This window comes from Camelus ferus, unplaced genomic scaffold, assembly GCF_009834535.1.
Source record: "Camelus ferus isolate YT-003-E unplaced genomic scaffold, BCGSAC_Cfer_1.0 contig322, whole genome shotgun sequence".
Taxonomy (NCBI): Eukaryota; Metazoa; Chordata; class Mammalia; order Artiodactyla; family Camelidae; genus Camelus; species Camelus ferus.
This window is the reverse complement of record NW_022588593.1, coordinates 25194-169372: the sequence shown is the minus strand read 5'-3', so window position 1 is coordinate 169372 and position 144179 is coordinate 25194. Positions and strand designations below refer to the sequence as shown.

At 34.1% G+C, this 144179-nt stretch overlaps 2 long non-coding RNA genes across 2 annotated transcripts; both read left to right on the top strand.

The window, feature by feature from the left end:
- Positions 1-45925: 45925 nt before the first annotated feature.
- Positions 45926-57809, top strand: LOC116662551. Its single transcript, XR_004318527.1, has 4 exons — positions 45926-45990; positions 46340-46343; positions 46768-46781; positions 57798-57809. It is a non-coding gene; the product is annotated as an uncharacterized LOC116662551 (long non-coding RNA).
- A 5339-nt stretch (positions 57810-63148) lies between these two features.
- On the top strand, positions 63149-125998 carry LOC116662550. Its single transcript, XR_004318526.1, has 3 exons — positions 63149-63623; positions 116002-116084; positions 125576-125998. It is a non-coding gene; the product is annotated as an uncharacterized LOC116662550 (long non-coding RNA).
- The last annotated feature ends 18181 nt before the right edge of the window (positions 125999-144179 follow it).

The following is a 144179-nucleotide window of genomic DNA, read 5'->3' as shown; positions in this document are numbered from 1 at the left end:
TATCAACTTTTACTTTTTAAAATGATCTTTTAAAAAATGTCTTGCTTTAATGCACTGGCTAGGACTCACAATAGGGTATTAAATAGGTATAGTAAGAATAGACATCCTTGTCTTATTCCTAATCTATGTGGGATCCATTAAGTCTTTTACCGTTAATTATGATGTGAGCCACAGTTTTTTGTTTGTTTTATAAGAATGGGTGTATAATTTTGTTATATTCTTTCTTTTGCCTTAATTGCTATAATCACATACTTTTCCTTTTTAAGGCTAATATGGTGAGTTATGTTGATTTATTTTTCATGTTAAAATAGCCTGACATTACTGGGATAACCCATATTTGTTTATCATGCATTATTCTTTTTGCATTTTGCTGGTTTTAACTTGCTAACATTTTATTGAAAATTTTTGTGTCTGCATTCATAAAGGTTATTACTCTGTAATTTAATTACACTGTCTTTTTTTCTGGTTTTAGTATTAAGGTAATACTGGCATCAGATAATAAATATAAATATTTCCTTCATGACTATTTTTTAGAAGAGATTATGTAGAATTGGTATTATTTTTTCCTTAATTGTTTTGTACCATTCTCAAGAGTAACCATGCAGGCAGATTTTAAAAATTTGAAATATAAATTCAATTCCTTTAATAGATACAAGAATATTCAGGCTATATATTTCATGTTGATGAAGGTTGGTTGTTTGTGTTTTATGTAAGTTTTGAATTGTATCTATATTGGTGAATTGACTTGCCTAGAATTGTTCTTATTATTATTTTCATGCCTGTGAAGTCAGTAATGACTTTTGTTTCTAATATTGGTCGTTTGTATCTTCTCTCTTTTTGTCTTGTCAGTTTTGTTAGAGTTTTATGATTTTATTGATTTTTTTCAAAGATATGTCTTTTGATATTCTTGATTTCACAGTTTTTTTTTCCTGTTTTCATTTAATTCATTTCTACAATGCTTATTATTTTAATAATTCTAATTGATTTTGGTTTATTTTGCTCTACCTCTGCTGTTTTTTTTAAAGAGGGAAACTTAGTTGATTGACTTGGGAGTTTGCTGCTTTTCTGATGTAAATGCTGAATGCTATCAATTTCTCTATTAGTATTGCTGTGTCTGATCCCATAATCTTAAATATATTGTATTTTTATTTTCACTTGTTTCAAAAAGTTTTCTCTTTTCCTTGTGACTTCATCTTTGACCCATAAATTTCTTGCTATTTTATCCAATCTGACAATCTCTAACTTGTATTTGGGATATTTAGACTATTTACATGGTTTGATTTTAATTTGCTATATTGATAATTACTTTGTTTTTAACCAAATTATTATTCCTTACTTTTTTCCTATTTTCCTGCCATTGTTGACAATTTTTATTTTCTATTTTAGCATGAAATATATGGCTTTGTTTATCTATCTCTCACCTCCTGTGCATTGTGCTGTTGTTTTTATACATTATTCTATATACATTATAATCCCCAAAACACATTGTTGTTATTTGGGGGGAAGTCAGTTATTCTTTAAAGAATTTCTTAAAATGTATTTTATACTGTTCCACATTTTTCACATATCTTTTGCCTTTATTTATTGTATAGTATTTATTTATTGGATGGATCCAAATTTACATTTCATATCATATTCCTTCCTTTACTATTTCTTAAAGGGCAGTTCTGCTGAAGATGCATTCTCTAACTTTTATTCATCAGAAATGTCTTTATTTGACTTCACTTTTGAAATATATTTTCATTAGATATAGAATTTGAGGCTATCAGTTCTTTTTAAAGAATTTTTAATGTGTCATTCCATTGTCTTCTGGTTTTCATTTTCTTTTTTTTAACCAAAATATTTTTATAACTATTGTTCTGCTGTAGATAAGTTGCCCTTTTCTTCTCTCAGAGAGACTTCAGTATTTTCTCTTTATTTTTGGTGTCAGCAGTTTGACTAAGATTGTCTCTGTGTGTGTGTGTGTGTGTGTGTGTGTGTGTGTGTGTGTGTGTGTGTGTGAGTGTGTGTTTTTGTCTTTCCCTCCCTTGGAATCTTATTCTTTTTTTTAAATATATTTTTATTGAAGTATAGTCAGTTTACAATGTGTCAATTTCTGGTGTATAGCATAATACTTCAATCATATAGGAGTATATATATATATATGTTTCCATATTCTTTTTCACTGTAAGTTATTATAGGATATCGAATATAGTTCCCTGTGCTATATAGTATGAACTTGTTGTTCATCTATTTTATATACAGTAGTTAGTATCTTCAAATCTAGAACTCCCAATTTATCCCTTCCTACCCCTTTACCCCTCTGGTAACCATAAGTTTATTTTCTATGTCTGTGAATCTGTTTCTGTTTTGTAAATTAGTTTGTTTGTCTTTTTTTATTCCACATATCTGTGGTATCATGTGGTATTTTTCTTTCTCTTTCTGGCTTACTTCACTTAGAATGACTTTCCCCAGGTCCATCCAAGTTGCTGCAAATGGCATTATTTCTTTTTTATGGCTGAGTAGTATTCCATTGTATAAATATACCACAGCTTCTTTATCCAGTCATCTGACAATGGACATTTGTGTGCATTTTTACACCATTATCTCTTCAACTATTTCTCCTGCCTTTTCCCATTACTCTTCTACTGAGACTTCAGTTACACATATGTAAGGACCATTTAATATTTTCCCACTGCTCTTAGATACTGTGTTCTGTATTGCTTTGAATCACTTTTTTTCTGTATTTCAGTTTGGATAATTTCTCTTAACTGCAGTTCCTATCTCTTTTGTGTCCAGTCAGTTGAAAATACCATCAAAAGAATATTTTGTATTTGCTGTATATATTTCTGGTGCCATTTCTATATGCCTTTTTCTTTTTTCTATCTTTCTAACAAAATTCCCTTTCTGTACTTTCTTGTTGTCCTTTTCAAAGTAGCTCCTTTAAAACAGTTGTCAGTTTTTTAAAAAGTCCATATATGATAGTTCTAACAACTTGATGATCTCTAGGCCAGGTTCTGTGAACTATGTATCTTCCTGACAATTTGTGGTCTCTTCTTTTTTTTATATATATTTTTTATTGAGTTATAGTCATTTTACAATGTTGTGCCAAATTCCAGTGTAGAGCACAATTTTTCAGTCATACATGAACATACTTATATTCATTGTTGCTTTTTTTTTTCGCTGTGAGCTACCACAAGATCTTGTATATATTTCCCTGTGCTGTACAGTATAATCTTGTTTATCTATTCCACATTTTAAAATGTGGTCTCTTCTTAATTTGAGTTTTTGGAGAATTTTTTAACTGAATGATGGGTATTCTGTGATAAAGAATATTAAGAATATTAATATTAAGAATATTGAGAATACAGTAAATAGAGTTATGCCTCTTCCTTTCTCAGGCTCTTGGTGTGGGCATTTAATTCAGTTAAGAGTTGAGCGGGTTTTGACCTTTATTATTACATAATTACCTCGGTATACCACAAACTTCAAACTCCATCATGGACAGGATGCTACTAACCTGTTTTTAGTGTCTCACCCTCTGCTTCTGTCAGGCCTGTAGGCCTGCCTCACAGTGTTTTTTTCCCACATTCTTGTCCCTCCTCCCACTGTAGATTGCTGTGAATTTTAACTGTAAATGTGTGTTGTGTTGGGGGCAGGGTCGTTTTCAGTTTTCCTGGCAGAGCTGCAGGCCCTGGGCCTCAGGGATAGAGCTTTCTCACCATCCCTATCCCTCCTGGTCATGGTGGCCGCACTCTTCCTTGTATCTCTGGAGGATCTTGGGCTGGAATGGGTTTTACATGTCCTCGGAGTAGTTGTCAAACCCTCTCTCTTATTAGTATAGCATCTTCAGCTGAAGTTGATGTTCTGCCTCTTCCCCACTACTAGGCCACTTGTTTTTTCTCCTCCTCCAAGGTACCCAATCCCTTGAGCTCTTTGTTTGGGAGAGTCTCCTGCCACTCCTCCATCAGCTTAAGAATTTATTTAGTAAGAGAGTAAGACATGGACTATGGTGAGATTTTGTGTACTACTGTGGGGGCTTAATCAAGTTTCCTGTTTTGCCTTCAGTATTTCTTGAGAACACCTGCTGTTGACCCATGTTGACCAGCTAACAAGAGTTACCAGATATTCCTTAGGTGTAGGAAACATGTTAGGGAGTCATTAATTACCTTTTGTCTTTCATGACTTCTTGTAAAGCCTTCCTCCAAAGGGAAAATGTCAGGGTGCTGTTCTTCCAAACCCTTGCAATTGCCTTAGGCTAACTGGCTACTGAATCTTCCATCTTCCATAGTGGTTTGATCTCGTAGAGACAGCATCCATCTGGCCTCCTCCACCTCATCCCCATGGGACCTCAGGGGTGAGGAGGACTAATGTGAACATGAAGCTTAGACTGCATCTGGAGCCATGAATAAAAAAATCCACCTTGGAACCCAGGCATCTTGTGTCTTCTGCCAACACGCATGAATATTGGCAGGCTAGAATTTTAATTTGCAAGTATAGGTTAAAATCTCAGACCCTTCATTGTTCTGGACCACAAAAACTTGTAGCACCTTGTGTCTGGTGCTCTCAGGAATTGTAAACTCTCATAATGGTCATTTAATAAGTCATTTGATTTTTTGCTCTTTCTTATCCATCTATAGAAATAGATCTGCTCATAGTGAAACAGTTTGTGCTACTATTTATCTTTGGAGTTACCTGTTATGCTTTGGAATTCAGTTCACCTGATAAAGCCATGTGGTATTATGAATTTACAGACATTCTAGTTTTTTCTCATTGTTAGAATAACATTGTAGTCCTTTTTTGGCTTAGTACATTCTAAAATTGTCCTCAGAATTGTGCTGTTTTTGGTGGTGGTGTTGTTCAACAATTTGCCAACATGCCTGAGAAATTTTATTTGGTGCCCATATGTGTACATCCACCTCCATCTTTTTAACTTCTTTAGTACATCAAAATATGAAACACACAGTAGTTGCCCAGGGATGAGCACTTAAACTATATCTGATGTTTTCTAATTCCAATTAGGGTAGCCCTTTTAGACTCCTTCTTATGCATGTGTGCAAATGTTTTCTGAATAAATATCAAAAGAGGAATCTCCATCACTGTGCTTGTATATGTTAAATGTTAGTAAATAAAAGTGTCCCTCTCTCTGGGGTTTTACCAATTACTTTCCACACAGCAAAACCAGAGAATATCAATTTTTCTAGAACTTCATTAATACTTAACATTATCAAGTTCCTTAATTTTGGCGACGTGATGAATGAAAAAAGTATTTTGTGTCTTTAATTTGGATTTTTCTTATAATGATATTGATTATCTTTTTATATATTAATTTGTCATTTCTATCTTTCATTCTCAGTTTGTGCTGTTGAAATCAGTAACAATTATTCATTTATTTTAGATATTAATCCTTTTATGTGTATGCTGCAAATATTTTCTTCCTCTAGCCTACTGATACATTAATTTTAATAATGGTGCTTTGGTTATACTAAAAAATATATTAATATTTTTCTTTGTGACTTTTGTTTTTGTCTTGTTTAAAAATGGCTTCCTTTCTCAAGGTTTTAAAGATGTTCATCTCTATTCTATTCTGAGACTGGAAAATGCACAGATGTGTTTACTACTTTTACAGTTGTTATTTTTTTCAAGTTTAGATTATTTGATTTTAAGATACAGTATTGTAGATGGTACTGATTTCTTCCAAATTGGGTGTCATTTTTATATATAATATTTATCCAAATACACATGAATCCTTTGTAGATATTCCCTTAATCTACTAATTTATTATAGATTTTCTTCCTATTTTATTACTACGTCCAATGTAATTTGATACTTCATAGGGTAAGGCTTATTTCTTGTTTTGCTTTTTTCAAATTTATCTTCCCTATTTTTTCATGTTACCTTTGCTGGATGAAGTTGAAAGCTTGTTTGACAAGTTTTATAACTGTATTAGAATTTTAGGGGAATTAAATTACACTTATGGATTAGTTTGAAGTGTCTGGCATCTTCATACTGTTAACTCTCCAGCTTATATATATTTCCATTTATTCATGTCTTTATTACTGTTCCTACATAAGTTTCAGTATTTTCTTCTGAAATGTCTTATGGAGTCTTCTGAGATTTATTCTTAACTACTTAATTGTTCACAATTGCAACTGATATTTAACTTCATATTAATATATCCCTTAATTGGCCATGACTGACTAGAAAGAGGCAGTAAAACTTGCTGATTCAATTCATAGGCTTCAGAGCCACACTGAAGTCTTGTTTTGTTACTTAGTAGCTCTATGACAATGGAGAAATTAATTACAATTTTCTGTGTCTCAATTTTTCTCATTTTTAAACTAGAGATAATGATAGCATTTATTTTGAAAAGTTGTCAAACTTAAAAATTAAAGTTAAATGAGGTAATACATGTAAAGAACCTGTAATAATAGGTGTATTTAATGTAATAAATGAATGTTAGCAGATATTTTAAAGACACTATTAATTTTTTATGGTTCTCATTTGATTCACCTGGGTGTGTTAGGCGTACAATCATATCATCTAGCAGTAATGAATTTTATTTTTTCCTCTCAATACTAATTCCATTTATGTCTTTCATTATCATTACATTGGCTACAACCTCTTGTACAGTTAGTATCAATGTGAGAGCTACAATATAGTGTTGCTTATAAAAGTATTTCTAATATTTAGACATGTTATCTTTTCTATTTATTTTTGTGACTCTTTCTCCATGTAAGAAAATTTGTCTTCTTTTTAGTTACTATGAGATTGTTTAATTATAATTTATATTTCTTTTTAAAATCTATTGAAGTTAATTTATTGAATACATGTTTTGTTGTCTCTTGAGATAATTGTGTTATACCTTTCTCCTTTCCTCTATTAACAGAATAGATGTCATTGCATATAACATATTTTTAAATGTTAAACTATACCTGAACTTTTGAGTAAACCCAATATGGTCAGGTTTCCATGTTTTATTTAATATATTTATGATTTTGATATTTTCTTTTTCATTCTATTTATATAGAAAATGGATCTAAAGCTCCATTTTCTGGACTGGTTTTGTTATAATGGCTTATTTAAGTTCATAAAATACACTCATAAAATAAATGGGATCATTCAATTTAAACTAGCACTCCTTGATTTTTCCACTTAATATCATTTTAAATTATTCCATATTGATAAAAGTTAGAGCTATATCATTCTTTTTATTGGCTTCCTAGCATTTATTGTATGAATATAAAATTACTCACTCAATCATTTATTTACTGATGTAAGAAATATCTATTGAATACTTACATTATATTTAACATCATTTTCAGTGCCCAGTCTATAGCAATAAACAAAATAAAATCCCTGACCTCATAGAGCTGATATACTTAATGACTGAGACAAATCATAGACTACTTGAGTAAATATTGGATTCCTGGCAGTGATATTTATTTCAGAAATAGTTTTAAAAAGCAGAGCAAAAGAATATAGGATAACAAAATGTGCTGTCTTAGGACAATCAGGGACAAACTTGCAGAGAGGTAACTTCTGAACAGAAAAGAGAGTGAACGTTAAAAGTGGCAACTATTTGAGATGTGCAAACACTCTGCCAGTCTATATCTTTTGATTGGAGCATTTAGTCCATTGACATTTATGATAATTATTGATAGATGTGTGTTTATTGCCATTTTGAACTTAGATTTTGTTATTTCCTCTTTGTTCTTTTTCTTTTTGTGGTTTGATAATTTTCCTATGTATTATCTTGGTTTCTTTTTAGTTTTTGTGGCTCTGTTGTAAGCTTTTGGCTTGTGGTTACCCTATTTTGCATGTATATTAATCCACTACTATATCTGTTTTAAACTGATAGTAATATAAGCTCAAACCCATCCTACTGAGAACAAAAAAAAAAAAAAAAAAGAAAGAAAGAAAGAAAAAGAAAAAAGAAAAAAGTCTGTATTTTCTTGCTCCCTTCTCCCACCCTTAATGATTTAGATGTCCTCTTTTACAACTTCATGTTTATTCTGTTGTGATTCATTGTAGTTATCACCTTTCAAATTATGGTTTTCTCCTTTCTGTAGCATCCTACTTCTTTGCAATTTAGAGTAGACCTTTCAATATTTCTTTTAGCATAGGTTTAGTGTTGCTAAATTCTTTTTGTTTTTGTTTGTCTTTGAAGTTCTTTATCTCTCCTTCTATTCTAAAGGATAGCCTTGCTGGATAAAATATCTTAGGTTGCATCTTTTTCTCATTCAGGAGTTTGAATATATCTTGCCACTCCCTTCTGGCCTGTAGTGTTTCTGTAGAGAAATTAGCTGAAAGCCTATGGGGGTTCCCTTGTAACTAACTCTTTCTTTTCCTTTGCTGCCTTTAGAATCATTTCTTTAGCCTTAACCCTGGCCGTCCTGACTATGGTATGTCTTGGTGTGGGTCTGTTTGGATTCTTCTTGTTTGGGACCCTCTGTGCTGCCTATACTTGGATATCTGATTCCTTCTTTAGGTTTGGGAAGTTTTCAGTCATGATTTCTTCAAATACCTTTTCAATCCCCTTTGCTCTTTCTTCTCCTTCCTGGAACCCTATTATGAGTAGGTTGGCACACTTTATATTATCCCATAGGTCCCTTATATTGTTTTCATTGATTGTTATTTTTCTCTCAGCTGTTCTGATTGGGTGACTTCTGTTGTCCTCTCTTCTAAGTCATTTATTTGTTTCTCTGCATTATCTAGTCTACTTTTTACAGCCTTTAGCTCAGCTCTTATCTCAGCAAATGAGTTTTCCAATTTTAATTGGCTCTTCTTTATAGTTTCAGTTTCCTTTTTGACGTATTCTGTGTCTCTATGCACAATCTCTTTTAGTTCCTTCAGTACTTTGATCACTCCTTTTTTGAAATCATGATCTAGTAGACTATCAAGGTCTATATTTCACTGATTGTTCTTTCAGGGGATTTCTCTTGTTCTTTTAATTGGGAGTGGTTCCTCTGCTTCTTCATTTTACTTCTATCTCTCTGGCACTATGGATTATGGAGTATCAGTTGTCTACTGTGGTCCTGAAAGGGTTTTATTTATTTATTTATTATTTATTTATCTGTCTTAAAGTGGAGGCAGAAATAAAACTAAAAAAAAATTTAGAAGAAGAAAAAAGATTTGAAAACAGTATAATCAATAACAGAACAAAATGAAGAGAAATAAAAATCAAATTGAGACAAATTTAACAAACATTTAAAAGAAAAAAAGATTTGAAAACAGTGTAATCAATAATAGAAGAACAAAACAAAGAAAAACCAAATTGAGACATTTTAAAAAATTAATAAAGAAAATTTTAAAAGGGAATAAAAAAATTAAAAATTAAAAAGAAAGAAAAAAAAGGTGGATATGTTCCTGTGGAGGCTGTGTGCTCTTACTAATTTTGTCCAGAGGTCCTTCCTAAGTATGGCTAGTTGCCAAGCCTTACGTCTGTACCTTTTGTCTGTTATCCCTTTGGTTAGGGGTGTGACCAGTGTTATGGTGGCCAGAGCCTGCCCTGGCTATTGCGTGGGGCCTCCTTTTTGTTCTGTGGTTGTCGCAGCTCCAGCCCTCACCCTGCTGCGCGAACTCCACTCGCTGGTTGAGGAGGCCCTCCAGCCACGCCCCTGTCTGCGCTACTCCCGGCGCCCTTAGGCGGGCAGGTCACGCCCCTCACAACACAGCGTCCCGGAGCCGCGCTAGTGCACAGCAGGCAGCGGGTTGCGCCCCCTCCAAACACTGCGTTCTGGTGCTGCCTCCTACAAGGTAGGTGGGCGGGTTGCACCCCTGTTTAGCGCCACTCCCTGCACAGAGTAGGGTCCACACTAAGTAGGCGGGCTCAGAGAAAATGGCCGCAGCAGCTATGCCAAAACTCCACTCCTTGTTCCTTTGTCTCAGAGGCGGGAGTTCACAGAGGCGCCAGAGCAGAACGGTCCCCTCTGCCTGGGGCTGTAAACAAATCTAAGTCCCGCCTGTGAGGTTGTGGAGCCCTCAGTTGCAGATTCAGGTTTCCACCCCATCTCGACCTGGGAGCCGCACACCTGAGAATATGGTGGCTGTGGCTGAGCCCCGCTTTCTTCTCCCAAGAAGTCGCCAGTAATGGTGCCTCAGGTCTGTGGAGACGGAGGCTACGGCGCCCCTCCCCCAAGGGCACCCCGGCAGTGTTGCTTTGCGTCTTTTTTTTTTTGTATTTTTATGGGGGACCCAGGTTGTGCTGCTCTGTATCCCCTCCCAGCCACAGCGCACAGCACACTGCAGTCCCCTGAGGTTGCCTCTGTACAGCCAGCCTGAGTCCTCGCCCGGCTCGTGCAGCCTGTCCCATGCCACCCCCGCCGGTTCACATCTAGGGCTGGGGGTCGTAGAGAGCCTTTGTGCCCGTTTAACTTAGTTCTGTCGATCAAGGGCTACTCCATGCAGATCCGAGCCTCAGCGGTTCCCCCTCCGTCCCTCTGAGCTCTCCTTTGGAGAGGGGGAATTCCAGTGAACGAGCGCTATTCCTCCTTTGCCACTCCCACCCCATAGGACCGTCCTGCACTATTTTCTTTTTCTTCTTTCTTTTTTCTCTTTCTCCTGCCAGATTTCTGGCATATTTTGTCTTTTGAAGAAGGTGATGTTCTGTCAAAGTGTAGCAGCTGTTCTTATTGGATGGGTGGGTCCGTGGATGTCAGTCTCAGTGTATTTGTGGGAGAGGGTGAGCCCCAGCGTCCTTCTACTCCACCATCTTGGTCCTTCTCTCTCTAATTTTTATTTAGACATAACAATACCTGTGCTAACTCTTGCTTTTGCTATACAAACAATTTGCTTACCATTTTCTTCTGGATTACATGCTAACTTTAGTGGGATAAGTTCTCTAATACTTTATTTATAGAAGATATGAGGAGGTGAAGTGTCTAATTCCGTTTTTTGTTGTTTCAAAGTATACTTATATTGCCTTTTTATATTAAGGTAGCACTGGCTACAAAATTCTAGCTGTAATATTGATTTCCTTAGAAATTGAAAAATATTATTCCATTCTTTTATTATTGTTAACAGTAGTAGTTGTATTAGTAGAAGTAGTTTGTTTTGCTAATGAGAGATCTGAGATAAATCTGATTCTTAGTGATTAGTAGATAATCTTAATTTTTCCCTATTATGCTGTAGCAATGCTTTTAGATAGTAACGGTTGTTGTTGTTATTTTATTCTTATTACTATTAATTTACTCATTAGGCCAGTCCTAACTGGGCACTATAAATCTGTGTTCTCTTTTTGTACCCCTATTTTTGGAAACTTTATGTGAATTGTTTGAAGATTGCTTTTGTCTATTTGTTCTAGTCATTCCTTTTGGATTTTTTCTTAAAAGATGGAAGAAATATTAGATCTATATTAGAATATTAAATTCTATTTCAATTAATCTTTATTTCTTGTTCTCCTAATTTTTAGATAATGTCATTTCACAAATATCATCCTCAGCCTTGTCTATGATTACTATTTATGTTTTGTTTTGTTTCTTTTGAGTGATAAAAATTTAATTTCCATGATATATTTTGCAATTACTGTTGTCAAACTCAAGTTCATGTGTCCCACACACAGTCAGGTTAAAAAAACCAACATGTTGGAGTTTGGAGCAGAGAAAGTTTTATTGCAGGGCTAAGCAAGGACAATGGATGGCTCATGGTAAAAAGCCTGAACTCCCCAATAGGTTTTAGAGGAGATTCTTAAAAGACAAATTTGGGATGAAGGCTGTAGGATGTGTGTCTTCCTTCTGATTGATTGGTGGTGAGGTAACAGGGTGGTGTTGCAGGAATCTCAATCATCAGTCTTCTGGTTCCAGCCAGGGTGAGGTCCATATGCTTGTGCTCAGCCTGCAGTGGACCATCCTCCACCTGGGTAGGGGCTTCAGTTCATGTAGAAGAATTCAGAGATGTGTTTCCAATTGTTATATATATCCCTTCAGGAGGAACTGGGAGTCCTGTGACTCAATTGTTCTACTCACTCTAATGTTAGAGTGTTACCCTAACCATCATTATGAACATGAAAACCACAGTTCCTCCTGGTCCACCTGGAACTATCCTGTTGTCAATAACAGTGAGGAGAAAAACACTACTGCTGTTACTGCTTGTCCCACGTGTGGGGAGCATGTTTGTAAATGGAGGGTCTTCCTCAAGACCTCCATGCCTAGTGACCTAGATAGTGACCTCTTGGCACACTCCTACCTTTAAGACCACCACCACCATGGACCACTCTTAGAATTGCCTCCCCCTCGCAAGTAGCCTTTTCTGCACGTATTTTAGTTTATAGTTTTCTCCATCCATCCCATCCTGTCTGCCTGCCTGTTTCCAAAGGTTCTTTATAGTTTCTGGTAGATAGTAAGTACTTGGTTTTTTTTGTTTTTTTGTTTTTTCAAAATGTTGTTCATATATTTCTTTATGTGCGTTAGTGATTTCAATAGTTTCTAAAATATTTTCTAGAAAAGAGGAAGCTACAATGCAGGTGTGGGTCTCAGTCTTTGCCTGAAACAGTCTCACTTGTAACATGGTCTTTGTGATACCTCAGGGATCATTGGTGATACGTTTTTATAGAGATATTTAAATCTATTAGTATGGAATCATAGAATTAGAGACTTTTTACAAAGTAGAATGCTAAATGTGTATTAATCTCTAAAAATATGGGCCTAATAAGAAGGGGCTTTATTAGATGAAGGAAGATTTTATAGCTACATTAATTAATTAATTTAATGTGTCAGTCATATTAAAAATATATTTATAGAGCAGCTCTTCAATGTGCAATTAATTGCATTCAGTGGAATAAAAATTCATGGAGTGCCTATTATGTGCTGGCCTAATATAGTTTTATAAGAAGGATTTTATTTTCCCAAAAGGTTGTTGTGTACTAAATTCCATCTGTCAGTGAAAGAGCTGCAACCAAGTAACTACTTTCTTAGAATTACATGTCATTATTGCTGTATCAGAAATACGCTAGGCAAAAAAATATTACTTTCTTAATATTAGTAGAGGACATTACTACATACTATGGAGTGAACAAACCTTCTCTGTATCAGTAAAAATCTTAGTCTTTGTGGGCCATACGATCTCTGTTCAAACAACTTAATTCTGCTGTTTTTCTCTAAGCCATGAATAATATATAAATGGGTTAACGTGTTGTGTTCCAATGAAACTTGAATTATAAAAACAGACAGTGGACAGGACTTGGCCTCAGGCCATAGTTTGACAACCCCAATGTAGAAGTTTACAGGATTTCAAACTACTATTACTTAAACTGAATTTCTGGAAAAAAAATTACTGCTTCTTCTCAACTTAGAATACCGTTTCAAATTCTTCAAGAGAAGGTGAAATTGGCATGATGGATTTTACCTTCATCAATTTAACAAAAAGATCTTCACATCTAAAAAGGAATGTGTATTAATAAATACAACTCCAAGGCGAAGAGTAACTCAGAATATTTCAAGTTCAAATATATTATTTTTTCTCTAGAGTTGCAAAGTTCCAAAAGATGAAAAAGGAAGCTCCAATCTGAAATTCCTGTACAAGATGAAAGATGACTCAAAACTTAGTACTCTGCTATAAGTATGAAAATAAAATCTGTAGTATATAAAGTAACTCATTATATAAAATTCCATAATATTATATGTTTAAACTAAAGCAGAGAAATGTATACCTGGTATTTATATACCAAATGAATTCTTCATAAGTGCTTTGGAAATTGCATATGATAAAAATACTTAACCTATAGTGATGTGAGAGATATCAGGTAAGATTGAAAGGCATTAATAAATTATTTGTTTTTTGAAAAACATTTTGTGATCCTTTAAAAATATTAGTATTATGGATTAACTGCCATATCAGTAAACAAGGGATGTTGCAGCCATCAAGCTATCAGCTACTACAGCCACCACTGTGGGCCCTGAGGGGGTTCAGGATGGAGAAAGCAGGATACTGGCCCTAGATAGCTAAGGTGCCTATCAAAGGAGTGATTTCAGTGAGCCCAGGCTCTTGCATCTTCCTATACATAGACTAGTGCTAAATTCATTAATGAGAGATGTCTGGCTTTCTTTAATTAACAGTACTCTTTTGATGTTCCCACTATCTGATTTTTGTTGCAAAAATTCCTATATATACCTGGCTCCTCCTTACCTCTTCAAAGCAGTCTCTTAGAGTGATCTGAGAGGCTGTCTTCCAGGATAAAGTCCTCTGAAAATCCGCTGAATAAAACATAATTCTCAACTTTTAGGTTGTGCTTTTTTTTTTCTTTCTGTCGACAGTATTTTCAAGAACAGCATCTCTCATAACTTAAGGTAGGCTTAATTTATATTTTTTTAAGATTATGATGTTATGTACCCAGGTTTCCCCCCTGATGGCAGATTTATTCTTTGTAAATGAGTTCTCCTGGTTGAATTCCCACAACTAGCTTTCTTCTCCTCTGATAGTGTCCCAGAACGTCACATATGTTTTCTTGATAGAGAATCAATACCTGCTTTGTCATTGCTTTATGCCTTGCTCTTACATGCTGGTCATTGTCAATTCAGTGTGAAGGCTTTATATGCTCTCTGTATTGTCACCACTGACCCTAGTCATCATTATCTCTCTAGCCCAATAATCACCCTTGCACAGGAAGGCAGATGCTGGATTTTCCCCTCTCCAGATCCATTCCTCACCCTTCTCCACCCTGATTTGTTCTCTGGGAGTTGAATCTCTGTTCACTGCAACACCAGGGCTTTATTGCTAACTGGCTTCCAGTTACTCTTAACCAGTGGGAAAAACCAGCAGAAGTTTGAAGATTGGGATATAAGACAGGTCAGAAGGCTTCTTCTCTGCCTTCCTTTTCTTTTAGCAGTGTGTTTCTTGCAGGACCCAGTCTCACGTGGCTCATCACTCCCACAAGTTTCCAGTTCTCACAGGGCACCAGCAGCAGGTTCTTCCCTTGGCTCCTTCAGTCCTAACAGCTGCAAAGCCTTGCTGCTCTCACTAACTAGCCTCTAGTTGCCTCACCTTACACTTCTGCTCCATTAATGCTGCCCACTGCACACCTGTAAGTCTTGTCTTCCTTAAAATCTTTTCTCATTTGAAGTATCTGTAAATTCTCTTTCTTGTTGGACCCTGTTATAAGGAGTAAGTTAGTTTCCAGATTACTTTATTTGGATTGCTTCTGCAATTTTTTAACCATTCCAGATCCACAACTCGTTTCCAGGAAGCTAAGATAAAATTTTCTCAGATTAGCTCGTATCTCTTAATTCAATGATAAGGAAGTAAAGATAAAATTCAAGCATAAATAGATATAGGATGTGTGATGTAATTTACAGTAAGAAATACATATTTGGTCTTTATCCCCATTTTGGGCACAGAGCTCCTAAAACCCTTGTAACTTCCTAAGTGATGAGCATGTCTAAGATGTTATTTGTTATGTTAATGGTGTGACTTTTAGATCCCACCTAAGGATGGTGGCTGGTTACCAGGATAACAAAATTTGTGATTAGAAGGTTGAAAACTTTCAGTCCCATCCTCTGACCTCTGGAGAGGGGAGAGGGGCTGGAGATTGAGCTCAAACACAAAGAACCAATGATTTAATTCATCATGCCTGTGTAATGAAGACTCTATAAAAAAAATACCCCTAAAAGACAGCATTCAGAAAGCTTCCAGGTTGGTAAACACGTGGGTATTTGGGGAGAAGGCTGCACCTAGAAAGAGCATGGAAGTTCTTCCCACATAACTTGCCATCTGCATCTCTTTATCTGCCGGTTCCTGAGTTGTGTCCTTTTATAATGAATTGGTAATCTAGTTTCCTGAGTTCTGTGAACTGCTCTAGCAAATTAGTTGAACCCAAGGAGGAGATTGGGAACACTTCTGATTTATAGTTTAGTACAGGACAGTCAGAAGTACAGGTAACAACCTGAACTTCCCACTGGTGTCTGAAGGTAGAAGGGGAACAGTCTTCTGGGACTAAATCCTTAACCTGTGGAATCTCATATTACCTCCTGATAGATTTGCATTAGAATTGAGTTGAATTCTCTGATGCCCTACTGGCATCTGAAAATTGCTTATTGATGTGGGGAGCTCTCCCCTCCAGCCCCCCAAAAAAAACTACACACATGCACACGAACACTAAAATTGAGCCCAAGAAGCCAAAACAGGATGTTTATGGAATTAGAATTCTAGAGGATTACATGGTTTAGATGATGATGATGATGATGATGATGATAATGATAATAATAATAATAATTTTCATACAGCATCTTCCCAAGTATTTCTTTTTCACCATTCATTAATGGGTTTTATATTTTGAACTGTGCAATTTGATGCTCTTTTTAGTTTGAATTCCTTGAACATCTTGCACTCCTCAAATGTCTGGGTTTAACTTTTATTTCTCCACTTTGAAATGTTTGGCCCCATATTTAAAAATATATATTAGCTGTAGTGAGTCTATTAACATTTTGTTCTAGAATATTTAAACTTTTCAGAATAGATTATTTTTGGCAAACCTAGAATTCCACAGCTGGTGATCTACTTTCTTCAATGTGATGAGAAATTATGACATTATCACTAAAAAATATCAGACCATCGCCACAACTCTGAATATATAACATTTTGCTTTTAGCAAAATGTCAATTATTGAAACTTGAGAAGTCTTTCTTCTTTAGCCTATAATGTTTGTTGAGTATATTTTAATACAAACATAGATAATGTAATACTAGATATTATTGGCTGAGAGCTTAAGAAATAGTTTAAACCTCTTGATGTAAAATTTACAGTTCTTCATCAAAGGAGAACACTGTTTTATTAAAAATCACTGTTGTCATACTTTGTATTAATTATTTCCTATAAAGTGGAAATGTTTGTATACCAAGAGATGATGTTGTATGCAAAACCCAGGAAAAAACATTTGATCTGCTGCCTTATACAGAGCTGTTCATGCTAACTTACAGACTTGTATGAAAAAAGTCAGTGCTACTTCTTAAAATCCACTGGAATTTTGGGATTGATTGTTACACAGCAGAGTCATAGCAATATATGAATAGCACAAACCCATTAGCAGAGAAACAATCAAGGAAGTTTTGATCACCACATTGTTTTTCAAAATGCAGACATTCATAAGTTAATTTATATCAGAAACCATTAATTTCTAACATCTTCTCTGACTATGGAGAAAGAAAAAAGAGATAAAATTGGTTTGCTTCTGGCTTTGGACAAAATGTGTTTGATGTGATGAGAAAACAAATCTCTGCTGCTTATGTTGCAGTTTTGAAGGGAATTGAAGCAGTGCTGTTTGTCTCCAGGATTAGTTTAGTGAAATAGCGAAATTAGTTTAGTGAATTGGTGTTTTATTTTGCTTGAGGGTTTTCTGTAAAGCCCTCTGTCTCCTTAGAATAACGATTTGCGACTGTGCTGGGATTCAGGGGACAGCGACTGTGCTACACACATATTGTCCTTAAAGTGACTGAAATTCTCTTAATGGTTATATCTTTGCTTTGGAATAATTCACAGCAAAAGCTGTTAGGGACATGAGCAAAATAGATACCTGCAAAGGGAGGTCATGACAGCATCTGTCATGGGGCACTGGGACCACGTGTGGTGAGAGGTGGGGAGCAGCAGCAACTTGGTGAGGGTGTGGAAGCCTGAGCAGGTGGAACTTTTCTCCCGTGTTTCAAGTCATTATTCAAGGTTTTCTCTACATTATAGCAGACTCTCTTAACACTTTGTAAAGGCGCAGGCAAAATATTTTTTCTAATGGACTCACACAGCTTTACCATAATATTCCTTTTGTGAGTGTTGTCAAACTGCTAATTGCTGCTACTGTTGTTTTTTCCTTAGTAGAACTTGCCAGAATTGAAGGGTTTGGGGGGTTGGCAAGGGCAACCTTTAAGTCAATCAATCCATCAATCAATCAAAACTCCAACTAAGGTTCAATTTAAATTTAACTCACATAATCATTCTATGACTAGTTTTCTTAGCAGAAATCAGCATATACAAAGACTCCATAATGATGAAAACAATTTATTATATTTCATCATGAAAATGAATACATAAAAATAGACTTTACGTTTAGACAATTATACAGGGAAGTTTATGTGTAGAACAGAAAAAAATGAGATTTAAAAGAAAAAGAAGTCATTTATTGTACATTCAAATTACCTATGGAAAATCCTTTGCAAACCTTAATTGCAAATCTCAAATACTGAAACCATAATTCCTTGAAGATGACTGTAATCTGGGAAAGCCATTAACGCACCTAACTCTAGATATTACTTCATTGTATTTCAGCTTTGATCACTATGGCAACAATAGCCTCAGGTGACATTTGCTGGGAAGTGGTAGGGAGGTCAGAAGCAACCCTTTATCTCCTCTGCCCCCAGGGTTTCACTGTCAGGGACCTGTGCCAATCATGGGATATTTACTCTCAGGCAATACATTTTTGTTCTGTAAAAGACCAGATCATCACACTCTTGACGGCCTATACTATACTTATGCCCACCATAACTTCCCAATGACTGCTGAAAAAGAGCAAACTGTGTCAGAATAATGAATGACTGCTGTTAGAGAGAAAACCACACCTTTATGTTATCTTATGGGCAAGATTGTTAACACTCCTCAACAAAACATAAACTTGTAATAGAAGGTAAGCTGAAAGCAAAGCTTCCTCTGATACGTTATTTAATGTGTTGTCTTTTATTATTGCCTTTGGAGTTCTTTATAGAGTATTTCTTAAATTCATTTTTGCTTCTTCAGTTTCTATTTTGCACTTGACTTGCCAGATAATTTGGATTTTTATGTTTTTCTCATTTGAGCAATATTTTTGTTTCAAAAGAGTTTTCTCTTCTCCTATTAATATGTCTTTATTAATTAGAAATAAAGTTTTATGCAAATTTCTGGTATTTATTTTCTTCCTTAGGGTATCAGTAAGATATCTTTAACCAGATTTTTATCTTTTTATTTCCTTTGTGCCTACAATTGGCATAATTCCTCATTCTAAATCTGAGAAATAATAATTACCACTAAATTTATGATGTGTTCTCTATAGTTAAGACATTGTGCTAACATTTTATATCCAGGACCTCATTAAATCTTTGTAACACTCCATGAGCTAGGAATCATTAATAATGTCATTATGCAGATGGGAAACTGGAATTCTGAGAAGTCAGTAGCTTGTCCAAGAGCCCCTATAATTGGAAGGACCAGACTTTGGGCAGAGGCTGTCTGATTCTAGAGCTTGAGCTTGGCACCATCTCACCAAGAATTTGCTAATGATTTTCTTTGGCTTTCTCACTTTTATTGGAATTTAACTACCCTGTGATTATTATCTTATTGTAGGCTCCTGGCAAATATCCCTAACTTTTTTTTTTCATAATCACCACTGATAAAAATCAATGTTTTTTTTTTTTAATAGAAACAGAATAGGAGGGTAGGTCTAGATATAGACTGGTAGGTATATATGATCTATCCACATAGTTATATCTACATAGATATAGATTTATTTTATTTTAAGGAATTGACTCTCATGATTATGGGGGCTGGCAAATCCAGAATCTGTAGAACAGGATGACAGGCTGAAAACTCAGGTGAGAATTATGCTGTTGTTTTGAGTCAGAATTTCTTCTTCTCCAGGAAACCTCGGGTTTTGCTCTTAAGCCTTCGACTGATTAGATGAGGCCCACCCACATTATTGAGGGTAATTTCCTTTATTTAAAGTCAATTTATCATAGATCACATCTACAAAATGTTTATATCAATACTAGATTAATGTCTGATTAGATAACTGGGTGCTATTAGCCTAGCCAAGATGACACAAATAACCTTCCCTATAATAAGAAGCTAACATTTTTTCATCAAAAATTATAATAACTCAAATTAATGTTATAATTTACCAATCTTCATGTGGAAAAAAACAAAACTTAACCACATAGTGTTGCTTCACAGTTTGTAATTTCCTAATTTAAAATTAAAATGTTGGATTAGTTGCACAATCCTGGTCAGAATACCAAACCCTATTTATGAATTTTAATTAGTTATGTAAGGTATGTTGAATCACAGTGACTCTGAAGAACTTTCATTCTCAAGCAATTTATTTTTATCATTGTTACTGACTTTAGCTTTCATACACATGCTGTGTGTATCCGTATCATCTGTCCTATCAACATACTACCTCATCAGTTAAACTGTTTCCAAAAATTTTCTACCAATATATTGTATTAAAGTCCTTGCTACTTTACTACCAAATTCTATAATTATATGATCAATTTTTTTTCTTTGGCACCTAGTTATAGAATATGTAGGTTGGCTTTTATTTGATGTACTTCCACATCTGCTTAATTTTATTAAATTGATCAAATTATCCATTGGTTCACTCATTTATTCAGATTTTGAGCACTTTAGAGATACTGGAAATAAAGTGGTATATGGAAAAGAGAAATTGTTGTTGCACAGAGTAGAGTTTTTGGGGAGAAAGACATTGCATTTCTGCTTTCATAATATTTTCTTCTTCTATACTCACTTCTTATCCACTACAAAATTGTGTTGACATACTTTTCCATTGTCTTCTAGAACTCAACAAAAATCTCACCACCTCTACTGCTATCCTCTGGTAAAAGCTAAGATGATCTCTGGTCTGCTTGATAATTATTTCAGTAGCCTTCTAAATGGTCTCCCTGATCCTGTGGGTGTTGTCTTGGGCATTCTTTTGAACTCTTTCTTGTTCTAAAGGAAACTTTCTGTCATGCCTTGCGTTATTCTGTGAAGAAACCCATATGGCCACCAACTGAAGGTGACTATTGTCTTTATCTTCAATATTTTTCAAAATAAAAAATTATTATACCTAGACATTTATTTACGCTTTGAAGAAACTTGTAATTTTGCTCCAAAATGTGCTAGTACCACACATTGAAGATTAAGCACTGTGGGAGTTGAATGGTGGTCCCCACAAAAGTATGTCCATGTCCTGATTCGTGGAACCTATGAATATTACCTTATTTAGAAAAAAAAGTCTTTGCAGATGGAATTAAGTTATGGATCTTAAGATGAGATCACCTTGGATTATTTGGTGTGTCTTAAATCTAATGACTAGTATTCTTATATAAGTTAGGTAGAGGGAGATTAGAGAGGCAGAAGAAATGGAGACAACATGACCACAGAAGCAGAGCTTGGAGAAATACATTCCTAAGCCCAAGAATGCTGGGGGAGCCACTAGAAGATCGAGGAGGCAAAGAACTGGTTCTCCCCAAGAGGCCCGAGAGGGAGATGGTGCTGCTGGGTTTCGGACTTATAGCCTCCAAAACTGAGAAATACATTTCTTTCATTTCAGGCAACCCAGTCTGTGGTAATTTGTGACAGCAGCCACAAGAAACAAACACTAAGCTAAGATTTAAAAAGACTGTGGCTAAAAAACATAGTTCTTGAATCTATAGTACCATGGTCTATGGAGATGAGAAACAATACACAAATCATTATAGATCATTGAATACAGAATGACATGTATGCCGAATGCTACAAAGAGTTGTCATGGAGTTATTGGAAGATACAGTAAGAGGACCTAATTGATCTGGGGGCCCAGGAAAGATTTACCTAAGAAAGTGATGTTTAAATTGGGAAGGATCACTGAGTACATGTTAATGAGGGGATGATATGTGGATAAAGAGATCTAAGTAGAGAGAAATGTGTGTGTGTGTGAAAGCTGAAGGAAAACTTTAAAAAACTGTTTAAGGAACTGGGAGAAATTCACCAGGGTGGGAGCAGAGAGAAGTAGTGTAAGGTAATATGACTGCTACTGTATTATTGTTCCAAGACAGTGATAGAAATGCAAGACTGAGAGAAATATATACTGTAAACTCCTTAAAGGTTATGGAAGAGTTGGTACCTAGTACCTCTGACAATAAGATTTAAGAAAAATCTAAAAATAGTACTGGATAAATAAGTGTTTGAGAAGCAGAACCTTAGGTCTCCTCTTTCACTCTGAGAAATAGGTGACTGGTCTTCTCTCACCCCAGAAGAAAACTGAAGAGGAAAAAAGTAAATCTCTAACCTTGGGACACAAGACACAGTTGAAGCTAGACTTCAATGAAGTAAGTTCTGAAATATTGAATCTGAAACACATAGCCTCTTCCCAAAGGGCGAATAGGGATAGGACATGGCAAGACATCCCCTTGCCTAAAATGGTGTTTCACTGAGACCCAGGCTGCGGAAGGCTTCTTTGCTTCTTTGTTGGGTCTGTTCCCTGGAGCCAGGCTTGGAAGAGGAAGGGGGTATAGACCAGGGCCTGTGTGCCTCCGTCTATACTTTTGCCCTGCACCTGTCACATGTTAGTGGTGAGCCTGCTCAGTAAAATGGTGCAAGGAGATTCCAGAATGATAGTTGTACACCAGATAAAAAGGGTGCAAATTGGACCAAGTCTAGCAGAGATTTCATCAGGAAAATGAAACTGATAGAATACTTGACATTTGTGGACATATCGAGAGAAGATTTACAAAGTCAGTGAAGAGTTTGGTGTTGTAGTAATAAGTACATAGAAAACTAAGGGAAAAATGACAAGATGATTATTTACAACAAAACAAAAATCTTGTGCAAGAAAGTAAAAATAATCAACAAAATTTATGGCATTGTTGAAGACTCTAAAATACTGATTTGAGTATTGATTTACTTAAAAGAAAACTAAATAATGGTATACATGTGTAGGATTATGTGAATGTAAATGCTCTGGGTGGTGCCTGTGAGCTTTCACTGTGTAAGGTGAATAGATAATGCCTCCTGCTGAACAGTCAACACACAGAAGAACACACTTGTTATTTAGAGAAATGAAGGAACACTAAGAAAAACAACTAAACCAATTGGAAGTAATTATTTTTGGAAATCAGAAATTGGTGAGGGATGTGTAAAGAACTTCTTACAGAACTCTTTAATTGTGAATTTTTTTAAAATTAAGCATGTGTAAGTGTGCTTATAATGAAAAACATAATTACTTCAATCTTATACTTTATTAATTTTAAACTAAAAGTTTTGGAAAACTATTGAGTGTGTTTACAGAGTACTGTGGATATTATGTGGACATTATATTACTAAAACAAGTTGTATTCATTTATTTAGTCATGTATGTTGTGACTTCTTATTTTAAGTAATCTGAAAAGAATTGTAATAATTTATAAGAAACTTAGAAGTTAACTATAGGCCATTGCCTAATGGAGTGTCAAGGTAGATTTGAGTAGGAATAAAACATAATTTAATTCCATTACTAGATTAGTAAAGTTATTTTTAATATTTGTTACAAGAGCACTGAATAAACTATTTAAATAGAAAATTGATAAATTGAGAAAAAAACGTAAGAAATACATATTAACAGTAGAAGCACATTGATTGGCTCTGCACAAATCTTTATCTGTAATAACTAACATGTAGGATTATAAAAGTTATGTAAATGATAGAAGGAATATATTCCACCAAAACAAATACAAATTACAAAGGCAGAATTGTATATTGAGAATTTATATTCCATCAATTGAATATTAAATTCTTTTATAAGCAAATAACATCACTAAGGGCCTAGTTATCATCTTTAAGTGGAAATGGATTATAAACACTATTTATCCAACTCAAAATAACATTATACAAGAGAACTACCCAAGTAGAAAAAAATACATGTAACTATAGACTCATCAAATAATGTTGAGAAAATGTATTTGCATTTTGTAAGTGTGCATGTCACAGCATCTTTTACATATTAAGAAGATTCTGAGACTATGATCAGCTATGTGAAATATTTATACTTATATTTATAAGTAAAATTTATAATTTTATCCATGAACTATGTCAACTATATATAATATGCCAATTCTTTGGAGGAAAGGGAATATTTTTTTAAAAAACTGAGTTGTATTTCTTTTTTTGCTGCCAATGTTTTTATTAAAATGTGAGGATAAATACTAACATGTTAAACATATAGAGATAAATACAGTAAATAAGATTTTAAAATATTTTAAATTGATATATTATGAATAATACAACTTTCCATCAGAATTAAACCTGTGTATGTTGTATAGATTTTAAACCTACAATCCCCTCCTCTCCTCTGTAGCAATAGGATTTTCTCGGCATACATTGAACTAGTTAGGAGTAAATTTAATTGTGAGCAAAAGTGTTCTCAAAACTAGCAGCAGTGGAAACAAAATAGAAGCTCATGTATTTCTTTTGCATAAGTCAAATATAAGGAGTTGTTGACTGTTCAGATGCCATGTGGAATCTAGGCTACTTCTGGCTTTTTGCTAAATTATTTGTAGGGTGTGCCTTCCATTGTTAAGGTTCACGATGGAGTTTCAGTAACTTCATCCACTTTCTAATCAACAGGTTGGAGGGCAGGGTAAAGAAAGGACAAATGGTTCTCACATGTTCTTAAAGAAGATTGTCAGAAGTTTCCTTAGTCTCATGGCTATTGCTGCCTGAGAGAAAGGCTGGAAAATACCGTACTGCGTCTAGGGTAGTATAAACTAGCTTAGAATTCTATTGCCATGCAAGAAGGGGCAAGTAGATATTAAAGTATATAAGTCTTTGAATTATGCTACCTGCATAATCACGTTTTGAAAACCTACAACACACAATCAAATTTTCTGTTGGTAGTCACATAAATTTATGTTTTACTTCATCAAAACTTTTGTTTTCAATACACGTAAAAGATGAAGGGTTATATAAACTTAAATATAAAATACTGTTGAATTTAGCTAAGCTTAGTGCCAAAATATTTATTATGCAATAAAAATTAATGCTCTAAAGGACACGCACTATTGAGAAAGAAGATGCCAAATTGGCATTTAGTCATTTATAAAGATTCTTGTGTTGAGTTATGATTTAGAATTTTGTTATTTTATTTCTTTTTATTCTTTGTGCTAATATGATAAGTATAATGGTCCATTTGCTAGGTAATTTTAAGGCATAGTTCCTGGATACTTAACATTTCTAGCAATATACCAAATAAAGACATTTTTCTTACTTTTATTATTTTGCTCTAATTTTTTCCAGCACAGATATATCAGAATTTGGATGCCTGGGAATATGATTCCATGTATACTCATTCAAACTTGTTGTACAAATGACTGTGTAGTTATTCAACTATGAAATTTATTTTCTGGCCAGAAATATCAACAAGTAAATGTCCTTGATACTACAGGTGAAGACTTCAGGAGTCCACAGAATTCACTCTCTAATCCATCTAAACTTGAGAAATATCTTATTTAAGTGAGTTGGCCAGCTAAGCAAAGTATAGGTCATAACCATCTTAAACGTGTCAGGATAGAAGTTTTCAAGATTTAAGAAAACAACTAGAACACATCCACTCTGAAATGTTTAAATCTTAGATATTTAAAGGTTTGTATATTTTTCAGGTTGCCCACCACCAAAGTGTTTTGTGACTACCAATAATTTTCTCTTCATTTTTCTTAAGTAGGAATCATTCAAGCTTACATATATACATATATATATATATATACACATATATATACACACATATATACATACATATTTGTAAAATACATGTATATATATATTTTTTTTGTAAAACCCTTCAACTTAATTTCTATTCCTTTTCACTTTGCTGCTCCCAGAGTCTAGCCTTGAGTAGCTGACTGGAGAGAGCTGTCCCATGTGAAAAATGTACACAGAAATGTTCAAACAGTGACAATGAGAGGCAAATTTAGTATATCTTGCAGTAGAATGTAACCAAAGTGGATGAAAATCCAAACTTGTTTATTTAGTGAAAAATTATATAAAATGCCTGTAAATACTTGTAAGTATCTCTTGGCAGCTCACCACTACTATGATTTTAATAAGAGAAAAAGAAGTCAAGTAAGAAGGATAATAATGCAAAATCCTGCCTGAAGGTAGGCAGAAGTGGTATTTATCTATTTCAGATTTTAAAATAACATAAATACAAAATTGGAAGAACTTTCTCAAATAAATTCCAGCGTAGTTGCCATTAAATGTTTCCACCTAGAAAAATGTCCATAATATTATATGCTAATTTTATTTTAAAAACCACTTTTGAGTACTTTCAGCTCTTCAAAACACCTAGAACTTGATATGCAGTAATTTTGCTATTTTCATATTTACATGTAGTTTATTTTGCTTTAACCAGCATGTTTCCTGTTGACCAAATTAAAATTGTTCTATTTATAATTTGCTTATCACATCCTTTCTTTGCTTTAAAAAGGGAAATTACTGCAACTTTATTTTGCCAAGACATCACTATTCTTTTTAATCCATTGAATTAGACTCAATATTATTGCAAAATGTAAACACTATATGACTTTAACACAGCTGTTACTATGAGTTAGTTTAGAGCATTTATACTATATATTTTCTGTGGCATTTCCACTCAGTTTGTATACCAGTCATCTAATTTTTTAAAATATGTAGATTAATACTTTCCATCAGACATTTATTTGGTCATGTTTTAAGTTACAAACCAGATGATATAAGGAAAAACTATGTACTATAAAAATATACTTATTGAGAAACCATTATAAATTATAAATCAATTGCTGTTACTAGACTACTTATCCTTGTAATATTACCCGCTTCATAAAAACAGTATGGTCATGGTTGCAACCTCAAATTTCTATTCTTTACATTATTTAAAATTTTTAAAAGTATCATAGCCGTCTCCCCAGTAGGAATTATTCAGTTATTTTTTGTGTTTCATGACATGATGATAGAATATTTTTATCTTAATTCGAATAGTATATATCGTCTAGAAGACTAAGACATGTGAAGACTATAGTGAACTTAAAACCCTTTCCACCTGTTTATGGGATTCCATTACAACAAAACTCTTAGGAAGTCCATGAAAGCTATTAAATCTCACCATAGTAATTTGCTCTATTTACTTTATAGTTAGTGCAGAAGGGAGGGGCACACAGTACCACACAGGGCCACTCTAGAGTCACACTGTACAACAGACTGACCAATCAGGGGCTGTGGGTGGCAGGTATTGTAGTAGGGTATTGTATTGTAGACGAGGATCCCATTAGTTCTCATGGGAGATGATTATTAGCTTGTTTGAATTTTTCTGCAGGCTGGCAGGAACCAACATTGGTTACTCAGGATAAGAAAAAACTGCACCTGTTTCTCTTCAGTTTGAGAAGCAGGATTGTTGGCTAGAGACCCTTATCCATGGGAACCTAATAAAGAGAGGAACTTGTGTCTAGGCCATTTGAGGCCCTTCTGGTTTCCTCTCTTTGTATAGACAGCACATATATTGGCCCTTAATTTTAAGCCTTGCTCAAAAAGAAATCAGTGTTGGCATGAACTGTTAGAAAAGATTGCTAGACTACATCTGATAGAGCTGATGTGTTGGTCCTGATTTGGATGTAGATTAGCTGCATGACTTCAGAAAAGTAATCTAACTCTCTGAATTTGTTTTCCTCAAAGATATAACAAGAAAAATAGTTCTTAATTTATGACTCTAACAGACTTTTTTTAATATTTATTTTTATAGATTATTGTAGGTTCACATGCCCTTGGAAGGAGTAATACAGTGATAGGTCTTGTATAGCTTACCCAGTTTCCTCCAGTGGTAACTCTTGTGATACAATATAAATTTTGTACAATGTCACAACTGGGATATTGACACTGGTACAGTCAAGAGTCAGAATATTTCTACCAACACAGGAATCCTTTCTGTTGCTGTTTTATAGCCACATAACCATTCCTCTATGTTTCCTGTTCCTGACCCCTGACAACCATTCATCTGTGCTCCATTTCTATAATTTTTTCATTGCAAGAATATTTTATAAATTAAACTATACAATATTTGAAACTTCAGATGAATTTTCCCACTCATTACAATTCCCTGGAGCTGTTCTATGTATCAGTAATCCATTCGTTTATATTGCAAAGTAGTTTTACAAAATATGGATGTGCCACATTTTTTTTTTAACCACTTACACATTTGATGGGCATCTGGGTTGTTTTCAGTTTCTGATTATTATGAATAAAGCTGTTATGAACATTTATGTACAGGTTTTGTGTAAACAAAGTTCTAATTTCTCTGAGGTAAAAGCCTGGTAATAGTTTTATAAGAAACTGCTAATCTGCTTTCCATAGTGGCTGCAGCATTTTACATGCTCATCAGCAATGCATGAGTAATCCAGTGTCTTCACATCATCACCAGCATTCCCAGTTGTCACTGTTCCTCGTTTTAGCTCTTATGATGCAGTAATGTTCACTGAGGTTTTAATTGACATATATCTGATGGCTAATGATGTTTTATTGTTTTAATATTTTTAATGTGCCTATTTGGCATCTTGTATATCCTCTTTGGTGAAATGTATCTGTCTTTTCCCATTTTCAAATTGGATTGATTTTGGAGCTAGGGATTTGGTTTTTTGGTTTTTGCTGTTGGATTTTGAGAGTTCATTATATATCTTAGACATGAGTCCATTGTCAGAGATGCAGATTGCAAATATTTTCTTCCAGTCCATCAGTTGCCTTTTTATCTTCTTAACAGGGTCTTTTGACCAGCAAAAGTTTTAAATTTTAATGAGGTTCAAGTTATCCACTTTTCCTTCTAAGAATCATAATTTTGGTATGAAATTTAAGAACTCTTTTCCTAGCCCTTGATTCTAAATATTTTATCCTATTCTTTCTCTAAAAGTTTTACAATTTTACATGTTATATTTAAGTTCGTAAATATATTTTCATATGAGGTATGTGGATACTTTGAGGCAAATTTTTTGCCTGTAGATGTTCAGTTACTATAGCACTATTTGTTGAAAAGACCATCTTTCCTCCAATGGTTGCTTTTGAAGCATTGTCAAAAAATTAGTTGAGCGTATTTGTGTGGGTCTATTTCTGGGTGTTCTGTTCTGTTCCGTTTGATCAAGTATATATATCCCTGGCAAATTCCACACTCTGGATTATTATAGCTGTATAGTAAGCCTTAACAATGAGTAAAAGTTATTTCTCTCAAAGTATTTGTTTAGTCAAGATTATTTTAGCATTTCTGTGGCTTCTGTGTTTCCTTATAATATTATAATAAGCTTATCTGTATCTACAAACTTCTTCCAGAAATCTTGGTAAGAATTACATTATTTCTGTTAATTCTATAGGTCAGTTTGGGGAGAAATGACATCTTTACTATGTTGAATTTTTCAATCCGTGAACATAGTTTGTCTCCCCATTTACTTAGGTCTTTGGTTTTCTTTCATCAGCATTTTGCAATTTTCAGTAGACTACACACTGTACAAACTTTAAGTTTTTACATATTTTATTTTATTTTTGATGATAAAATGATATTTTATTTAGTTTGGTTTCTGTATGTTCATTTTTAGTACATAGAAATGAGAATGCTTGTTACATATTGATGTTGTATCCTGCAACCTTGGTGAGCTCAATATTTAGTTCTAGTTTTGTTTTTGAATAAATTCCTTGGGACTTTCCATATCAACAGCTATGTCATCTGAAAATAGAGACAGTTTTATTTCTTCCTTTTTGGCTTGTATACTTTTTTATCTCTGTTATCTTGACTTAGTACAGTGTCTAGATGTTTCAGTATTATTTTGAATACGTATGGTGAGAGTGGGCATTCACACTTTCTTCCTGATCTTGGAAGAAAATATTGTCTTTGTTAAATATAATGCTAGCTGTAGGTGTTTTATGGATGCTTTTCATCAAGTTGAGGAATTTTCTTTATATTCATAGTTTGCTGAAAGTTTTTGTCATGATTGAATGTTGAATTTATCAAATGTTCTTCTGTATTAATTAATATAAATACATACTTTTTCTACTTTAGCCTGTTGATAGGATGGATTACAATTCTCAAATGGTGAACTATATTAGCATATCTAAAAAAAGCCCACTGTCGAATAGTTAGAATTCTTCTTCATGATATAGAATTGTTTTATTCTTTTCTGAACTTGATTTCCTAATATTTTGTTAACAATTTTTGGGTCTAAGCTCATGAGAAAATGAGAGATTTTGTTCTGTACTTTTTTTCTTTCTATTTTTCTTTTCTTTTCTTATGTGATGAGTTGGGAAGTGTTCTTTTGTCTTACAGTTTCTGGTGAAGATTGTGTGCCGTTGGTATTAATTCTTCTTTAAGTGTATAGTAAAATTTAACAGTGAAGCCATGTGGGGCTGAAGATTCTTTCTGGGGAACATTTAATTAGAAATACAATGTATTCAAATGATTTTAAGACTTACCAGTTTCATCTTGGTTCAGTTTTGGTATTTTGCACTTTTTAGGAATCAATTCATTCTTCTACACTGTTGAATTTGTGACTTTAAAGTTATTTGTAGGATTCCTTTATAATCCTCGTGAGTAACCGAAAAAAAACAATGATATCCTCTGTTTCATTTCTGATATTGGTAATCTGTGTTTTTTCTCTTTTAACCTTTGCCAGTCTTGCTGGGGGTTTATCAATTTTATTGATATTTTTGAATAATAAGCTTTTGTTTTCTTGACCTTTATTGTTTTCCTATTTTAATTTCACTAGTTTCTGCTCTTAGTTAATTATTTTTTCCTTCTGCTTGCTTTAGCTTTATTTTGCCCTCCTTTTTCTAGTTCTTAATATAGAAACTTAGATTATTGATTTGAAACCTCTACTTTTTCTGATAGAAACATTTAATGCTATAAATTTCATTTGCTGCACTGTTTTAAGAGCACCTCACTTATTTTGGTGTATTTTCATTTAATTCTATTTATTTTTTGTTTCCTTTGAGACTTCCTCTTTGGCTCATGAATTGTTAAAAATGTGTTGTTTAATTGCCAAATATTTTATATTTTCTGTTTTTCTGTTATCAGTTTCTAGTTTGATTCCATTCTGGCTGGAGCTTACACTCCATGTTATTTCAATTTATTTAAATTTTTTGAGAACTGTCTTATGACCACAGATACAATCTATATTGATGAGTGTTCCACACACATTTAAAATAAATGTGTATTCTGCTTTTGAATAGTTCTATATGTGACAATTTGATCTTGTTGGTTGATAGTTTTACTCAGTTCTTCTATATCTTTACCAACTTTCTATTAATTCTATCAATTACTGAAAATAGGGTGTTGAAGTTTTCAACCATAATTGTGAATTTCTCTATTCTACCATTTAATTCTATCAGTTTTTGTTTCATGTGTTTTGAAAGTCTATTTTGTGGTGTATACATGTCAATGATCACTTAACATCTGTATTAGTTTGCTAGTGCTGCCATAATGAAGTACCACAGACTGAATGCTTTCAACAACAAAAAGATGTTTTCTCACAGTTCTGGAGGCTAGTTGTTCAAGATCAAGGTGACGGCAGGTTTGGTTTCTCCTGAGGACTCTCTCCTTGGCTTGCAAATGGCTGCCTTCTCACTGTGTCCTCACCTGGCTTTTCCTCTGCACATCTCTTGTGTCTCTTCGTCGTCTGATAGGACACCTGTGGTATTAGATTAAGGCCTCAGCCTCTCATTTAACCTTAATTATCTCTTTAAAAGCCCCATCTCCTAACATAGTCACATTAGCGGAAAGTGCTTCAACATAAGAATGTTGGTATAGCACAATTCAGGCCATAAAACTTCGTGTATTGATCCTTTTATCATGATGTAATATCTTTCTTTATCTCTAGTAATTTTCCTTGCTCTCAAGACTACTTTTTCTGATATTAAAATAGTCACTCTTATTTGTTTTTAAATTAACATTGACATGATATATCTTTTTCCATTCTTTTAGCTTCACCCTACTTATGACATGTTTGAAGTGAATTTCTTATAGATAGCATACAGTTGGATCATAATTCTTTTTTTAAGCCACTAGGCCTATCTCTGTCTTTTAATTAGTCTGAGTAAATCATTTACATTTAATGTAATTTTGGGCATGGTAGTGTATAAGTCTGTGATTTTATTTGTTTACTGTTTATTTCCTCTATTTTCCAATTTTCAGTTTTTCTTTTCTTCCTTTCCTTTGAATTACATGACCATTTATAGAATTCCATCTTTTCTTGTTTGTAGTGTTTTTGAAAATATCACTTTGTATATATTTAGTGGTTGCTCTCTGTAGTTATCACAACTGTTATTGACATTTACCACTTTAAGTGAAATATTAAAACCTTAGTTTTATTTAGGTCTGCTTCTCCTCATTTTCAGAACTAACTGTCATAGTTATTTTCTTTTCAAACATTGAACACCAAGTAAGTTTTGCTTCAACCATCTAATATGATTTAAAAACTATGCGGAGGAAAAAAACTATTTTTACCCTTATTTTTACCTATTCTGTTTTTCTTTTTTTACTTTTGAAATACCAAAACTTCTCTTATCATTTTATTTCTATTTGAAAAGGCTCCTTTAGTCATTCTTTGAGAGTAAGTTTCTAGCAACAAATTATCTTAATATTCCTTTGTCTGAGAATGGCTTTATTTCGCTTTTATTACTGAAGAATAGCTTTGCCAGATACAGAGCTTGAAGTTGGCAATTCTTTTCTTTCAGAACTTAAAAATTATTGTGCCTTTTTCCCCCCTGATTTTTGTAGTTTCAAATGAAAAATCCACTTTCATTTGAATTGGTCTCCCCCTAGAGGTAATGCATCATTTTTTTCTGGCTGACTTTAAGACATTTCCCTTTATCTTTCATTTTCAGAAGTTTAATCATTATGAGTCATGAAGTAGATTTCTTAAGGTTTATTCTATATGGGTTTCACTCAGTTTCTTGAATCTGTAAATTTATATTTTTCACCAAATTTAAGACATTTCAGTGATTATTTGTTTGAATGCTTTTTCAGACCTACATTCTTTCTCTCATCCCTTGGGATCCCAATACTGCAAATGTTTGATATTTTGTTTTTTCCCATATGTCCCTTAGACTATGTTCGGGTTAGTTTTATCAGTCTAGACTCTATAGTTCAGAATGAGTAAATTCCATTGATTTTGTCTCATTTACTGATTCTATCTTCTGTTATCTCCACTCTATTAAGTTCATTTGACAAGCTTTTTATTTTGGTTTTTGTATGTTTTAGTTCTCTAATTTCTATATGGTTCTTTTTATATTTTTATTACTCTGACATTTCTATTTTTTAATTTGTTTCAAAAGAATTTGTCACTGATTGTTGAAGCATTTTTATGATTAGCTATTTTGAAATCTTTGTCAGATAACTTCAGTGTCTGCTTGACCTCTGTGTTGGGATCAGTTGATTGTCTTTTTTTTTTTTTTTAATTCAAGTTGTGATTTTCCTGGTGCTTTAATAATGAGGGAATTTTTTTAAAAACTGCATCCTAGACATTTTAGATCTCATGTTAGAAGATTCTTGATCTTATTTAAATCTCTTTTAGCAGGCAGCCACCCTGTTTAGGTGTAGCGTGTGTTTTCTGGCCTAGTTTTGTAGGCTGTAATTCTAATGGCAATTTTGTTTTCTGAGCCTTCACAGTGCTATTCTAGTCTATTTTCTTCTTCTGGTTCTGCTTGGGCTCCAGCTCATTGCTGGTCCCCTGCTGGTGTTGCCAACAGAGGTGAAAAATATCCCCAGGACTCTTAGATGGGGGACACTGAGCCCTTAGGATAGAGAGTTTCACACAGTGCCACTGGACTTCCCTTTATATCTCTGGTGGTGGCATGGGAGGAGGGAGATACTTATCCAGACTACCTTCTCCCACTGAATGGAAGGCTAAGAGATTCCTGGCCTAGATCTGTTTCTGCCACTAGAGTTGAGGGTCAGGAGTGTGCCTCTCCACCACTGGGCAGAAGATGGAGAGACACCAGGCCCGTTGGCACTGCCTGTGCAAGTAGAGGAACCCACCTGTTGCCAATGGATATGGGACAGGATGTGAGCTGATGCATGCAGATTCTGTTGCTGCTGCCCCACTATCAGGGATGTAGAATCAGGGAAGATAGACAGATCTGGTTGCTGTGGCCACTAGGTATGGATCTTCCAGTTAGGTCCCTACTGGCCTTCCCCTTTTCTGGTTTCTTGGCCAAAAAGACCAGGTTTTCATGTGTTTTGTTTGTTGGGCTTTTGCATGTGTTTTGTTTTATGTTTTTTTCTTGTTTGTCTGTTTTGTTTTGTTTCTATGATTGTTAGCAATTTGGGATGGGAGTTTTTTCTTGCACATCCAGGATATATGGGAGATAACAAGGAAAAGCCAGAGAACTACCTGAGTATAATTCAAGTCCTGACATCTCTAGATACTCTAACGGCTTCCCTTCACCTTACAGAATTCTTTTAGGTTTGTGCAATTATTTCCAGGGTACCCATTCATATTTAGAGGAAAAGAGAAAAGTGAATCTGAGCCATTGCCCTAGTAGCAGAAATCGCTAGGTTGTTTTTGACACTTAAAAAAAAAACTGTTGCAACTCCATTCTTTTGGTGAACAATTATGAACAAGAAAACGTCTGCTCTTGTTAGGATCAAATGATATGATAATGTAAAAGCAAATATTCAGGTGAAAAACAAGTGGAATGTTATTATTATTGTTACTATCACCAGGGAATTAAACAAAAATGTTCACATTTTATAAAATAAAACGCTAAGTTCTAGTATTCATCACCCTTCATTGTAGGTATATTCATTAACATAGACATTATATTATCTAGATTTTGTGATTTTTTTGTATTGGTTAATATAATTAATATTATCTCTTTTACATACATCTGTAAAAAATTAAAATGTATTATAACTACATTCTGATATAGCATATGATAGATAACTGGTTTCAAACATATATATTTTCAAGTATTTTTAAAATGTTTTTAATTTAGCTTTCAGAATATATTGGTTCTTTAAAATTAGGTTGACTTGGGTTGCTTGTTTGTTGATATTCTTTGTAATTTGCAGCATCTTGATGCATTTTTATTTTCATTTGATGCATCTTGCTTGTGGAAGATAATTTATCCTTGACTATATGATCTGTTAAATTCCAGGTTCTGTTTAAGACAAAATTTGATTTCTCTGCTGATTTTATTTTAATAAGTTTCCTTGATTAAATTTCCTATGTGGTATTTTATTTTATTGCAATATTCTGGTGAAAATGGTTTCTATGTCCTGATATGCATCATCTTCAGCAATTTTATTTTCTTTTTAGTTAAAGTTAAAAAGTAAAAAGAAAAATAACGTTAAGTTAGAATCCTGAGTAAAAATCTGTATGTATGTGTGTGTGTGTGTGTGTGTGTGTGTGTGTGTGTATTCCTGAGATTGTTACCTCTATAGTAGGGACTGACAGAAGCAACGTTTTTATGCTTTCAGATACTATTACGTTATGTTTTAAACTTAACTAATAATCTTCAATATCTATATCAGAGACATTTCTATCATTCCAAAATTACCACCTTGCCATTCAGTTGAATAGCTATTCATTATAATAGTTCATGCAAGTGTAGACTCTTGGAACAAAGAAACCCCAGCATATAAGAGCTTTGCTAAGAGAATCTCTCTCTCATGAAACAAACCACTCTACTGTGCCCCATCACCTATGGCAGTGTTTTAGGCTTCTAGTGATGCTAGATGACTGTCAAATATGCTCCAGGCTGTGGGTACGGGAAAAGAAAGACTGAAAGTCCAGCACAAGGAATTTTCTGAAAACCTGATCAGGTGAAAGTTTTATCTCTTCCTTTCATATCATTTTATTAATAACCTAGCTGCATGACCAGACCTTGCCACAAGGCAGCCTGGAGAACATAGCAACTAACTGGGCATTCAGATGCTAAGGAAAAATTGAGAGGAAGTTTGGGAGACAAACTGCCACTTTCCACAATGTCTCAGTATTTTACTCCAGGTTTCTGTTCCATAAACTGAAAACTTAAATATCTCATCTTAATAAATAGTAGGAGAAACAAGGAGGCTTTCGGCACAACTACTTTGTTATTTATCTGAACAAATACTCCAGTTTTGCCATAACTCAATTCTTATCTGTAGGGTAATCTTCAAAAAAAATCTTTAAAATTTTTTGAAATTTTAGAGTACCTTTAAAAATACTTTTGTGGATGATAAATAAATACATAATAAATAATGTGGCATAGTTATTGTCTGCACTATGCCTTCTGTTTCTTAAAAGTTTTAGAACCTGAGGCAAGGATAAATATCCCTTATTAAGACTAGGGAGGCCTTTCTAACTTCCAGTGAGTTTCTGTGAAGTTTGATTTTCCTTTAAATGAAAGTTTGGGTGATTCTCACTGCACAACTACATGACAAATCATTAATCAGACAAGCAGTAAAAACATAATTGGAGGTCCTGGACCTCAGCAGAGTCCCCCAAACCTCTATAAACATGTGCAGAAGCATTTGGCTATCCTACTGCCACCAACCAAATGCTTACTTCACGACAATTGGAAACCAATTTGGAAACTTGCATACAAATATGAAAGCCAAATTTTCTTCTGAAACAAATGTTTTCAACTGAAACAAATGCTTGGGTTGTTCACATGTGCCCAAACCAAATATTTTCTTGTAACAATAAATATGCTTCCAAGCCATCCATACTCTGCATCATTTGTTAACTAAACAAGACTTGATATCATCCCATACTGCTTCATTTGGAAAAAATGATGAAATGCCTACTGACCGTGAAATGGTATACATTGTTCTAGAAACAGTATTTGAGGAACAGAGCTTTCCACACACACTGTGCCCTCTGCCTGGAATGCTTAGCATAACCTCTGCTTAACTCCTATTATTTAATCAGTTTTCATCTCAATGATAACTTCTTCAAGAAAGCCTTCCCTATCAAAGATAAATCCCACAAATCTTCTCTGTTTGTTCTTGTGATTTTTGTTTAATGTGTGTCTCTCCCACTACACTGTAAGTGAAATAAGGGCAGCAACTGTGTATGACTTGTAAAAGGCAAGCAGTCCCTATTGGCTAAATAAATGGGGTTATAATGTCTTCCTCATAGTTGGATTTGAGGATTGTGTGTTACCACATGTAAAATGCTGGGTGTCCAGTGCGTGGAAAGCAGTAAATTCTTCCCTCCAATAAAATGCAAGCTTGATGACATCAGAATTTTTCCACACTAATACATTCATAAAATTTAGAAGCATGTCTAGGATATACACATTTTCAATTAATAAATAATGAATGAATGAAAAAAACAGAACCCAAAGAATGCAAGCATCTCAACTTTATTAGTGGCCCTGGAAAAATGAACAAATAAATTGTATATATATATATTTTTCAACAATATTTGATTGATACAATAACTCCAGAGGGAGTGTGAAAACATAGATAAGCAGACGAAGCTTGAGGTTGTTTGGACTAGAAAATTTCAGATTGGAAACATTGTACATACTCCTAAAACTTGTAGGGCCATTTGATGAGGGCCAGTCTTGACTCTTGTATTTCTGTATGGTCTCATTAAGATTCACTTACCTTGTGAGTTATCTGGGATGAAAATGATGTGACAGGAATCAATTATGAAAATCTTTAAACTTGAACAAGGTAACTGGAACATACCTATCATTGGTTGACATCACTCATTAGTACAGATAAAAATTCCTGAAACAACTTTTGGATTAGGGTGGAACATGATAATTATGAACACAATGAATTATAATAGTGGGAATCACCAATAAAATGACATTAAGATAAAAAAAGAAAAATCCTGAAAAAAAAAAAAAGGAAAGAAGAGAGAGAAAGAGAGAGAGAAAAACCATATTATTTAAAACACTGCCAAAAATCCCCCAAAACATTATAAAAATGCTTGGGAGACTGTGAACTTAGGTCCATTCATGGAATTTCTTATGCTTCTGAGCTATGGTAGAACATTGCTATGTTATTGGTGAAATGGTGATGAAATGGTAAGGGAAGAAAAGTATGTAACTGAATGTAAAGTTGGTCGCTCATTTCCTTTCCCACAATAATAGACACTGAAGTCCTTTTCTGATTTTTTTGTTTTTAATTGAAGTAAGTCTACAATGTGTCAATTTCTGGTGTACAGCATAGTAGTTCAGTCACACATATACATACATATATTCGTTTTCATGTTCTTTTTCATTATAGGTTACTATAAGATACTGAATATAGTTCCCTATGCTATACAGTATAAACTTGTTGTTTTATCTATTTTATGTATAGTAGTTAGTACCTGCAAATCTCAAATTCCCAATTTATCCCTTCCTGACCCCTTCCCCCGCTGGTGACAATGTTTGTTTTCTATGTTTGTGAAACTGTTTCTGTTTTGTAAATAAGCTTGTCTTTTTCTTAAGATTACACATATAAGTGATATCATACGGTGTTTTTCTTTCTCTTTCTGGCTTACTTCACTTAGAATGAAGTGAATCTCCAGGGCCATCCATGTTGCTGCGAATGGCATTATTTTATTATTTTATGGCTGAGTAGTATTCTGTTGTATAAATATACCACAACTTCTTTATCCAGTCATCTGTCGATGGACATTTATGTTGCTTCCATGTCTTGGCTACTGTAAATAATGCTGCTTTGAACGTTGGGGTTCATGTATCTTTTCAAATTAAAGTTTCCTCTGGTTATATGCCCAGGAGTGGGATTGCTTGGTCATATGATAAGTCTATTTTTAGTTTTTTAAGGAATCTCCATACTGTTTTCCATAATGGCTGCACCAAGCTACATTCCCACCAGCAGCATAGGAGGGTTCCCTTTTCTCCACACCCTCTCCAGCATTTATTGTTTGTGGACTTTTGAATGATGTCCATTCTGACTGGTGTGAGCTGATACCTGATTGTAGTTTTTGATTTGTGTTTCACTGATAATTAGTGATATTGAGCATTTTTTCATGTGCCTATTGGCCATTTGTCTGTTTTCATTGGAGAACTGCTTGTTTAGGTCTTCTGCTCATTTTTGGATTGGGTTGTTTGGGGTGTTTTATTATTAAGTTGTATGAGCTGTCTGTATATTCTGGAAATTAAGCCCTCATCAGTCATATCTTTTGCAAATATTTTCTCCCATTCCATAGGTTGTCTTTTTGCTTTGTTTGCAGTTTCCTTTGCTTTGCAAAAGCTTGTAAGTTTAATTAGGTTCCATTTGTTAATTTTTGCTTTTACTTATATTGCCTGGGTAGACAGCCCTAGGAGAACATTACTAAGATTTATGTCAGAAAAAGTTTTGCTATGTTTTCTTCTAAGAGGATTATAGAGCCTTGTCTTATGTTTAAGTATTTAAGCCATTTTGAGTTTATTTTTGTATGTGGTGTGAGGGTGTATTCTAACATTGATTTACTGTCCAGTTTTCCCAAAACAATTTGCTGAAGAGAATGTCTTTACTCCATTGTATATTCTTGCCTTCTTTGTCAAAGATTAGTTGACCAAAATTTGTGGGTTTATTTCTGGGCTCTCTGTGCTGTTCCATTTATACATATGTCTGTTTCTGTACCAGTGCCATGCTATTTTGATTATTGTAGCTCTGTAGCATTGTCTGAAGTCTGAGAGGGTTATTTAAGTCCTTTTTTGATAACCCCTTTTATAACTGAGGCAGAAGTAGTGTATTCTTTCCCCTCATGATAGCTGAAGAAAGGAAAGGCCCAGGGTGAAAGTCACCCTCTACCTGACACCAAACACCATGAAGTTGGCTGTGCTTTCCTGCACAAATGAGTTGATGCATTTGTATGGCTTAAACCATTGAGTCAGTTTCAAAAATGTTTGGGAGAAATTTGTGTGGTTTCCAAAAACTTGATTTGAGGCTCCACTCAAAAACTTAAGCCAGTTTAAGAAGACAGTTGTCAATTCAGGTTTTTTAGATATCAAGGGATATAGGTTTTTGTTTTGTTTTTATCTAAAGGGGTCTAAGTATTTTTCTTGTTTCATCTCTTATTTTCCATAATTGAGTTCCTGCTTGCTTTATGTTAATAGTCATTATATTTCAAATGTGGCTTCTAGGTATTTACCTCTTTAAGGAAAGCAAATACATAACATGTCTCTATAGAGATAATTTTTTACCATGATATTTAAAATGACTTACAAATTTTGTCCATATCCTGGATTATTCAGTATTGAAACTGGTGTGATTTTTGTCAATATCATGCATCAGGGGGACAGCCTCAAAAATTCAGACTTCAATTTTCAGTGATAAAAGGTAGAGTTGCAAGATTTTAAATACTGTTTAAAAAATTTCAGAGATAATTGTTTATACCCTGATTCATTCAAAAAAGAATGTATAACAGCTAATATATGGAATATGGAACAAAAGTAAAATATACCAGTTTCAGGAAATAAAGGGAAAATAAGTGTTGGAAAATAATGTAAAATAAAAGATAAATTTAAAAAATATTACTATAAAATTCTTATTTGATGACCAAAGGTGGGCCATACATAGGTTCTGTGAGGCCGTAAAGCCATAAGAAATATAGAAAAGATTCAGAGTGAAGTTATACATTGTCAAATGAGGCCCTTGGGTCCACATCATTAATTGAGGAGACATTTATTCAGGAGCTTTTTTAAGCTAAGTGCTGAGACAAATTTTTTATTATTCCTCATAAGAGAATATAGTGACTGTTGCATTTAAGCACATCTCAACCATGAGTACCATGAATATATACAATACCTTCCTCTTACTGTGTATCAGTAAAGTCCAATATCACAGTTTCTGTTCACTTACAAAAAGAAGCCTAGGATGTATTCAGAATGTTTCCCAAGTACGTAATGTAGTTAAAATGTTTTGCAAGTACAAACGATCTGGTCTGATTAGAGTTCTGACAGCCTAATTAAAATGTCTTTACAGAAAAATAATTTTATGACTATTTGATAGAATTTTTCTCTTTTCATGGGGCATGAAGGGCATTTGATAAATATTGAAAGATGCAAAAGGATATTTACATTTATATATTTATATGTACACATATATATGACATATTTAATCGTATAGTCTAATACCTGTTACTAGCCATGCTATATAAAAAATAAAATGCATATTTTCATTACTTTGAAATCCCTTAGTGATGTTTTCCCATCCCATCCCATCAGGTTTTCTTTAAGGAGGTAAATTCTCTCCTGAATTTCATGTTTATAATTTCCTTGCTTTTATTTATTATTATACTAATGTTATGTTTAACCATAACAAATTATTGTTCTGTTCTTCATGTTTTATAAGTTTATATAAATTGAATCAAATCTATACACTTCTCTGCAATTTGTGTTTGGTGCCTTATATTTCATTCCTGAGATTCAACCATGTTTATAGCTGTCATTTATGCATTTTTACTGATGTACAGAATTCCTTCATACATCATCATTTATTTATGGATGCTACTGTTGATGGACAATTGATTTGTTTCCTATTTGGGGCTAAGACAAATAGTGCTGCCATGGACATTCTGATACACGTCTCCAGGTGCACATCTTTCTCTAGGGTGAATACCAAGGAGAGCATTTGATGGGCTCATCGATATACTTATCCTCAACTTTACAAGATCAGTACAATAATTATTTCTAAGGTGGTTTCACGAACTTCAACTTACCAGCAGTATAACAACATTCCAGTTTCCCAATAGTTTGTCTTATCTTTACTTCCTATTGTCAAACCTTTAAAAATTTTCTGCGGAAGTCTTGAGTGACAAATTCTATTTCATGGGTTTTAAATTTTATTTCCTTATTGTATAATAGTTCTAGAATATCTGCATGTCTATGGGTTGCCTTTCATATGTTTATTCAGGACTTTTGGCTATCTTTTGAATAGTTATTTTTTTATTCATCATAATTTTAGGGAGGGCAGCTACATGTGTTGCAAATAATCTTTCTGTTTATGACAGTTTATTTTCTATTTGATTTTTTTGAAAAACTCAAATTTTAAATACTAGTATGGTCAAATTAATTCCTATTTTACTTTTTCTCTTTGATTCTAAATAAATTAGTTTCTACTAAGGTCACAAATTATTCAATTATTTTTCCTTCTAAAAGTTTCATTGTTCTTCCTTTCATATTAAAGTTTTTAATCCACTTGGAAATGATTTTAGTGTGTAGTATAGTATAAGACTCCAGCTTTCCTTCTATCCACCTAAGTGAACATAAACTGTCATACCAGAATAATTTGTTTAGAAGTTTATCAACTCACAAAAAACCAATGCCAGCTTCATGACAAATCAAAAATCCATGTATTGTGGATTTTTTCTGGGCTTTTTATTCTACTTCTTGATGTTTTCTTAGTTCATATACCAATACCACTATCTCATTTACCATAGATCTGTAATAATTTATGACATCTCATGAGACAAATTCCCCTTTCCTTGTTCTTCAGAGAAATGACTTGGCAATTTTTCACATTTTCTCTTAACATATGAGCTTTAGAATCACCTCCACAAGATCCACAGAATAAACCATAGGGATTTTGATGTAAAATGTATCAAATTGAAATCAGTTTGAGTAGTACTGGTATTTAAATGTACTAGAATCTTCCCATCTATGAATCTAGTATATGACTCAATTTACTTGTCTTCTTTAGTGTCTAAGATAAAATATTTTAACTTTATGCAGAAATAGCATGTTAGTATTCTTCTAGGCACTTTATTTCTGATGTACCACAAGTGGAATCCTTTTAAAGTTACGTCGTCTAACAGGGTTTTTTGGTGGTTGTTGCTAGTGTATAGAAATTTGACTGAATTTTATATTAAGATTTTTAATATAACAAACTCAGTAAAATCTTTTGTTAGAAATTATAGCTTATTTGTATATTTTTGTTTTATTTCTATTTAGATAATTATCCCATCTGTGAATAATTATATCCTGAACCTTTTGCATATAAATGAAAGAGCAAAACAGTAACTGACACCCTGTCACATTCAGAGTTATTAACCTTGCAACTACGCCAAAACAAAGTTTTTTTTTTAATGATAAAATAAAACACCCTAACTTCTAAGATTCTATGTCCAAGAATGGATTTTTTAAAATAAAAAATTTGAGCATGCTGGGAAACCAGTTGAATCATTAATTCTTAGTGAGGGCTCCAATGCTAAGTGTAGTCCAACTATATTTACCATAATTTGTTTTACAATTTAGTGGTTCATTTGAAATTCTTGTACAATTAATATTTAGTGTGTTATGTTCTTCATTCCTTCATTCTCTTCAAAACTGCTAATTTTAACACAAGTCCTGAGATTAGAAAATAACAATATCATATACTTTTGTGGCACTTTATATTTTTCAGAGAACATTTAAATCCATTATGTCAATTGATCATAAGGATTCTACAAATTAAGATGTCACTGGATTATTTTACATGGGAACAATTTAGTGAATTTTATTAAAAAATAGAAAAAAGGTGTTGGAAGCCTGTATCATATTTATTCTATATTAAACATACATGATATTACACTGTGATTAAATTATAACAGTAGGATTTTAAAAGAATAAACATGGTTTCTAATAAAAATCAACAGCAGGGAAAATATTTTTTCTTTCTCATTATCCTCCATCTCATTCTCTATGACTGAATAGTTGCAGAAATATTAGATGTTCCTATAAAACAATCTTCTTTCCTAAATAAATAAGAGCTATATTGACTAATACTCAATAGGAGATAAACTGAAAAGAGATATTTATTGTCAATCTACTTCCTCATACATATAAAAATAAAACAATACTGACCAATGCATAGTAGGAAGTAAACTTTAAAAAGGCATGAAGTGTTAATTCATTCATGTTTTCTTGCCTAATCCTGCGACAAATAGTGGTATTTAGGAGCCACAGACCATTACTGGAAAACATGCAACTAAATGATTCACAGAAAATTTGACCTCATTACCTTAGCTTTTAAAACGTATTTATTTTTATATTTTTACTGAGCTAACTGCTGTGGGTCACTTTTCACTTTTTACGTGGTTATCCATCCAGCGCATAGGATGTTTCCCTTGTAATAGCATTTTATGTGTGCTGTTGGAATCAATAACCTTGATGCTGCGTGTGGCAAGTCTACCAACTCCGTCAGACAGGGAGGGAGAGGAGAATTAAGATATTGCATTTTAGGCATGTGTATTAACTCACCATCTAACATGGAAAAAATAATGAGTGTAACCCTCACAATGGTGGAGTAGAGGGAGCTTTTAAATAGGGAGTTTAATCTCCTTTAGAGCAAAGCCACACTCTCGGTTGCCCTAGGTTTTTGGCAAGATTCCCAGAAGCTGCAGTCATTCATGAGCCACACACTCTGTTCTTAGGAAAACTGCATTGGGATCTTCACACAGCGCAAGCCATGCTCTCGTTTAGGACGTTTCATCTGTAAAAAATCCCTTCACACATGTATATACACGTGCGTGGTACTTAACTCAGCCACCACCGAAGAATGGAGCACTACTGGGATTTGAACCTGTAGTTGCAGGAAGTCCAAGGATTTCAAACCTTATGTGTCGACTATAAAACCATTCCCTCTGGCTGATTATTCTGGAATTAAAATGTAGTTTATGTTAAGCAAGCTTGGAAAATTCCCAAATCAAATAAGCTTATTTAGAGAGGCTTGTTCTGCTCTCTTTGCAAATGCTGAAGCCACAGCTTTATTCTACCTTGGTTCTCTCTTTGACTTTTGTGATGTATTCTGTGCTCTCATTCACACTCAGCTCTATAATTTGAATAAGATTTTTCCCAGAGATACATTTATTGTGACTTTAAAATATAATATACTACATAATATGTGTTTATTTAAATTACTGAGCTATGAAAATTACACGTACATTTCATTTTCAAGGCAAGGGACAATCTCTTTTACTACTTCTTGTTTGTTTAACAGAATAGGGCTTGAGTTTACATCCTGACAGGCTAAAATAAAATGGCCAGTGAGACCAACAGGTGTATCTTTTCCTTATGTGATGTTCTTCGTCATTGTGTATATTTGATGTTTTACATTAATTGAGGCTGTCACTTTCAATGATATGGCTGCAATATATTTTTGTTCAAATATTCCATTTAGAAAAATCTAATTCTGTATAAATGTCCCAATTTTTAAAATGCACAGTAGGAATCCTTGTAGGTCAGCTTTTAGCTATATGCAAGTTCCTAAATTTGTATAACTATCATTAGAAAAAAATGGCACCATAGAACATAACATCTGCTACCACCACCACCAGCAGCAAAAGCAGAAGACAATGTTTATTCTACCTCTTCATGACTTACAATTTACTAATAATTTAAATTTTAATAAACAGATTCATTTTAAGCTTTGGCCAAAAATATTTATGGCAATTAAGCTATTTAGTTGTTGAAGTTGTGTAATCCTCAAACGACATTAACCGGCAAATCCAGAGCTCCAGGTTTGCATGCAGAAATTCAGGTCCTCAAAGATACTGCTTTCTTTGAACACACTGGTTGCACTGTTAACCTCTCACAAATACTGGTAGTATCTTTGTTAAAAGACATTTTCTTTGCTATCATCAGGTTATATTTCCTCAGAGCTTTACCTTCTCCCTGTCCTCAGGGCAGAATGTGTTTTTGCAAAACTGATTTCATTAATTCTTGTAACATTCCTGTGATAAAAAAAAAAAGAAGTGGCACATAGGGCAGGTGGTGTCCTCTCCTCACTCGATAAATGGAGAAACTGAGGTATTCAGAAGATTAAGGAGATTGCAGATGGCTTAACAGCAGGTAAAGGGTGGAACCAAATCTCCTGCCTGTGGCTTAAGCGTTTGATCTCTTCCCAGGCAATAACACATTTAACTTTATTTCAAGAAAACAAAATGTAAGTAAATTATAAGCCAAAATTCAGCAAGCTCTCACACCTGGTTTCTTTGTTACTTATGTTTTTCACATACACATATTACTTGGCTCCATTTGCAATTTACGTATTTACACTAAAGATGACTTGCTGTCTCCAGGGTTAGTACATTTTTCTAAACTGGACACTTTTGAAAATAACAAAAACTAGAGCCAAATTCTGTGTAGCCTGACTCAACTGTTTCCAGCAGGGTCAATTCGGTGTTTTCTGCTGTATTTATGGTTGACTACAGGGTTATGAATTAGAACACATGGGTAAAGATAGAGGGTTTCTGTGAAGACATCTCAATTTTTATATAAATGCAAAGACTTTATAGGAATTAAAATATATAGTCTATAAATATTCAGCTATATTAAATATATTTATTTGTCTCATTGATATTTGCAACTAAAGAGCAGTAATTAAATGAGCACTGAAAAATATAGAATACTGGATATGTGCCAAAAGCATGCTACTGTCAACAAAGATTTTAACACCAGGTAGGAGCCTATAACACAATAATAAAATAAATAGTAATCTAGAATATAGTTCTTCCAGCCCAATTTTACAGACCTTTGGCAAAATTTCTTTCAACAAAATGATTAGAAATATGTAAACAAATCCAGTTCTTGATGATATTCAAATAAGTTATTAATTTAAATAGTTAAATTTAAATAACAGAATTGGAAAGTTATATAAATGGAACTTCATAAGAAACTACAGTTGTTTTCATTTTGGTAAAAAAAGGCCAAGAAGAAAAAATCACCATTTAAAAGCAATCTTTCACTTTCCAGTTATTTTATTGAGGTTTGTAAGTTATTTTCTGCAGCCAATATGTCATCAGGATACCTTAAACAAGCAAATTAAATCAAATCCATTTTTGAATTGACATGTTCTTTTTCACTTGTCTCATGATGTGTTACATTTGTTTTTCTGAAATAAATTTATCAACCTTTTAAAGCTTGTAAACCATATAAGATGGAATATTATGTATTTGGTAGTCTAAACTGATTTAATATGCATTTTTATGTCATATGTATGATTGAAAATGTTTACTTTAAAAGTGTATTGAAGAATCATAGTGTTAATTTCACCAATTAAAAAATGTTGCTAGGTAATTCAACTTTCTTTAGTGGAATAGTAGAGGCATTTAAATCTGATTAGAATTTTCTTCTAAAATTTCATTTTGTATCTTATACTAAAAAGACTACTTTATCTTGCTTATCATTTGGCAGACATATTTTTCTAAGTTAAAGGGATAACAGACATATTTAACAGTTACTACAAGTATTTAAATTTCCACAATTGCTATAAAAGCAGGTATTCAGATTTTACCTAAGCATTTCTCAATAGATTAAAATGCATATTATTTAATCTGAGGAAAAAAATGTTAACATTGGAGTAAAATTTAACATTTGTGCAGTGTAGTTATTTTGTAGATTTAGTGTAATTTTATTAAAATTATAACTGTGATATAAAATTGAAATAGGAAAATTACGGTTAAAGAATCAAGTGGAAGAAACCTAGAGTAGGAGATTACATTTAGGAATAATTTCTTAAACATAGAAGACATTATTAGAAATTAAATTTGTAATGAAATCTGTATGAAACAGTGGGAATAAAAAATTATAAAAATAAACACTGATTCAAAAGAAATTGCTAAAAAGCTTATTGGCATCACAGAGAAAACAAACCTGAAAGAACAGCTCCAATTCTCACATCTATTCAGACATTTTGCAAAGTTTTGACATTGAAACATTCACATTTAAAAACAGAGGTGAACCTCAGTGCATAGAAGAAAATCATAGAGATTTCAGTTTATTAGACAGTCTGACCATGCATCTGAAAGATTTTTTTATATTTGACATATGTAAGAGAACTAGGTATCTAAATTTTTTATGTCAGTTGCACTGCACAAAGAACATAATCAGTTTTGTGTTCATCTCACATGTGTTGCAGGCCTCAGTGAAGACAACTAGGGCTAGAATCAGAGAGATTTCCAGCATTTCTTGAAACAGAGCAAAGTGAGAAAGCTCAAAGCTTATGCAGAAAATGTGACATTTGCCTCAAGTTAATGACCTCACTCCCTGTGTAGCTATAAATAATAACAACAATAACAAAAAGAGCACGACTGTTACAATGACATCCTTACGTTCTTGTTCATCGAAAAAATACTGCAATTTAAAATGAACTTTTCTTTTTTGTTTTTCAGAAATCATTCAAAAGACATAGCAAAAAAAATAAATAAATAAAAAATCAAGAATCTAAGCTTTATAGATGTTCACTCAAATTCAAAGAGCCATGTATTTGGGGCATCTTTGTTATCTCCTATGACAGTTTTTACCTTTCTCTCTGTGTGATTTAGATGCAGGTTAAAAAAAAAATTAACAGCTTGAGGAGTGCTAATTAGAACCAATTATAATTTCATTGACCTGCCATGGCTCACTATGTCCTGGTGAAAAAAAAATAATAATTTTGCTTCATGCACATGTCTGACTGGGGAAGCTTAATATTCAACACATGTGCAAGAAGTAATCAATTAACCAGCAGTCTAAAGAGGACAATAATCTATGCGATTCCTTTTTGTTAATTTCTAGTTAATATGATTATTAAAAAATGCAATCATATTTCAAAGGGGACCACTTAATTCATCAAACTGGAGGCTATCTAACTGGTATGTAGGATTGGTTTTCATGTCAATAAAAAGATAGAAAAAAGTTTCTATATAATTTATTTGTCGTGAAATCATAAAGATGACTACACTGGCAATGAAAAAGAAAGTTCCTTTGAATCAATTCAGTCCTCCAGGAAAGTAATTCTGTTTTAATGTAACCTACACTAGTTAACAAAAGGTATTTCGTGAGCCTTGGTTAGAAATGCGATACTATAACCTAGAATTACCTTACATCTAAGTTTAGCAACTACCATTTTCATCCTGTGCTTTATGCAGCTTAAAAAGTTGTCTACTCCCATCTAGTGGACTTATTGTGAAATGTCCTTTCAAAAATTAGCGTGAATGGTCCGTATTAAGGCAAATGGAACTGCTGTTTTATTGTCAGAATTAAATAATTAATGCAGTTAACAACATCTGCATAGATTAAGTAATTCAGGCTCATGGGTTTTGTTGATAGCAGTAATTTTAAAAGCAGCATAAAATGGTTTTAGTCTGATTTATGGAGCACGGCTCATGCTGCCAGAGCTGCATGGAGCTCATTGACTGAAAAACTCCCAGGATCACTCAAGAGAATTGCCATAGTTCTATAGTCAACAATTTCTTATGAATATTTTATAAAAATGTCTATGTATAAAGAGAAGCGAAGTTCAAGCAATGAGATCCTCTGTGTACAGCGGAATTCCAGAATATAAAAATAGATGATTGATCTCTTGAAATCCTTGTAAAAAAATTAAGACTGTCAGTTTTCAAAATAAGATGCACTTGAAGATTTTTATAATGTAATCTTGATATTTTTTGTACCAAAATGCAGACTAGAATAGCCTTTGTTGTATTAGTGATATCTGCCGTTCCAAAAAAAAAAAAAAAAAAAAAAAAGTAAAGCAGAAAAGAAAAAGCAAATTGCATTTCTTTCTTTCTTTCTTTTTTATCTTACACTAACCTAGCAGCTTGGAGCTGGTATAATGACGTACAGTCACACATGTCGGGTGAATTGGAACCAGGTAGAGTTCAGTTACCTGCAATTCTGAAGACACCAAAGGACAGTTCAAGAATCTTTGGCATGGAATTAGGGCTGGAAAGGATTGGCACAGTGGGGAAAGATTGCTCTATTTCAAATGACAGGATCAAATCTTTGTAGTGTCTCTGCAATTTCTACATGATAGGTCCTCCCTCCGCTTCAGTAAGTAGAGATGTGACTGATTATGAGCTAATTATCCACTAGAGCAGATCGGATTATTTTACTCACTAAAACGTATGGAACATCTAAATACAAATACCAAATTAGTTTTTCTACAAGAATCCTGGGTTTGTGTCTCTAGAGAGACAAGAGGAACGTGAATCACGACTCCAAACAAAGGGATGGCTGAGTCATAACATAGTGCCGGAATTCAGAGAAAAGTAAGAGACCACAGTGCTCAAGAAAGCTTCCTGTGAGTGGAAGGATTTGATCTGGGGCTTAAAGAATGAATATGATTTGTGTAAGAAGCCAGAGCATAATGGCTTCAATAGAAACAAAGATGTAAAGTTTAAAGTAAATTAGATATGTTTGAGGAAGCGCTAGTAGATTATTCTCTTAAGAATGAAGAGAGTTCATGACCCAGCCCGGGAACAGTGGGAGAAAGGGTTAGAAAAGTCGTTTGGGACAGACCAGAAAGGGTCCTGAATGCCTTGTGACACAAGAAAGCTGAATAGGCTGAGGTTGGTATAACACTGAATTGTGAGAAAAATACAATACACACATCCTTGCAAGATGACAAGAAAGAGAAAATATTAGCAACATGCTTATTCGTATTAAAACTATGAAAGTTGTCCCAGTGGTTAGTTGATCAAGATTAATTGAAAACTTATATTAGGGAATTTACTTATTGACTTACTCATATATCCATCAGATATTTTTTAGCATCTATAATGTGTCAGGCACTGATATGAATATTTCCATAAGGTTTACATTTAAGTGCTATTTTAAAAAAATTATGTTGGAAACAATATGGAAGCCTATTAGTGGCAACATACAATTTTTTCCCTCATTTCTAAAAGACAATGTAAAAAATAAATATTTGAGAAGTTTTAGGACTGAATACAGAAACTAATGTAGGTTTCTTATATATAATTTATAAAATTGTTTTTTACCCTATTTTGAATTGACTGCCTGCTAAATAGAACCACCACCCAAAACAAATAAAGCTACAAGAATTATAAGGAACAGAGATAATAAAAGGAATGAGTATAAATCATTTTGAAAGCAATGAACTTATCTTACAATTTGGGTAACTACTGTCAACCAGTGACTCCTAGCAACACAGCTAAGATAAATATAATAGATCAAACTTTAAAAAAAGTACAAATTGTTTTGTTTGTAACTCTTCCTGTTTCAGAGTGTTCCTCCACTGCTGTATATAAACAGGAAATACAAGATTCTTTTAAAATAGCACTTAAATATCAACCTTGTCTAAATAGTCATATATATTCACATATCACAAAGCATAGATAGATGAATAAGATAAATACACAGAGATAGATAAAAATAGACATCTATAGGTATACAACTGTCACTAAAATATATATAATACATAAAATGAGGAAAATATAATTTTTAAGCTGTACACTTTGGAAATCAGAATGGATCTTTTCAGTTTCTGGTTTATAAAATATAGTAGCACAGAATTTTTAATCTTCATGAGTAGATGTATGAATGGATCCACATTATTGTGAAAAATATCTTTGTGAATATTTAGGCAAATAAATATTTAAACAAATAAACATATAAATTATATTTAAAAACACTGTTCAATATAAAGTTAGAGATTTTGAAATGGAATATACTTCCAGTCATCCGTGTGTGTGAGTTGTTATATCTCAAAAGTCTAATTTCTTGTTCTAAAATAGCCCACATGCTAGACAAATATTAGAGATAGAGGGGAAAAAACTTAAGACTTGAAAAAAAATCTCTTTGACAAACATGTTTTGTAAAATAAAATATTAGGTAGTTTTCACCAGGATAATATTTTGCATTTTTCGGCTGAGTGATCTAAGCTCCTAAAACACGTAAACTTTTTCTTTTGCTGATGAGTCAAAAGATACAGGATGATTCAAGGACTTTGATGTGTTTTTATCAAGCTACATCAAAGCTAAAATCAACTCTGTCAAACAAAAAGATTTTTTTTTTAAATTTTGTTTTCTTAGGATGAAAAGAAAGCATATGACTTTGGATTAAGAAAAAATGAAACAAAAACAAAACAGGAAAGTTTGCCTGCAATAGGCAAGTGAGTCAGAGAAGTGAGGTCTTACATGGTAAATCATTCAGAGTGGCATTTTTTTAGCTCTTTTATTTCAGCCTTCTATCTCCCTCTCCCTTTTTTTTTTTTTTAATATCGTACCAAAGAACAAAGACGATCAAGAGGAAAAGCAATATAGTCATTAAGAAGTAATTGGTAGAAGAGGCTTTGGGGTTAAAATTAATAAAACCAGCATGATGTACATTAAGACTGTATAAATATTTAAGGAACTACAGCCTACTTGGAGATGTAAACCGATTAGCAAAACTACTTAATCTAGAGATGCAAATGTTTCAGGTAGATAAAATAAACACAGACTGCTTGTTGGAAAATGTGATCAGTTTTCATTCTGGGAATGCTTTATTTCATTAAAATTTTAATTGTCAAAATAAAGCGCTTTTGATGTTTTGTGTAAAAGGTTTTATGTTGCATCTAACTTAATTTAGGAAATAGAATCACAAATAGAATCATTGCATGCATGCGTTTTTATTTTTTTGTCAGGTCCTGTATTACAGATGCAATTTTGGCCTCTCACATTGAAATGAAAGGAAAACTATGATACAAGGGACCGAAGATTCATTCTTCAGGATTACCTTTGCTAGTAATATTTAAACACAAAATCTCATCTACGGGAAAATATGCATTTAAAGGTAAAATACTTATTCTTCATTTATAGCATTTCAAATAATATACAAGGTAATTTAAAATAAATAAGTATTTAATGAAAATAGTTCTAAATAACTGCTGTTTAATCCATTTTCTCTCTCAAAAAATCTAGTGTAGAATTTGTTTGATAAAAGTAGTCAGTAATGTTAAATATCTAGATGAAAATTTAAACATAGAACTATTGACTGAATGCTTGTAAATATATGCATGCTTAGATTTATCCAAACAAAACATCTAGTAATTTACTGACATTTTATAATTTTTATCTGAACCGCTTTGTATCACACAGCCTTGAACTTGACAATGTTTAGAATTGATATTATAATATAGATTATATTCAGATGACATCAAAATGCCCATATGAATAGGAACATTTTTCCGATTATTTGGCTAAATCTAAATGTTCAAATATATTGAAATGTTCTGTTGGATCAGCGATTTCATCATCTTACACGATTAGTTGGTATCAGGTGCGCTGTGAAGAGATCTGTCTTGTTTCAGAATCACTTAATACAGATATATATTTATGGTATTTTTATGCTGAATTCCTATGAAAACATTAATTCTTGCCAGGAGATTGGATCTATACAGAATGTATTCCCATATCCAGGCTAATAATTTGAAGCCCCTATGTGCAATTTTAAATTTGTAGAAACATCAAATAAATGTTTTGAATAGGAAAAGAGTGATAGAATAGACAATAATGGTGAGTGAATAAATCAAAGCTTTCCTAACCATTGACAGAGCCCTGGGGAGAAGTGCTCGTAAGTGGGGGTTGTAGTCAGAAGACTTTCTCTCTGATTGATATTAGGTATATGTGGGTCAGCAAACAAGCCAAGACCATGATCCATCTAGAGTACCTTGTCCCAAATATGTCAAATATTTAAGTTTTGTTTTTCTTGTTCATGTTTTCCACATCTTCTCACTGGCCTACTTTTCTTACTTAAGAAAAAAAAGTATCATTCTATAGCATTAATTTGTAGCTTTTGGCAAAACCCAGTATCAGACTATTTTCTTGATATTATCTATTTTACTTAATACTATATTGGAAATCCATGTAGTTAAGAGGAATAGAAAATTTTGGAGTTCTTTTTTCAATAAACTTTTTTTTATTTTAAGAAGTTTATAGAGAGAATTATTAAAATATTTTATCTTTTCTAAATTATAAATTCTGGTTCAAAGCTTTACATTATGCATATCCTGATGAATAAAACAATGGAAGAATGTATTACTTTTGTCTATGTCCAGGCTAAGAAATACATCAGTTTAAGACGAATCATTTGCATTTTGCTTTTATATTTTTGCTTGTTAAGTTAGAGGCACAGATCTTTGCTGACCTATTACTTCACCCACCACAGAAAAAACACTAAATCAGACAACAGAAGAGCCTATATTTGATGTGTAGCACATGTTAAAAAGAGAATTCCTGTTAATTTACACCCAGTTTAGGAAGACGAATCATATCTATCAGTATCTAGTAGACATTAGAGAAATGAACTTAATTCTGCATTTTATACAAAAGGCAAATTCAGAGAGTCTAGCATCTTGAGATAAAATGTGTTCCACCAATTTGCATGAAGTGTACAAAGTGTCTTTCGTTAGTTATAGTGACAGGTAAAACTCTTGGTGTCAATTGCAGTTCTCTCCCATCTCATCTTCAGTGAAAAAACTGGCAGTGAAAACTCCTACTCATATGGTCAAAATACGAAACACCTCCATAACCTTCCCACTGACACAATTCTTGTCTCTAGTCATTTATATCAATCAATTTCCCGCCAGACACTTTTTCCAAAAGTTTGAAAATATACATGTGGTAGTGTGATAAGGTTTGAAAACAAGAACGTGATCGATGTGTCCAATGCAGTATTCAGATCAACTTCTACCTCTGATGCACAAAGAAGGAGGTGATTATCCAGATAACCCTTTCAACAACTCCACTTATATGAAGTGCATAATTTTAACATTTTTTATTCCTTGGACAAATCATTGCTCTTCTATTGGTAGGGAAAGATGCTAAACTATAATTCGATTTGCAGAGGAACATGGTTGGAAGTTCCGTATGGCATCTACCGTCACCACATTTTGCATTATGGCACAATTATTCCTTCTGTCATGTTAAAAGTTACAGCTGAGATTTATTGAACATTTACTATGTGACAATCCACAAAATAGAAACAAACTTCTAACGAGGTCAGTTCTAAGGTTAGACTGCAAGAACAATAAACTATTTCAAAGATATGTCATTTCAATTACTTTGGTTTAAATGCCTCAAATTAAGAGCCATAAGCAAAAGGCATTGACATTTTGTCGTTTGCTCATATTAACATAAGGATAATTTTAAAATATTTGTGCCAAAAATAGAACACTAATTAATATCTTTCTAGTAAAGGATATACTGCTTTAGTATTCTCAAGTCACAACAATTTCACTGATATTTTTAATATTAAAAAAATTATAATTTTCACTCACTTAAATGTTTTTTACAGAGCTCACAAAGGCCTGAGAAATTCCATGAGGAGGAAACATACTGCAAAATAGTTTGTTCAACCATCTCATGGAGTTTAGAGCAGAATGAGAACTGGTAAAGAAGACTAAAATTTTTCTAAGTGAGAACTTGACCTGTGGACAGCTGAGCCAAGGTGGCAGGGAAAAGTCACATCACAGATTCTTTCTTCATATGAAATGCATTTATCCAGAAAACTGCAGTGACCATAATTAGAATAGCAAACAGTAACAACAACAACAAAGTAGAAGTTGGCATTTGAGATAAGAGAGAATAGTCATGTTGCTGCAAATGACATTATCTTATTCTTTTTATGGCTGCGTAGTATTCCATTGTATAATTATACTGCAACTTCTTTTTCCAGTCATAAGTCAGTGGACATTTAGGTTGTTTCCATGTCTTGGCTATTGTAAATAGTTCTGCTATGAACATTGGGGTGCATGTACTTTTTCAAATTAAAGTTCCCTCCAGATATATACCCAGGAGTGGGATTGCTAGATCATATGGTAAGTCTGTTTTTAGTTTTTTGAGGAATCTCCATACTGTTTTTCATTATGGCTTCAGCAGACTACACTCCCACCAGCAGTGTAGGAGGGTTCCCTTTTCTTCACACTGTTTTCAGCATTTATCATTTGTGGACTTTTTAGCGATGGCCATTCTGACTGATGATAGGTGATACCTCACTCATTGCAGTTTTGATTTTCATAGACCTGGAGATCATCATTCTAAGTGAAGAAAGACAGAAAGAGAAAGAAAAATACCATATGATATCACTCATATGTGAAATCTGAAAAAAAAAAAAAAAGAAAGGAAAAAGAGAACACTAATGAACTCATCTACAAAACAGAAATAGACTTGCACACATAGTAAACAATCTTAAGGTTACTGGGGGAAAGAGGGTGGGAAGGGATAAATTTGGGAATAACGAGATTTGCAAATGTTAACCACTATATATAAAAATAGACAAGAAACAAATTTCTTCTGTATAGCACAGGGAACTATATTCAATATCTTATAATAATCTTTGATGAAAAAGGATATGAAGATGAATATATGTATATATATGCATAACTGGGACATTGTGCTATACACCAGAAATTGACACATTGTAACTGACTATACTTCAATTTTAAAAAAGAGAGATTATTCATGTGAGGACGTTTTATAAGTAGTGTCTGTCTTTCTTAGTATATAGTTAATAGATTTTATCTGAATTTTGTAAATCAATATAAAGTGGTGCAAGCATATCTGACTATGTTAAATACAATTAAATTACATTAAAAAGATTAAAATAAGAAAACTTTAAAAGAATATAATTGTATACTTAGGAAAGTGAATTAGGTTAGGAAGTCCAAGAAATCAAATTAATTCATTTTCTCAATATTTCATAACAGAAAGCCTATTGACATTACGTAAAGTTTATAAACAAGGAATAACTTTTTAAATGTGTGATATAAGTTATTAAGCTAAGTAGTAAAAGTTCTAAAATGAAATCTAAATTTGACTAAAGCTTCCGACTATAAAATGTCACCTACAAGATCTGGTATTAGGCAAGGATGGCTTTTGTTTTTCTGTACAAGAACAAGGAAGTAAAACACTAGGCACTAGATATTTTTGACACTTTTGAGGGAATTATCTACTAGACAGTATCTCAACAGGAATGAGTCAAGTGGTAACGGATTATAGAATTTAGGTCAAGGTGGAAATGACAGAAAATTCAAGGGAACAGGAAGATGTTTTATCAGACATTTCTTCTTTCATTTTATATGATAAAAGTAAAATCTGCAGTCATTTTTAGAAATACAGGTTCTTTATGTTATCTTGCCCAGTTGAAAAAAAGAATAGCAAATGCGTACACAAGTGTGGTTTGGGTGTGTGTGAATGCATGTCTGCAGGTGGTGTATGGGTGTGCAGGAGTTCGCAATCACGTATGTCCTGTGGAGGTAATGAGGTGGTGGCAGGACTTGTTCTACAGTGCCCTGGAGGGCATTGGAGGAAGGAAGATAATAAGCCTCTGAAAGTCTGTCTCCTGTTAGCAGTATTTGAATCCAGTCTAATAGAGAAGGAAGATAAAGCCGGTAACATTGTGCAGATTCATGGAACAGTCTTAAATCTACTTGGAACACTTAAATCTAATTCTTTAGTGGTACATTTTGGAAAAAAAGTAATTATTTTGAGGGCTAGAAATTATTGAGTGTAAGAATAATAATAATGATTATAATAGCTGCTGGTTTAACTATCATTTTACTATGCTATTTTGTTTCTTACGAATGAATGAAATTGACAATGTGTTTTCCCAGTTGTGCCTCCAATGTCATGTCAGGTCAAAACAGTGGTCAGACAGCGTTTCTTTCAATCACATCTTTCACTGACCCACCAGGTAACATCAGACTATGCAAGCAGGCAGGTGTTGTAGAAATCCTGATACTGTCTCTTAATGAGCCTGGGAAAATGTCAGTGTTCTTTGTTTCAGTTTCCTCATCCATAAATGGGATAATTCTGACATAATTTACTTCTGCCTATCAAATGAGGTAATATATGGAACTATCTATATATTGTCCATGGAATATAATAAGCATGTCATTAATAGTAGAAAAGGAAAAATAGAGAAAGGAAGAAGACTGAGGTGTTAGTGTTAACAGTAACATAACTATACACACATGCCATAATTTTAACTTTCTATTTCCAGAAGCCTTTTCTAAAAGCAAAGACTCTTTGAACCATATTACATTTGAGTGATCTGAAAACTTTCTACTTGTGCAAAATCTCAGTCTCCTCATCTTTGAAAGGAACATGATAGTACTTAGCGCTTAGAGTTGTAAGGATTAATTTATTAAGCACACAGAAAGTGCTTAGAGAGGGCTAGTAAAAATAAGTCCTCCATAAATGTTACTTATTGATACTCTTTGTATATTTTCTCCCCCTAGACCCAATCATTTCAAAGACACAATCTCCTCACCTTGTGGGATGAAAAGGGAAAGAGTACAAAAAGAGAAAGAGAAAAACGAATATAATTTGGAAATAATATTCACAAATCAATTTTGCCTTTCTTCCAAATTTTGGGTCTAGATCTGCTTTTCCTAGCCTCATTAAATTATTTAAATGAAAAGAAAAATTCAGTAATACTGGCTGAATTCTTACCTCTAGACATTTTGTTGAGCACTTGACTTGATGTATAAAATTTAATCCTTACAACACTAGAAGGAGGTACAGTAATTCCTCCAATATTGCAGAGAGGAAATTGAAGTTCAGAATTGTTAAGAAATTTGTCCAAGGTCATAGATCTAGTGATTTAACAGAGCTGAAATTCAAAGATAGTTATAATTAAATGAACTTCAGTTTAAGTATTTATGCTCCTGTTCCCACAATTCCGAGAGATCTCCAGTTTCCAAATAATGAAAAATAAATGGATAGCCAATGCCCAGGTAGACACAATTTAGGACCTCTTTTGATGAGCCTAAGAAAATGTCTGGCTTTCTTCTTCTCCTGCTAGTAAACCAACTATGTAATTGGTTGTTAGCCAACAAAAGTTCTCGAGTTCTCTAAAAAATGATGTGAGGTCTTACTGAAGGGGGTTATAAATTTTTTAACGTCTCTACTAAACTGAACTAATCTCCAAATAAACACACTAATTTTACCGAAAGTTATCAAAACCCCTGGAATTCCATAAACGTTGAATATATATTCCATAACACTGCAATTACAAACTTCAGTTAAGTTCTGAATAAGTAGCTTAGTATAATATTAGAATCTCATTCCTTTTTCTTTCTTTTATAATCACTTTAAAAGGAAGTTCTGGATTTCTGGCTCTAAGCTAGAAGGCAGCTTAACTCGGACAATCAAAAGAAACCATTGTGTAAAAAGGTGGCAGAGAGGTCCACTTACCAGACATCCAGTAATAGAGAAACCACAAATCATTCACATAGCTAAAGAGAGAAAGCACGTAATGATCTAATTGTTCCTGTTTTTCACTAACACCTTCTCTGACCCACTCTCAACACCATGTCCTTCTATTCTGTTCTCCACATGCATAGATTTGAGAGGCAGTGGGAAATGTTCCCTCCTGGCTTCCTATCATACATACTTGGCATGTTATAACAAAATTTTAAAATCTCTCTCTCAGGTAAATGTCATTTCTTATGAGAATCCTAAGTAATAATAGTAGCACAAACCAACATTCATTGAGTGATCACTCGGAGTCAGATACTTCACGAAAAATATTTCTTCATGGCAGTTCTTTTAAATGTGGTTTGCTTTAGTATAATTTGCATATAAAGTGACATTTACTCTTTTTTAGGCATTCAGTTTAGTGAGTTTTGTCAAATCACCCCAGTCAAGTTACAGAGTATTTTTATCACCTCCAGAAGTTCTCTTGTTCTGCTTCATGGTCAATTTCTCCTTCTACCCACAATCCCCTGCAACCACTAATTTGCAGCTTATCTTTACTGATTTGTCTTATCCCATTTTAAAAGTAAAGAAACTTACCTTCCAAAGGTCAGAAGTCAGTGGCAAAACCAGCATTCAATTCCACATCTGTCTGACTCTGCAACTCTTACTCCTGTCTCCTTTATGCTCCTGTATCTCCATGGTATAATCTTCCCCATTAGTTCATTAATGATCTTGGATCCTCTTTCACTATACTTAGTTTATTTTTTAAATTAATATAATTGGATATAGGAAATTATCTCATAATAGTGTGGGGTGAATTAAAGCATATATTAAAGTGTGGCTATAACTCAGCTACCAATTGCTAAAATTATACCAAAAATAAGGAAAGATATAAAGTGAGTATCTCAACATAGCAGAACCATTTCTGTGATATCAGTTTGTGTTTTCTCTGTATCTCCCCTTCATCCCTGTTCAAAGCAGGTGTATTCTAAGCAGACCCTTTGAAATGCCATGCCTCAGGATGGTTTGTAGGAGGAATTGTAGAGCAAGTCAGAAGCCTTTAAAACCTTGGATACTCAGAAGAAATGACGCCGTGTGTCTGAGTAGGAGAAAGAGAAGTGCTTTGTGGGGCAAGGTGAGAGAAAGGAAGACTTTTTCCAAAGTGAGGAAGAAGATAGAAGTTGAGGAGTTCAGAACAGCTAGGATCTGTGAATCACTTAGTGGCAACAGCCCTCAGAGGTTGCAAGGATTGATGATTCATTAAGGAAAACAAAATACTCAGACACGGGGGTTTCCAATGATATCCATGCATCAAAATTGGTGCAGTGGTAGCCAAACTGCCAAATTATAAATGTCCACACAAGCTGAGGCATTGATTTCTTGTTGGTAACCTATAGACTGACAAAATAAAAGCCTAACACATACTGACATTTCCTATGCGTTGTAAACATTATCACATTAAATTCTCACCACTGTATAGTATTAGAGTAGCCTTAACTAAGGCAAAGAAATACTACATTCTTTGCTCAAGATCATACAGCTAAGTGTCAGAGACATGATTTGAGCCCAAACAGACAGGTTTCTAACCTGAAAGCTTTCATTGTACTGCCCAAATCTACTTAAATTTTAGTGACCTTGCTTTATGCTGGGAGAAGAGAACTAATATTGACAAATATTGGACTTTCAGGGAATGCACTCAGATGTAGACTTAGATTTTTATTTTAGTTTATTAAAAGAATAGAAAAATGTAGCATTTAAAAAAAATCCCACTGAGTATGTGGACATAAATATATTCTGAATACATCAGCAGTATGAAATTTGATATGCTTTTAAGGAAGAGTTACGCATTTCAGTGGAAGTATCTGGTGGTATTAAAAATTAATCAGAAGACATTCTTTTTTCATGGATTTGAGGAATTAATTTTGTAAACTGTCTATGCTACCTAAAGCCATCTACAGATGTAATACTATCACCAACAAAATCTCAACTAAAGTTTTTAGAGAAAATATATAAAATATATAAAAAAAATCCTTAAATTTATATGAAATGACTAAAGATCCAGAATAGCCAATGCTTTCTTGAGAAGAAGAACAAAACTAGAAGCATCACACTTCCTAATTTCAAAACACATTGCAAAGCTAGAGTAATTAAAATAGTGTGGTATTGGCATAAAGACAGACATACAAACCAAAATAGAGAATCCAGAATTACATCCACACACATACAGTGAACTGAAATTTAACAAGAGTGGCACAGTGGGGAAAGGATAGTCTCTTCAACAAATAATGTTGTGACAGCTGGTTATCCACGTGCAAAAAATGAAGTTGTACCTCTAGCTTCTACCATACACAAAAATCAACTCAAATGGATTAAAGACTTAAACATAAGACCTGAAATGGTAGAACAACTAGAAGAAACCTAAGGGAAAAGCTTCCTGACATTGGTCTTGAAAATGATTTCTTGGATATGACACCAAAAGCACAGATAAGAAAAATAAAACTAAAAAATCAAATCAAACTGAAAATTTTTTGCCCAGCAAGGGAAACAATGAACAGAATGAAAAGACCACCTACTGAATGGAAGAAAGTATTTGCAAACTATTGATTTTGTAAGAGAATAGTTTCCAAAACATAAAATAACCCCCTGCAACTCAATAGCAAAACAAACCAAAACAAAAACCAAATAACTGGATTAAAAAATGGGCAAAGGACCTGAATAGATGTTTTTCCAAAAAAGACATACAAATGATCAACAAGTACATGAAAAGGTGATTAGCAGCACTAACCATTAGGCAAATGCAAATTAAAATCACAATGAGATATCACTTCACATCTTTTGAAGGACTCATTAAAAAGATAAGATATAACAAATGCTGGTGATGATGTGGATAAAGGGGAACCCTTGTGCACTGTTGGTGTGAATGTAAAATGGTACAGGCACTATGGAAAAACAGTATGGAGGTTCCTCAAGAAGTTAAAAATAGAACTACCATATGATCCAGCACTCCCACTTCTGGTATATATCCAAAGGAAAGGAAACCGTTACCTTAGATAGCTGTACCCCCATGTTCACAGCAGCATTATTCACAAGAGCCAAGATATGGAAACAACCTGTCAGTGGATGAATGGATAAAGAAAGTGTGATATATATACACAATAGAATATTGTTCAGACTTAAAAAAGAAATAAATTCTGCCATTTGTGGCAATGTGAATGAAACTGGAACGTATTACACTAAGTGAAATAAGCCAGACAGAAAAAGACAAATAAACACTGCATGATGTCATTTTTATTTGAAATCCTAAAAACAAACAAGCAAACAAACAAAAAAAAACATATTGAACTCATAGAAACAGAGTGAAATCACAGAGAAAAGTGGTTGCCAGGAGCTAAGAGTTGGGGGGAAATAGGATGAGGTTGTTAAAAAGGGTACAGACTTTCACTTGTAAGATGGATAAGGTCTGAGGATCTAATGTACAACATGATGACTTTAGTTGATGATGCTGTATTGTATTTTTTTTGAATAAAGGATATGAGATGATAAATTTGTTAATTGACTCATCGTGGGAAATCCTTTTACAATGTGTATGTATATCAAATCATCACATTGTATGCTTTGAATATATTGCATTTTTGTCAATTACATATCCATAAAGAAAAGAAAGGGGGAAATAGTTTAAAGGACATAAAAATGCTATGTTCATTAACTTATTCAAATAATATTTATTGCACATCTATGTACTTCTAGAATGCTGGGGACACAAAATATAGGAAAGAGAGAGAGAGAAGGAAAAACAAATCCCTGCCTTCAGACCTGGTTTGAGAGAAGACCACCAAGAAACAAGCAGTAGCAGATGATGGTAAGTGTCATGGAGGAAAAAAATATTTTTAGGAAGTACTACATGTAGATGAGAAGGCCTTGTTAATAATGTGATTGTGCGGAAAGAGTTAACATAGCAAGTCTGATTGATCAGTCTTTTAATAGCTCCAGGGGAATCTGCAAACAGGTTTGATTCTTGGTCAGCTCCCAGGAATGTGACCCAGAGAATGTTCTTTGTTGCTGATTAACATTGTTGCGTGCATTCAGAGCAATGGGACATGCTTCACCAGCTTGTCAGGACTTATCCAGGTTGTTTTGTGCAAATCCAGATTAATGATACACCTGGCTTTGTTGTTGAAGACTTGAGTTTCCATTACCATACCGTGTGACCAGCCTGATATAAAAGCCCTGAACCTGGAGACTGAAGCAGGCTTTCCTGAGCAGTGACACTTCACATGTGGGCCTGGCTATGTTTGGGGAAAAAAATGATGCTGTTTTGAAAATGTTCCTATAGATTGGGGCTGGGTATGGGAGGATGGGACTGTGTTCAGGTCACACTACTTTCTGTGAGAATTAATCATTACGTACAGCTCTTTGCAGAATTCTGGGCTAACCTCTCTCATGTTAGTTTGAAGTGACCACGACCCCTCCTTGTATTCTGCCATAATTGATTAGATCAAGGTGGATATTGGCCCTCGAATGGATCCAACTGATTCTTTCTCCTAAGAATTAGGATTCAGGACAGCATGAGTCTGAGCAGTGAGACTTGAGGAATAGAGAAGTGGGGGAAGCACATATATATATAAATTAGAAGGCTATTTTCTGAAAACAAAAGTAGAAAATCTGGATTGTAGAAAAAGAGAGGAAGGAAAAAGATGCAGAGAGTAGGAATGGGAAAGCAATCAGCCTCAGCGTCTGGGACTCACAAAAGCAGACTAGTCCCTGGTCAGATCCAGCTGTGTTTTGTCCTGGGATCTTATGACATTTCTGTATCTTTTCAGTAATTTTTTTAGCTAGTTTAAATGACTTTTTTTCCCTTAAAATGATCCTTGAGACAACACCCTAGGTGGAAAGAACGCCCTCTAAAACATGTTGAGACTTGTTGTCTACCAGTACTTTGCAACTAAATCCCCCAGGGAGCTGTTTAAGCGTGGGAGGTTTGGAGTGGTGCTGAGTTTCTGAATGTTTATTGAGCTCCTGGGGATGCCAATGCTGCTGGTTCACAGACCCCTCTCTGGGGGGACCTAGAATTGGATTTGTAGCACAGTGAGTACAAATGGCTACCAAAGAGATTTAAAATTAAGGTTGGACCCAGTTTCTGAATGATTGCGTATACTATGGCAAAAGATTGCAGATTCTTCTGTAGAAAATGGTTTAATGCTAGTGGCTTAAAGACATAGTTGAAGAAAGATAATCCTAACAGCAAAGTGGCAAATGGAAGGGATGGAGAAGTGACAGAGAAAAAGAGATCAAGTAGGAAAATATTTTACATGGAATTATTGGGAAATACTTGTTTTTATGCCTCATAAAGAGTAAGACTAGGAAGACATTTTAAATTTCAGACTAAACACAATTTTTATGATTATTTCCTATACTTGAAAAAAATCACTGGGATATTTGTCTTTAATTGTTTGCAGGCATGGAAAATTAAAATACCACACTTACCTCCATTTGATTGTGTGAGCATTCTCATATCTCCTCACTAAACATGGTGGGGGACCTCTAAATTAACAAAACCTTATGGACAGTCATTAGCGTTTAGAATTATAATTTATATTACATTTCTAATTAGTATTTTTATCCTCTTGAACTCCTGTTTTTCTTAGGGAACCAGAATTTACAAAATGATCAAAATACTTTTCATTCTTTTAAATAAACCAATTTAGGAAGGAATAGAAAGCAGTCAGTAAAGTATTTCAAATAATAAGCCTATGCCCACACATAATGATTGATTAGATGAACTAACATTTCAAGTTATTTGATCAATTTCATTGAGATTTGTAGGGCCATTTTTATATGAATAACTCTTTCTTCACCTTGTAACTTATACACCTTATCTGGGAGCAGCAAGCTTATACTGGATGGATCTGCTAATGCTAATGCTATTCTTAGGCACCTGTTCTATCCAACCAGTGCATGGGAATGTGTACAATGTATAATACTGCTCAGCAGTGAAGAGAAAGGCTTTGGAGTTATAAAGACCAAGAATAAAACATTTAGTCCATTTCCAAGGCTTAGTCTCATCAAATATAAATTGAGGTAATAATTTCTTCTCTATAGAGTTGTTGAGAATTAAATGAGGCAGTATACCCACAGACACTGAGGTACACTATATCCTAAAATGCATGCTTGCCATTACTGTAATACTTCTATGAATGGAATTATTCCTTTATACTAAAGGCACTATGGTAATGTAATGATTACAATCGTGTTACTTGAAATTTTCAGTTTATTTCAAATTGCTCAATTTGAAAAAAATTAAATAGCACAGATGGGTCAGAAAAATTCAAATACTGAGTTTCAAAGGACACTTAAAAAATTAACTGATTTAGCCTGAATATTTTTGACTCTGAATCCAGTAGAACAATGAATCTCAAACCAAAAAATATTCCAGGGCCAAACCTCCCCACATTCTCATCCTGATTTTAATGTGTAGGAATCTATTTTTTAATTGAAGTACAGTCAATTACAGTGTGTCAATCTCTGGTGTACAGCACAGTGTCCCAGTCATACATATACATATGTATATTCATTTTCATATTTTTTCCATTAAAGGTTATTATAAGATATTGAACATAGTTCCCCATGCTATGCAAAAGAATCTTTTTCAAAAATCTATTTTTATATATAGTGGCTAACATTTGTAAATCTCAAACTCCCAAATTTATCCCCTCCCATCCCCTTTCCGTGGTAACCATAAGATTATTTACTAAGTCTGCGAGTCTATTTCTGTCTTGTAGTTGAGTTCATAGTATCCTCTTCTTTTTTTTTGAGATTCCACATATGAATGATATCATATTGTATTTTTCTTCTTTCTCTTTCTGGCTTACTTCACTTAGAATGACAGTCTCTAGGTCCATCCTAGATGGACCTAGATATTGCAGCAAATGGCATTATTTTATTCTTTTTCATGGCAGAGTAGTATTCCATTGTATAAATATACCACCACTTCTTTATCCAGTCATCTGTAGATGGACATTTATGTTGTTTTCCATGTCTTGGCTACTGTATATAGTGCTGCTATGAATGTAGGGGTGCATGTATCTTTTCGCATTTGAGTTCCCTCCAAATATATGCCCATGAATGGGATTGCTGGATCATATGGTAAGTCTATTTTTAGTTTTTTGAGGAATCTCCATACTCTTTTCCATAATGGCTGCACCAAACTACATTCCCACCAGCAGTGTAGGCTGGTTCCCTTTTCTCCACAGTCTCTGCAGCATTTATCATTCGTAGACTTTTTGAATGATGGCCATTCTGACTTGTGTGAGATAATACCTCATTGTAGTTTTTATTTGGATTTCTCTAATAATTAGTGATATTGAGCATTTTTCATATATCTATTGGCCATTTGAATGTCTTCATTGGAGAAATGCTTGGTTAGGTCTTCTGCCCATTTTTGGATTGGGTTGTTTGTTTTTTGTTATTGAGTTGTATGAGCTGTTTTTATATTCTGGAAATTAAGCCCTTGTCAGTTGCATCATTTACAAATATTTTCTCCCGTTCTGTAAGTTGTCGTTTTGTTTTGCTTGTGGTTTCCTTTGCTGTTCAAAAACTTATGAGTTTAATTAGGTCCCATTTGTTTATTTTTGCTCTTATTTCCATTGCCTGGGTAGACTGCACAGGAATCTCTATTTTTAATGAATAAATAGGTTTTGAGGTGAATCATTCTCCAGCCCCATTCTGAGGCACTCTGCATGAATCTGAGCTGTCTGAGGACCAATGCTAAACTTTGTTCATCTCTGCACACACAGTACCTGACTCTGTGCCTAATGTGCACTAAATATTCACTAAGTAATGTTGAAATAATATGACAAATAATTAACTGTCCAAAACCAAACTGGTTGATACTCTTACCATTTTGGTAAGTTTTGCTTCTCAGAGTTGCAATGAAAAATTTTAATTTTTATTGTGACTTGTAGAAGTGTACTGTTATCTTCAAATTAATAATCGTGATCTGTGACAAAAATGGTGATAAGGCAAATTTATTTGTTTAAAATATGAAAAACTTGAATGTATTGTTTACTTAGTTATGCTTATCCTCAGACCTTTATCAAATATTTGAAACATCAAGACGTGAAATTAGAAAGTAGTTTCAAATTTTACTCTATATTTACCTTCTCCCTGAGAATCAACTTTACTTCCCAACCGATACGAGATCCCATTTCCCCTTGACCAGTGAACTTCATGCAGAAAAAGTGTGAACAGTTACACCTGAATGTTGACAAAGCAAAGTGTGCAAGCTAACAGAAGGAACCACCAGATAAGCAAGCAATTAATCAGGGTACCAATAAGAGACAAGATTATCTGCAATATAATCAACAAGTAGAAAATGAGCCTGAACATAAATTAGGCTTGGCTATGATATCAAAATTTCACTTTTTGTGAACAAATATTCAGTATGTCTCTTGAGAATGATCAGTATTGTATTTGAAGCTAACATTAAAATTGCAAATCTCAATTTTTAAAATCAGGTATTTTATTTAAGCAGTATTTATAAATCTATCCAAAATACTAAATTTTGAATCATATGTTGAAAAGGACTCTAATAACAGCCCTGAACATGCTAATATGAACTTGGACAAATATTTAAATGCCAAAGTCCTGACTTTATTTTGCCTATATATCTCATAATGTTGTTTTGATATCAGATTTTTTTAAATGTGAATGTGCTTGAAAATTATTATTGAATAGGCAAACACCAGGTGGCACTTTTTATATTTTCTAAAAGTATCATGATTTCAGCAATCCACAGTGAACATTTTGTCATGTTATTTTTGAGGTTTTCATTGCTCCATGGCTATATTTTATTAATTATATCTACAGGAAATATATAAATTAGATGTTAAAAAGATCAGGACAAGTTTTTGAGATAGTATTTTGAATTAAGAATAAAACTATGTAATTAAAAGTAGACAGTTGAGCACACAAATATCCAATAAGGAGTTTAAGTTTCAGAGAGACTTCTGGTCACTATAGTCCACTAAGCAAATGCAAGTAGTCTCTCTCCCAATGCCCAAATAATTCAAATATACAGTCAGATTTGAAAACAAGAAAAAACAATCCCGAGAAGTAGTAAGGAAAGAATTCAAGGCTGGAAATTTCATCAGGTACTAAACAGAATACACCATATAAGTTATTAGAAATTGTTATCCCCTGGAAGGCTACATGAATCCTCAAAGCTGCCTGGTTGTAAAACCTTTTAAAAAATATTTTCCTACTGTTAATTTTATGGTAAAAAAAAAAAAAAAAGAAATATCCCAGCAAAAGCCGAGACTCCAAGCTGTACTATCTGTAAATAAGTGTTTAAAATCATGCTATCTAATTAGATATCAAGAAAAGTCAGCCCATAATTGACCTAAAAACTGGTACAGGGTGGATAACATTCAGAAAGCTCATGATGACCATGGAAAAGCCCCTGTTGGAGCACCTCTGCCATGCAAAGCAAGGAGAATCCCCAGAGCAAATAAGTGACTTATGTTGGGGATGAAATAGCAAGAAACAAAAATACCCTGAACAAAGAGCAAATAACTATGAGTAAAAGAGAAAGAGCATGATAAAAGAGATCAAAGAAATATTCATACTTTAGGAATGACAGAGAATGGAACAACCTAGAGGAATTTTAGCACTTTGAAAATGTTCAAAGAGAGGATGAAAAAACTGTTTAACTTATATGGGAAGAAAATTGTTCACTTTGGGAGCTATAGGATGAACAGACAAAATTTATAAGATGAAAATTAAAGGCATTGATATGAAAAAAAGATGTTCATAGTTTCTGTGGGTAGAATAGACACAACTGCAGAAAGACTTATGTAATGTGAAGTTAGATTTAAAGAAACATGAAAAATACAGCACACATAAGTAAGGTCTTGGAAAATACAAAGGAGCTGTTAAGAGACATTACAGAAAAATTAAGAAGTTAACAAGACTTACAGAATTAGAGGATAGAGATGAAAGGTGAGAGGGTATTTTCAAAGCCACAATAAATGAAAAATTTCAGATTTTATAAAGAAAAAATTACACATGAGTCCTCAGAATAAAAGTGTGCACAGAAAACCAATCAACATATATAAATGAGTCCATATCTGTTTTATATTGTAGTGAAAATGCAGAGTATAAGACAAAGACAAAATCTTGAAAAAGTAGCAAAGAAAAAAAAGAAAAAAAGAAAAAATTATTTTCAAAGAAATGATAGTCAACCTTATTGGAGAGTGCTCAGCAAAACAGTTGAAGCTAGTATATGAAGTAGTAATAGCCTCAAATTGTTTAGGGAAAATAGTTGTCAGTCTAGGAATCCATACTAGATTAATAATATTAGTACTAAATTAAATAAATAGCATTCACTTGTGAATGCTGAATGATTATTTTCAGGCATAATAAAAAAAATTTACATTTCATATAGTTTCACTGAAAAGAACAAGGAGAGTACTTCAGCAAAGAAAACAAAATTAAAAGGAAGATATAAATGGAAGAAAGAATGATAAGCAAATAAATAGTTAAACATTTTAGAAAATCGTTATCAGTTCTCACTGCCAAAAAAAAACTGCCATTAATTTTATGGAGTTTTAAATAAGAATAATGAAATTGACAATAATAACTTGAAAAATGAGAAGAAATTAAGAATAGTCTGTTGTGGCAAGTGAACTTATAAAAGCAATTTTAGATTATTCAGGAAATTTAAGTGTTTATATTAAAAAAGTTTAAGTGTAACCATTAAAATAATAGAGTTTTAATGTCTTTCTCTTCTAAGAAATCAAACAAAAATGAGACAAAAAATTCATTGCAAAGGAAAAGAGGATAGGAGGGAAAAAGAGGAAAAGATAGTAAATATAATAATAATAATAATAATGAATTTACATTTGTGTAAAATGGCAGATGACAAAAAGTTTATTTGGAAAAGCAGGCAAGTAGAAGAATATGTATAGAATGATGTATCTGGTTTTTAAAAATCTTCATATATTAAAGTTGGTAGATCTCAAAAACACTAAAATGAATAAAAAAGCCATAGAATGATAAGTATACCATGACACCATATCATAAAAGTCTTCAAAAGAGACCTTGTTCCATCTAGAGAGTCCTTGCCATTCACAATATACACACACAACAATCCAACATATTACTTGTGGATACAAATGACACTAGTAAATGACATTGCAACATGGATGCACATCAGTCTCAAGGTAATGAATGGTTGCTTTTGTGAAGGAAGTTGCATAATGAGATTGAGGACAGGTACAAATGGAACATCACCTCCTCAACTGTATCTATAACATCTGTTTACTTATAAAGAACTTTGAAGTTATCAAGGTCAGATTTTAATGTTTATTAGATTTTGGCAGTTGTTACATGGGTGTTTGTAATGTTAAGCTTTGTACTTTTCCTCATGCTTAGGTATATAATAATGATAAATGTTTAATCAAATTCTGAAAGAATAAATTTTTCCTTACTTATATATGGAATACTGGAACACTAAGGTTTCTTCATAAAAGTACTGAAGTCATAGACTAATATACGCCTTCTCCTGAGAAAACTGATACAAGTACTGTCATAATACAACTATTATCATAATACTTTATTTTTCAAATAAATAGTACAGTTTCCAACTAGTTCCAAAGGAATGGCAGACTACTTACACATGTCTGAAAATCTTAGATTTGGCTTAAATCCAGTGATATTTGCCTGTTCCACAACTGCAGGTGTTATCTACGCCACATACATGAAACTACTACTATGTGTCAAAATTGCATTTCCCTCCTATTGTCTCAAATCACGTGGAAGCATCTTCACAATGACAAGAGTCTGATTCCCTCCCCACTCATGGTCTCTTAAATCAGGGGAATGTCAGCTATGAAAGAAATACATGTCTCTTCATAAATGAAAAACTCATCCATGGGCATTTCACAGAGAAGTACTGTCGCCCATGACAGATGCAGGGCTCTCGAGAATTATGAGTGAGAGTGAGAGATAAAGCTAAGAAACTGTACAATTACAAGCAATAAAGGCCCAAATGAAATTAAGTGTTAATGAGTCTGGCCTTAATTGAGTTTTACTCCCACTACTAAACTCTTTAGTAAAATATATTATCACATCATTTCTTTTATGATGCATTAAAATCTGTGCTATATTAAAGCATTAGTTATTATGATACTTAAAAAATATGACTTGCTTCATTTCACAGTATTGTTTATCTGTCAAAGGCATTATCACAGCATTGCAGTTGTTGTCAGAACCCCGCAACCTGGGAAATAAGCGTTCATTTAGCTATCATATTCCCAGAAATTGCCTTTTTTAATGCAAGATTTATTTGATTTTAATTTAAAATCCTTAGTGAGTTTCCCAGGAGGCCTGAAATTCTACATTGGAGCATTCCATTGATACGGTGCCAGAGACAGGGATTCAAAGGAGACGCTTTTCTTCCCAGAGAATTCTCCCCTTTCAGTGATTTTTTCTCATGATTACTGTATCCCAGTGATCACACTGATGGTTTGAGAGTAACAGTGTGTCAGAAGAGAGCAAGTAGTTCTCTACCCTTGGCCTTTATTGAAGCAACTCTACCTTGAACTCATCTTGGTCCCAAAACACCGCCATCTATATATAACAACGTGTCCAAAAAGCCCAAGAGCAAACAAGGAATCACTGCACCCTGCTGGTCAGTACGTAACAGGTTCGAGTTAGTTCACCAAAGTGATATGCTTGCTACTGAGATTCTTCTTGGGTTCCAAAGACTACTGCAGTTTCAATAGATTAATTCTAAATTAAAACTTCAACTTAGCCTCTTCTTTATAATCACAAGTTTAAGACAGTGGTTCTCAGTTCACAATCCTGGGACTAATGTTTTCTTGACTTAGAATTCTCTTAGGATTCTTTAGCTGCAGGGACAGTGCCCTGCACATAGTCGGGTAATAAATGCATCAAAAAATTCATGAATAGATAAATTATTTATGCGTGTATGCATCCATGAAAAATAATGAATGAATGAATGAATGAATGAATGAATTTCCCTAATCTTTCTAAGCTTTACTGCACTGGATAGAAACAGGAGGTGAGATCCCTAACATGAAATATCATTATTAGAGAAAGAAAAAAAAATGTATATAGGGACCCTGGAACAAAGTAGAAGCAAAAATGATATGAAATAGAACCTGAGTACATTCCTATTGTAGCCTGGCTAGTTATGCGTTGAATCATGTTAATCACTGGCCAAAATGTTCTCCAGCATAACAATGGTCCTGTGTCAAATTGTGGTAAATCATACCCACTAAAGCATGTTAGTACTACTTCCCCATCACTCAAGTTTTCATTTTGCAAAAAGTCCTGTCACTGTCTACATAGCATAACTTTTATAAAATGGAGAAACTTAGCCACGTACTGAACAACATATTTGGGAAATCACTGAACATCACGCAGCCTCCATATTCTACTCTCTCTGACACTCCTGTGTCCTTTCCACATTTTAGAAGTATGGTGAAAAGCCGAAAGTTCTGTGATGCTTAGATTCACTCCTAGAGTAGAAAACATACTCATTTGATCAAAAGGATGGAATTGGCTGATTTTGCAGGAGTGCTAGCACAAACACTGCCAGGGTACAAGATCTAATAGAAAAGTAGACATTTTTTTTGAGACATTATGGTAAGTGAAGTTACTAGGGATTAAATGGCACTCCTTTTGGGGATTATCTTCTCTTTCCTTTGTAATGGAACTAAAGCTTATGTTGGCATACTTAATGACTGCAGTTTTCAAACTATGATCTAGAGATTAGGATTTCTTTTAAAAATTAAAAAAAAGAATAATATTACACCCACAAATGACTTTCAATTTCATACTACTTCTTAACCTAAATTATATGGTATCTACTGCATTTTAAACTATAATGAAACTAAAGGAAATGATTATGAGGTGCAGCTAATGCTTCAGCTGACTCTTACTATATGGGTGCAATTTTAAGTATAATATCTTTAATTTAGTCAATTTTAACTTAGCTCAAAAGCAGTGTGAAGACTCTAAATGAGAAACTTTATTTCCAGCTTTGAAAACTGAGCAGTAGATGAGAAAATTTAATCAATTAAAATTTATATGTTACATTAGGATGATTTTGCTGAGGTTGATATTTTAATAGATTAGAATCATCCGTTTTCACCTCTTCTATGCAACATCACATATTGATTGCACTTGCCCTACAAAAATGCCGAAAGTATCAATAAGAGAGTGAAGACATCAATTCAGTTTATTTCAAATCCCTTCCTCTCTTGCAGATTTTAAACTGGTTTTGTTACATTTGAGAGGCATAGATCTATTTATCAGGTGTTACAAATTAAAAATCAAATTTGTAGTTGATATTTAAAGATGAAATTCAGTTCACAAAATTAAATGCTAAATAATAGAATTAGCAGTTGATCTTTTTTTTTCTCCTCTAAAGTTAATTTCCTGTGAGTAAATAGCACGAGATTGGGAGCAATGTCACCAGGTGGCTTCTGTTCACAAGAGTGACAAAGCATGGGCTGCGAGACTGAAAGCTTCCCCGGTCCATCCTTATAATGTGGCTCAGGTGTGAATGAGTAGGTTAATCATGTGAAAACATAGTTCAATTGTGAATCAATCTCTGGCTGAGCCTGCTTGACTAGGTATCAGAGGTGAAGGCTGCTGACAGCATGCTTTCTCTTGATTGACCGAAGATGGAAAAGAAAAAAGGATGGTTAGTTCTTGTCCTTATTCCTGTCACTGACTTCCATGCAACATTCCTAAAAATAAATGATAGAGCCAGAAACAACTCCAAAAAAATTAAGGTACGATTTATACTGTCCTCTGGTATCTTCTGTTCAAGCTGCTCTTTATTCGCCAGTTTAAGCCTTAGAGGCTAAAGAAGGAAATTCACTGGAGAATTTCAAACCACGTTGCTTCCTGTAGACCTGGGCCATCCTAAGTGAGATTGTCTTACATTTCAAATCCTCTGAAGGATGAATAATAACCAAAACCTGCAAAGAGATTTTTTAAAAGTTCCTTCAACTAACCTTTGCTGTCCTCAGATCCAGGTAGAATAACATCAGACTCACTGATGGACTGAGATTTAAAGGAGCCCCTCTTCCATGACCAGTACTCCTGTTGCCGCTTAGATTTTGGTACTTTTCATCCTCAGGACTAAGAGAATTTACCTTGCCCTTCCCCTCGTAAATGATTTGCATTATTTGTATACATGTCAAGACATGTTTTTTGGATCCTTTTATTTAATGCATGGCAGACTCAAACCCCTTTTAAAGACCATATGTCACCTATTTTATAAAATCTCATTTCCTTCCCATATCCTGGAACATTATAGACACTCAGAATTATTAGTGTCAAAATTATTAATGTATTAGTGGAATGAATGAATGAATGAAAGACTCTATGAAAGACTGCATTTATAAAACGCAGTTTTTACTAATAATGTGTGTATTTATCATCTCTATTAAAACTTTAAGCCCTTCATGTGTTTACTGGACTATCACCAATATCACTATTCTGGCTCATAATGGACACACATTAATGTTCAGGAAATGAAGGAATAGGCAGTCAATATATATCTTAAAAATACACTCAAATATACAATCTATTAAATTACCAAAAATGTATAAAATAGATGGCTCTTAATGAACATGGAAATGTGTATTATTTCTCTATTGCTATAAAACAAATTGTCACAAATACAGTGGCTTAAAACAGCATACATTTACTATCTCACAGGTCTGTGGTTCTCGAATCTAGGCAATCTAACTAGGTTCTCAGCTCGGTGTCTTCCTAGGCTGAATTTAGGTGAGCCGTTAGCCAGCGACGGGAATCTTGAAATCACCTCAGGATCCTGCCTACCACAAAATGTGACACTAGAAGTTAAGGTGTGAAAACATAGGACAGGTCCCACTATCATAAATGATCTGATGTTCCCTTTAGGGAAAGAGTAGGTTTGCATTTCACAGCAGATCCCTCTTTGAAGTTACGAGACGGCTATTGTTTTAACCTTGGCAATGAAATGAGAGTAGAAATGCATGTGTCACTTCTACAAGGAAGCTTGGAAAACCAGCGCACAATTCACCGCATTCCTTTCCCTCTGCCTCCATGATTGTGAAAGCTTGTGTTGAGATGAGGCCTCTCAGCCTCAGTCTTGCCTCTGTCAGTTTCAGCCTTGAGTGATTAGGCATCAAGTCTTTCTTCCAGCTCACGCTGGAAATGTAGCACGGGTGAAAAATGTGTGTTGTGTTGTGTTAAGCCACTAAAATCCTGGGGATATTTGTTACTGAATGAAAATTTTGCCCATCCTGAATCATAGGTGTACCACTTGGAGTTCATGTGTTAAGAAGCATCTTAGTCACTTAGGGCCACAGAAACAACAACAATAACAACAAAAACAAAAACAGAGAACAAAACCAGAATGTTCTCTGGAGGGCTAAGAGGAAACTAGTAATGAAAATATCTTGATAAAGCAAAAAGAACCAGTTTCCTGGGGAGGGAGCATGGTATTGGAAGACAGCTGTAGAATAAATGTCACATTATGAGGCACTGAAAGTGAAATGTAAAAAAAAAAGTCTGTAGATGTAGTTCAGTATGTCATTAAGATGAAATTATGGGTAGGGGGTCAGTTATGGGTAGGGGATGTAGTCATACAAGGGGCAGTTGTTCAAAGGAGAAGGAAAATGACATTAATATTGTTCTCTATCATATAATTGAATCTTTATCCTGTTGTTTCTCCCCAAAACATGATTTATAAAATTTGTTAAACTGTCTCCCTATCCAATCATTTCTGTATGTAATGTGATTGTAAAATTACACGATGCAGTTGTTCATCAATCTTCTAAAACTCTAAGATGAGAAGGAAGCTGTTTTCTAGCTCTGATTATCTAGAAGTTGAACAGCAGAAATAGAAAACAGGAAAATAAGTGGTCTGGCTGTCACTGGTTAGGGACTGCAGAGTATAGCTGTCGTTTACTTCAGTTTTTCATGGACTGACCTTGTAAACAATAGATCTGTTACCCCTCAACCCAGTCACTAAAAGTAATTATAGGAAATAAACATTAAAAGCTATAAAAGAATAGTGAAGAAGGATTCAGAAGAGCCAGTTTCTGGATCTAGAATGGTCATTACTTGGAATATATGATCTTATATCAAATAAATAATTACCCCTCAAAATTTTTTTTGAAAGAATAGAAATTGCTTTCAACTTTCTGTACTCTTTGTTTTCATATTTACTCAGTATGGTCATACATGGGTCTTCTAGAATCTTCAGTCTTTTACCTTCCTTACGTCTTATGAGTCAAATCCTTTGTGGTTAGAAAATTGAAAGGTCAGTAACATTGCATATAATAAAAGCTTGGCTGACAGCTACATTCAGCTTATTACTCATCTAATTTATTGACAAAGAAAACCAAAAACCTATTCATCAATGCCAATAATGAAGAAATAGAGGGGTTTGAGAACTGTTCACGACACACATAAAACAATGTTACTACACAGATTCTGTAGGTTGTGAAATTATGAAAGGATAGAACTTTCCTTTACCCCTCTTTCTTCCTTTGGCTATGTTGTTTATTTTAGGTGATTATCTCTTCATAAGGAAAAATCCTTTTGCAAAATTATTTATTGTCAAATTAGTTTGTCTAGCAACTATAAATCTAAAATTTAACTTATGAAAGGCAAAGGGGATAAAAGTGCATATTGTCAGATTAAAAGGTTTTCTTCTATTTGGTATTAGTTTGATAAATGTATATCTTTTAATAATTACAGATTTTATTTTAATGTATATAACACTGCATCAGCTCTCATGAAGTTATGAATTACATGTGCACCACAACCAAATGCATTTACAACCATGTGTCATGAATATTTTTAATTTAGTAAGTGCAGTTTTTCTATGATGATGTGAGCCACCAAATATTTAATTCACCTTATTATCACAGATTATCTTCAAGGTTTAATCATACAATTGAATATACATTTGCATGGCCTGTGACATCAGATGTTTTGTTTTTGACAGAATTAACTTCCAACATGTTTTACTCTAATTCTATGAAATGTATGGGGAAAAAACATATTTTAAATTTCTGTTTGTAAAAGCTGATGACATTTATAAAACTGTCTTCATTTAACCATTTGAGAAGGTTTTCTTCTGCTAATAGAGCCAGTGTGAAGAGCAATCCTTTCATTATTTGTAAATGACCAAGGAAAACAAATCAAATTTGTGAAATGTCTTTAACTTAAAAGTCATTTGATCCACATGAAAAGTCTTAGTTATTAGAGCAGTAAACAAATCTGCCTTATATGGTCCTCTTAGCGTATCTACTAATTTTGTAAGTAGATGCTGAATCTTCTTCAGATATTTGTGTCTTATGCTTTTAGTGTGATCTGCAATATGTATTAGGCCTACGTGGTAGCTAATGAAAGTAAATAAATACTTTCTGCAATTGCATATTCATCATCAAGATTCTGAGACAGAAATTCCTTACTTAATTTTGTTTTCTTCCAGTTTTATTGAGATGTAATTAACATTATATCTGTATAAGCACTATATAAGTATAAGATGTATAATGATTTGACCTACATACATCATGAAATGATTATCATAAGTTAAGTGAACATCCAGATCTCATACAGCTATACAACGAAAGAAATAATAAAACAATTTTTGCTTGTGATGAAAACACTTAGGATTATACCCTCAACAATTTTCATATATGATGTACAGCAATGTTAATTATATTTATCATGTTGTACTTCACATCCCTAGTACTTATTTATCTTATAACTGGAAGTTTGTACCTTTTGACTGCCTTCATCCAGTTCCCCCTCTTCTCACACCTCTGCCTCTGGTCATGACTAATCTGATCTCTCTTTCTATGAGTTTGTCTGTTTTGAAGTAAAATTGACCTACAACAGTGTGTTAGTTCCTGTTATACAACATAGTGATTTGATATTGATATTTCTATACATTTCAAAATGATCTCCATGATAAGTCTGGTTACAGTATGTCACCATATAATGACATTACATAGTTATTGACTGTATTCTCCACACTGTATAATTCATATCTGTGACATTTATTTTGCAACTGGAAGTTTGTACCTCTTAATCCCCCTCACCTGTATCTTTTTCCCACTACTCTACCATCTGGCAACTGCCTGTTTGTTTTCTGTATCTATAAATCTGTTTTGTTATGTTTGTTCATTTTTTTTTTGTTCTTTAGATTGCACATATAAGTGAAATCATATCATATTTGTCATGCTCTGTCTGAACTATCTCACTTAGCACAATACCCTTTAATTTCATCCATATTGTCACAAATGGCAAGATTTCATTCTTTTTTACAATTGAGTAATATTCCATTGTATGTATATATCACATCTACTTTATCCATTCACTTATTGATGAGCACTTAGGTTGCTTCCACATCTTGGCTATTGTAAATAAAGCTGCTATAAACATTGGGGTGCATATAACTTTTCTAACTAGTGTTTTCGTTTTGGGGGATAAAAACACAGGAGTGGAACTGCTGGATCATATGGTAGTTCTATTTTAAATTTTTGAGGAATCTCCATAGTGTTTTCCACAGTGGCTATACTAATTTACATCACACCAAGAGTACACGAGGATTCCTTTTTCTCCATATCCTCACCAATACTTATTTATTGTCTTTCTGATAATAGCCATTCTGGCAGGTATGAAGTGACAGCTCATTGTGATTTTGATTTTGCATTCCCCTGATGATGAGTTGATATTGTCAAGTGCCTGTTGCCCATCTGTATGTCTTCCTTGGGGAAAAAAATGTATCTTCAGATCCTATGCACCTTTTTAAAATCAGTTTTGTTTTTTTTGATGTTGAGTTGTATGTGTTCTTTGTATATTTTGGATATTAACTCCTTATTGGATATATTGTTTGCAAATATCTTCTCCCATTTAGTAAGTGAACTTTTTTTTGTTGTTGATAGTTTCCTTCACCTTGCAAAAGCATTTTAGTTTAATATAGTCCTATTTGTTTATTTTTGCATTTGTTCCCCTTGCCTGAGGAAACATAGCCAAAAAAATATTACTAAGACTGACATGAAAGACCATATTGCCTAGGTTTTCTTCTAGAACTTTTATGGTTTCAGATCTTGCATTTACGTCTTTAATCCATTTTGAATTTATTTTTCTGCATGGTGTGAAAGAGTAGTCCAGTTTGAGTCTTTTGCATGTAGCTGTCTAGTTTTCCCAACACCATTTATTGAAAAATTTACCTCTTCCACATTATTATTCTTTACTCCTTTGTCATAGATTAATTGCCCACGTACATGTGACTTCATTTCTGGGCCTCTATTCTGTTCCATTGATCTAGATGTCTTTTCTTATGCTCATACTATACTGTTTTAATTATTATAGCTTTGTAGTATAGTTTGAAATCAGACAGCATGATACCTCCAGCTCTTTTTTCTTTCCCAAGATTGATTTGCCTAGTTGGAATCTTTGTATTTCCATACAAATTTTAGAATTATTTGTTCTAGTTCTGTGATATATGCCATTAGTGTTTTGATGGGGATTGGTTTGAATCTGTAGATTGCCTTGAGTAGTATGGTCATTTTAACAATGTTAATTCTTCCACTTTATATCCTTCCAGTTCTTTGTGCCATCCTTAGTTTCTTTCATCAGTGTCTTATAGTTTTCCTATGACAGGTCTTTTACCTCCTTAGTTAGATTTATCCCTAGGTGTTTTATTCTTTTTGATGCAATTTTAAATGGGATTGTTTTCTTAATTTCTCTTTATGATAATTTCTTTGTTAATGCATGGAAATGCAACGGATTTCTGTATATTAATTTTGTATCCTGCAACTTTAACAAATTAATTGATGAGTTCTAGTAGGTTTTTGAAGGCATTTTTAGGATTTTCTATGTCTTGTATCATGTCATCTGCAAAAAATGACATTTTACTTTTTACTTTCCAATTTGGATTCCTTTTACTTTTTCTTATCTGAATCTTGTGACTAGTACTGCCAATACTATTTGAATAAAAATGGCAACAATGGGCATCCTTGTCTTGTCCTTTATTTTAGAGGAAATGCTTTCAGCTTTTCACTGTTGAATATGATGTTATCTCTGGCCTGGTCATATATGGCCTTAATTATATTGGGGTATGTTCTCTCTATACCCACTTTGTTGAGAGTTTTTATCATAAATGGATGCCAAATTATTTCAGAAGGTTTTCTGCATCCATTGAGATGATCATATGATTTTTATTCTTCATTGTGTTAATGGGATGTATCGTGTTAATTGATTTGCAGATATTGTGACATTTCTGCACCCCTGGGATAAATCCCACTTAAACATGATGCCTGATCTTTTTAATGTGTTGTTAAATTCCATTTGATAACATTTTGATGAGGATTTTTGCATCTATTTTTATCAGCGATATTTGCCTATAGTTTCCTTTTTGTTGTGATACCTTTGTCTAGTGTTGGTTTCAGGGTGATACAGGCCTCATAGAATGAGTTCAAAAGCATTCCTTCCTCCCTCTGCAATTTTTTTGAAATAGACTGAGAAAGATAAGTGTTAACTTTTCTCTAAGTGTTTGGTAGAATTCATCTGTGAAGCCATCTGGTCCTGGACTTCTGTTTGTTGGAAAATTTTTTTTTATTACTGATTCAGTTTCATTACTGGTAAATGATCTGTTCATATTTTCTATTTCTTCCTGGTTCAGTCTTGGGTGATTGTATGTTTCTAGGAATTTGTGCATTTTTTTCTAGGTTATCCATTTTATTGGCATATAATTGTTTATAGTAGTCTCTTGTGATCCTTTGTATTTCTGTGGTGGCCATTGTAACTTCCATTTTTTCATTTTTGAATTTATTGATTTGGATCCTCTCTGTTTTTCCTTGATGAGTCTTGCTAAAGGTTTATCAATTTTGTTTATCTTTACAAAGTACCAGTTCTTAGTTTTTTAAATTTTTTCTTTTTCTTTTTTTTTTTTTTTTTTAGTCTCTATTTCATTTATTTCTACTCTGATCTTTATGATTTCTTTCCTTCTAATAACGGGTTTTGGTTGTTCTTCCCTTTCTGGTTCCCTTATGTATAAGGTTAGGTTGTTTATTTAAGAGTTGTTTATTCTTGTTTCCTGAGGTAGGCATGTCTCATTATTAACTTTTCTCTTAAAAGTTTTTGCTGCCTCTCACAGATTTTGGATCATTTTGTTTTCATTTTCATTTTTCTCCAGGTATTTTAAAAAATTTCTTCTTTGATTTCCTCAGTGGCCCACTAGTTGTTAGTAGCATATTGTTTGGCCTCCATGTGTGTGTGTTTTTTTGCACTTTTTCTTGTAGTTTATTTCTAGTCTCATAGCGCTGTAAGTGGAGAAGAGGCTTGATATGATTTCAGTTTTTCTTGATTTTACTGAGACTTGTTTTGTGGCCTAGTATGTGATCTATCCTGGAGAATGTTCCACATGTATTTGAAAAGAATATATATTCTGCTGCTTTTGGATGGAATATTCTCTATATATCCTTGCTTAATTTTTAATTAAACATGCACTTTTTTGCACTTATGGCACAAATCGTTATTGAATAGTAAAAAACTTTTCAAAATAGCAATGTAAGTAAATGTAGATTTACACTATGATAAAAGACAAATGATATTCTCTACAGCTAAACAGCTCAGATTGTATTTCGTGTACATATTTCGCGTACATATTTCGCACACGCCTGACCTACAATACCTCAGGTTTCCCATTGACTTGCGTATCTATTAATGGACTTGCACAACTGTTAATCTCCCAGACTGCCACAAGATCCAAGGCATAGCTAACTGGTATGTCAAGGGTCTAGAGGAGAGCAGCATCACATATTTCTCGCACCACCAACCAGTACCATAAGTTGTTCCAGAACACTGTTGTATCAACAAGGACTCTGCAAGTAGTCCTTGAAATGTAAGTTTTAGTTTCTGGGTCCCTGGAAAGGGCTGGGAGAAGAGAGCCGGGTTATTAAGATACAACTGTGTGTTAAAGTAAGAAATCCATTCATCATACTTGCATCTCAAATGCTAATAAGTGAAACTATTGAGGAAGCCAGAAATTCATCCCATATTATTTTGAAGGAACTATGAAATAATACTATTTATTTATTTTCTGAAAAATTTAAATGGTAAAAAATGCTAAATCTGATTTGATGTTGGAATAACAAGCATAATCCTACTTCTCACATCAAGTTGTCTAGACCACCACATACAGTCATCCTATGTTAACTAATCAGGTCTCATCCTAAACTAGGTAGTGAGAGAAAAAATTCCCAATCTGGTTTAAACTTTGGATTATTTAAATAATCTTTTTGGATAATTGCTCAACATCTCTTCATCCTGCCTTTTTCCTCTTTGCTCAAAAATAGTCATGGAGAATTGGAGCAGGGTATCTGAGATGACCTTGAGATGGTAGGATCCAGGATACCGTCTGTCTCCTCTGGTAGGAAATCCTTTTGGCTCTTTATGATAAATTTGGTGGTAGGTTTGACATTATTTTGCTCAATTTTTTCTTACTTGTTTGTTAGTTTGGCTTCACCATGCCAGGAGCACTTACTGGCTGATCTAACCTCTCCTAGCTCTTGGTATAACTATATATCTCTCTACCACCTGCACCTTTTTCTCTGTCTTCATTTCTTGTGGCTTTCCTCAACTTCTGTTAGAGAGTAGCTTGTCTTCTTCAAAGATGGATCCCAAGGCAGACTGAGATCAGCCTCACTTGACAGTAAATGAGTGAAAAGCAATGAAAAGTAAAATGCTCTCAGGACAATTAGAAACTTTCTTTGCTTTTGTCTTGCTAAAAAGTCTAAGTAATCAACTTTTTCTGTTTTATGTATTTCTGGTTTTTGAAGTAGAATTGCAAAGCAATTATGATGAAAATTAAAATGTATGTTTATAGTTGCAAGATGTTTTCCCATTTCATTCAGTATGAGATAAAGTTTATATACTGATAGATATGTACAGTGTTATAGACAGAGTATCTTTATACTTTCCCAAGGGATCCTACACTAACTCTGTGGGATAAAACAGAATCCTTCTATCTGCTTGAAGGCAGGCCTACAAACACTTGCTATCTGTGATATCCATTTAGGTTAATTACTATATAGGAAATAAAATAATGTAATCTTTGATAATAATTTTAATGCCAAGAGTTACTGTACCTCAATTCATATAAATCAGTGGTATTAAATATATTGAAAACCACATATAGCATAAACCAATTGTCTGCATGACTGGACTCAGTGAGTATAAATTCAATTTACATTCAAAACACAATAACTTTCTTTTAACAATGCACTTTTATACAAAACCATTTTATTTAGTTAAAATGTCTGGTGTTACCATACATGAACCATGCAGTTTGACTGTATCATTTATAGAGTTACAGACAGTTCTTTCTAACAATGAAATTCTTTGTGTGGGTATTTTGTACAACATTTCACCTATCAGCTAATAAAACTATCTGAGAATCCTATGATACCAGATACACATAAGCAAGAAAGATGAAAGGAAAAGTTAACACTTTTTTTTAGCATCTGTCAACACTGTCTCCTGTTACATCTGATCAACTTTAAAGTAAATGCAAACACATGATATCATTTACAGTAATAAAAGCAAATGCCACACAGCAGCTCCTTTGCTTTTATCCATTCTGCAGATCACTCATCACAGACCGTCATGGAGGAAGGGTGACACTGCTTTATGTGTGATGCATCTAAGGCAGGGAATCACAGTGCTTTAGCTCTTCCGGGCTGGTAATTCACCCTGTATAACTAATGGAAGAATCCACTAGCGTGCATTTCCTGTTTGAAGTGTTGGGAAGGAAGCAGAGTAGAGAAGTAATGGCACTTCTTTTCCCTTGGAAAAGGTACAAATAATCAAACAAGAAAGGCGAAAGAGTAGCAAGTACAGTGTGAACAGCTGAATGTGCTATTGCTTTCTCAAGAATTTAAATACATTTTCAAAGTGACTCAAAGATCCCTTTGCCTAAAACAGTGATCCCCAAAGTGTGGTTCCTGCACCAGCAGAAACAGCATCACCTGAGAAACAGAGGTGTTTTAGGAAGAAGGCTAAAACTTTACCCAAAACAACAGTAATAGAATTTTCAAGTAGATCACTAAAATATTAACTTGAAAATGACTTTCAGGTTGCTTTTATCAAAAAACATCATGAGAAGATGGACACTGTTGAGGACTGAAACAGTGGCCTAGGAGATCAAAAATTATCTCATGTCACTGTCAGTGAGCAAAGTCCAGTGATACGAGACAAATTGAAGGTACTGGAAGTTGGATTAAGGAAATGGCTCATAAAAACAGTTCACATTCTAAAAGAAGAAAAAGAAACAAGTAGGGGCAAACTTTTAGAGAGGAAATATTTGCTGATCTGATGATAGTGGAAAGTATTCACTCAGGATTAGCAGAAAACACAAAGTCCCTGGGTGTGCCTTTAAAACGTCTGAAAGACAAAAGAAATGTCCTGCACCTCCTGACATAGAGCCACCGCAAGGAAAAGCAAAGCAGACTAACATGGGACATTAAATCCGCACACTGAAAACTGAAAAACAGCGCAATTTATGAAATCTTGAGTTAAAAGACTGGGACCTCAAATTTTTATACTGTTAAGCAAAGGGAAATTATGTTCACATAGATGCAAGGATTCCAGGGGCATTTCAACAGTGTGCCTAGAAAAAGATACTCTAATCTCAACAGGAGGGAAGAGGAATATTATCAGTGGTGGGGCATCTTGTACCATGTAGTTAAATATAAGTTGATTATAAGTGTAATTGCAGTTTGGAAAAAAATGTGTTACATACGAGTTTTTGAAAGTGAAAGGAAACTTGTGTCCAGTTTGATTGTATTAAAGTGCAAATGACAGAAATTCTGAGAGGAGAATAAACATAGAACATTTATTTTTTACTTTACAGGAACCCCAGAAGTTAAGGTCCCATTGTTCTTTTGCGAGGATTGTTGTTACTACCGCCTTTGCTGTTTTCTGTCTTGGCTGGTCCTTTCTCTGCTACCATTTAGTCCTTATTAGCATACCGTCGTCTCACGGTCACAAGATGGCTGCTGTAGAACCCGGTCTCATATTCTCACAGAACAAAGAGGAAGCAGAAGGAGTCATTTTTCTGACACATTTATCTTTTTTCAGAGAAAAATAACCTTTCTCATAAGCATGCTAACAGCATTCCTCTAATTACTCATTGGCCAAAACTGAATGATAAGCTCATCTATAAGAAAATTCATGGCAACAAGGGCTATGATAATGATTGTCTTAGGTTAAGGAGGATTTGTCCACTCAGCTGAATGCTTCACTCCTAAAATTAAAATCACATAGTTCTGTGAGCAAGGAAGAACGAAGAACTATTAAGTGGCTGTTCAGTAGGCCATCAGAATTCTTTGTCCTATTATATATGCTATTATACATGTATATATGTTTACCACATTATACTTACTAGTATATGTAGTATAGGATTAACATTTTTAGAAAAGCACCACAAAAAATAAAGCATTGTAAAGAATGTGAAGAGAAAACAGTGACAGCATGTGAAAGTCTCAAGTGTGTCTGTGTGGAGGAGAGGAAAATGAGAATTCTAAAGGATTTTACTTGTTAGTGTGAGGGACAGGCAAGGGCAGAATGCACACAAAGTGTCCTGAAGTTGGGAATGATGATTATTTTATTCTGAAGCTGTAGTCAATATGGCCTGGTACAGACTGGAAATGCAGTAATAAAATATGTTTTAAATTTGATAAATTGGAATGTAATTAATATATTTGTACTCTATTGAGAGAAGCAAACTGAAAGAGAAATGGAGAGGCATCGTCTCTGGTCCTCCACACTAAATTCATACTAGAATTTGTTGGGTAGCACTTTAAAAATACTGATGCTTTGTCACCACACCAGACCAAATGAATCTAAAACCTAAGGGTCTGATCTGGGGCATAGGTATGTTGTTAAAGATCTTCTGGTGATCTAATGAGCAACCAGAATTGCTAACCACTCCTTCAGTACAAAATCTACCATGAAGACTATAAATTTTATACATTCTCTCAACAACCATATGCTGAGGACCTGTCATATGGCAGGCACTGTTCTAGTTAGTGGTGATACAGCAAGAAATGAAAGAATACTTATTCTCATGATTTTGACTTTCCAGTGGGAGAGGCAGGCATGTAATATCATATACAGATCAAGGATAACACATCACAGTCAGGGTGCAGGCGGTGGCCCTAGAGAAATCCTCGCTGAGGAGAGAGTTGAGCAAGACAGGAATAAACTGAGTAAACAAGCCAGGGGCATCCATGTGGAAGGAGGGATGAGGTCAGAGGAGAAGAAAGAACAATGTCTTGCATCAAGAACATGTCTGAGCCAAGGGAAAATGATGGTGAATAGCGAACTCCATGCTTACTTGTACTAGCATTCAAGATTATAGCAAAACAAATATGCTTTCAGACAGAGGTTTAGAGATGTCACCATTTCTGGGTCATCACCCTCAGAATGTCTACGTGAATTTCAGCGGGAAGTTTATGAAGCCCAGGAGGGAGGAAAACATTTTGATGAACTTGGAAACCATATGGATAAACTCTAATGAGCACTTTAGTTTATAACAATTTCAATAAAAGATTAGGGTACAGAATTAAAAACAAGATGGACCAAAACTACTATAATAAAATCTCATGAAAGAAAGGAGAGTGAGATCAGACTTCTAATGTCCTGAACTGTTCAGGAGGGACTGGTGATTTTGATGAACTTCAGGTTTCAAGTCAAGTGTATAAATGAAATGGTATACACTGTATTCTCATGAAAAGAATATAAATAGAGTTAATAACTTACAAATGAGTTAAAAATGCAATAGAGAAAATATGATTAATCAGACAGTAGGAAGAAAGGGAAATCTGTAATGAATGGGCATGGAAATTATAAGACGATGGTAAAGCATTCACGGGCTTTTTTTAAACTGTATTTTTGTGTCTATTAGAGATATTTTGTAGTAAATGTAAAGAACAAGAAGAAGATATTGAGTTACCACGGTGTCACTAGTGTTAAAGTAAATATATTTAAAAATAAACTTAAGAGTCAAACCAGTAATCAAAACAGAATTGGAAGTCCATTAATAAATTTAAATATGTATGGAAATTTAATATACAACAAAGTGATCTATTAAAGCAATGGAAAAAATATGGCTTTCTTAATCAATGATACTGCCATAGGTGGATATCTATGATGTGGGGTGATAAGCAACTGCAGAAAGAAACCTGGTAAAAATGTAGAACCTATCCGTAATACTGCTACACTTAACATGAAAAAATGGGCACACCAGAGTCATCAAGAAGTAGACTGTATTACAGAGAATTATGATAGGAGTATAGGGAAATTTGCCTCGAATCCCTTTAATTATTTTATTTTTGCAAGAAAATGATACTGTGAAGGAAAACCACAAAAGCTTAAATGTAAGTACTTCTTAAAAAGTCAATGTTAAATTAGATGCAGATTAAAGTGTGAACAAAACAGATGTCACCTTCACTGTGTAAGCACCTCCATCTAGGAATTCTAGCACAATGTTATTCATTTGTCAGGGACCACATAGAAATTATAATCCATCTGTTAGTTGAGAAAACAAGATTTTTTTTTAGAGCACAGTGTGATTTCTTGCACTTGGAGAACATTTCTCAAAAAAAAAAAACAGTAATAAAATGACCTATCATTCTTGCAATTGGCCTCTTGGCCAAATACAGCAAGGTGCTGCCTTGCCCACTTTGCAGAGACCAGGGACCTAACAATAAAGAACAGCAGAATGAAAAATCTTCCATAAGTATACTTCAAAGCAAATAAAAGTGATTTTGTGGGCTACACATTTGCAATTGGCTTTCTTTACAACCTCTGGAGAGCTCTTTAGCATCACTTGAATTAGGACTTTGGGCAAAGAGCCTGCTCAAAGTGAAACGGCTATGATAGTTACTCTTGACCACGGTCCATTGCTTTTCTGTCCCCAGTGCCAGGCACTCCAGCAGTGTGAGCAGTCGCGGAGCGCCACTAAAAATATAGATAGTAAAAGCGATGAGAGTCCCCTGGAGCAGATTAAAAACATTCATGTGCATTTTCTCTTTTTTAAAATACAGTATTAAAAAGAAGAGAAGCTCATTGGAACTCGATCTCACTTGCATTTCAGAGATTTATCTGTAAACACCATAGAGTTCTTGAACAAGGCGATTTCCTTGCTACTTTGTTGTTACATTTACTATTTATGATGATTTGGGGACACGTTTCAGAGCGTGACTGTTTATTTCAGTCAATTCCATGAGTGTATCTTGATTAGAGAGGTGGAGAGCTGTGGAAAACAGCATTAATTCAAGGATGATCCTGTGAGCTTGTAGTTAGTATGGTTAGAATCTGGTTAGTGTCATTCCATCATCTCTGTAATGCTGTGCCACTAAGGATGTGTGTTAGAAGATGAGGTTAAAAGGAGGGGAAGTTTTTTTTTTTTGTTTTTGGTTTTTTAAAGCATATCAGTTTTCATGAATCTTATCCCCAAAGAAAGATCGATTCAGGTTTATGTCAGTAGTCCTGGGCCATTTATAGATTAACAGCATTTTAAAATTTATTTGCATATCCTGTCTTTCCATTGAAATTGAAGGCTACAATCTGATGGCTGCAATTCACTTGCCATAAAACAAGTTAAGTCTCCCTCGGTCACTTCCAAATTATCACAAGTTCACTTTTGTAGAATATCACCTCTGCTTTGGGCCAAACCATATGGTTAACCCTGCCCAACCGTTGTCATTTTTTTACCACATTCTAATCTACTATTTGTTTCAGTGTAAATTCAAAATTCACATGAGAGATTCATCAAACAGCTTCAGACCTAATTCCCAAAACTTCTCTACAGCAACTCTGTCCATGGTTATACCCTGGAACTTGCCACAGCCTGGGGCTTCCCTGGCTTGAAAACTGTAAACTACATGGCCACTCTTTTGTGATGACTGTCCAAGCTCACTTTTTTCCTCCCCAACCCCAATCTTTAACCATGTGAAGACTGTTATTTGTCTCTCTGTGTATCAGTTTCCTTTTGGTTTCATATCCCTCCCAGAATTCTCAAGTACTTAACTTGCAGTGAAGTGGTTAATCGTGTATGTAGACTCTAGAGGGAGACTGCCTGGGTTTGAACTCTGACTCCAACATTTACTAGCTGTGTGACCCTAGGAAGACACTTAACCTCTCTGACCCTCATTTTCTTCAACTATAAAACAGGGATCGTAAGAGCACGTATATTTTCCTAAGAAAATAAATATTTTAGACTTGTTTGCTCTTTTGCAAAAGAAAAGGTAGATCATTTATGAGCGTTAAAGTGGAACAGGGAAATAAATGATTATATTATGAAAGTATACCTTTTTCATAAAGATAAAAATTCACCTTATAAATGCCAGTTTTATCCTTCTTAATCCTTTCTTCCATTATTGAGACTCTACCTAAAGGGCCTCAACATGATTGTATATGAGTTAGCACAGACTTTATTGTTTTTAAAGGAACTAAACTAGTCACAACATTAAAAAAAAATCTAGGTGTGTGCATTTAAAAGTTGATCCCCACCCTTGCCGCTCACATGGTGTTTAGTTACCCTAACCCACACCAAAGGCAAAGGAATGCGACCAAGCTGAGATCATGACACTGAACCCTGCCTTTCTGACAGCAGCGCTGTCCTAGCTCTGCCATCTCTCATGCATAGTCATGCAGGCAGACTGGCACAAGTTCAGGACCTCCCGAGAAGCTGCTTGTTCCTTTTCTTCACTTTCTCTCCCTCCAGTTTAGCCTTCGGCAAAGAAAAGCTCAGACATTGCTTCGGGAAAGGAGGGTAGGTAGGAGAAGAAAGGTGATCTGAAAAAATAAAATATCTGAAAAATGGCAGTTCCTTTGTGTATATCAGCTTTTCTCTTGAACAGGGTATTTTTCACAAGTCCTATCTTTACCTGAAGTATTACATGGCTCCATGAAGCATTCTTTTCCCACTCCACCCACTCAGGCTGTCAAGACAGCCTCATTTCAAGGATGAGTGGGAGTGAGAATTATTGTTTCAAAAACAGCAATGTCTTGAAGTCTTCCTGGAAGAGAGTTCCTCCATGATTTTTGCACATCAAAGTGATAATGAAGTGAATTCAGACGTCCATTTTTTTAACCTAAAAAGTGAAGCTCATCTTAAATTCTGAAACTGAACTACATTAAAGAATTTGAAGATTTAATTATGCTTTACTGTAGGGCATTTTTTTTAATCACAAATTTTAAACTGGAAGGTCTGTTGCTCCTGATTTATTTCATGCAGTTTCTTTGAGAAAGCTATGGTTTATGCTTAAAAGAGCAGATAATCTGACTTCTTGACTTTACCAATGCCTAGTTGTGAGCTATGAACAAATTACATAACCTTTCTGTGCCTTGTTCCCTCCTCTTATGAAATAAAGACTTGTTTTATTACCTTCGCATTTCATAAAGGAGTTACATTGCTTAGAACATTTGCTTACAAAGGACTGTATATTGCTTTGTTTTTCTTGAAAACAAATAACAGCAGTTGAAGGCATGAATTTTTCAGCTAAGAGGTTCTATCAATTATTTAAAATTTTTACCAGAAATCACTACTAACCATTTCATGTAATAAAGACTGGTGCATTTATAAGATGGATGAGGGTTTTTTTTTTTCCTGCTCAGACAGGTGAAGAAAAATAGTGATATTACATCTTAATACAATCATACATCAAGGCTTAATATCAAATTTTATATAATGACATCAGTTGTGAGAACAAATCAGTATATTCACAAATTCATATCAGGCATTGCCTTCTATATCAAAAGCAGCTAAGCATGACTTAACATCTAGACTGAACATGTGTGAGACAAAACTTTACAGAAGCCCATATTCAGGAAATTAAGCTTGAGAATTTTTACTGTAATCATTAGCCATATTGAGTAGTCTTGTGTATGTGTGTGACTGTTAGCAGGAGTGAGCATGAAACAGGAAATCCAATAAATATCTATAAGGAAATGCATTTAAAATTTTAAAAGACATGGAAGACAATATTGGTAGTTTTTCTTCATATCTTTAGCTATGTTAAAGCCTAAAGCATATTCTAAAGACGATCATAAAAGGACATTTCAGAATGTCTCACCCAGTGTTTATTAGGTTCGTTTTCATAAATTCTTCTTAAATTTTAAAATCAATTTCCTTGTGATGTATGTATGTAGCATTGGTGACAAGCTACTTTCTTGCATATCAGAGTCCGTAACTGTTTCATCCTTGACATCTGGAGTGTTAAGTGATCTCTTAAACCTGATTTTAAAACCATTCATTAATATACATGTATGTTTCATTTCTGAAAGTTCTTACATTTGACCATATCCCTGTTTATTTACAGAGTCTTTAAGAAATTACTTTCTTTAAATATATACAATTTTACCAGGGAGGAACGAAATCATCATCGATATCTTAATTGATAATGACAATAACAATACATTACTAATATCAAACCTGCTTTTTATGTGCTAAGACTCATTCTGTAACACTTCACCACACAAGTGCTTCTCCATTTTGGCACATGTACTTTTCTTTTTTCTGTTTGTGCACTAAAGTTATATCTCACCTATTAAGTATGTCATTTTGGTATTAAAATATTTTAAAAGATATCTGGGTAATATGACTCATATGGTATGTGACTGAACTAATACAGAATTAAGCATCTAAAATTTCTTTATTAAAGCTCAAAAAAACACTCCTAGGAAACACTAGTCAGTTTCGGTCTTGCTGTCTGGCTCCTCCTGAGATCAGACCTATTGGATTTCAGGATCAATATAACCCTCCCTTTTGGTAACAGCTCTCCAGTGACTTCCCCTCTCTGCCAGGGCTGTCGCTCTGAGGAGTCCATCAGTCCCCTAGGCCACCTTCTCTACCCTCATCCAGTACGTGAGAACTCTGGGCACCTGACATCACAGGAAGCTGAGGTAGCACATTCATAGGAGCTCTCAGCTCATCACGCTGTTCCAGCAAGGATGCTGCGAGGTGGCTTCCCCCTAAGGTTGCTGGGCACCTCCTTCCATAGTCATAAATGGGAAAGAAGTCAGCAGAGTACCTTCTACCTTCAGTCTTTGCCAGATTAACTGTCTGTTTCTAGAGAAAGCCTCTTCCTTTCCTCAAGATTGCCTCTCATGTGATGGGAGGTGGGGGAAGCAGAGGGAACCTAGGGTCTGCCTGATTCATTTACACTGCCTTCTTCCCCACGCCAGGGAACAGAAGCACAGGCTGCGTTTTGATGCTTCATGTGTTCCTTCTTCTAGTCCAGCCTCAGATTCAACTTACTTGGCAGGAAGGGATGCCTTCTCTCACTCTGAAAGATGCCATTTGTTCTTTCAGGCTCAGCCTGTGACATATTGTCTGGGAGCTACAGGGATTGAATCAGCCCTGTCTCTCCACAAAGCTTGGTGTTGAAGCTCATGCTTTGCTCTGCGCTCAGCTATCTGTCCTCTGTCTGACTTGGGGACCCTGAAGCGTCCTCCCAAATATGGAGATGAGAATTCTCAATAAAATATATTTAAGGGGAGGGAAATCAAAGATGAATACTTTAATATTTGCAAAATATTATCATTGTTATCTTCAACAAAATCTGTTCAGAAATGTAATCATGTAAAGTGCTGATCAGATCCACCTTGTTCAGTAACTTCTGCGTATGACATCTGAAGCAGCTTTTGATAGGTCACAAAATGTTTCACCTAAAAGTACAGAATTTATGTCATGAATAGAATGATACATGGTGATTAAACCTCTAAGTGCATGTACGTGCTCACACGCACACACCCATCATAGACAAACTTAATCACAAAAATACAGGAATAACTACAAATGTATTTTCTTGTTAACTTCAAATCCAGTCTCATTATTGAAGAGGTAGGTCAGGGATGACTACCTGGTATTAACCCACAGGCCCACCCGGGCTGATTTGCTAGTAGTTACTCAGAGGAGCTCTGTGTAGAGAAATGTAAGTAAAGAGTATCCTCGTCCCTGTTGGCCGTCAGTAGACTGTGGTGTAGTTGCTGTATATTACGTCCTTGGCATAAGAAAGCCAGGTGTGACCAGGGTACTACTTCGCCTGGGTAGGCAACATCCTCTTCTTTCTTCTAATTCTGTAAATCCAGTTCCCATGCTGCACCTAAATTGACCAACATGTCACACAGAGCATTTTCTTGCCCCAGACTCATTTGCAAATCACACTGTCTTTCGAATTGGTTTGAATTCATTCAGCATTCTGTCTTTAAACTAACAAAAATGTGCTGCTTCAAATGTGCAGTATTCCCGACTCTATTAGCACTGCTCTAGTTGGTTCTCCACCTCATCACTGTTGTATAAATCAGTGCAAATGCTGCAAATTCAGAAGCTTGCTTATCTTTTAATGCAAATAAGTTCTCCTAGGACTTTTTTCAAAATAGTTTTTACAAAAAGCTTTTTGGCTAGATATGCTTTGTTCTGTGTGATGGAAAAGTTTTATAACCTCCCCCATTCATTATTTATTGAGTGACTACTGCATGACCTGCACTGTTTACACTTTAGTCTGAGTGGTACCTGAAAGTCGTTCCCCACATTTACATAGCTACACTTTCCTTTATTATTGTTATTTTTTGTTTCCTCCTATCAAACATTCTCCCTGGGCCAAGGACTTAAAGTGTTTGCCTTGAAAGGAAATGCTGTCCTGGAAAGTTTGTAGTTTTAGCATTTCCTGCTCAGTCTAACAGGTAAAATGCTGTACTCTTCTTGAATACAGGAAGGTACAAACTTGAAAAATGTTTTGTAATTATTGTAATTACCAGCCTATTAGAAAAAAGAAAGATTTTCCTCTCTCCTTAATATGACAATGACCTCTACTTTTAAGACACATGTGTCACTGAACAAAAGCAGTATGTTGACATGGCAGAATGTGATTGAAGAAAGGAGAAGAGAGCCAGACTCAAACATGGAGGTTCATGGTCCATAACTACCTGTTACAGCAAACAGAGAAGCAAACACAATTTGCAAGTCAATTGACATGTTTGGGGTGTTTTTTGTTTTGTTTTGTTTTGTTTTAATATTTTACCCTTACATGGAGTCAATCAAGAAACATCAGGGGAAGCAACACAATATAATGAAATATGCCATTTCAGTCAAACCTTGTAGAAGTAAATTGAAAAAATAAAAAGAAAGAAATAGCCATATGTGAAATAGACAATTGGAGATTTGAAACAAATGTTTTACCTCCCTCCACAAGTAGATAGAGGATAGTAGTGACTCTGTTATTAAAGTATTTTCCTTTTTGTCACCTGCAAAGCTTTGTGTCCAAGTAGAACACGGAATAGTGTGCTCAGCATGTCCAGCTTTCAGAGTTACAGGTTATTTAGGGGCTGAGCAGAGGTGCTACCTGTGATGGTGGTTGAACAGAGTACTACGATAATTTTACAACATAACTCATATGTAATAAGTATAATAAACACAATAAATTCATACTTTTTCCTCAAAGCAATAATCTGCTCCAAAAATGTACTTAGCAGGTATCACTTTGTTCCTATGATGTGAAATGCTAATATGCCTATAAAATTAGAAGTTTATATTATAAAGAATTCTGATAACTTAGCCAGTTAAGAAGGCCAAGTAAAATTAAAATTAGACAGTTGTGTTAAAAATAGGAATAGCCTTGATTGCTAGGACTAACATATCATTTGTAATAACAGCACCTTAAATGGTAAATGAGGTATACAAAGGGTAAGGATAAGTTACACAGGCATTAAAATTGGCATGAAAATTATGACAAGGTAACCCAGTAGATGGAATAAGAAGAGACATTGTCAAAAGATTACAGGGGTCTCCTGATTACTCGGAGAGAAGAAAGAAAGAATTTTGAAATTTATTACTGCTAAATATAATTTTCCTGTAGTGTTTCAACATTGTTTCTTATAATCGTTTTAAATATCTGAAACATTGCTTCAGGAAAAAATGCAATTACATGGAGATATTTTTATATGAAGGATGTAAATATTAATATAAAAACATGAATAAATATTTTAAATTATAACTAAGAAGAAGCCAATGTTACAAACTCATAAGTACTTTTAACAATGTAAATAACTCTCCCTTTTTAATTAATATCTTTAATAATTTATAGCCTAGAGATGCTTTTCAAAGTTTGAACAAAAGCTTTGCAAATGACTGTGCTTATTGCTTTATTTGTCAGAGGATGTTTCTCATCAAACCACACACACCCTGAATGCCCCTTCCTTATCTTCCTTTTAGACACTCTGACGGCACACATCTTTTGTTTTGTTTTTAGATTTTATAGAAACAAATAGGCCTCCATCACAACACTAATTTTACAAGCCTTTTGTTCCTGCTTGCATTCAAAGTTGAAGAAACAGATCAGCAGACTTTCCTTTTACTATCCTCATCATCTTATAAGGATCATAAAATTTTAAAGCATCAGAGAAAACATGTTAGCTGTTAGTCAAACAATTCAATAATACCAATAAAACAGGTATTGATATAGGTAATAAAATTGAAGCCGTAAATTATATCCCAGGTCTTTAGCCAGTTACTGATAGAGGCAGGACTGAACACAATATTTTGTTTTGTTTTTCAAGTAAAGTAAAAATTTATTGTAAATAGGTACAAACCTACATGCACAGCAGGCAATTTCACAGACATTCTTGGGTCATATACCGTAGCCTGGGTTGCATGGGGAAATTTGGAGATTCGGAGCACATCGTTACTCTTTGTCCCTCAGTGACTTCTGGGCACCCCATTTTTTTCTGTTACTTGCGAGCTATATGGTCCCTCACATCTTCACTTCCATTTTCCCCTCTAGTGAAGGTTCCCAGAAAGAATCCAACATTTATTTTTGTAAGTTATATAAAATATTATATGCTTAATTATAAGAAAAATGTGTTAATGTCACACACTATTTAGGAAAATTATTGTAATGGCTTATCACAATGCTTCTATTGCATTTATTATAAATAATTTGGGAGTTTGGACATTATGTACAATGTTTCTCAGAAAGGAAAAGTTTCAGTTTATCCCACATGTGAAATTTGGAGTCATGATCTATAGCACATTGATTAAAAGCCCGTGCTCTGAGGTCAGTTCTGCCATTAATATGAACTTGGGCAAGTTTCTGACCTCTCTGAATCTAGGTTCCACATCTGTGGAAATTCATTAATCAGGAGAATCATATTAGGCAATTGATGTAAAGAATTTAGAACATGTTCCAGGCCATATTTATCACACAATAGATATTGCCACTCTTATTACCATTACTATCTTTCTAACTGAATTTTATCTTTATGCTTCATAAATTCTCCAGTCCTCTAAAATCCCCTCCATTCCCACCATCGGAAATTTCAAAGCTCCGAGTAATACACTAGCTCCAGCTTAAAGAAAGTTGAGAGATACTTCCTTTTCAAGTTTTCAAAACATTAAATTTCTTACCCCCAAATATTTTCATTCTATATAATGGCTTACTGAAATGCATACATATTCTGGCTTATTTTTAGGAGTTCAGTTATGTAAGACCAATGTATATATTTCTGTCTTTTACAGAAACACTGATAAAGCAAATTGTTTATATGTCAGGCAATGTTTGGAAGATTTATCAGTTTGAGTTTTACAAAGTTTGAGTTTTGGCCAAGCACAGTTCACAGAGACTTTCTAGCTTGAGTTTTTCTAAAATGATACCTAAAGTCCTCATTTGATATTCTCATTCCTTAAATATATTCCTCAATGCCAAAGGCTACATATGTTGCTGTACATTTATAGACCAAATAATGTTTAATAAAACATAATCTCTTCAAAATCCTCTCCAGACACTTGGCATTGTACTTACATCTTATCATGTAAAGGGTAGGCCTGTAGTAAGTGGTCTGATGGTCCTACTATTTAGACACTAGCTTATGTTTACCTACTTTTGTGTAAGCCTTCAGTACCGAAGGAAAATCTATGTCTTTGGCATAAAATGAATCTAAATTTTGGAGGTGGATCTTGGAACCAACTCTTCCTTCACTTTAGGCAAATTATTTAACATCTCTGAGCTTCTGTTTTCTTATCTATAAAATATATATGGTATGTGTATATACATAGACTAATGGCGTGTATATGATACATATATACACACATGTATTTGACAAATACCAACTTTTATATACATGTATAGACACATATTTGATATATATTAAATATGTTTATGCAATATATATCATAGGTGCATATGTGAAATTATATATGTATATACATATTTAAATATAGATGAATATAACATTGATATTTATACAAAATATATGCATGTGTGTATGTATGTGTATGTATGTATGTTTATATATGTATGTGTCTACACATACACACCTAGAGGCTTGTTATAAGTAAAGTGTCTAACATAGAAACTGACAAATATTAGGCGCTTTCTCAGTGTTTTAATTGAATTAAGAAGCAATCAGGAAAAAACAATACTGTGTAATTCTTCAAAGAGCAAGATACCCAAGGCTCTTAGAGTAGAGAGGGAAAAAATCATACATATTCTATGAAGACATTTTTCTAAAAGCTAAAAAATCAAGGACATTTTCTATCGTGGCCCTAATTCTCATGTGGATGACATTCACCTAATCCAAATGTATTGACATGAAAAATCAATGAGATCTTCATAGCTGCAAATGATATGAATCAGAAGAGACTGATGCTGGTGTTGATGCACTTTCCTACTGTAAGATTTTAATATTGAAATGAACTGAAATTACTTCAACATCACTAACTTACCCTGGAAGCTGATATGAGTGTTATTTGCTTTTAACGTGTTTGTAACATCACATATGCTAAAAGCCTTGGCAGTGTGAGGTCTTTTGCACAAGCCCTCCCCTTCACCTGGAACACCCTTACCCCAGATACTGCCTGGCTCTGCCTCTCCCAGTCAGGTCTCTGAGCTGACGTCACCTCATGAGGGAGTGCTTTCCTGAGTGCACTGTCTAAAACCACACACCCATCACTCTGTCGCTGTAACTTGAGTTTCTTTTTGGCTCATAATTCATCATTGCCTGACATTATATCATGTCTTTTGTTTGTTTATGGTATAGCTCACTGGTAAATGTGGGTAACAGACTTTTTCCTGCTTGACACACTGCCAAGAGTAGAAGAGTTGGAAGGGAGCCGAGTGCATAGCAGGTCCTTAATAAAAAATTATTAAATGAACATTGGCTTTCTGGTATGAGACTAAAGTTGTAAAATTAAAATATATGTATGTAAGAAGCAAACCCAAAGTTTGTGCGTGGGGCAGTGTAGGATATGTATCATACAAATGCAAACACATAGCATGTTTCTTGATTTACAAACAAGCTTTATTTACTTATAAGAAAATGTACTCATGATATGTGCAAAATTTGATGAGTTTCTGACAGATTTATACAACATAAAAATAACTACCCCATCTAAGACACAAGGCTTCTCTCAACCTCAAAACTTTTATTATTCACCTTTTGCAGTTAATACTCCCCATTCCCTGTCCTAAACACTGATCTAATTCTATCATTTTAGATTATTTTGATTCTTGTAAATTTCATACAAGTAGAATCATACCATATGTACTGTACTCTTTGAAAGCTGGCCTCTTTTACTCATAAAACTGCTTTTTTTAAGTGTGTGATTAATAGATGGTGTTGCCTGTAACAGTATTTTGTTCCTTTTTATTGATGAGTAATGTTTCATTGTGGGGAATAAACCACAATATGTTATCATTTCATGATGGACATTTGGATTATTTCCTCCTTTGGGTTATTATGAATAAAGCTGTTGCGAAAATAAGTATCTTTGTAGACAAGTACATTTTTAAAATTTCTTTTACGTGGAATTGCTGAGTCAATGTAAGTGGGTGTTAAATTTTATAAAAAACTGTCAAACTGCTTTTCAAAGTGATTTGAATATTTTTGTACCTCCACCAGCCACATATGAGAATTTCAGTTTCCCTAGATCCTCAGAAATACTTGGTATTGTCAACCTACTTAACTCTGGCCTTTCTAGTGTGTGTGAAATGTTGCTTTATGTCATATTGTGGTTTAAATGTGTATATCCCTATTAGCTAATCTTTTCATGTGATTATTTGTCATCATGTATCTTCTTTGGGAAAGTTATTATTTAAACATTGTGTCTGTTTTTCTTATTTGGGTGGGTTTTTTTTTAAATTATGGGAACGTAAGATTTCTAGAAAGATTTTAAACACAAAGTTTTGTCAGATAAACATATTGGGAATGTTTTTCCAAGTTTGTGTTTTACTTTTCAATTTTTAAGGGTCTTCTTTTCAAAAACAAAAAGATTTAAATATTTGTAAAGTCCAATTTATCAATTTCTCTTTTATACTCCTTGTGTTTTGATTATTACCTACAAATCTGGGCCTACTTTCAGGTTGTTAATTTTTGTATTTTTCTTGATGTTTTAGATTTTAGATTTTTAAATTTTTTTGAAGTATATTGATTTATAATATATAAGTTTCAGGTGTATAACATAGTGATTCACAATAGTTTTATAGTTTATATGCCATTTAAAGTTATTCCAAAATAATGGCTGTTTCCCTGTGCTATACAATATAGCTAGTTGTTTATTTATTTTATAAATAGTAGTTTGTATGTCTGAAACCCCTACCCTACCTTGCTCCTCCCTCATTCACTCTCTCCACTGATAGCCTCTAGTTTGTTTTCTGTATCTGTGAGTCTATTTCTGTTTTGTTGTATAAATTTGTTTATTTTACTTTTTTAGATTTCACATATAAGTGATAACATAAAATACTTGTCTTTTTCTGTCTGATTTATTTCACTAAGCATAATACCTTCTAGCTCCATTCAGATTGTTACAAGTGGCACAATTTCATTCTTGTTTTATGGCCAAGTCATATTTCATTGTATATATACCACATCTTCTTTATCCATTCATCTGTTGATGGATACTTAGGTTGCTTCTGTATGTTGGCTATGGTAAATAATGCTTCTATGAACATTGGAGGCATGTATCTTTTTGAATTAGTGTTTTCATTTTCCTGGGATGTATACCAGGAGTGGGATTGCTGGATCATATGGTAGTTCCATTTTTAGTTTTTTGAGAAGCCACCATACTGGTTTTCACAGTGGCTGCTCCACTTTACGTTCCTACCAGCAGTGTACTAAAGTTCCCTTTTCTCCACATCCTTGCCAACATTTGTTATTTGTAGACTTTCTGATGATAGCCATTTTGACAGGTGTGAGGTGGTATCTCATGGTAGTTTTAATTTGCGTTTTTCTGATGATTTGGGATGTTTGGTATCTTTTCATGTGCTTAATGGGCATCTGTACATCTTCTTTGGAAAAACGTCTCTTCAAGTTTTCTGTGCATTTTTAAATTGGGTCGTTTGCTTTTCTGATATTGAGTTGTATGAACTGTTTGTATATTTTGGATGTTAACCCCTTATCAGTCATATCATTTTCAAATATTTTCTCCCATTCATTAGGTTATCTTTTTGTTTTGCTGCATAAACATTTTAAAGTTTAATTAGGTCCCATTTGTTTATTTTTGCTTTTGTTTCTTTTGCCTTAAGAGACAGATCCAAAAAGAATTGCTAAGATTTATGTCAAAAAGTGTTCTGCATATGTTCTTTTCTAGAAACCTTATGGTTTCAGGTCTTACATTTAGGTCTTTAATTGATTTTGAGTCATTTCCATTTATGGTGTTGGAAAATGTTCGCTGTTGTTCTATTACATGTAGCTGTCCAGTTTTCCCAAAACCACTTACTGAAGAGGCATCTGTCTTTTCTCCAATGTATATTCTTTCTTCCTTTGAGTTAGATTAATTGATCATAAATGTGTCAGTTTATTTCTGGGCTTTCTATTCTGTTTTGGATCTATGTATTTGTTCTTGATGTCAGCACCATACTGTTTGATTAGTATAACTTTGTAATATAGTCTGAAGTCAAAAAGCATGATAACTCTAGCTTCGTTCTTTTTTCTCAAGATTTCTTTGGCAGCTTGGGGTCTTTTATGGTTCCATATAAATTTTTGGATAATTTATTCTAGTTCTGTGAAAAATGTCCTGGTTATTTGGATAAGAAATGCATTCAACCTGTAGACTGATTTGGGTAGTATGAACATCTTAACAATATTAATTTTTCAAATCCATGAACACCGAATATCTTTCCACTTCTTTATATTATCTTCAATTTCCTTCATCAATATTTTATAGTTTTCATAGATTTCATTTAAATAATGTTTCATTTTGAATTAGATTCTGCAGAAGGTGTGAGGTCAAAATTTGAGGTGTAATTTTCTTAGCAATATTCACTTGACCCAGCACCCATTTGTTTAAGAGACTGTCCTTTCCTCATGGATTTACCTTGGAATATTTGTAGAAAATCAATTGACCACATATGTAGAAATATTTCTTGTCCCTCTTTATTTACTATTGACATATAATCCTATACTTATGACAATACCCTCTTGATTATTGTAGCTTTATAATAAAATTTAATATTGTGTTGTGAACGCCTCAGCTCAGTTTTTCTTAATGCTGTATTTCCACTAAATGTATTTTGTATTACACCTACTTATTTCAATATCACTGACTTTCAGCAATATTTTGTATTTTTCAACATAGAGTTTTTTATACACCTTCAACCAGATTTAGTTCTAAGTAGCTCATGTTTTCATGGCATTTTAAACTAACTTCCCAACATTTCTTTGATAGTACTTTAAAATATGCAAATTATTTTTTACATCAACTTGGTATCCTAAGTCCTTGCTAAATTTACCTATTCTAATAATTTTTATTTTTTAGGATTTTATATAAAAACTATCATTTATTCTGCCAATAGAGAGAACATCATTTCTTTCTTTCTAATATTTGACTATTATTTCTTTGCTTGCCTTATGGCCTCAGCTAAAGACTTCAATACAACATTATTAAAATTGTCAAGTGCAGAAATCTTTGTCTTTTTCCTGATTTTTTTAGCTTTATCTCACACAGTTGGTATCTTGTGTTTCAACTTTCTTTCAGTTCAAAATATATTTTTGAATTCCCTTTATGGTTTCTTATTTGACCATGAAGTATTTAGAAATGTATTAGTCAATTTGAAAATATTTGGGGATTTCCTTGATTTTTTAGTTTAAATTTATAATTTTTAGATAATATACTCTGTAAGATATATTGTCTTTGAAGATTTGTATGGTCCAGCATACAGTGGTGAATCTTCCATGTAGCAGTGAAAAGAATGTGTAGTCCTCAACTGTTGGGTATAGTAGACTGTAATGTCAGTTGGGTTAAGCTGATTGATAGTGTGTATAACAAATGTAACAAGTTAACACAAGTGTTAATTCTGTTTATTCTGTGCCTTATCTTTTGTGCTGTTGTTATGTATTTAGCCTTATGAGAAAACTGGCTGATTAAAGGAAAAAAAGTATAAATTGTGGCCACAATAAAATTATTGAAATATGTAAATAATAAAATTTACATTTTGTCCTTTAAACAGCCAAATTTATTTTAACTGTCTAAGAGAAAAAGAAAAAAAACATAGGCTTTTTATATTTATCATTGAGGTATAATTAATATATAAAAATATATTAGTTTCAGGTATACAATATAATGATTTGATATTTATGTATGATGGAAAATTATCTCCACCATGTCTAATTAACATCCATCGCCATATATAGTTACACAATTTTTTCTTGTAATGGCAACTTTTAAGATTTGCTTTCTTAGCTAACTTTCAAATATGCAATACAGCACTATTAACTAGTCACTGTGCTGTATATTACATCTCCATGACTTATTTAACTTGTAACTCAAAGTTTGTACCTTTAGACCCCCTTCACTCATTTTTCTCACTCCCTGCTTTTGGCAACCACCAATCTGTTCTCTATATGTATGAGCTTGTTTTATTGTTGTTTTTTGTTTTTTGTTTTCTTGGATTCTGCATATAAGTGAGATCATATAATATTTCTCTTTCTTGTCTGACTCATTTCACTTAACACAGTGCCTTCAAGGTATATTCATTTTGTCACAAATGGCAAGGTTTTATTCTTTTTATGTCTAAAATATTCCAGTGTATATGTGTACCACATCTTTATGCATTCATTGGTTAATGGGTTAATGTGCACTTAGGTTGTTTCCATATCTTGGCTATTGTGAATAATGCTCCTGTGAACATGGAAGTGCATATAACTCTTCAAGTCAGTTTTTTCTTTTCTTTTTTTTTGTGGGAGCGGGTAAATATCCGTAAGTAAAATAGCTAAATTATATGATAATTCTATTTTTAATTTTTTGAGAAACCTCCATACTGTTTTCTGTATTGGCTGCACCAATTACATTCCCACCAACATTGCACAAGTGTTCCCTTTCCTCCATGTTCTCACCAACACTTGTTATTTCTTGTCTTTTTGATAATAGAACCATGGACTTTTATATTTACAAACTTTTTTTTGCCACTTCCAGTCCGATAAACCTGAGTTTCCATTTAATATCATTTTCTTTCAGTCTGAAGAAAATCCTTCATATTTTGAAGTAGGTGAGACCCAGAGTAGTGACGCATTTCATTATTCATTTATCTGAAAAAGTTCTTATTTTACCCTATTTCCACTGGATATATAATTCTGTATTGACAGGATTTTTTTTTCAGTACTTTAAAGATATTCTCCCATATCCTTTTGTCTTCTATTGAATATGATATATGATGAAGTGTTAATTTTTTCTTTAGTTTTTTTTTCCTTCATAGTTGCTGTTAGAACTTTCTTGTAACTTTGCTTCCGATTTTAGCAGTTGAATATGATGTGTCTGGATGTAAGTTTCTTTGTATTTACCTTGCTCAACATTGATTAAGCATTTTGAATCTGTAAGTTGACGTTCTTCATCAAATTTGGAAAACTTTGGCCATTATTTCTTCAAACATTTTTCTGCCCCATATTTAACTCTCTTCTCCTTCAGAGACAATTATACAAAGGTCAAATTTTTAGTGTTGTTCTATAGATTCCTTAGACTCTTTAAATTTTTATTTTATCTTTGTTTCCCTTTGTTTTTCCAATTGGATTGTTTCTAGTAGATTATCTTTAATTTATCAACCTTTCCTTCTTCTTGCAATATTAATGTTAAGCCCATCCACTGACATTTTAATTTCAGTTACTGTTCTCAAATTTGCACTTGGCCCTTTTCTATAGATCCCATTTCTTTGCTGAACTGCTTTGTTTACTCATTAAGTTCACATTTTCCTTTGAGTTTTTCAACATATTTTTCCCTCAATATATTTTAAAGCTTTTGTTTGCTAAATCTGATATTGAGATTGCTTTAAAGTCAGTTTCTGCTGTTTGCTTGTTCATGGATCACAGTTTTTTTTTTTTTCTTTTTTCTTATTTTGGACATCTAGTAATTTGGGGGGGCTGTAAACTTGATACTGTCAATAATATGTTACATAAACCATGGTTTGTTATCTATTTTTAGAGAGTGTTGCCTTTTTTGCCTATGTAAGTATTCCTATTATTGGTTGATTATCTTACACTTGTGTGGGCTTATTTTCAATACATTATTTGGGTGGAGCTTTAGAAAATACATGTTGTTAATCAAGCCCCTCTAGCTTTATAATAAAAACACACCTTCAAATCTATCTTCCCTGTGGGTCTTGCTAGATTTGCTTTTAGGATTTTTTTAATGGCAGATCTAGATTAGACCTTACTAGATGGAATGGTCTTTAGTCCTAATGGATAATCTTTCTATTGCCTGGGGTGTTCATTCTGTACTTTTTCCAGAACAGAACTCTAACATCTCCCAGAATGCTCATATCTCAGTGTTTCTCTTCAGTTCTTCTCCTTGTAATAGCTGAGTCCCTCCCAGGTGCATGTGCAGCCTAGCTTTCAGTTAGGAACTCAAAGATAAACTCTTCACAGTCCAGCTCTCTCAGCTCCCCTTGTCTAGTACCGTGACCTCACATGTCTTAAATTCCAACTGCTTCAAATCCTCCACACTATAGTCTGCTTTTTCAGCTCAGAGGTATCATAGTACTTTTCTTGGGCCCAGGTTCTCTGCAAAAAATTAGAAGCTTGTCCTAAGATACAAAGATGCAGGGATTGTGTGCCTCAGCTTGTGGCTTTCCCTTTTGCAGAGAGTGCAGTCTCAGTTTGCCTATTGTTCAGTGCCTGAAAACAATTGCTTTATTCATTTATCCAGCTTTTTTTTTTTTTTTTTGATAGAAGAGGTAACTTCATACCTGTTCTCTTATACTGTCTGGTAGATAACACTTCCATTAAACATGTTAATTTCTCAAAATTATTAATTTTTACCATATGACTAAAATGGAATAGACTAATAAATAGTTGTGTAATACTCAAGTGATATATGCATCTACAAAAGAAGCATAACTTCTTATAGTTGATTAAATACTCAGTTTTAACGTAAAATAATTTATTTCATTTGACTTGAAATATTCCACCAGAGAATTGAATTATTTCTACCAGTTTTATTTAGACAAAATACTATAGATACTACCTAAAATTATTGAAATATAGCAAGTGATAATAAAAAAATCATGTAAATACTGACAAAATTAAATAATTAAAATAGTTTTGCTTTATATGATTTATAGATACCTTCAGTAATTTTCCACCATAATGTCCAATATTACAATCAAAACATGAAATTGTAAGCAAGTTTGTAGTTTGCTCTTTACTGACTATAAAAGAAGTGTTAATTCTTTGTTATTTTTGTGCAAAGAGAAAAATTTGAGTACTTGATAAAAATAGCTCTGTATTATAAAGAATTCTTTTGCATTATTTTATATCATATCCTTCTAAAATTGGATATATAAAGTTATTTAAATGATCACTGAAGTATTTTTTAATTAAATAGGAAATTGTACCATTACTATTATTCTTATTTCTCAAATTAAAAACAATACAGTAATTAAGAAGAATAAAACATTTGGAAACCTCAATCTCATAATTTCTAGACCTGTCCTCAATTTAATAATTAATAAATTAATACATAATTAGTGAGCACTAACTTTTGGCACTTGCAATAAAGTAGTCAGCAACCCCTTTGTAGACTTATAGTTTAGCAGGATATTTACTTCTTCTGAGTTCTTAATATGGGCCTGACAGACATTGTTCAAAATTATATATTTATATATTATACATATATATTCTCATCTAATTCTCATGCTGACTCTATAAAGTCTGTATCATCATTAGTATATAGGTGAGGGAATAGAGGTATATTCTACCAGTGTCATGTAAAAACACTGCTTGTTATTTTTATCACAAAAGCTTGGCTCTTATAAAACACTGTAGAGCACTTTTTATATTATAAACTTTAAAATCCTTCCTGTGAAGTTCTTTGGCCTGAGAGGGCATGCACTGTCAGGATGGCATAAGGAAAACTACAGAGAAAAAGGAAATTGCATTGAATTTAATCCACCTGACTCAATGATATTGCCTATCTTCTTACCATATCTCACCTTTCCAATTTTTAAGTCAGTGATTTCCAATTTTGTCTTGGCTCTGCATTTAATTTATAGCTACAATGAAACACTTTAGCTAAAAGTGAAGCTGGTGTCATTTCCTTTTTCTCCACTGCATATCTACATTAAGCAAAAAAGCCAAATTCAGACAACGGCAGGTCTCATTATCCTATATCCCCTTGCCCCCTCTCCTACCCCATCGCCGCCGCATGTACCTCCTCTTTCTATAACTGATCTCCAGGGTCTGGAAACCATCTTCCATGTGATGTGAGCTAGGTTTACACAGATGACTTCAGTATCATGCAGTATAAACTGCCCCAGATTACCATCCTCAACCAACCCCAGCCTCTCTGATCGAGGTCCTAACAGATTAAAGATCATGTCACCTGAACCTTGATTTTTGTTTAAGTCTTCACTAAGAAATACTTGTTGGTTGTTAAGTCATTTTCAAGCTCTTTATTGCTACCTGTGAAGAGCCTTCCTTATTTTTTAACTTAGAGTGTGACAGGAAAGCATATTGAAATGACCCAATAAGTGGCCTATTTGCTGCTTTTGGTACATACACACTCTCACACACAAACCCAAGCCTAGGCGCACGTAGATCCACTCTCCAGAGCCTTTAGCTGCAGCCAGGTTTGCAGTGAAAGCCAAGGGCCCTGGGAAGGGGCCTCTGTGATTATCCACGTGGCTCTCTCGCTGTGCTCTCCCACACACCAGCTGTCTGGCCCGCTGGCACCGCTGGGCTTCTGCTCTTTCCTGACACAGTTCGCATGGACGCTGTGATCCTCTCGGCTGTCTCTGATTTTAATCCCTGTTGGCCCAGAGTCTTGGAGCTTTTTGCTTCTTCCAGTTATTTCCAGTTTGAAATTCAGATTTGTCTCCTCTGCTTTTCCATGCCGAAGTGTTGGCTGTGAGGAAAGTGATTGAAATGAGATACTAATTATTTCATTTATGCTGCTAACTATTTTCTCAACAGCCTAGTCATGTTGCTGTTAGGCAAACACAGTGACACCTATGGGTGTAAATCTTTGAAAGGCTCTGTACCTATTTAGAGCCCATTGACTGTGAATGAAATCAACCTGTTCGTATTTAAACTCAGGTACAGCATGTTACTAATGAGAGCAAGATTCAGTGTTCAGTCTGATTTGGATCAAGTAGTTTCCGTTTATTCCACAGGTAGTATCGTCCCTACCATCGCTCTCAGCCAGATACTTCCTTCTCTGACGTCTCTAGTCACTAGCTCAGTGACGCCACTTTCCCATCACTGCAGAGTTCTTCTGCCGCGTGTCACAGGAATGGCTTATCACCCAATAAGCTCTCATGCCTTTAGTACACCTAGTAAATATGATGCCTAATAATAATTAAGGAAAGCCAGCGCTTAAACCCTGGTTGTATCTGATTTTAAAAGCTAGCCTACATTCTATTTAATGCTGAAAAAGGGGGCATATATATTTAACACTGTAAATTTGCACTGAAAATTTGCAGTAGTGCTGAACAAACAAACCTCCCATGTTTTGTGAAGAAATCAAATAAAATCACCGTGTGTCCTGCACTGATGGTAATTCTGCCTTCCTCTCAGTGGAAGCCTAAATAACGCTTTAATAACAGTTAACTTACAAAGCGGTTGCACTGGCTATTCTGGGAGGACTGCTTTCACTTCTTATTGCTCTCCATTGGCCTGATTATTGGTTTCCACAAGTAAAGGACAGCTTCTCATTTTAATTCCTTCTCAGGGTATAATTCTCATTAATTCACAGTTTTATTTCTCTTTTAACTTTACATGTATTTTCTACCAATATCACCCCCAGTGACAATACCCAAGCCAGCTCTGTCTACTTAGAGTTTCATGTGGGTTAATAGAGGGTCAGGGTAAGAATATGGATAGTTTAGTCGGCTCATCCTCACTCCTAGAAAACTCAAATGTGGTTTGTTGAGTGCAGGTCAGTCATGTAACTGTGGTATAAAATGATAGCATATTTAAACTTGTAAATAAAAAATGCCATATGGACTTCTAGATAACTTAGTCCACTTGCTTTAATGAATACCTAATATATATTATACATATATAATCTGTATTTTTTATAATATCCTAAATTCTTCTTGATTTTGATTTGAGCAGTTTTCCTATAAATCCATCCTACTAAAAACCACACAAAAATAATCTCTCAATGATCAGTTTCCCCAAAGCTTTGCAGTTGGGAACACAATTCTCTTGAAGTATAACCACTACATCCTATCCTAGTGTCAACAAGAACAAGAACTTACTCTTAGAGAAATGGTAAATACAGTCCCTTGTTTGTAATACCCACTTCAAACCAGGGACCAGAAGGTCAAAACATTACAGCATGTTTGTTTAAATGTCTTCAGTCCCAATAGCTAAACCACTTCTCTTCCCAAGAGTCCACAGTCCAGAATTTCAGGGAGCAAGGAAGAAAATGTACTGAAAAACCAGGTCACCTTATGCAATGAAAATCTTTCCCTAATACAGTCAAAAACCTATTTTAGAATGGGAAGTATGAAAATGAGAGTCTGAGAAGAAAACTGAACCGGTTGCTTAAGTCCATCTGTAAGGTAAATTTTATTGGTGATATGTACACAACAAAAATGAGGACATAAAAACTGTATACTGGGTACCAAAGAGGAGATTTTTGTAAAAATTAAAAGTCAATATTCATGGAGTGACCTAGGGTTGCAATTTGTAGTCATCTTCTACTTCATTCAACCAGGAGAGAAGTGGCCTACATACATCTGTCAGGTAAATTACCTGTAGAAATCCGGGCGTCAAAATAAATGATAGAGATAAAATAATTCTACAAGGCAGAGCAGAAATGGACTAAGAGAGAGGGGTAGTTAGAGAAGTGTAGGGCTAGTGTCGTCAGTCTTAAGTGAGTAGGTCGTGGGACCCAGGTCAAAGTTCACAATAACTTGCACGTGTATAAAGTAAGAGATAAATGTATGCATGCACTAGTAGCATGAGTCAACATTATGAACAATACGTATGCGCCAATAGCATGAGCCAGCATTATGAACAATACGCATCACGGGCATTGTAAAAGGACAACTGTGTACACCTGCACGCGCCACCCGCTTGTACTGCACTAAAGTGCTGTTTTGCTCCATGTCGACTCCTCGCATATTATGTTGGCTCCTCGCACCTTCTTCCAGTTGGGCAGCTCGCCGCCTCGAATCCCTCTTCAGCCTCCCTCGGCTGACAGCTAGAATCAACAGTAACACAATTATGAGGCAAGATAACAGTAAGGATGTACTATGCCTTGGGAACATGGTATAAATAATAGGGAGGAACAACACAGTGGTTTGAAAGGTAGACTGAAAGTACAGGATTCACTGGTTCTGTAGAATAGAAAGAAATGCTTCTAAGGCTGCCTTACGGGGCAAGCAGCTGGAAAAATAGAATGGCATCTTGAAACAAAATAAGCAAACAATGCAGAATACTAGGGTTTAAAATAAGCAACTTGTACCTATTCCCTGTGACTTGGGTAAGTTTAACACGTGTATCTCATTTATTAAATAAAGATGATGCTAATGACTGACAACTCTCCAGCGGCTTTTTTCATTGCTAACTGAATTATGTCTTACAACGCAGGAGGAAAAAGACTGGCCATCGTTGACTCCAGGAGCTCTGTCTCTTTACTGTGATGTGTATGCTGTGTTGCTATGTTGTAGATCACTTAACCCATGCGAGTTCACAAGGTGCTGATTGGTAAGGTGTGCCTTAATAGTATTTTGTTGTTCTTGCATCTTAGAAAGGTGATAAATGTGAATTTCTCAAATTGAAAGGCTAAAACAGTGATAAACAAGAGTGATGCGCACTGATAAATCGATGAACTTCATGATTTTAGACAATCAGGTTAGACCTTTTTTTTCCCCAGGAATTTATAACTCACTTTGAGAAAATAACACTGTCCTATGGCATGAAATTCTAGAACGGTCCAGTGCTTTCCTTCTAAGCAGGGGTCCACAAGAAGCCAAATTTCAACCAAAACTATAGTCACATAGAACTGGACAAGGGTGAGCATGGTCTGATGTCTGATTCCAACGAGGAGGGCGACCAGAAAGGCCTCAACCCACCAGCTTGACTGAACTTTTGACAGACTTCTTCCTGGCTGTAGGCCCCTGACCTCCCTTTTCTTGGAACATTTATTTAAAAAAACTTGAACCTTTCTCTGCTCAACTGAGATGTAAATCTTCTGCAGCCCAGGAATATCCTTATCAAGCTTCTGGGGACTATTTCCATGAAATATAATCATCAACAAAGATAGAACCCTTTTCTCTCAGCCTCTTGGAAGGGTAGGAGCCTAGCTTGGATAAGTGCCATTTAGCAAACACAGCTGACCTAATCACATTGACCAACCTGCCCCACTAACGTCTTTCAGTACTTTTCCACTAGCTCACCCCAGCACTTAAAACCACTCTGATATTTTGTTTCAGCAGAGTTGAATTTAATTTCCCTTCTCTATTGCAATAGTTTTGAATAAAGTCTTCCTTGCTTATGTAACCTGTACAGTGCAATTTTTCTTTCACAGGCCTGAGAGCTTGATCTATATAACTTCACGTGTTCAGGTCCTCCTTCCCTTGGTTGGTGTTTTTATTCAGTACTGCCAGCCTCAACTTCTTTATTCTTTTCACCTCTAATCATTGCTTCTCAGCCCTGGTTATACATTGAAATCATCTGAGGAGTATTTAAGACTATTGATGCCTGGGCCCAATCCAAGAGCCACACTCAATTGATTCAAGGTGGGGCTAGGGTATTGCTATTGTTTAAAATTGCCCCAGATTACAGTAATTGAGTGATAATTACTTTACCGGAGGATAAAACTTTTTCTTTTTACACAGTGCTCCTCCAAACATGTAAATTAAGATTCACCAGACTTCCATCTACCAAATTAGAATTGCCTGCCAGTTCTGTCATTACTGGGCTATTTCTAGGTTATCTTGATTTTAGATTTGGGCCTTTCTAAACTCTTGGATCACATATTAACATCTTCTAGGTGTTTCTCCTATGGAGACATGTCCTTTCATTATGCCCAGATTTTTACTAGTTTATATGTATATATAACAACTTTAAATCCAGAAATGGAGATACTGGAAAACCTAATTGACCCCTCCTTTTTATTTAACTAATTCTATTTAGTTCTTCAAATCTCATCAGAACATTCAGCCATTATATCGTCTAGAACCACTTTCCTTTACCTTAGTGCTACTCATAGATGGAAGAATGGTATCACTTGTCAGTTTAATAGAAATAGAACCAGAGGACACACATGTACTGAATCAGGATGAGCCTTAACAAGCTCCCAGGTGATTCTCATGAGCCTCAGCATTTGTGACATTCTGGTTAAACCCTAATGTAGCTTCTTGGCCACTCCTCTCCGCTTCCTGCTTCCAGAACAAACTGGGTTTCCTGCAAACCCAGCTCTTATCGCAAGAAGCAACCTCGGCTTTCTTGTTTGCCTCTCTCACGGGAAGGTAAGTCATTTGCGAGTAGGGCTATCTGCATGTGATTTTTGTATTGCTAGTATCTAACGCAGTCTCTAATGTTTAGTAGGTATTCAATGTGAATGTTGAAGAAATGACTTAGTTATTCTTGGTCTTTTTAATTCTTCCTTATTTCCTTTCTTTTTCAATCCCATTTTTTTAGACTCATATACTTAACATATATTATTGTGGACTAATTGATGTTACTGACATGGAATATGTATAAAATAGAGAAATGAAAAATAAGCTTTTAATGTCATCCCAGTACAACTTTTTGTTATAAAACTGCCAATCTGTTTCCTTTTATATTTGACTAGCTACCTTCAAGATACAGATAAAAATTTAAATGCTTGGTTTTTTCCATGCAACATTATAAAAAATGCATTTTCATGCTGCTACATACTTTTCAAAACCATTCTTCTAATGTCTGCTTAATTTCAACGAGCGTGGTAGGGTTTTTACATTATGACCTCAGCACACCTCTTCAGTTTTAGCTTCAGCTACGAGTCGATACATGCGAGCCCTCTGCTCCAACAAAACAACACTTACTGCTGTCTTCACTTTTCCTACAGTCCTAAAGTTTTCTGAAGCAATTATTTCCTTCTAATGCCTTCCTTTTACAGGCCTGAGAGGTTGATTACTCAAACAATTAAAAGCCTACCCATTGTATATGAGTAGATGCAAACTCCTCTGTAACACTTGCCCTTGTAAATCTCAAAAGATGTCTCTCCATTCTCCAAACTCCTGTCACTTGCTGTGTATTATTTTTTTTTTCTGTTATGGCATTTATCACATCCACCCTGATACTGTCTTCTAGTTATATCTACCAGTTCATCCCCAAGTGAATTTAAGAACCATGTGCAAATGTTATTATAATTATGTTATAATTATAAAAATATTGGTTTTATATTTATAATATTTATAGAAACTTGCTCATAGGTGATGCTAACTTTTCTGATTTATTAAAGTATGCTTGATACACAGACATTGCATATATTTAATATATTTTGAAGAGTTTTGACATGCATATTCCTGTGATGCCATCCACATAAAGTAATAAACTCATCAGTTACCTCCAAAAGATTTCTCCCCTTGCTACTTTTTTTTTTTTTTTTTTTTTTTTAAGAAGCTTTGCTGGTGACACCAAAAGCCCAGGCAACAAAAGTGAAAAATAGACAAATGGGACTATGTTAAACTAAAAAATCTTCTGCACAGCAAAGGAAATAATCAACAGAGTGAAAAGAGAACATACTTGCAAAGCACTTATCTGATAAAGGGTTAATTTGGAAACTTTGTAAGGAATTCCTGCAACTCAATAGCAACAACAATAAAAACTAATTTAAAAATGGGTAAAGGATTTGAATAGATATTTCTCCAAAGAAGATACTCAAATGGAGAACAGGTATCAGAGAAATGCAAACCAAAACCCTAATACCACTTTAAAACTGTTAGAATGGCTATTATCCAAAAAACAAAAGATAGCAAGTATTTGTGAACATATGGAGAAATTAGAACCCTTGGATCCTGTAGTTGCGAATATAAAATGGTGCAGCCACTGTGGAAAACAGTACAGAGGTTCTTTAAAAAATTAAAAGTATAACTACCATGTGATCCAGCAATTCCATTCCTAGGTGCCTCAGACAGAAGCTTGGTTTTGATTTATGGTATTTGATTTTTTATTTAGTCTTTTAATTTGATTTTTTGTGTGGAACGTTCTTCCTTCAGATATTTACATGGCTTCTTTTGTCACTTCTTTCAGGTCATCCTCAAATGGTGATTTTTCTTAGACTCACATTCCTTCAGCATTCCCCTTACCCTTTATCTGACCTCATTATCCTTTGATAGCACTCATAATTTGCAATTTTATGATAAACATGTTTGTGTATTGTCTGTCTTCTCTACTAGAATGTAAGCACTTTGAGGGTAGAAACCTGGTCTTTCTGGCCTACTAACTGGAACAGTTTTCGACACATAGGTTATCAAATATATCTGGAATTAATAATAGAATGAATTCATAGAATAGAGTGTATATGAAACTATGTTAATCTAGTTTTTCCTGATACACAGTGATATAATTTTAAGTTAGAATTTGTACATGAATCACAATCCTGTTTCCAAAACTAAATGTAGAAAAATTTTAGTAAATTTTTCTTCCCCAATTTAATTTGTTTGAATAAGTAGAAAGCCACTATAATACTGACCAGATAGAAACCAAGGAGTTAAATTTACATGAAGTACCTAAGGACCATAAAAGCTAGGGGAAAAAAATCTCCCTTTTGCTTTCTTTCTCTCTCTCACTTTTTCCAGTATCTCCTTTAATTGAGAATATGAGCCATGTATTAAGGCAAAATACAGGGTAGAAGTACCATGATAGGAATTCATCATGATAAGACCAAGCTTTTGTGTTTTAAGACGTGAGCATCTGGGAATAGAGAACCTGGGTTAAATGTTAAGGATTTTCAGGCTGAGCCAACTCCTCTAAATACATTTCTATGGTTTATTATTTTCATAATATTTTTGAGTTTACCATGTGAGAATATGAAACTTCAGTGGCCCGAACTTCAGAAGCTTCTGCTTTGTAAAGGAACTACATATTCCCAAGCAGAACGCTTTTTGAAGTTTAAAAAAATAAAGTTAAACTGATTGATGTGAATTATAATAGCACACTAGAGCAGCACTTAAGTATCTCTAGCAATATTCCTGGAATGCAACCTGAAGGGACTAAGATGGCTAATATGATTTGTATCAGCAATTTTCAATAAGAAAAATACACTGTTTGAGAGTGAGATGTTTAGGGTTGTAAAATCCATTTAAGTGAATATGACACACATACAAATACACACAACATCAACTTATTGCAGTCCAAAGCACTTACTTTCAGAGTTACTAAGCCATAGATTTCAAGTAAATAAATCATAAATAGATTTAGTAAGCAGTAATGTACACTTTATGTCTGCTTAATGTCAAACCACTGGTATATTTCAAAGGTCATTCTTGACTGCATTTTCCTAATACTTATAATAGAAACCATGAAAGCATAACATTATAGGTAACAGGTGAGGTCATTCCTGACATTAAATGCTGATGAACTGTGGCTTTTTGACTGAAATACAAAGGCAATGTCTAGGAGCTGCAACTGAATCCAGAGTTTAGTCTCATTTTAGGATTAAATAATGAAGAAGTAATCAAATGTTAACTCGCGTACTCAATCACTCTAATTGTACCTGTGATTGTAGTCTATTATATATACACACACTGAAGTATAAGAGTAAAGAATCTTCTGTATTGACTTAATTTACAATTTAAAAATATCCTAGGATTAATAGTCCTTGTTATGTCAATGTACCTGATTGAATCTCAGTTTCCTGGATTTCAGTTATTGTAACTCTCTCTTCCCACTATGGGATTCTAAGATTTTTAAAAGCTGGTTAAAAAATAAATGAGAGATTTTCTAATCTAGGGAGAGAAAAATGAAGACATAAGACTCAAAAGGACTAAAAAATCTGATAGCCTCATCTATTAAAGTGTAACAATAAATACTATAGCTTCAGTATATAAATTCACATGACCCCCTGCTTAAGGGTTATGAGAAAGACTTATTTTGGCACAATCTCTGTCTTTAGAACTTCACACTTCAAGACAAACACAGAAATGAAATTAAATGTGGAAAAGATATACCAGCTGCAGAATAAAAATGTTAAATAATTACATAAATAGATACGTGATACCTTTGGGTCAGAAAAGAAAAGGAGAAAATTGAGGAAGAGTAGAAAATTAGTAAAATTTCATCATTTGTGACTTTTAAAAATAATTATTACACTAGTGATTAGATTTGTTTAGCTGAATTCCCCAAAAATAATGAGTGATGAATAAAAATAATACCCATAAGGAGAAAAGACATGCTTTATTTGAACAGAATTGCATAAATATGTGTAGATTATAGACATAATTGATGGAGTTAATACCTTGAGAATCTAATCGCTGAATGATAGAAGGAAATTTTAAAAATCTTGTAAACCTTAACTTTATTTCCAAATGTATTCTCGATTCATTATAGATACTACAACACAGTTTGCAAAATTCTTATTTAAAATAAATTTTCATGAAAGTTTTTTTTTCCTGAATGCATCATTGAGAACTTCAAAAGGCAGAATTATCATATATTTAAATCTCAACTAATTGAGAGACACAATTTCTCAAATAAAATGTTTAAAAATACATATAACCCTTAAGATCTTTATATACTTCCATTAACAAGTTAACATTCTCTCACCAGTAGGCTCAGTGTTTATTATTTACTAGTAAGCATAAATTCTGGTATCTTTTCAGTGGTATAATGAATGGTTGGTGAACACAGGAGTAAACAGAATGTTATCAGATATTTTCAGAAGTGTATTATCCTACACAGATAAGAGTGAGATTCTACTTTCTTTTGTCAGGTGGCTACACAGAACCGAGGCTAAAAGATTTCCAGCACTATCAAAAACTTCTTACATTGGAACAACAGAGTCAATCTTACAAGGTATGTTCCCAGTGAAATAAGGTTTTCCCTGTATGTTTGTTTTAGGGTTAGGTGTCAGGGAGACTCAAAGAGAGCTCTGGGATTAACTTTTTTTTTTATCTTTTTTGTTATTTTCTTCTTTTTTTTTCTCAATTTCTACATACTTGATTTCAATTAAAATCAAGTTGATTTTTCAGGTTATTGACAGTTACAGAAATTAACTTAAAATCTGTTTGAAACATTACATCTTTGTTTCTGGCAGAAACACATTCAAAATATTCAATGACTTTTACTGAAAAGGAGTATATTTTTGTACATTATCATTTATTGAATGTACCATTCCTTAGAAATGTATCATTCTTTAGGTTTTTGGCAACCAAAAACTCTGGCCCATTGACTTGTAGAGGTCTTTTTTTTTCTTTTGCCCTTTCTTTTCATTATTATGATGATGATTATTATTTAACCTATAACACATTGGCAGTGTCTATCACCCGTAGCAGATAGCTAACAAAGTTAAAAAAAAAAAAAAACAGTTTCCAATCTGCTTCTGGCCTCTAGCAGCAATTTCTATTCTGTTTCCATGGAAATGGAAATCAGATAAATAAAATAATAAAGTAAAAAGAAATTCTTTTAGTTGTGAATTTTTTAAGCTTGTGATTTTTTTTTTCAATAAAGGTATAGTTTATTTTTTTCAAGTTAAGAGAGCAAATATTTAGCAGTTATTTCTTGAAACTGTTTTCATTCCAGAAACCAATTACTTTGGCAGGAATATATAACTTTTATAAGAAAAAATTCACTGACCTTGATGTGGCTCAGTCTGTAATCTGTATTAGCCTTATGATACCCAGAACAACCTGGTAGACCAAACAATGTTCCCAGTAGGGTACTGGTCCCAGGAAAAAGACATCACCTGCCTTGCTTTGGGTTGATAGGAGATGGGGTGATACTTCTGGAGCCAGTGGAGCTGTTGAGAGGACGAGAGAGACGATTGATTCCCTATTCAAAATGTGCCCAGGGTATACAGTGTCACCTTAAGCATTGCACTGACAATCTGGGAAGCAACTGGTCTCCAGAGATGCTCATGCTACCCCCTCTCAGTAGTTAGAGCCTGTCTGTCCTGTGCTGCTGCTCTTCTATCACATCGAAGCTCCAAAAGGTGCATCCAGATTAAATTTGTGCTTTTATTTTTAAATATCACTGCTGAGAATTAATTACTTCATTTTGTTTGCTTCATGTCATGCAATACCAAACATCTTCTGATCTTCCTATAAAATAATTTCTTTGCTACTTTTGGCAAGAAGACAGAGATACTCTAAGGTCAATTCTGTGTTCTTTCGAACAGTATTGCCTCACTGAAACCTGTGATGAGAGTCGCAGTCTGATATGGGACCACAGTTCTGTGCATAAGATGATGGCTGTAGTTATTCTTTTGTGTTCTCCCCTGATGGAAAAACACCCACTTTTAACATTTTTACAGTGCAGAGCTATAATGTATGTTTCACTATTTACATGGTTTATTTGAAGCATTGTCTAGTTAGATAGGTTTTGTCGATTTTACATTTGTTACAACCTTCCAACCATGACACACACCCACACCACCCCCTCCACATAGACACTTCTTTAAAACATAAGAGAACCAGAAATAGATTGCATAATAGATATCCACTCCGCCCTGGCCCCCATGGTCTGATCAACTTTAAAATAACATAGGCATTTTGCATTGCATTTTACCTAAGTTCACTTGTGCCTTTTGCAGTGCTTTTATTTTTAAATGTTCTGAGATTTCTTGGCACTTAGAGATCTCATGACTACACAGAAGAATCCATGAGTGAGATTAGAGCTGTTAAGAGCATGAAAGGTGAACTTCTCAAAGTTAAATTCTAACCTTCTCACTTCTTTGCTGTTAAAAAAAATATATTGCAGAATCATTGTTAAACCTCTCTAGGCCTCTGGGCCTTAGTTTCCTAATCTGTTAAATAGGAATAATTGTAGTTGTACCTGATGGGACTGATGTGAAGATTAACTATCTGGCTTATAGTTAATGTGACAGTGTTAGGTTCTATAATTATGTAAATTGGACAAAAAGGATAACAAAGATGAAAGTAAGGGGGTAACTAAGTATTGTCAGTCATTTTGGAGTGAAAAAGGGGTACTAAAATAACTGAAATATGTAATTTTAAAATAGGTATATATGGATAGACAAATGGTTATTAGGTAGACCTATAAAATACTTCAATTTAAAAATTATTTTCAAAGTAAATTATTAAAAATGAAAAGAATATATAGTCATATATGTTAGAGTATAAAGTTTCTGTTGATTTATAAATAATGAATAAAACAGTGGTTGGGGTACATTTCCACATACTTTTATCGGCCTGGTCTTCTTGTTTCTGTCTGTAGCAGGGTTTCTTGCAGTCTGTTCACTGCAAGAAAGGCCTGAGCACACCGGCCAATACAATGAGCAGAAGCTGGGAGAGCAGCACCAGGACCCAAGGCCAGAAGGAGTTCACTGTCCCTAGTGACTTGGGTCCTAGTGAACATTGTTTTACCACCGAATACCACGCATGGGATTCTTAAAGGTTACTTGAAAGGGACAGTAAGTTATATTGTGACGAGAAGGGCTTGAGAAGAGAGAGCCAGGTTATACTGCTGGTTGTCTTTCACATTCAGCTGCATATCCACTAGCTGAGGCTGTGGAACTTCAAAGCAGCCTCTCCTTTGCGACTCTTAGGTTTATTACTTTGTCAAGAAATGCGCAATTTGGGTGAATGCTAAACTAGTCAAAATATTGAAAGGACAGTTTTGACTAGATCTGTGCCAAGAAAGTCCTGTGAAGTCACCTAGGAATATGATACTGAAAATCTGTCAGTAGTTCTGTTTGAAATGTGGGGCTCTATTTAGACATAAATTATTGCAGAATTAACAATATGTAGAGTTTTTTAGTAAACTATTATTAAGTTAAAAATTATCTGAAGTCAAATTGAACCATAAGTTTCTGAGGTGGGATAATGGACAATCCATTCCAGTAGTTTTGTTTGTTTTCCCCTCAATTACTTACAGGATTCCACATTATTCTATAGGGAAAACAAATGTAAAAACAAATGCAGAACATTGAAATATCATTTTTTTCCAACAACATTCTAGTAAATTGATGTAACCTAAAAATTAGCATTTAAATGTTAAATAGAATAATTAATCCTAATCTACGATGACTGTAGGGCATTTTGACATTTTTTGCCCTTAGGAGTTACCTGTCAATATTTCTGAACAGCAATAAACTCTTACTCTCTGTTTCTGTTTCTCTCTATCAGAATCTTGCTTTGGAGTTAGTTTTGGAATACTTATTTCTCTATTATCTCTTTGTCTTCAAAGCTACCCACAGTGTTCTCATCAGTAAGATAAGAAGTATAGAAACTGGTCTCTTTTGTAATTCCTATAGATATTACAAGTGTGGAAACCATAAAATAAATTTGGTAAAATTTACTGTTGAGTAAAATTCACAGGAAAAATGAAACATTAATACCAGATTTAGCTAGGTTAATTAAATTGGAGAAGTGGGAGTAAGCAGAAAAAAATTGCAAAAAGAAATACATCCATGGCACACTGTCCCCAGACAATGATCAGTACAATTCGATGCAAAACTAAAGCTGGCTTATAATTTGAAATTTCATCAGGAAATTTAAATTAAAAAAATTGTTCTGATTTTAAAAATTAGAAAATAAAAATAGAAAAAATGTTACTTAAAAATTTTTTTATTGTATTCATCCAACTATTAACTTATTCTAGTTATTTTTGAAAACAAGAATATCAGTGTTTGCATAATTCTGATTAAATGCTTATAATCAAAATTTAGTGAGGTCAAAACAGTGGGATCAAAATGGCCCAAATGAAATAAGCTATGTGCTTTGGAAGTCTGTCTTTAGAGGACTATTTAGGAAGCAGATCTCTCATATATACTGCTTTGCACATGATAATAGCATTAAAAAAAAACCTGTTACTTTTCTTTGAAAAAGCAAATATACAAAATACATTATAGATATATGTACATTTTGAAACAGAAAAGTAATAATGCAAACAGCAATATTTGTAAAATGTAATTTTGTAAAATGTAAAATGTTGATTATTATCTTCATGCTCTGTCTACCCCTAACTGACTACACAAATCTTTCCCCTCCTTCATCCAAAGTTTTTGGTTAAATATGTCCTTGCTTCACATTATCATTTTACTATACCTGATACGTGTTAGGTATAGTAATACTGTTTAGGTCTGTCTGTTTTTGAACTTTATATAAATAGAATCATAACAAGTATCATAACTTAAATACTCTACTATCATTTACTTGTTATACCAAACATTATGTCTTTTGAGCTTCATTCATCTTGATTGGAATAGCTTTAATTTCACTGTTACAGTGTTAATTTTTATATGATAATCTTCTAGTGATCATATTTTCTATCAACAATTGACACCTGTGTCATTTCAATTCTTCCTCCTATCATAAATATTGGTGCTATTCACAATCTTATACAAGTCTTCAGGAGCACACCTGCAAGAGTGTCTCTGTGATAAATACTGAATATTGTATTACTGAGTTGAGCATCTGAGTGTTTCATCTTCATCTATATTTTGTCCAGACATTTTCAAAGTAATAGATCAACTGTTCATGAACATTTGGTTGCTCTGTATCTAACTGATAGGTAATATTGTTGGACTCCTTTATTCTTGCCAAGTTGCCAGAGTGAAAATATAAATCATTGTGGTTTTAATTTGTATTTCATGATTACTAATGAGGCTGAACACATATTTTTACTTACTGGCCACTCGTGTTTCCATTAGATTGTTTTCTTTGTTTTACTTTATAGGAGTTCTTTATACATTCTGAATGTCTATCTGTTGTCAACAGTGTGGCAAGAGCAAATATCTTTTTCCAGTATATGTTCCAAATATGACTTGTCTTTTCAAGTTCCAAGTGTGACTTGTCTTTTCAATCTCTTTAGAGAAGAAAGATGTGTAAGTAGTAGTTATATTCCTATGTTCAAAATAGTAAGATGTATTCTCTTTCTTTTATACTTTGAACATCTTGCTTAAAAAATCCTTTCCTCCACCTATTAACTAATCAAATAATGTTAAAGATCATAAAAGCCTGCTGTGTTCTAATTCCTCCATTTTCTTTTTACATATTTCATTGATTTGTTTGACTAGCACAAATACATCCCATATTGAGAATAGAATGCTCCTTCTACATGCTTATAACATGAATATGTTACAAATTACCAGGGTTCTCAGGGGAAATTAGTTCTACTTTCTAACTATTATCGAAAAGATTGCTTAAAATCATTTACTTAAAATTAACCCAAATAATTTTGGCTCTCTTTAAAAAAAGAAAAAGAAAAAAGAAATCCTTTCCTACCCTGAGGCCGTGAAGATAATTTTCAGCATTTTCTTCTAACAGTTTGTAAGTTTGTCTTTTACACCAAATCTTTTATCTTTCTGAAATTGATTGTTGTGCATGGTATGAGGTAGAGTTTTATATATATATAATATAATATATATATATATATATATAAATAATATACTTATAGAGAAAATTCCTTTTCTTCACTTTTACCTGAAATTATAGTTCTGTCATATACTACCTATGCTTTTACTTAAAATAGTATCATCTAAATAAGGCACTTGAAGAGTTCATATTTATTGTGGATTGTATCTTTCAGGCCTCTTTCAAATCAATACTATTGGAATATATTTCACGTTGTACTATATATAATCTTTGTCCTTTTCACTTGACATATGTTCTTAACATTTTCCCACCTTTCTACCCAGTCTTTCTAAACATTAATTTAATGAAGCCATAAGAGTCTTCTATGGGATGAACGTGACTCCTGCCAAATTTATATATTAAAGCCCTAACTCCCATTGTGGCTGTATTTGGAGATGGGGCCTCTAAAGAAGTAATCAACGTTAAATGAGGTTATAACGGAGGTCTCTGATCTTTATCAGTTTAGTGTTTTCAAAATAGGCAAAAGAGAGCTTGTGTGCTGTCTGTCTCTCTTTCTGTTTATGCCACATGAGAACACAGTGAGAACAAAACCCATCACATACAGGGTAGAGAGCTCTCATCAGGACCCAAACTGGCTGGCACCTTGATCATGGACTTCCCAGCCTGCAGAGCAGTGGGAAACTAATTTCTGTTGTGTAAGCTTCCCAGCCTGTGGTATTTTGTAAAGACAACCCAAACAGACTAATCCAGACTTTCAGGATTCTTTTAAGTGTTATTAAGTCCTTTGGTACAACAGATAAAGCTACATTGTGCCACAGTAAGTATACATTAAGATCTTTGTGTTACCTTACATGATAAAGTTCCAGGAACAGATTTAGTAAGTCAAAGGACCAAGAGTATTTATAGCTTTTTAAAACATTTTGCCATATTGTTTTCCCAAATGATTATATCATTATAAATATGTAAGCAGTACTAGGGCATGTCAATTGCACATTAAATTCAGAGACTTGGTTATAACTAGTTTTAATATGATAATGAGATTAGTATAATGGTACCTATTGCTTTGATTTTTAATTTACCACTCATATTCTTAATGTTCAGTTGCTCCTTAACTCCAGAGGCTGATTCTGCGGCTCTTAGCAAAAAATCTCTTTTGATTCACAGAGCTAATTCTGTATATATACATTTTGTTCAGTCATAGGACATCTTTACAATGCTTAAAAACAAGTAATATACTATTATATATACAAAAATAAATTCAAGGATACAAGTTTATCCAGTAACTTAAATGTCATTAGCTCAGGGGAAAAAAAGGGAGGTGGGGGAGGCAGGAAAGGAAAAGGCTGCATTTTAAGGCACATATACACATGAAAAAATACTGATAACTGGAATTTAAAAAAATACTTAAAACCATATGTATAACACATAAATACATACATATTAAAGTAACCATTTAACTAAAAATCTGTATCAACCAGTGGCTTTAATGTATTATTTTAGAAGAGAGGCTAGTACCGAATACCTTACCTACAATCACACAATAACTAAAACTAAAAGCTAGTTGGTTACTTTAATAGACATTTGGTCTCTTTTCATTATTTAAGAAAAGAGACATTTTCTGAAATATGGCTTTTAAGCTTTCAATTTGTAGGTTTCAGAATCAGGCCAGCATGAATCGCTGAGAGCCAATTACTACAAAGCAGTAGTATTCACATTTCTTTAATGTTTCCACTAACCTTATTTCTCATGTGAGCAAATTTGCTCAGAATTGGAGGCCATGATCGGACTGGCTGTCAGAGTGTCCCTGTGTCTCTCGCTAATTTCAAGCTCTATTGAACAGTGCTGTTGCAGCAGGACCAGTGTGCAACATTAGTAGCAGCCCTGACATGACTTGGGGATAATCTTCAAGAAATTTGTGGATGTTGCTAATTAAAGGGAAAAACGTTAGCAGGGTTTTTTTTTTTTTTTTCCTTTTGTTTGTTTCGCTTTTGTTTGATAAACTAGTTTGCTGTGGTACAGCTCATTGCTACAAATAATAGCAATGGCCAGTGGGTATTATAAATGCAGGTGGAATGTTATTCCATAAATAGAAAGAATAAACTAACAGAAATCATGCACCACTAAACTTGTCTAAGAGACAACAAATGTATTTTTCAAGCTGTTTTCAGTCTCCCTAGAGGTCTCTCTTTCATGGACCCACTATCCCACTAAAGAAAGGCAATCTAGATGGAATCTTCCACTTCTTTACCTGAAATCTTCCTTGTTTCCTGTAAGCATCTAGTCTATGACCCCAGCTCCACTGAAATAGTCTTTGTGAGTTTACCAGTGAACTCCTAGGGATTCAATTCGAATGAGAACATTTCAATCCCTTTTTTTCCCTTTAACTTTTTTTTTTCAAAATGTGTATTTCTTAACTATTACTTCTGAAAAAAACTATATATATATATATATATATATATACTTAGCCTATTATCCTATTTTTGATAATTTTCTTTTAACTGTGGCTTTTACTTTTTTAGACTCTGTGAGTTCTTCTTCCTTCATCCACTCAGTAAATTCAGATTTTCCTAGGTTTCTTCCTTGTAGCTTTTCTCTTCTTGGCCTTTGTTTTATCCCCCTACTAATCTCATTCCTTTTTAATGACTTTAACTACCACCTGGATGCTTATAACTTAGACATGTATACTTCTCCTGTACTGCTCTCTGAAGACACTAAGCTATATTTTTACTTGCTGTTTAACCTCTGCACCTCTATCAGTATTTATACTAACAGACATCTCAAACTCAGTAAGTTTTAGAAATCTGTTTGGCAATATATATTAAACCTGAACAAAGGTATGTTCTCTGATCCAGAATTCCACAACCTCATGTAGACTCCACGGAAATAGATGCAAATAGACACCATAAGACATCAATAGGAATGTTAATAGTATCATTCTTTATAATAGCCCCACTGAAAAACCCTAACGATAGTAAAATAGGTATATTAATTTGAATAAATTATAAAATGGAATACTGTATAGCATTGCAAACCAATAAAATGTTAGAAGTCCGGGTACTGTTTCTCTTTGAGGAGGAATATGGGTAGTCGGGAGAAGTTACAAGTGGCTTTCTGCGGGAATGACAGTATACAGTGTTCTCTGTATTGATCTGGATTCTGGCTACAGATACGGCCCCATGGTGAAAATTGATCAAGCTGTATGATTATAAATTGTGCACTCTTCTATGTATCCTTTATCCTTCACAAAATATTTCATAACATCACTTTACAAATGATAAAATTCTCCCTCACATTATCACAAGGATAACTTTTAAAATATATCTAATCCTGATGCTGTCTTGCATAAAATCCTTCAGTGTTCTCCAATTGCCTTCAGATTGAAAAGTCAAATACCTGAGCATGGAATAAATGGTGGTTTATGATTTAGCTTCTGCCTAGATCTAGCCTCATATTTAACCATGTTTTGGCCGTATCAAACCACTTTTTCTTACGTCCTTTCATTTTTTTAAATTTTTCTCAAAATTATTTTTACAGATTCATTTTTAATGTTTATGTGTAAAAACTCAAACATTACTTGATTCATGAGGCAGTGAGCCATCTTCTCCTTTACATTTCTATGCTATTCTCTGTGTACCTCTTCTGTAGCATCTACTTAATAATTATTATTCCTTTTATAATAGGAATGATAAAAAATGCGTAGGGCAGGGCAATGGAGAGGAAAGTCTTATACCAAGGAGTATACATTAAAAATTAAAAAATATACTATTTTGCAAGATTTTGCAGACTACATTATGTATGACCTATTTTAAAATTGAAAAAAAAGAGTTCTCAAGAAATTAGTATAGGTATTAATTTAAGGTTTCTAAAACTGAATGAAATGGCTAAATTTGCAGCTCAACTAAAATGATTATTTAGCTTCTGATAATTATCAGTATTCGTACAGTAGCCTCGAGTCCTCTTTATTGAGACAAACCTCTTTGTTTTCTAACCTACTGACTTTTTTGTTTACAGTTTTATTTGTTTCCAGAACTTTGCCTCAGAACATGGATGGCTGTTGTATAATAAAGTAAGTAGCTATTCTTTATGTCTGGTTCTTGGGAGGGAACCTCTAAACCCTTGGATATCCTGGTGATAGGGATGTCTTTGTTCAGGTGGGACTCTAGGGCCACATTGAGTTTATGCTAATGAGGTGACTTATGATTGGCTCTTAGATTACTTAGTTAATAACATGACTCATGATGGGGGCACACTACCACAGAAAGACCAAAGCGAGTAAAGGATTGGGGCTTTGAGCCATGGGATACCAGTCTGTCCTCTGGTGGCGGGGGGACTGGAGCTTAAATTCAACCACTTTGATCAAAGATTCAATAAGTCATGACCACATAGTAAAATCCCAATAAAACCTCTGGTCACCATAGTTCAGATATGCTTCTTTGTTGGTGATACACAAAAAAGTGAGAATAACGTGTTCTGAGGACATGGAAGCTTCTCCTTTGATACCCTCTTTGAGTTTTACCTTTGGGTCTCTTCTTTTGAATGACTGTTATTTGCATTCCTTCTAATCTGTAGTTGTTAAGTATAGTTCTTTCCTGAGTTCTCTGAGTCAGTCTAGCAAATTTTTGGACCTGAGGGGTTAGTGGGAAATTCCAAGTTTGTAACCTGTTGGTCAGGGCACAAGTGACCTAGAACTCAGAGCTTGTGGCTGGTGTCCGAAGTGATGGCAGTCTTGTGGGGGACTGTACCATTAACCTGTGAAATTTGACCTAGTTCAAGGTAGTTAGGGTTGGAATTGCTTTTCAGTAGCAAACCAAAATGTGTGCCTGGAAGAAGCTTACATAAATAAAATATATATTTCTTTCAATGTGGTAAATACAATAGCACATACTGGTCATTTAATGGAGGCATCTGAAACATAGTTTCCATATGCAATTGTGAACTCAGTATTGCCAGTACTTCGAATTGTTAAGGAAAGGAGCAAATGTTTACTTTTATGTGAAATCTCATATCTTTTAAATTACATGTTGTCATATAATTAAAAATGTGTGTTGGGCCAAAGAAATCAAAACTGGCTCAATATAGTGCTTCTACAGATATTGTATATCCTCAGTCTTAACAATTTACAGACTCTGAAGTTTAAGGTAGGGAGGGAAGGAGGCAAGAAATGAAGGAGTAAAGAGAGGGAGGACAATATATGTATGTGTATGTATGACTAAAACATTATGCTGTACACCAGAAATTGATGCAACATTGTAAACTGACTATACTTCAAAAAAGAAAGGGAGGGAAAGTGTGCTCACTTGGAAGGAAAATGTCTAGCCCTTGAAAATCTGGTAAGTTATATTTCTAAAATATACCCTGCAAATTCTAGTTTTAGCTTCAAGATATAAATAACCTGGAAGTCATAATACCTGTCATTACAACAAGAAAAGGCTAAATAAACTGAAAATCAACTACTTTTTCTGGATGCATCTGAGTTGTTGGGGAAGACTGTTACCTGGAAGTCTTGAGAGACAGGTGAATACCTGCAGTCACAGGCAAGATCTGCCTTCCAGGTTTAGAAGCTGTTAGAGCCATAAACTTATAGGAATACTTAAATAATAATCTTGACAAATTACTGGGCATTGAGTATGGATCAGCTTAAGACTAAGAAATTCCTGGGGCCACATCTTACAGGGGACCCATACTTGCATGTAGTTTACTTCTAGGAAGCTCACGAGGTTCACACAAAGAAGTTCTAACTCTAGCAGGTGGAGATGAAAAGTAATCATTGTAAAGTATATACCCAGAATATTGTCCATAAAAGCCTACTCTCCAAGGACAAAGAATTACCAGAGGTATATCTCTGCTTTAAGAGCAGAACTTGAAGCTTTATCTCCATCCCACTCTAGCTTCCTCTATCCTTTGTGTCTCATCTAAGGGGATAAAAGGCTATATCACTGGAGCAACACCTGTGAAGCTCACAGACCTAGGACATAGGACCACCAAAAGACAGATTAAATCATAAGATTATAGACAGTTTATCCTCCCCCAATTCTTACCACCATGCCAACAGGGCTCTAGTGTAATAAAAATTGATACAACAGAAGAGTGGTGAGACTTAGCCTCTATTTATGGAGGAGACAAAGACAAGGCCACTAAAGGAATTTGAAGTTTCTATAATCTACAACTACAGAAATAGTAGACACAGCCCAATTCCTAACAAGAGTAACATAAAACCTATTACCCAATGTGATCTGTCTGTCTTTCAATGAAATTTACAAAGCATGCCAAAAGGCAAGAGGAAATAGTCTGAAGAGAAAAAGAAAACATCAGAACCAGACTCATATATGATACTTATGTTGGAATTAACAGATAGAGAAATTAAAATAACTATGACAAATATGTTAAGAGATCTCCCGCAAAAAAGTAGACAACATGCAAGAACAGATGGTTAATGTAAGCAAAGAGATGTAAGTTCTAAGAAAGAATAAAAAGGAAATGCTAAATTGAAAAAACTGTAATGGAAATAAAGAATTATTTCGATAGACTTATCAGTAGACTGACTATGCTCCAGGAAAGAATCTATGAACTTGAAGATAGGCCAATAGAAACTTCCTGAACTGAAATGAAAAAAAAAAAACTTATGAAGGAAACTGAAAAGAACACCTAAGAACTATGAGGCAATTTCAAAAGGTGCATCATACACCTAATTGTAGTACCAATAAGAGAGGAAAGAATTTGGAAGAAATATGTGAAGTTAAACGGCTGATAGTTTTCCAGATTAATGACAGGCACCAAACCAGACATGCATGAGTGTCAGAGAACACCAAACAGGTTAAATAGTTAACAAAGTAACAAAAGTGATAACTAGACATAGTATATTCAAACTGCAGAAAGCCAAAGACAGAGAGAAAATCTTGAAAGAAACCAGAGGGAAAGCAGCATACCCATAGAGGAACAAAGATAAGAATTAGGTCAGACATCTGAATAGAATACAATCAAGAAGAGAGTAAAGTGAAATAGTTAAATAGCTAAAAAAAAAAAAAAAAAAAAAAAAAAAAAAAAGCAACCTAGAATTCTATATTCAGTGAAATTATACTTCAAAGTGAAGTAGAAGTAAAGACTTCCTCAGACAAACAAAAACAGATAATTAACCTGAGAACTGCCTGAAAAATTGTCAAAATACATTATTTTGGGAGAAAGAAAATGATACAGGTCAGAAACTAGGGTTTACATAAAGAGTGTAGGAGAAGGAATAAGTGAAGGTAAAATCAAATCTTTTACTCTTCTTATTCTTTAATGATGAAAATATAACTATTTAAAGTAACAGTATTAACAATGTACTCATGTATTCAGTAACCATAATATCCAGATAAGTGAAATTAGTACTAACAGTACCCTAAGGGACAAGAGGGAAGAATTAGAGATGCTCTATTATAAATGCAGCTTACATGTAAAATGGTATAATGTTATTTGCACATTGACTTAGATTAATTAGAAATATATATTGAAAACTGTAGGGCAACCACAGAAATTTTGAAAAATATAACTGATATGCTCAAAAAGGAGCTAACTGGGATGTGAAATTCTCAACTAAAACCAGAAGAAGTAATCAAAGAGGTGGGGGAGAAAGAACAAATTTAATGAGCAGGAAACAATTATAAACATGACAGATAATTATCCAACAATATAAATAATCACAAAATTTGAAAGGTCTAAATGTACTAATTAAAAGAGATTGTCAGAGTGGATAAAAAAGAGTCAACTCTATGTTGTCTACAATAAAGCCATTTTAAATATAAGGTATCAGATATATTAAAAGTAAAGTTCTATAAAAGTATGTGATGCTAACATTTATCAAAAAAGCTGGAGTAGGTATGTTAATTTCAGACAAAGCAGACTTGGGGAAGAAGAAAAACAATTCAGACATAAAGAAGAACATTATATAATGATAAAGGAATGAATTCTCCAAGAAGAGCTAACAATCGTAAGGTATAAAAATCAAAACAGAGGGTCAAAATATCTATGACAGAACTGCAAAGAGAAGTGGGCAACTCCACTATTATGGTTAGATACTTCAGCACCATTCTTACAGTAATTGACAGTTCAATGAGGGGGAAAATTGGTGAAGATACACTTAACCTGAAAAATATATTCTCTGTATGTAATTACTTGTGTATGTATTTCCACCATCATTTGTTCTCTATCTATATGAATATTTCATAAAAGTTTAAGTAACTGGAGTGAAAGACATTTTAACCAGGCAAAAGACGTATTTTATTCTGGCTTTGATTATAAAAATATACATAATGTTTTTAAAGGTGTAAAGAAGCTGTTGTAATGATAGTGATGAAGATTATATATCAAAAACAAAGATTATTATCAAAAAATCTAGAGGTAATCAGTACTAGATATTCTCAGTGACACATAGATTTTATAGGCATATACTTAATGCTATTAAAGCACTTATTATTTAATTTTGTATAAAAACTAATTTTATTTATTTTTCATTGAAGTATAGTTGATTTACAATGCTGTGTTACTTTCTGGTGTACAGCAAAGTGATTTAGTCATATACATAATCACATTCTTTTTCATTATAAATTATTACAAGATACTGAATACAGTTCCCTGTGCTATACAGTAGGTCCTTGTTGTTTATTTTGTATGTAGTATTTTATATCTGCTAATTCCAAACTTCTAATTTATCCCCTCCCCTTTCCCCTTTGGTAACCGTAAGTTTGTTTTCTATGTCTGTAAGTCTGTTTTTGTTTTGTGAATAAGTTCATCTGTTCCATTTTTTTAGATTCCACATATGTGATAGCATGTATTATTTGTCTTTGTCTGACTTACTTCACTTAGTATGGTAATCTCCAGGTCCATCCATGTTGCTGCAAATGGCATTATTTTATTTTTTATGGCTGAGTAGTATTCCATTATATATCTATATATCTGTATCTCACAACTTCTTTATCCAGTCATCTGTCATGGGACATATAAGTTGCTTTCATGTCTTGGCTATTGTAAATAGTGTTGCTATGAACATTGGGCATGTATTTTTTGAGTTGAAGTGTTCTTTGGTTATATGCCTAGGAGTGGGATTGCTGGATCATATGATAACTCTATTTTTAGCTTTTAAGGAATCTCCATACTGCTCTCCATAGTGGATGCACCAGATTACATTCCCACTAGCTGTGTAGTGTTTCCTTGTCTCCACACTCTCTCAACCATTTATCCTTTGTGGAATATACAGTGGAGAAAAGACAGTCTCTTTGGCAAGTAATATTGGGAAAGCTGTACAGCTGCATGTAAATCAATGAAATTAGAACACTCCCTCACACCATACATAAAAATAAACTCAAAATGGCTTAAACACTTAAATGTAAGACACCATAAATCTCCTAGAAGAGAACATAGGCAAAACATTCTCTGATACAAATTGTAGCAATGTTTTCCTAGGTCAGTCTCCCAAGAAAATAGAAATAAAAGCAGAAATAAACAAATGGGACCTAATTAAACTTAAAAGCTTTTGCACAGCAAAGGAAACCATAAATAAAACAAAAAGACAACCTACAGACTGGGAGAAAATATTTGCAAATGGTGTAACTGACAAGGGCTTAACTTCCGGAATATGCAATCAGCTCATACAACTCAATAACAAAAAAAAATAACCCAGTCCAAAAATGGACAGAAGACCTAAACTGACGTTTCCCAATGAAAATATACAGATGGCCAATAGGCACATGAAAAAAATGCTCAGTATTGCTAATTATTAGAGAAATCAAAACTACCTCACACCATCAGAATGACCATCATTAAAAACTGCACAGATGATGTTGTAATTTTAAATGTTATAATTTTAACCCATTTTTAACTCAAACACCTGATTTCTAAAGCAATTTCTGTTTTTTTGGCGTCTTAGAGAAATTATTGTATTATATTGCCATATGTTATTCAGAGTAAGTAATATTATCTCTCATGTTTGGTGATTTCATTGGTTTAACACAAGAGAAATTTAATTGTTATTTTTACTGTATTCTAAGGCAGGTCAGACAGCTGTCTTAGGCAGCCCTCCTCTAAATGTTAACCAGAGACGCAGACTATTCATTTAGTAATTTTGGTGCCAGATGTATGAATTGGGTTAGAGAAGAAATAAAAAGTTGTGGGAGATTACAAGCAGCAGCCATCACCGTGCCCATATTCCTTCGATTAAAACTCAAATACATTGTCTCCGTTAAATGCTCAAGTTTGGTAGATACATAGCATTACCTCTGCAACATAAATATATCAGAAAATTACTATAATAAATTGCAGCCTACAAAGAAGGAAAAGCAGTACAATGGAGAAGAGATAGGCTTCAACAAATGGTGCTGAGACAACTGGATTTCCATGTGCAAAAAAATGAATCTAGACACAGACCTTACACCCTTCTCAAAACTTAAGATGGATAAATAACACACAAAATACAAAAATAATAAAACTTCTAGAAGATAACATAGGAGAGAATCTGGATGACTGGATTTGGTAATGACTTTTAACATGTAACACCAAAGGCACAATCCATGGCAAAAGAATTGATAAGCAGAACTTTATTAAATTTAGAAAGTTCTGTTCTGCATAAGACAATCTTAGGAGGACGTCAAGACAAGCCACAGACTTGGAAAAATATTGCAAAAGATATATTTGATAAAGGAGTTATCCAAAATATAAAAAGAGCTCTTAAAACTCAGTAAGGTCACAAACACCCCAATTAAAATGGGCTAAAGACCTTAATAGACACCTCCCCAAAGAAGCTACAGACATCATAAATAAGTACTTATGAAAATGTTGCAAGTTGTGTGTCATTATCAAAATGCCTATTAAAACAATGAAATACTACTATACACTATTAGAATGGCCAAAGTCCATAACATTGACACCACCAATGCCAACAAGGAGGTGGAGCAAGAATTCTCACAGAGTGCTGGTGGGAGTGTAAATGGTACTGGCCCCTTTGAAAAGCAGTTTGGTGGTGTCTTATAAAACTGAACATACTCTTATAACACAGTCCAAGCAATTGCATTCCTTGGTGTTTACTCAGAGGAGTTGAAAATGTATATCAACACAAAAATCTGCACACAGATATTTGTAACAGGTTTAAAAAATTTTTGTTGTGGAAAAATATATATAACATAATATTTACCATGTTAACCATTTTCACACATAGAGTTCATTGGCACCATTGTGACAATCACTATCATCAATCTCCAGAACTTTTTTCTTCTTCCCAAATTGAAAACCTGTACCCATGGGAAAATAACTTCCCATTCTTATTCTCCTATCTCCTGGAAACCACCATTCCACTTTCTAAACACATAAGTCTATGAGTTTGACGATTCTAGATACCTCATATAAACGGAATCGTACAATGTGTGTCTTTTTTGATGAGTTCATTTCACTTGGCATGATGTCCTAAAGGTTCATCCACATTGTAGTGTGTGTCAGAATGCCATTCCTTTTTAAGGCTGAATAATATCCCCGTATATGTATGTATTACATTTTGTTAACCATTCATCTAAGGATGGACACTTGAGTTGCATCCATCTTTTGGGTGTTGTGAATAGCTTATAGCAGCTTTATTCATTATTGCCAAACCTTGGAAGTATCCAAGATGCCATTCAGTAGTGAATGCATAGTAAACTGTGTTATATCCAGTCAATGGGATATTATCCAGCACTAAAAAGAAATGAATTACCAATCCATGAAAAGATGTGGATGAAACTTACATTCATATTGCTAAAAGAAGTCAATCTGAAAAGGTTAAATACCATTTGATTTCAACTGTATGACATTCTAGAAAAGACAACACTGTGGAGATAGTAAAAAGATCAGTGGTTGCTAGGAATTAGCAGGAAGGTACGCATAGGCAGAGCACAAAGAATTTTTAGGGCAGTGAAGATACTCTGTGATTCTGTAATGGTGGTTACAAGTCATTATACATTTGTCCAAGCCCAAAGAATGTGTTAACACTAAGAGTAAACCCTAATGTAAAATACTGATCGGGGTGAAAATAATGTGTCAGTGTAGGTTCATCAGTTGTAACAGAAGTAACCACTTTGGTGACAGATGTTGATAATAATGTAGGCTATGTATATGTGAGGACAGGGGCCATATAGGAAATCTCTGTACCTTCCTCTCAGTTTTGCTGTGAACCTAAAGCTGCTCTACAAATTAGTCCATTAGAAAAAAAAAAAATCAGTCTTATCTTTTAAGTAACACTGTTTTACTTGTAAACTGAACCAGAATTTCTAATTCATGCTAGTTTGAAAGTATTAAAAATTCCAGTCTTACAAATAATCTAAGTTTAGATTAAAAGATAGAATATATAATTTGAAGGCATTTTAATTTAATCTCATAAAACAACCTTAAAAATAACTGCCAAACTTAAATTTTATTACATAAATTTTGTGACCTATTAGGTAATGTTTACAAGCTTTTTGCACAATGCAGTAGACTAGCATCAGATACAGGAGTAACTCTTCCAGTGTTCCCCCTGAAACCGAATCATAAGTCAAAAGCATTGATCATTTCCAAACTTATAATAATCTACAAATATTATTATTTAATTTTTTTCTCTGGCAGGAGTTTTTTAAACATTGTTTTTCCTTTCTCCATATGCAGCATCAGTTTACAAGTATTTTTAAAAATATTCTTTGACTCCAAAAACATTTATAAATTGATTGATTTGCAGTGAGTTTGCTGTCAAAGTTCAGGATTATGCTGCTTTATCAAATTTTAGAAAGTTTATTTCTCTAGCTCATGTAATAGTTTCCTTCTTGAAAACTAAAATCTGTTTTCACAATCTGTTTATCGCCAAATTAAAAAGATTTCCTGCAATTTTGGTCTTTTTTTTTTTTCAAATTATGACAGCAGTAGAAAGAGATGAAGATGTGCCAGCCATATTACCACTTACTATAATATTCCCAGCCTATTTACATGTAATTCCCTGCCTATTTACATATAATTCCCCAAATTATATTTAGATACTGAAACAAAATGTTATTAAAGAAAAAGTGAAGTTTTAATGTAATTGATTTTAAATTTGTGCAAACTGATAGTTTTTTGCCCAGCTTAAATGACTGGCAAATCTCTTTAAAACAGCCAATCTGAAATGAGCTCTCCATTATGAAAAACAGGTCATTATTTGAGCACTGCAGCAGGGTAACAGATAATAATGAAGGGTCAGAATCCACTTTCCTCAAAATAATGTGTTTGCCTTAATGAGAATGGCTAACTTACTAGCAATGACATTTAATATAATTTGGAACATTTGATTAGCACATTTACATTTAGTAAATAAATATGTATAGTTTTCCTGTTGAACGTACAATTTTTATACAAATATTTTAAAAAATATGTTAAAGTCTCTACTGAAGTTCATATTATAGAACTAATACAAGAGAAAGGCCAAAAAACAAAGGAAAGAAATGGAAGTTTTATAGAGATTAGAATTGACATGCCCTTCAACTGTTAGAGTTCACTTTTCTTTAGTTAAAAAGAGTCATTTGAATAAAATACATAAATATTAAAAAGGCAATTATACTTTGTTACCAGGACGACAGAAATGAAGCACATGATAAAATAATGGGAATAATTTACAGCTCAGTGGGACAACCATAGAGACAATAATCTAATGGTAAAAGCACATTTATTTAAAAAGAAAATAAGATCTCTTATCTAAGCCCATCTTTAATTTCAACATTAGTGCACCAGATGATAGTAAAGAACACCACATTTCAAATCTTTCAAAGACGTTTTCAGTAATTCATGGGTGGTTAGGAAGTAACATAACTCCTTTAATGCAAAGAGATTCCCCTGAATAAACTAGCAATTCACTTCCACTTAGGAAGAAAATGCTTTTGCTTCCTGAGAAACCCTTTGATGTTCTGTAATAAGTGATTGGTCCATGCAAAAATCTCTTAGACTGCAGGTAGGTCTGACCCAACTGTTAAAATTCCTCAGCTACAGTTACGAGTGTGTAGTATGAACACCCAAATACAATAACCTCCCCAGCTGAGCCTCAGAAGTTAGAAAATACTTTCAGCCTACGTGAAAAGGGTACATTTAAAACTAGCTTAATCTGCCATCGCTTCTGATGATAGCTGATAAATATTTTGAATAAGAATTTAGTAGTCTGGGAAATGTGATTCATTTGTAATTCAAGACCAGATGAGTATCACATAAAACTAATATCAAGAATAGAATTTCAAAAAGATGACTGGAACTATAATAGATCTATCATAATGTATGCTTATCACTTTAGTCAATAATGCAATCTAGCATTGGACTGGGGTACTTCTGATAAAGTTTGACCACAATTACATGACAAAAGTTGGCATCCTCACATATCTCAAGTAGCCATAGTAATGTAAAGAGAACTCATACTTTGTACCTTGGAGAATTTATCCAGTTCTGAAAATGTGTTGAGGGAGGGAAGAATGGATTGTGAATGAGATTGGTAAGCATTTTTCTATTTATGCGATCATTGGCTGTATTTTGAATAGAGACAAATGGCTGCCCAATTTTCAAGCCATTATTAACCCTTAAAGAAGGAATTTAGCCAGAAGCAAATACAGTTGAAGTTCACAAGTATGGACAGAAGATGAGGGCTGCACGAAGAGGGGTGCTTATTTTAGTGATGATGCACTTGAGATTATTTTTTTGATCTACCTCTGGGGTCCCACAGAGAAAAAGAGCTGCAACAAAAGTAGGCAAAATGAAAGAACTTCATCACTTTATGTCAGTGTAAGAAAATAAGAAAAAAAATTAGTTCTATTGTGTGGACTGGCAATGGACGGCAACATAATTCTTCAAGGTAGGGTCGGATATGGGGGGAATGTGTTCTACTACTTGAGCTCAGTATCTATCCACATAAAATCCCTATAACATTAGAAACAGGAGAAATTAACCTGGATGGTCTGATAGTTCGAGAGCCTGGGAATCAGCCTCAGGAGTAACAGAGGCTAGCATGGTGGTGATGAAACACCGTGCAGGAGTGGCAGACAAGACGTGGCTGTGGTAGAAGAAAATGTAACTCGTGATCTTTGGAGAGGCCTTGCAAAACCCTGCTGACCCACCAGAACCTGAATGGAAAGATGTAAATGGCACAGATTTCAGAGACTCAGAGAATGGGGTCTGTTGTTATTACAACTTCGCTCTATCATCAGACTAGTGTGGCTAGGAGTGAGAGTAATGTGAGGTAATGTACACTTTCAGAGCACTTCCGTTCTTGAATATTCTGGGGCTTTGTAAATTTTAGACAAGTTAATTTAAATAGCCACTGTCAATGTATAAATACTTATCAGAAATAACCACCAATTTTATTGATGGGCTTCAGTGTACATTAGCACATTTGATCTTGATAACAACACTTATAAGATAGGTATTAATGTCTCAGTCTCTCAAATGAAGTGAAAAGAGGTCAGGTAGTTTGTCACGGTAGAAGTATACCCATTAGACAAATCTATGGCTGATACTGATGTCTTTGTTCTGTTACACTATGGAACCACAGAGAAGCCTAGAAAAAAATTCCATCACTGTTTGCAAAAATCAATATTTATAATTCCACTGTGAATACATAGGACATAAAGAAAAAGGCTATTTTTGCTTTAGAAATTATTTTATTTCCTTCTTTTTATGTTTTCTCATCAAAAGCTTGAAATGTGAGAACAGCTAATACAATCCTGGCTGACCTCAAGATCCTATAGGATTATTTTGTGATTTGACTTTCATGAACAAAGAACCAGTGAAAAAATACAAAACAAATCAACGGACGTGCAATGGTGCTGACAAGTCTCTTGCCTGGCTTCCTACCCTTAGGAGACTGTCATCCCATTTCATTGTCAGTTTATAAACATCATTGCTAAGTGGAAAGCAGAGATAATTCATTCAGTTCACTTAGGAAAACCTTGAACTTCAGGTCATCTAAACCAAATCTGTTTAAACCTCAGAAGTAATGAGAGAGCAGACATAAAATTACAGAAAATTCTAATGCTATTTTCATCTCAGGGAGTTCAGAATTACATTATGCAGGGAATATGATTAGCTCCACTGAGTTCCACCCTAAGTATCATGTTAGAAGTGTAGGATTTATCATTAGCATAAATGGAACAAAAGCACAAGCCTGAACTAAAGTATCTGCAACATTGCCATCAATGGCCACTGAGAAAGAAAGAATCTTGCAAGGGACTGACAGGTGGTTAAAAGTCAGAGGAAGTGATGAAAGCTATAATTAAAACCATAAGCTGTAAGTAAAAGAGCATGTAAACTGCAGAGTTGGTTAGTTCATGGGTGAAGGAACACGGAATAATTATATCACACTAAATGAAGAACTCCTGCTTCTTTGCAGGCTCAGGCTAGGACAGATAAGGAAACTCCCCAACAGGAGCCAGGAAACCATTTTCTGTTCAGTCTGACCTGATTCACTGCTTGATTTCTAGTAACTTAAATTTCCTACATTTCTCTTTCCTGTACATTTGGATTGAGACAAATCATGTCTCCTTCACAGAAATCTGGGAGAGACCAGTAAAATAAAATAGTTGAATAAATATTTGGAAGAAAGACAATTCAGTAGAACTAAATTTTCATTGGAGTAGCAAGGCATGGTGAAAAATGCCCGAGAGTCTAAAGTAGAAAAAACTGAGGTTTGTGTTTTCTTCCTAGTCTTAATCAGAAGCCTACATTTGAGGAAAACACTTACCTTCCTAGAACCTCGGTTTCCTCATATGTAAGGTGCAAATAAGGGTAGATACGGTTGAGTGAAGCTTCGATAAGCAAACATACTGAAGTGCAATGTGGAAAATGTAACAATCCAAAGAAATGTCAACCGAAAAAAAATACACAACCTAAAAATTGAGAATGATGTTTTATTTGGTGGACTTTCTGAGGACTTTAAGCCTGGGAGACAAGCCCCTCAGACAGCTCTAAGGGACTGCTTCAAAGAGGTAAGGGAAGAAACAGGATGTATAGATTTTGCAACAAACACAAGGTAGTCGAACATAAAATTACTGTTAATTAAAGGAAACCAGATATCTCAAGTTAAGGAATTTAGCGCTTGTCTTTGTATGTATGGGAAGATGCAAGAGCCTGGGCTCGTTGAAATTCTTCCTTTGATATGCACCTGAGCTATCTAGGGCCAGTATTCTGTGCTTTCCCATCCTGAGTCTCCTCAGGGTGTACCCTTCGGAGTGTCAGCAGTGGCTGAGAGCGTGATGGCAGGCATCCTGCTTCCGGCCTGAGTTCTGGCTGCAATGTTGACGGCTGCAGCATCCTTTGTGTACTGATATGGCAGATCACATTTTTCATTCACAGAAATAAGACTGATAATTTTAAAACTCACTTCCAATGATATACAACAGAAATAGCAATGACAAATCTATGGCAGGAAGGTGACTATGAAACCTGTATTTCCAAGTTTGTCAGAAAACCAAGCAGTATCAGCCATGGTCAGTGTCTCAGTATCTCACCATCTATTAACAACTTTTAAACAGTTTTCCTGCTTTATTCTAGTCGGCTTTTCCAATTTAATAAGATCACCAGTTTCATCCAGTGAGAATCAGATTTAAAATTTTAAAATTCCTGATTGTTTACAACAGGCTAGAGCTGCTGTCCTGTTTGAAAAGATGAGAAGGAGAACTGTAAGGAAAGAGCAGAGACAAAGCACAACATTTTAAAAAATAATAATGAAATTAATAGTTCTGGAATTTCCTTCTGAAAATTTCATGCCTAGATATCACAGTTTACAAAGTAATCCAATTATTTCCTAATTCATTTGCAAATTCTTTTAACTCATTTTCAGGATTTATGGTTGCTTTGGCAGTGACCTGAAAATCACGTGTTGCCTGCAGACGTGTTTGATTTGGCGTGAACAGTGAATCTTTTCACAAAAGAGAAAGTACATTTCCAGTTCCCATTAACTCCTGTGGGATTAAAATTAGGTCCTGTTCACATTTAAGTCGCCTGCCTGGATCCAATGGTATTTGAGTTTGTACCTGTGGATTCAAGTTGGAACTTAAAAACGAACAGTCGTAAATCTCTATTAACTGAAAGGGCCCTGAGTCATAAAGCCCATTAAATCGACATAATACATTTTGAACAGATACTTTCCTAATTTCCTTAATCTTGAATGTGTTCCAACTTCTCTTTTATTTTCCCTTTTATTTCCAATTATGTAGTAGGCATTAGGATAATCTATTTTCCTTCTTGAATAATAAGAAGTCATGCTAGGGGGTATAAATTTGAACTTGATGGATTGAACTCCCCCTACCTGACACCCCCAGAGCAACCTCTTACCCCCAACATCTATTAGGTCTTAGGCCAATTTCAAAGTAGGCCTACTTTATGGTAATGCTTTTAAGTTATTTTATATTTTGGAATAAGAGTCATTAAAACCTTTTTTCCTATGACCTTAGATTTATAGACTTTTAAGTCCATGGCTGTGGTACTATTTTAGCACTAAGGCATTCTCTACATGGTTCTTATAGATTACAAAATAATGGGAATGGATTCCTTCTAAAAGTGATGGTTAAGGCTGTTGAGATATTTTTCTTCTCAGAATAACACTTCTTTTCTCTCTACTGTGCAATCCTCAGACTAATTCAAATAATTTAGGCCAGTTGGTGGTTTGTACTTTCCCTGGCTTTGGTTTACAAAAACCTTAGTCTTTAGAGAAAAAGAGATCGGCTGGCTTGAACAAAGCACTTCATAAAACATCAAGATGGAGCTAGATTGTGTTTCCGTGACAAAGATTATCACAAAAAGAAAACGCCCGTGCACACACACACAAACATACGTTCCTCAGTCTTGGGACAAACAAGAAGAAAAGTAAGAGGGGAAAAATTAGCACATAAGTGTTGGCGGGTCCAGTGTCCTGATTCATTGACAAAGAACTCAGAATGCAGGGCAGGAGTGATAGATTGCCGTGCCCCAGAGTGCCAAGGAGTATCAGGATTCCTGTACCCTTCAGCGTGGTGGACGTAATACAGAACTACACTAGAGCTGGTGAGGCATGGAGACAGAGACAGGAAGTAGTATCTCAGTAGCAAACCGTGGGCTGGAGGACAAGCAGCAGGTAGTGGCCATCTTCCCAGATGCCAGATGCAGAAGAGCAAATAGCACTTCCCACAGAGCCTTGGCACAGTACACTGCCTCACCCCTCAAACATTTGACCCCAGCCTAGGAAAAAGGGGGTTGCCTTGGCTGAGAGTTAGTTTCCACTGAGTAGTTAATAGGGGTTCAAATCTGAAATATATTTGAGTATGGAAAATTATTGTATGGTGGGCACATCTGAATTTTCACAAAGGGTTTCATATCTAGAATGTGATCAATAAAATGAAAGTAAAATATTTTATTATATATTATAGTTAATCATATTCTATATGTGAAATGCTCTAAAAAATAACTCGGGTGTGGACAGTAGGCTTAAGTATTTCCTTCTGATTTCTAGTTACGTCTGCATCACCGACTTCCAATGCACTATAAAAGCTAGTTCATGTACTAAAATAACCCAGTATGAAACAAGAATATAATACCATTTTCAATATCTTCATATGTTGTCGTAAGTACTTGAGGTTAGCAGTAGGCTCTACATATCAGCTAGGTTAATGAAGTTAGTATGATTCAAGACATGTAGATATTAAATATAAAGTATACTATTATTAGGTTTGAACATTTAACCAAGCACTAAATCTACCTCAGTGAGTTTCAGTTCAAAACTTCATTCTAACCTCAAGAGAATGCAACTCTCACTGTCATCAGACACTTGGAGTTATAACATTTGGGTCCACTTACTCTTTGCAAATGAGGTGACTTGCTTACTGACTTCCAAACCTTAAAGCAATCTATTTCTTATAATATGAATCAAAGGTTTATTGCATGTCTTCTGAACCATCTGGGTGAGTTAAGGGTAAAGGAATCTAAAATGTATGTATTCATTTCATTTAAAATACACATGGGCTTAAACCAATTGAAAATTACTTGGCATGAACATAGAGGAACTTGGCAGAAAACATTTCCCTGAACCCAACACTTTTGACGAAGTCCAAATGCAATAAAAAATTGCCCACATTTTTAGCCATGATTTGGCAAAATAGTCAAATAATAATTGAAAGAAAGTACACTGAAATTTATTTGAAATAGAGATCATTTTTTTCAAATGAAATGTAGCTTATGGAAAGCTTATGTGTCTTTTTTCTATAATAATGGATCTTAACCTTTTTCAGGGAATAATCTTTTAGCATCTGATTATATCTGGGTGGCATTCATGTGCTTCTGTGAATGAGGCGTTGTTTCCTACTGCCATTCTATGTGCTGTGGAATCTGAAACTAGTTCTAGGTGCCCCTCCTCTTCCCTGCACACAGGCTCATATGCATGTGTGTGCACACATGTACATACACACACACATATGCATACACACATGCTAAAAAAGAAAAAAGTTCCTCCCTCCAAAAAAATAAACCCTACTCTCTGTATTTGTCCTTTTGAATATCATGACTCTATGTATTATGCTTCTAGTCTACTGACAGAAGCAGCTAACATAATTTTTTTAATTTTCTTTCCAATTAGAATTGCCAGATAAAATAGCACAGCTAAATTTGAATTTTGGATAAACAGTAAATAATTTATTTTAGTGTAAGTATGCCTCATGCAATATTTGGGACATACTTCTATGCAAAAAAAAAAAGTCATTCTTTACTTGCAGTTCAAATCTAATTGAATATCCTGTTTTTCTTTTTAAATGTGAAAACTCTACTAGCACTCTTAATATATTTATTTAGGGAAGCAAATTATTCAATGAATAAGTAGTTCTCAAGCTCCTACTACATAGTCACATTCCCTTTGGTACTATAAGAACAAGGAACTCCTCTCCTGGGAATTACACATCAGTCAGGGGACATAAAACTAACATGTGAAGGATGCAGCAGAGATTAACCGCTAAATTATGTCAACCACCGCTAAGTCTGTTTATAGATGAAAACTTTAATGTGGCCTGCTGAATTTAAAGACATTTTCATGATTGGGATGCATGTTGAAGGAAATGAAGGATTTTTCTATCTGGAAAACATATAAAGGTATATTCCAGAGAAGAAGAACAAGGTTGAAAGCTTAGAGGAGAGAATGAGTACAATATGTTCAAGACACTGCAGGTGCCCGAAAGATGGGAGCAATTCATGTTAGTCAAAGACGGTTAAGACTGAAACCTGAAATATACATACTTCATATACATATATATTTCATACATATATATGTTTATAATGTCAACACTTCCTCTCAATCATTTGTAAAATATGTTCCTTTACCTCAGAAACACAGACTCACAGACCTCCAAGCCTCATGATCATTGACTCTCAGCAGTTGGGTTGGATTTGAGATAATCAAGAGTATGGACTATGTTGATTCTCTTTTTATTCCCAGCTCTTAGCATAATGTCTGGGCACAGTGCACAATAAATGTTTGCAAAGCAAATTAGAAAATATGAAGAGAAAGTAGGGAGGAAGGAAGGAAGGAAGGGGTAATTGTCCAATGCAGGGATACATAGACATTCTAAAATTGAATTATTATTTTAATTGATCACTTTTTTAAGGAATGAAAGACAGGAATAGAATTTGAAAGACGCCAGTGTCACACAGCAGGAATTCTGCTACCTTTTCATTCATTTATTTTGGAAAATGTTACTTTAAATAGAAATAATAATTCAGGCTTTAGAAAATATCCAGTAAGATTTCAGGAAGACAGTTCTCTTAAGATCACTTTTCAGAAATCACTCTTCCACCAAAAACAAAAGCAAAATTTAAATAAACATATGTAGAGAGTAGTTATTATGAAGTTTCTAGAAGTACGATTTCTAGGCATTCAAAAAATAAGGATCATGGAGTAAATGTGCAATATTCACTGAAGAGTCTTGAAGTGCAGATGGATGTATGTTTGCTTTTAACAGATAGCTTGTTGTGGTGTATTGATGTCAGCATCAAGTCTAAAGGTCACTGCTGTAGCTGACAAGATACAGCGTCTCACTGTCAGTGAATTTCTCCATTAGGATGAAAGAGATTTGAATGTTTGTCCTGCTTTGCAGGTTTTCCATCTCAAAATCATTATTTTATCATATACATGTATTTTTAAAGATGAATTTTGCTTTCCTTTCCTGTCCTCTTGATTTCTGTCAGGTTATTAGTGACTCCCTTCAGCACTGGTACTGATAAAGCCAAGAGATATACCAAGGGTGCCCTTGCTACTGATCCAACATGTGGATATTTCATAAATACAGAAGGCTTTCAGGAAATAAGATGCAGAGACTGTAAATCTTGGCAAGGTTTGAAGGGTGCTGGCTATGGCATCCAGACACAGAGATTGAATGCTTTTGCCCGACATTAAAAATGTGAGGGGAAAAAAAAAAACCAAAAAACACTTACTAGGCATTTCCACCAGGTAAGACTAAAAGTAAAATAGCAAATCCCATGGTATCTGAACCTAAAAATTCTATGAAACAAATCATCTGTCTCTTTTATTACCCAGGCCAATGTCTACCAGTTTTGTGTAACGCAAGCACAAGTACTGTATAGACCTCTTTTCATTTTGGATAATGATTTTATAGTATTTATA